The 144179-nt window shown below is 40.8% G+C and overlaps 2 protein-coding genes and 2 long non-coding RNA genes across 5 annotated transcripts in view; 3 read left to right on the top strand and 1 right to left on the bottom strand.

Moving 5' to 3' along the window:
• grxcr2 (glutaredoxin and cysteine rich domain containing 2) overlaps positions 1-3358 on the top strand; it is a 13173-nt gene extending 9815 nt beyond the window's left edge. For both annotated transcript variants that reach the window (XM_086226745.1, XM_086226744.1), the window contains exons 5-6: positions 347-559; positions 2809-3358. In XM_086226745.1, coding sequence (XP_086082871.1) covers positions 347-559; positions 2809-2982 — 387 coding nt within the window. In that variant the 3' untranslated portion in view covers positions 2983-3358. The remainder of the gene's footprint in view (positions 1-346; positions 560-2808) is intronic.
• Positions 3359-13937: 10579 nt separating this feature from the next.
• LOC147248506 (uncharacterized) lies at positions 13938-24271 on the top strand. Its single transcript, XR_015119576.1, has 3 exons — positions 13938-14296; positions 15564-15674; positions 24205-24271. It is a non-coding gene; the product is annotated as an uncharacterized LOC147248506 (long non-coding RNA).
• A 38777-nt stretch (positions 24272-63048) lies between these two features.
• On the bottom strand, positions 63049-143261 carry kctd16b (potassium channel tetramerization domain containing 16b). Its single transcript, XM_086226229.1, has 2 exons — positions 141550-143261; positions 63049-70155 (listed from the first exon to the last, which is right to left on the bottom strand). Exons 1-2 carry the CDS (start codon positions 142382-142384, stop codon positions 69692-69694), a joined length of 1299 nt encoding a protein of 432 aa, XP_086082355.1. The 5' UTR covers positions 142385-143261; the 3' UTR covers positions 63049-69691.
• Positions 134414-135184, top strand: LOC147248505 (uncharacterized). Its single transcript, XR_015119449.1, has 3 exons — positions 134414-134583; positions 135032-135068; positions 135168-135184. It is a non-coding gene; the product is annotated as an uncharacterized LOC147248505 (long non-coding RNA).
• Positions 143262-144179: the final 918 nt, after the last annotated feature.

Here is a 144179-nt window from a genome sequence, read left to right as displayed (position 1 = left end):
ATTTGCAAAACTCCAGTTTGTGTAGTTTTTGACTGTCCATACAGTTTAAAATCAATCTGGATATGATCTGGATGAGCCAACATCTGATCTGAGCAGGCCAGTCTCAACAAGGCCTTTGTGTGAAAAGGTGGGCAAAGAAGCTCCAGATTCATGAAAAAGAGATAAAATATTTTTGGGGATGAAATTTCTTTTTAAATAGCCCCATATCCCATGTTTAAACTGGAGGCCATAGGAGTGTTTACGCCAAAAAATGCACTCCCTTGGTCTTTTTGTTGGGACATGATTGCCAGAACACAAACTGCTCTCCAATTATGAAGGGTTATGTAACATTTTGTGTTTCCTTCAGTCCTCAGTGTTGGACTTCGGAAAGATAATCATCTACACCAGCAATCTGCGCATCATAAGAGCTAAGAAGCCTGAAGCGTTTCGGCACCACACAGTGCCTCCTGCGGACTTGGAGGGATACTCGAAGGCCAGGGAGAGAACTAGCAGGAGGAGAGTGAAAGCTCTTTGTACACAGGAGGGGGAGGAGAAACCAATGAGCGACACAGAAACTAAGGTAATGGTCCTTGGCCAAATTATTCCCGGTGGGGTGGTGGAGTTTTTAATGCCCCATTACAGTTTCTTAGCATTCTCACTCTCACCACGTACTTCCCTCTGTCTCCACTGTGGCGTGTCTCCAACCATCCACACTGTTTCGTTGCTTCAAAGAGAATAAGTACAGGATGTATATGCAGCCATATTATTATTCTTTCAGAGGGCTGTTTATTCTCATCTCACAGTCCTCTTGTTTCACCTAAATGCCACCTTTCTTGCACTCCTTTCCCTTTCTTTTCCTCGCGGCGCCTCCCAGTGCAACAGCCACCATCCCATCGTCCTAGTGTTATCTGTCAGCTGTGAACAGATACTGATGAGTCCACAGTCTTTCTCTGCCCCCACAGCATTTGCCTGCCACTTACCGGCCTGCGAGGATACCCAGGTCACTATTATTCCCTCCTTCTCATCTCCTTGACTGATTGCTGGTCTCTTCCCCTCACATCCTACATCCTTTTCTCACCTCTCTCGTTATCTTTCCCATTTTCTCTAACCCTTGAAAATAAAAGTTCATTCTCAGCTTTATTTTTTTCATTATTTGGCAATCTCACTCCTTTCTTACTTTCTGTCTCACCGTTCTTGCTCAAACTGCAAAGTAGTAAATCACGTTTCTTTTTTGGAATGTTTTTAGAACACGGAGAGATGTACGACGGCACATGCACAAATTCAGCATCAGTTTACCCAATCTGGGCCCAGATTTTCTGCAAACATTACAAAAGCTTATCATCACAATATAGCAATTGTTATTTTCTCATGAGTTGTTTTATAGCTTTACAGAACTCAGACACTTTGATTTTGGCATCTGCTGCTTTTTAAAAAAATATTTAACAATATGGCGAGTCAGTCATGAACTGTTACTAGTCCATGGATACTAGACATTGGAGAGCTCTAGCTATTGATATCTGCGGACATCTGAATACCAGGCACTTGCTGATTTGCTGCTAACAAACTGGTGCCTCTTACTTGTTGGAAATGACAAACTTACCAGAAATGATGCTCACCCACAATTGTCCTCCGTAGTAAAACAAAAATGGAGAACTGTCCTTTTAAAGGATTTGTTTTTTATTAACTGATTGATTTCATCTGCCAATGTAACAAACATCAACTCACTTAGTTTTTCCTATGTGACTGCGGCTGGTCCAGCCTATAAAGCACATGTTGTCTGTTTTGAGCAGCGTTAGCAGGTACATGACTTCTCTATGCCATTGCACCAGTGTGAGATTTGCATTTGCTCTGCATGTATGTTTGTTTTCCAATGACACATTCATGAAATGATCTCAAACGCATTTGTTTTTGTAGACACATGACTTTGAATTCACCCTTACAGCGAGGAAGCAAAGCCTGATGGCGATTTGTAACTCCTCCCTCCAGACTTTGATTGTGTACGTCTTGTAAACCACCCAGAAAGATGTCAGGAAAAAGGAGATGAAACTAGCTATGAGGGTTTGTTCCTATCTAAAAGGCTAAATTGAGGGCTCAAAAGAATTCTTATGACATAAGGACCTTTTATGAATGAGGCCCTTTGAGTCTAGAACCATACTGACATAACTGCAGGTGCTTTCAAACTAGAATCTTGTGACTTGTGTCCCTACATTCAATGGAACACCCGAAGAACCAAGAAGCAAAAGTTCCTGTCAATGTCTACTGATTTGTCGTAAAAAAAGTGGACCTGACACAGTAATTATTCAAAAGTACTTTGTCAATTCTACTTTTCAAATCTTTTGTTACTATCCACTTCTCATTGTGTTGATAATCTACAGGCAGATGCTTCTTACTGTAGATTTTACCCTAAAGAAGCAGCTGGCTGTAAAGATGATGGACAGCCTCTGCATTATCCTGCTACTTAGTGATGACATTTGACTAAAAATAATGTTGGAAAAATCCTCCATGTTTTTATGGGTTTTTTTTTTTAATGTTAGCGAGCTGTCAAGCCAGTAACCTAAATAGCTGCGTTAATGTCATCTGTTTATGAGATACTGTATCTTAAAATGTTAGTTATTTTTGAAACAGATCCAGAGTAAAAGTGATTAATATGTTATTCAGTCATAACTCCAGACTAAATGGGCTAATCGCATCCACCTAAATATACCAGAACGTACAACATTAACCACCGCTGTTCTTTGTCTTTCTCATCTCTCCTTGCTCTTTTCACCCCTTGCTCCACTTCTCTTTCACCTCCTTTTCACTCCTCTAATGTCTTTCTTCTGTCTCCAGGAGGCTGAGAGCTGCCAGCATTGCGGCGGTTCGGGCTGCGCTCCCTGCTCTCTGTGTCATGGTAGCAAGCTGTCCATGCTGGCCAACCGCTTCAATGAGTCCATCAGTGATCTGCGTTGCCAGGCCTGCTACCCTCATGGTCTGGAGAGGTGCCAGTCTTGCTCCAGCAAATAGCAACGTTTGGCTGACACCCTTATCTGGCATAGAGAGAGAGAAAGAGAGAGAGAGGGAGAGAGAGAGTTTGTGAGTGAGTGAATGGGGAGTGTGTAGCTGTGAGTAAGTGTGTATCCGATGTGCTATCGGGTTAGTCAGAATCGTCTCAGTGGCAATATTGCTCTAATCCAAAATGTTCTTGGTGGGGTGTTTTGAAGCACTACAAGGAAACATAAGCCATCATTGGAAAAGGGAATTATGACCGAGCAGCAGGCATAAACACATAAAATACAATTACTGTGTGCAGTGAACATGGCTTATGATAATGCAAACACATAATCACTTTTTGGTTGTCATATTATTTTGCACCTGCGACCCTCTCTTTAATAAAACCTCTTTCACACAACAGAGTTATCATTTTAATTAAAATGATTCAGTGATTCAACAATTGGATTTTTATTTCCTCTGCTGGGAAAACTGCCCTGTCCATCTCTTTCTCTTTTTCCAAAATCAAATATGGTATATCCTTATGTGATGTACTGCATGCGGGTATATTGTGTTTTCTTTTCTTTAATAGAGGAAATGTCAGTTTGATATGCTCAGAAAGAAATGGAGATACAGGCGAAAGAAAAGTTTGATTTAAGGGAATTTGAGAGCTCTCACAAAAATGTTGTAGTTAAAGAGATAAAATGGTAACAAAATCAAAAAAGGAGAACTGTTAAATGTCAGTAGTGCTGGATTATGAAGATGCTCTTTTTGAATTCATATTTTCAAAGACCAATATAAGTAGAACTTCTTATTCATTTATTTTGGCCGTAAGAAGGCCCACATGACTCAGAACGTTTTGTCATCAAATATTCTACATTTTAGGATTTCATTGCTCTGCATCTATCACACATTTCCTTGTCATTTTTTTTCCCTGTTCAGAGTTTTTTGGGTCGTCCTTCCTCACTCAGTTCAGGGGTTTAACAACAGAGGATGTCATATTATCTCCAAGAGGTTATTTTTGGGCGATGTTAGTCATATTTTGCTGTCCATGACAGTACACACAGGTGTGTACTGTCATGGATGAGTGGACACCTGCTGATGAAACACCTGCAGAGGGTCTTGAGATGGAAGCACTGGAGAGTTCAATCCATGAATCCTTCCTCCCCTGTGGGTTCAGGCTTCTTCACGGGGAGAGAGATGAGACTCTCTCCGGGCTGTGTATTGACTCTTGAAGGGTAATGACTTGACATCGAGAAGATTTTCCCCTCCCACGTGTCTCCTTCGACCCCATTCAGGGGGTGGTGGGGGGCTTGGGATTGTCTCTAAATTAGACCTGCAGGACCTGGTGGTGGTCAGAGAGAGTGAAGAACGGAAGATGGCATTTAACATTTATCGTCTGACTCAATGTAAGAATTCCCAAGACTATCTCGTCAAAGGGGAGGTCAGGATGGAACTGGCCTGAATAAGAGCAGTAGTAAGAAACTGGCCTTAGCCTCGGTCTGAAGGAGCTCCAGAGGTGGTTTGGTTTGTAAACTTTTATAGGTGGTTCAATTGGCTTTACAATGTGGTGGTGGCTCCTCTGACAGCCCTTAATTCAACCCTTCAAGTGATCCTGGGAAGCTGGTACAATGCATAGCCTGCTCCCTGACTCAGTTTTGGAACAGCATTGTTTCTTTTCATACACTAAACTTTTAAACTCTAAAATCAAATTCTCTCTTTTTTTTCCCCTTTGACAAAGATTATTGGCAAACCTGTGGCACACTGGCTCTAAGCAAGAGCATGCTCAGACTCGCTAACAGGATCTCCTCTGACTCCTCACACATTTTGAATAGAGAATACAGCTCCTGCCTTCAAATAGGTGATTTAGAGTCCCTCCATTCAAACGAAAAAGGGCTTATCAGTCCACCTTGTTGCTAAACCAGAATCAGTATGGATACAGCTGAAATCTGAACCCAGGTGCTTGTGCTCTGCAGTGTCACAGATGTCTGATGTTTTGTGCATCTGTATGTAAATTCCTCGAACAGAACTGGAAGAGGAATAGATTTTAAAGTCAACTGTCAATGTAGAAGTATGATATCAGATGGATGTTTTGTGGGATTCTTTATTTTGGGGGTGGTGAGGGGGCATTATTGGATGAATAACCCATCCGACCATCCATCCAAAAAGATCCACAGGCCTCCTGCGCTGCCGTTGATACCTCCACCCACAGACTAATCCCATCTGGAAGGGCACACGCACTCCTCCAATGGACTGCTTACAATACCGACTCAGTGTATCTACATCATTAGTCATTGCACCTTAAACCAACTGCCACCAGCTACAATTGTATTATGCAATTTCAGGACAGAAAATGAAAAAGCTAACATTATTTTCCCAAAAGCAAAAATATTGTAATAGCTTCCATGCTACTATTGCCAGCTCTGAGTGATGCAATTATGCATGTGTTAGGTTGCAAAATCAGCATATCCCCAGAAGGTACAGCGTATTGCAATGTCTGCACATGATGGAGTTACCTGTTTTTCTTCTTTTTTTTCTTTTTTCAAAACAATATAGTAAGATCACCTTCTCTAATATGCCTTCGTGCTCTCGACTCGGATAAAAACTGCATTGAGCCGTAAGATATTTTGCAGTGGCTGCCGAAATGGAATTTCCACGACTATCCTTAATGCTGCAAGGAGAGATGATCAATCAAAGTGTTAGCTTGTGGAAAGCACTGACCACATCCTCGAACATTGTAGTGGCCCAAAGTCACACAAGAACAGGCACCGGAGACCATTATAATCCTCTATCCTTGCCCCTGTACCTATCTTTGTGCTGCTGTTTCCATTATTTTGTCTTATTATGTGAGATAGTCTCACACTCAGTTAAGGAGTCGACTGGCTTATCAGCACCCATTCCAAAAGACCCATCAGCAATTAAATCCCTGCTATTTCTGGGATGAGAGGAGGAACCTGAATCTCTAGTCTCCCTCTTTTTCACCCTCCTCTCTCTCTCTCTCTCTCTCTCTCACTCTCTCTCCAGTGAAAGTCCTCCATCCGTGCTGAAATCAAACTTAGCTTTATAACTTTATTTCAAGCCCCATTATCACACAGTATTTCACAAGGGAACTAAGGACATGGTGAATTGGGTCACAGAGGCCTGCACTGTCCCACAAGACATCAGTTAGAATGGAGCAGGTAAACAAACAAGTGTTCCACTAAAGTGTTTCGGTTTGAAGTTCTCTCAGGAAAGCAGCATTCAGAAAAATATACAGAAATAATTACTGAAGCACGAAGCTCTTTGCGTACTATACCAAATCTTGTATTTAGGCCAGGGAAGAAAAGTTGATTACAAGTGTGTGGAGCTAGTCATTTATCATCTAAAGAACATCAGGAAATGTTGCTGAGTAGAAACACACTCACAAAAACTTTCCTTGACAAATAGAAATGAAATGAAGCACAAACTTGACCAATTTTACATCCCCATGCACCTGTAAAGCTACAGTACCTCATATTCTGGTAGTATACAGCGGATTATTGTATGAAATTATCATATATTTTAGCTTTTTGTTTTTGGTCAAACAATGCTCAGTTTAATCAAAACCCCAAGCAAACAAAGACTTGTGAATACAGAGAGAAACTCTTTCCCCGCTAGCAGCATTGTCGTTTATGATGCATTATAGATATATCTGAGATCTATTACAGGCCATTCATAATTTACCAGCAGACTGTGTACATTAATTCAAGATTCTCACCCTGGAATATCGCAAAGAGGAGAACGTTTTGTTTTTTTTTTGTCTGATGATTCTGTCGCTCTCTGTCAGTCTTTTCATTGCTTTTCTGTTATTTCTCAACACAAAGATCCTATTATTATTATGAATCATTAAATTAAACCTTTTAGAATGAAAATGCACCTTTATGATACATATTGGATTTGGTAACATTTTGGAAGTATAAAATGTAAAACAGAGGGGGCGGCATGGCTATGAGGTCGAGTGGCCATCTAGCAAACTAAGGGTTCGATCCTCACTTTCCCCGGTGACCATGGCGAGTATTCTTGAGCTTCCAGAGTGAACCCTGCCTCCCGCCGAATGTCAGCTGGCAGAGGCTCCAGCCCCCCGCAACCCTTAACAGATAAGCAGTAGCATAGAAGTATAGAAAATGGATGGATGGATACAATGCAAAACGCACAATTAATAAACAAAAAAATAACACGAGAGCCTGAACAGAAGATTAAAAAAATAAATGCCACATATATTCTTCGAGGCCTGTTGGTATTTCAGTTTTAAAATATACAGAGAAAAATGTCAATGACCACAATTAAGTTAACTATGAAATAATGATACAAAACAGCTCAAGAAAGTGACCGCATAAACATTAATCATAAAAAACTTTGACTACACTGTTCTACCTGTGGTTGGTGGGTAAGACTGTTCATGAGCAAAGGGAGGAGGTTACAGTGGTTTGCCCAATAATGCCCCTACATTATCTATCCTTGCTGATATATTAATAAAAGTAATAGGGATTTTGTTTCCAATCTATAATTATTGTCAGAGCAGGCGGCTTAAGTACGTTGTACATCGTGGGGGACAAAAATTACAAATAAGAAACTTCTGTATGGATATAGTTTCCTTTATATCAGAAAACTTAGTATGTAAAAAGCTAACTTGACATTTATGGTGTGATTGGATTTGAAAACACAAATGTCAAATGTGATTATATTTCTGAGTGAAGATGGCCAAATGTCAATGTGAGCACAAACAGTTTCACATTAAAGGCACGTGTGTGTTCTGCCGTGTTAGGTTTTACCTCACGCTATAATTGTACTCGATGCATAATGCATGCTAGCTGTAGCAAATGAGGCTACGCTATCAAATATCACTGTTTGTATTGGGCTGATAGTTTGACATGAGAGGTCCTAATGTAATTTAAGTCATAACAAACACCCACCTGGTCACTCGGTGTGAATGAGTGTGTCAGCTGAAAAAAAAAACAACGAATTTACAAAGGAGTGTCATAAAAGTTTGTGTCTTGTGAAATTATCTTCCATCACAATGTGCAGGGGCCACTGCAGTCATGACATATGGACACACACGGAATACTAATAGCCCCCGGAAATCTTTACTGCCAAAGAAGAGCAGCGACTGAAGCAGTGATGAATCTTTCAAATGATATCCCTGGATTCTAGAAACTTCTCATAAATCTATCTATTTCCAGGCTGCACGCCTACCTGTGTGTGTGTGTGTGTGTGTGTGTGAGAGAGAGAGAGAGAGAGAGAGAGAGAGAGAGAGAGAGAGAGAGAGACACAGACAGACAGACAGACAGACAGAGAGATTCAGGAAGTGTTAAAACAAATTAAAATCTCCCCATTGCTTTTCAGCCAAGATAACTCTTTTTTATGCTTTGAATTCCTGTTCTGGAGGCTTATCTTGCAAAGTAATTTGAGTGATGGAGGGGGAAAATCATATACAGAAGACATTATGGAGAGGATTCATTAACTACTGGCTTACCTCTGTGACGTTTGAAATGGGGAATAATTTGTTTCATGAAACTTTGCAAAAGTTCAATCACTTTCTCCATTGCACTCTTTTCCCACTTTCAACTGGATCAGCTGACTGAGTTCCCTCTTTCACTTAAACCAATAATCTCTCTTCTTGCTTCAAACCCTAAAAATGTACTTTTTAAATGATACTAACTATCAGATTACAGTGATCAGACATGTAAATAACAAAAACTTGTTATAAGATTAAACACTGCAGATTCTCAATCATTTCTGCAATTATGGCTAAGTTAAAGTGGTACTTAGACGTACTCTTCTTATAAATGAAAGTCATCTCTAGGCTAACCTCTTATCTTTACCTGCCTGATCAGCAACCTTAACTGCTGAATTATCATTATCGTTTGATCTGAAAAGGTCACGTGAAAGAGCAAACGCATCTTTCGAGTGCAAACAGAGGAGTTCCATGAGGGAGAAATGCCAAATATTAAAGCCCCATTCTGTTTTGCAAATATTTTCCTCTGCCTCTTCACCCTGAGAACTCAGTTAGAAATTGACTTTTGTGAACCATGAACTGGGGTTATGGAAAAACAGCTCCCTCCTACTGAGTCTACCACCATTCGCTCATAGGCAACTGGCTGATCTAAGAAAGATGAGAAGGCTTGTTTTCCCAAAGCCTACGATTAATTGTATTCTGTCAGAAATTCTTCATCGATGCTAAGCTAACCGTTCTAACATGATGATTATAATCACCGTTGAAGCAACTGGAATGATAAATATGCATAGTTAACAAGTTTCTTGCCAGAAACTAAAGGGCTTCAGCTATTTCTTGACATTTTCATGGTACTTCTTTATGGAATCATCCAAAAAGGCAGGACATTATTGCCACTTCTCATGTAGAGCATTTCCTTTGTTTGTTCCACCGGAGAGCAGCATCCCTCTTCTCTCCACCATGTTTATTAAGCAGCATGTGAGACAGAGATAACGCTGTCACATAGGTCAACTTCAAGGAGGACATAAGAAGAGATGTGAAACCAGCACGGCTGGAACTTGGCATAGTTGACCGGGGTGGCTGACTGGGACACTAAATGTTCGGGCAAGAACTGCAGGATCCAGGTTTTGTGAGGTGGTTGGGGTCAGAGGACTTGTCGGTTACAGTAACAACAGTAAAAACAGCCTTTTAATTTAGAGGCACTCATTGAACGCATTCGCTATCAAGATCCATGTGATACTCCCTGAAAAAAATTCACGCAAATTTCCAGAAACCAGATTTTCGATAATATTTGTGTACATATCATGACTTCGTTTTTTTAGCCTACTGTTTTATAAATGACATCAACATCAATGGCTTCATTCAAGACCGGTCAAATCATTGAGAGAAACACAAAAGGCAGGACAGTCTGAATCACCTGGAAGGGTTCATCTGCGGTTGATGATGGTAACTACTTACGTAGCTGTGAGATGCCTCTCAAACTTTGCATTATTACTCCAAGGCCATAAATGCTAACCCCAAATCTAGAATTACAATAAAACCTTTTATTCCAAGGTGTGAATATTCTGGTCTCAGAGGTGGATGGGGTTGTTTGAGGTGTCACATCTTTCAGTTTAGTTATTGATTTGTGTGACAGAAGACAAATCTGCCAAGGTTCTGACATTAAAATGGGAGACATTTTCATTATTTTATCAATACAGACAATAATAAATCACTTGATTATGTAACATGTGGGTCAAAATGTGTTTGCTGTGTGGATACGGTTAAAAGCCAATGAGGCTGGTCAATACTGAGACTAAATTTATTGTATTAATAATCATAATTTTATTCCTAGAGCAATAAGCACAAAGTGCATTGGAAAGCATGACTGCTGATGTCTGTGTATTATGTGCGTGTTGTTGTGTTTTGCCTGTCAACATACTGTAGCACTATGCACCACCATGTAGCTTTCTTTGCTTTCATGTTCATAGCTGCAGCAGAGAAAGAGAATATTTTTATTTTCGCAGTTATTTCATTTATGAAGCCTCATAGTGCTTTTTGCACCCACAGCTCTTTGCAGGGTCCAGTTATTTTATTTACCAGTGGTCATTTGTTTTTGAATTAATTGAGTCATGTCCTTTATACTGGTTAAATCTAGGGAAGCCGCATTCTCATGCAAATTCGTTGAGACGTATGTTGACAGCGCAACGAAATAGAGCTGTGCAATTACAGTTGTACTGCATGTGAGGCGCTGCATTTGATTTCTTTTTTCACCAATACATTTGTTTGTGTTTGTTTTTCATCCTCAACACTATTGTTCTGATATTCCTTTTCCAAGCTGCGGGAAATCCTAAGAATCCACACTGCTGTTTGGACTGCAGGCTCCTTGGATTGCATTAACATTCACTGCAGTTGGAAAAGTACAACAAACCTGAAAACGAATGAATTGGATTACCAGTATGATCAAAGATACATTTCAGGGTGGAAGAGCTATCTCTCATAAAGATTTTATGCATAAATCGATGTTGCTGTAGTTCAGAAGAGAACATTTCTTGCATCCACAATTTCAACTGCAAGTTTACATTTTCCTAGTTTAAGTTTTTTTTTTTTTGAAGTTTTCTGCATATATAAATTTCTCAAAAAGCAAAATCCAACAATTGTTCCCCTTTGCATGTTTTTAGTGTGCGATTACTTTGACAATGTTAGCATCTGTTTCATAAGCAAGCACAGTGAATTTGACTTGATAGCTGTGAAGTGTGACAGTGGTACTGTGGTGGTTTTTAATGTTGTAGGTTAGGTACTAATACTGGGTTTTATTCCTTCAAAACGAACCAACCAAGCAACTTCCATCCGCTCTTGGTTTTTGTTTACATTTCAAGATAAGAACCATGAAATAAGGAAATTATGTGAAATTTTAAATGACTTTTGTCCCCTTCCCAGTGGAAGAAATAAACCCTTTAAAACAATGGCCCGAAAACACTGCCACATGTCTTACCGTGAGGCAGCCAGTCAACTAGGCTGTTGCGGCCATCAGTTCCCATCGTCTGCCAGTACTACAGAATAATCGCCATAATCCCACCACACTAGCTTTGGCAGGCCAAGCCAGGCTGCTCAGAAGGTGCTCATCTTTGAAGAGCTGGAATCCAATCGACAAAGGAGATGGGTTGAGGCATCAATTGTCACTCTGTTGGGCTGCGCTCCAAACTATCTGGGAGAAAGACAGTCTGATGGAAAGTGAGAGAGAGAGAGAGCGAGAGAGAGAGAGAGAGAGAGAGAGAGAGAGAGAGAGAGAGTGAGGCTGTGATGGCAGAAGCAGCTGCAGCAGTAGATTACATTATGAAAGAAAGGCTGATTGATACAGAAGGATGGTTAGTTTGGATAACAATGGCTGCTATAACAATAGTTTTTGAGAGCTGAGGGGGCACCAGTGTGTGGTGTGAATGAGTGTGTGGGCCTGTGTTATTCAGAATGTGATATTTTCACAGTTTTTTTATGGGACAAATTAAAAGTGTTTGCTCTGTTGGGTTTACTTTTCTTTATTGGCAAATGCTTCTTTTAGTGCTTAAAAATTGGTTTTTAGAACCTTTTCGTTTCCTACTAGTTTTTTTTTTTAAAGTCAGGTGGACAGTATACATCTGATATTGTTTTCTCAGCTGGCATTTCTTATGTTGTCTTGATGCAAAATAAATGTACTCTCCATATTATGTTATATAATATTGGTGTTCTAGTACAGCCTGTTCTAAACCCTGGACATCAATGGCAATGCTTTAATTGTCACCGCCCCCACTGTGTGATGCTGTGATACCGTCTTAAAGCCATCCATGTCTATGCTCCAGTCAACATGTGAGCGGCACAACCTTAAAAAAACAAACTTGTTTTATCGAAACCATAATATTTTCCTCACCCGTCCTGAGCTCAAATAAAAGCCTTTCTTATCCATAATGTTGATACAACATTTAAAATGACTGTTAAAATGGTTGTAAACTGTTCAGTCAGTTTTTCACCTTTGTGAATGAAAGAATCATCCTATCATTGAAAACCAAAATCAAACACTGCCAAGTCCAGCGTTACAACTTCCTTAAGTGGACTTCCTTCCGTATATTGACATCAAAAGCCGAGTGCATCTGATGCAGACACAAATAGGTTTGCAGTACAGAGGCTGTATCGTCTCAGACAGATGCTGCAGGGCGCCTTACGGGGATCGAGGAGGCGTTGCTATTTGAGGAGCTGGGAGCGTCGTGATGTAACTATTTGCTGATAGCTTGACATATTGTGCCTTGAACTAATGATCTTTTATTGAGATTAATCATTCTGAGATGGAAACTCTTCATTGACAGTCGCTCCGAGACAAACAAATTGAGCAAACGAGGGCGCAATTTCACTCCTTTAACTTTCGGAAAATAAAACTCTGCCGGCCTGCCAATTCTTTTGATCCCCTGGCCCACTTCTCCCTCCGCTGGCTCCTTTAGTGCCACCTCTGAGTGATTTATTTGCTGCTAATTTGCTGGCTTGTTACAAGCAGATGGAGGCAGTGACTGTTTAATTCTGCCTCATATCCATTAAAATTGAAATATTGAGATTGAGGGATTACTTACAGTCAAACAGTTAAACTGACAAGCTGGCAGTGAGCAAGCATGGAGGTTTTTAAAGGTCATTTTACAATTGCAATTTTAGTAATGTAGAAAGCACATAGTGGACTGTATGGACACTGAAAGCTGTGGGAGGTACTAGATATTGGCCTGTCATTACTTAAAATACACTCAAACTTTGGATGGATGTCAAGCTTCTCTCATAGCAGATACTCTTGTGGTGTGTGTGTGTGTGTGTGTGGCGAGGCTATTCTTACTCTGCTCTTATTTTTTTTCTCTCTTCTGTCAATTGGCCCAATTGAATTAAGTGAATTGCAAGCTGTTGTAGTAGCTGGCAAACTTAGCTGCCTGTGGACTGTTTCAGAGGACATCCTTTATGAGTTCTAAAGGAGGAGCGACAGTGACTTGTTTACACTGAAGAGGCACTAGTCTTCCCTCTGACTGCTGACTTCATAATCTGTCTAACAACTCTTCTCGGAGGTAATGGAATACGATGTGAATCGTGCTATTAGATGGCTGTGCCACGGCTTTTCACAAATACAAATTGGGGAAAAAAATGATTCGCAAACTTTCTTGCTTTACAAGGTCAGTCCAGTACAAATGCACGTGTCTGTTGAACAGGTAATATGTTAACACAGGTGGAAGCTTCACTGTGCAGAGTGGTGCAGGTGCAGAGTGTAAGATCAGAAAAATCTGTCCCCGTCGTTTTTTTTTTCTGAAGGAGAGGAATGTATTCAATTTGTGACATCATCACGAGCCTGCAGCAAATTATAACTCCAACCACCAAATTGTTTGACTGGACAAGAGTCGTTCCACAAGCGCTGATGTGGGATTACAGCACCACCAGGACTTTCAACTGTTTGTATCACTACGCCTTGCAGGTGTTCTACTTTATTGATTAGATCAATTAGAACACCTGTGAAGCAGCAAAGCCAGCACCAGCAGCGCAGGGAGCCATGTCGCATTAACTCTCACTCACTAGCTCACGCTGCAACAAAAAGATGAATGTTTTTCCAGAACTAACATATGAATCAAACCATGAATGTTGTCAGAACCTGACAAGAAAGAAAGAAGACCGGAAACTTGCATGCAAACCTCCAGCAGTGTTCATATAAATACGCATTTGCCTTTGGATTTGGATTTACGAGGCTTGATGGCTAGTGTCAAAGAGATGATGTTAACCTGCTGTGCTTGTCAGAAGGTGAAACACTTATGTTCACTGTAGGAGAGCTGCTAGTCTTGAGTTGGGAGAAGCTTCTTAGCATCTAGCATCTTCTAGCATCCTCTCCATCTCCACCTCCACCAGAATCAGGTGAGCAGATATTTTTTTACAGAATATTTTCAATTAGTCATGGAACAAGTTGTTGCAAACTTGAAGAACTGTCCTCACTTCATGATACCACTTATTAAGATGATGCTTTGAATAGAAGTACGAAAACTCAGGGATTTTTGAAGTATGAGTTGGTGTCTTGAATAAAGGATTATTTAAAAGTAAATATTTGTGTAAGTATAGAGCACACTCCATCGCACAAAACTGACATTTACTGCTTCATAATACACACATCCATAAATTAGCAGCAGTTTTGGTCAACTTTGGTTTAGGGTTCAGCTGGGGTTTTAGGTGTGAAATTGTGCATTATGAAAATTACGCGTTGCTTAAGGCTCACTGTGGGAAGCGATAGGGGAAATTAAGTTGCCAAGTGAGTAATCAGTTTTTTATACTTCAAAGAGCAGAGACAGAGGAGGAAAAAAAAAATGTTGAGACAGAGACATCTAGCTGGGAGGCAATGGTTTGGAGGTTAGAAATGGGTGCTGCGCTGACCCTGATTTCTCCTCTTTTGTAAGTTAACTCTGTCAGTAAATTCCTAAGGTGAGTTTAAGAGACAGAAGGATGGACTCAAGTGGGAACAAGTCTGGATGGGTACAAGAGAGGCGGCTGCAATGCTAAAAAAACAAACTGAGTAACTGCTTCTGTTTTAAACTAGCTGTGGGGTTAGCTATGACGTGATGACCAAGATTATTGTATTATTTGACGCACCGACATTATGAGACCCGGTATATCATGTAGCCTACATCCATTTCTGTATTTGGCAAAAAATATGAAAAGAACATAAACTCCCCCGAGCTGCTGCTTACAACCTGAAGACGGATTTTACATGGAGGAAAAGGCCCATTGGAGAATCAAATTGGTTTATTTTTTTGCATAGTGCACAGAATAGAAACAGAAGAGAAACAGCCAAAGGTATATGTTCTCAAACACAAAGAGCCTGGAACTTTGCATGGGGAAAACCTAATCTTCCTGGTCTGAGCTGAAGTTAAACTTCTTTCACAAAATGCACAAATGTTGGGGACTTAACCATTTGAAGGCCAGGAGACAAAACAGTGAAACACCCCAAAATGTGCTATTTTTGCCTGGAAAATACTGCACAAAATACTGTAAGTTTCTTGCCTTATCTAACGTGACCATTTCTGTGACAATTTTAGACACAAAATAAGCTATAAGCCATCTAAAATTGCATAGTTGGGTTAACTGAAAACATGTGAGCTAAATAACTAACATCACTTCCTTCTTTTAAAAGTCTCCTCCAGGGCCCAGCCTACCAAGCACAGGGTCCCATTCTCCTACCGAGGAGGGAGAAGAATAACTTAAATCTTTGGCGACCCTCAGAGAAGACGCCGGGGAAGAAGTGGTGAGTCAGTTGTTGACATCGTGCACCCCCGCACCCCCCTCCGCTCCGCTCTGCCAGCTGTCACTCTGCTGCTGTCATGTTAGCAGTGTCAGTCCTGCAGAATAAAAAAGCAGGAACAGGTTCTGACGCCTGCTGCCTTGTTCAGGTGCAGGCTCAAGTTTGGAATGTGGTCCAAGAGTAGAACCACATGACTGTGGACTTTCATCCTGTGAGATCGCGCACCTGTCAGGCTAGCTTTTGGGGTGTGGCGCCCCTATACATTTTTTCATCGGGCTCCTGAAAATCTTGAGGTTGCGTACTGAGACTAACGGACAAAGCTGAATTTGGTCTTGCTGTTCTTGTAGGAGAGCTCAACACAAACAAGAACTCTCTATAGTCTTACTGATTTATTCTTTTTAATTGTCAGTCAGTTTTGCTGTCTGATAAACTTGCAGTTAACATTTTGAGTTCCACAACCTTTCTACTCTTTTTATGCTTATTAACTTGACGTGTCGAGAGAATCATTGTTCCTCATTTAGGCTCCTTGTCTCATGGCTGTAGACGGACAAAGTCTTAGGAAATCAACACATCTGGGATTGCACCATTTTTCTGGTAAAAAGGATTCGAGTCAAATGTCTCCAGTATGCTAATGAATTAACTTGTTCCAGACAGCCTTATTTAGTCGTGGCACATCAATAGACGGGTTGAGAAACTTTCTCCGTTAATCTACTCCGTCTCACTGCTCAACCTGCGGCATCGCCCAAACCAGAAACTGAATTGAACTCGCAACACAGTGACACAGATCTTCTACACCAGATCAGTCCACGTGCCCTGGTAGCGCAATCCGCTTTGATATACTTACAATTTTACATCTACATCAACAAACGACGCAATTAGCTGTGATATCTAGCAGGACATGCTCTGACTGCAGAGGATGCTGGAAGTATAACTTCACCTGCTGAAGTTGCGGAGTCATGAGCTCGGGAGAATGCAAAGCAGGTTCCTATAAAGGGAAGGCTGAACGTGCCAGATTGTCGCCTGTAACAACCATTCTGTATGACGGATGTTTGCTCTGACAGCTAAGCCGCTATCCATCCTTGGCTTTTGTTTGGGAAGTGTTCCTATTAACATGAATGTATGTAAATCTATACATCTGCATTCATGAGTGTGTGTTCTTTTTGTTTATGTGCGAATGTTCACCGCTTAGTCCACCTATCAGTGCGGACCCCTGACATAGGCAACAAAGGGAAGCTGCAGCTAATTCCTTCCCAGAGGTCACTGCACTCCTTAGATAGCGACAGTTATTTATGTAAGTAGGTACCACAAAAGCCCTCACATTTTCTCTGAGGGGTGTTGTGTGTTTATGAGGCATGAGTTCAAGGAACCCAGCTCGGTGCCATCTCAGGAGAAAGGTGGCGAATATGTGGCTGGCAGATGTCTGTTTGGTGGGCAGGCGTTGGGTCCTGTGGGATCTGATTCTGATTTCTGCAGGTGGTGGGAGTTTGTAAATCTTTTGAGACTGGGCTTGCTCTCACGGTGTCCATATTTCAGCAGGCCTTAAACACAATTTTTGGAAAAAAGGTTTGAAGTTTGTAGATCTATTTTCTTCACATCTTTGTTTTTGAACATGTTCACAAGCTCTTCTTGTTTGTAAAATTTAGTTTAATTAGCTGTAACCTGCCACTCAGGGTGAAGCGGCTACATGCATCCTGACACACTCCTGTCGCTTTGCCAGGGATGATACAAAACACTAGTTGGCTTTTGTTCATATTGGCATATGCGTGGTCACTCACAATTTGATCTTACCTCGTACTGAGTCACATCCTTTCGCTAATTGCTCACTGCCGGGCACGTGCATCCAATTTAAGATCAAACACAATTCATCAGCTTGGTGGGTAAGGACAGACTTGACTGTCAGCACACGTTTCATGAATCCCATGTAGGTTTTTCTTATTTTTCTCTAATTGCTTCGTGCGAGAAGAAATATTAGAGAAGAATAAGAAAGCATTCATGCGTGAGGCTGGATATTGACTGTTTCTGCTCTTCATCAGGCTAAACATTCTTCTTTGAACGCAAAACACAGGTCAACTTTTAGTACAAATTGTATCTCACAATAAGCATTAACTGAAAAGCGGAATGGTCAGGAGATTGCCCTAGTGCTTTTTTGGCCCTTACGTGCGCACAGACACACACACACACACACACATGGATAAATGCACTTTGGAAAATCTAGCCTACCTTAAAAATGCAACCAGGATATTAATGAATCTCCAGCAGCGGCATAATCTTATGAACAGTATTCCTATGAATTAAATTAGCGTCTTACCTCTGAAAAGTAAACATGAGTGGTTCCATACCCAAGACTTTGTTTTCATGTTGCTTGTCAGTGTTTGTGTTGGTATGCACACTGGCCTCTTGTCCTTGAATGCATCATCTGTAACAAAGAAAACAAGGCCCCATGCAATGTCATTTAATAAGGTTTTAACATGCGTGTTCAGACTTTCTAGAAGGAGTTTGAGGTCTCACCTTCGTCCACTGTGAGAATGACATTTTAGTTGCACTTTTTAGACTGACACCTCAACATTAGCATTTCCCAAATTGCACCCAGCACCATCATAGTATATTGTTCCTTCTCTAGGTATGAAAATCCCAGTCCAGTATTTATAAAATACTTGGTTATAGTATTTATACAGATACTTGTACTACTTCAAACTGAGCCTATTATATTTATGGCTGTACACATGCGAGTGACTCCCTCTTAATGCAGGCATCATTATCAAGTGTGACGGATCTTTCTTGTAATATGTTCCACTGTTGTTTACCCAATTAGGGAGAACACACAGTGATGGAAAGTGTTTCTCCGTAGGATCACAGGTTCTATTTTGTAAGAGGGGACGGGTCTGCGTTTAATCAATAAATGATTCATAATAAGTCAGGTGGTAAATTATTTAGCTACCGCAACTTTGTGAGGCACGACCGCAGTCTAGTGATACTTTTAATTGTATCATGCATCATTCAGACCTGGCTGGTGTTGGAGGACGTAGGACTGCACCCTCCCCTGTTGAAACAAACACATAAAGATTTTTTTTTTTAAATCAATGAATCTAACCCATGATCAAAAGTAGAGTGATGATATGGCACTTAGAGGATCACATTACGACTGCTGCTTGACCATATTTAGTTGCCAGAGCAGCTGATGAGTGGGTTCCTGATTGCACATTGATTGGATTCTGCATGACCTTATTATGGGTCAAAGGTCCTCAATTGGTGTCATTCACAAGATGAACTTGGGCAGCCCGTTGAGGTTCTCGTATACCCCCACCACATGGTCCATTTAGCAGCCCTTTCTTTTCTGTTGATGTGATTTGCCTGTTTGTTATAGCCTGGTTCAAGGATGTGTATTTGTATTGTGTATTTGAGGGATGACACATGTCCCAAATGCAGCTGTGGATTCTGGCTTATTTTCGACCTGACGCGATAAAAGTCAACAAGGTTTACCACCGTGAAAGGCTGAGTTACACTTGGTGTTGCCTACATGGATTCTTTGCTTGCAATCCCTGTGTTGAGTTTCTTTAGTACTTCAAAATATTTTCCCATATCAGCTGCTGTTGTTAAAGGTTGGAGCTGATTAATGTTGAAAAGAGCTCCGACCAGAGGAGGAGAAGGCTTGGAAACGTAGGAGGAAGTGCGATGCTACGTTTCCGAGGAGGACCTGTCAGCCATTCGTCCGCTTCGCTGTGCTGTACAGTTGTATTTGTAAAGCTGTGCATGTTAGGCTCCGCCATGATGTCCGGTGCCCAGCTACCTGCACACTCACACTGTTTCAGACTTGTGTTCCCCAGAGAGAAGAGCCTCTGGAGGATGCAACTTGGAGGGAGGTGTAAAAAAAAAAAAAATAAAATCCTGTAGTTTCTTTCTCAAAAAAACCCTAATGGTTCTTCTTTGGTCAGTGCTGTACCCCCCCCCCCCCCCCCCACCACCACCACCACCAAGTTCAGTGAAAATTGGCCTCAGTCTTTACATAATCCTACAAACAGACAGACAGACAGCATCGCTCACATTGCCTCCTTGGAGAAGGTAATGAGGAGCTCCAAGTCAGCGCAATCAAAGTCAAACTTTCATCTGACACGTTACTGCAGTTTGAGTTGGGGGACAGGGGGGCTCCCGCCAGCATGGATGAGGGTAAAGAGAACGGAGAAATGAACGAAGAGAAAAATAGATAAAATATGGGGAAGAAGACGGTGCAGTGAGAGACGCATTAACATATTAAACACAGGATGAACAAAATTTCATGCACTTGAGCTCTAAATGGCAGGACATTAGATATGTATAAATGTCTTGAGAAATACCATGATTGCCAGGAAAAAAAGATCATCATCTCTGAAACGGTGAGAAAAAGAATATAACTGTTGGAGCAATTAACTCAAATAACTGCAGCCTGAGAGAAACAATAATTTTGGATGATTAAAATGATGATTATTATTTTCTAAATAAATTGTAATGGCTCAATTTTTGTGGTAAATGGTGTGGACATGCCCACACTAAAAGTGATACAGAGGAAAAAAGGGATTCAAATGTAGGAATGTAAAGTGGGAACAGATGCAGTGCGTTCCATTACATTTTGACCCAGCATGACCACAGTATCTGAATATGATGATAGACTTTTGGGAGATGCAGTTTTTTTGTAATGAAAAGAATAAAGGCAAGTATAGTTTTTAGGTTTGAACATGCTGTTGCAGTCCAAAACCAATTATTAGCTTCAACATAGACGGTTCATGAAAGAAAATGTTCACTGAAAGTCACCCGTTCCTCAGCGAGACATTTACAAAAGAGGCGACCATTTTCCATGTCAACAGGAAGCTCATTGTTTGTTTGCTTGTGCTTTTAAGGGATGTGAGCACTTTCCCCCTGAGAGTATTTGTTGCGGTGAGGTGGAAGGAGGGAGAGCAAAAGATAACAGAGAGAGAGAGAGTCATTATTGCTGACACTAATGAGAAATTAATTACACTGCAGACTGTATTACTGCAGGCTGGGCATAGGGGGCAGCGTGAGGCAATGAGGCTTGCAGGTGCTAGTGGGACAGACTAGATGGACCAAATTCTATAATGGCAAACTAGATTGTTTAAAATATAATGTTTATAGAAGAAATGTCAAATTAGAATTGCAGGAAAAAGGAATGTGTACAGCAAACTGACCTGAAATAAAAGAATTTAAATGCATAACTTTCACGTGAACGACCCTCCTGCACTCATAGCGTCCTCTTTGCCACTCTGGCCAGACAAAAGTAGTGCATACAGTAGGTGTGCATGTTTGACATTTAATATGTATGCATATTCCTGAAAAGAAACTACATCTGCCCAGCTTATACAAACAGCCAATATTTGTGCATCCTGAGGCATAATTACCCAGAGAGGCTCAGCTGCGAGCTTGACATTTCAGTTCCTCCATATCTTCCATACTCATTTAAAACTGACGTGAAATGAATGAACAGGTATTTTGTTTCCTATTTGAGAGATGATGAAGACCGCATTGCTGCTAAGTAAACTGGGCCGGAAGAAATTAATGTAAGTATGCATGCATGCATACACAACAGACACAGCCACAAACATGAGGACCAATCAAAGAGTCCCATATGTGCAAGAGATGCATCACACACGTACTGTACTTGCTAGACTGTTAGAAATAAGCCCTTGGGCTCTGTTGATTGAAAACATTTTAATTTTGGATTTAATTCCAGGATTGTTGAAAATGTGCATTCAAATTTGTTTCAAAGGAATTTAAAATATCAAGCTTTTTAACTTCAGTCCAGAATTATATTTGCAAGATCAAATATGTTTGGTGTCTTCACCATCCAGAAACTTAAAACGTTTAGGTTGCATTCTATACAGTCAGTCCCATTTTCTTATAAGTACAACATTTGTCAAGTATGTTCCTGGAAAAACCTGACCGTCAATGAGAGCAAGTAAAATGGTCGTATTTCAGCCACCCATTTCAACCACAAAGTCAATTTTGTTCTTCTTTTTTTGAACATTAAATAAGAAAATATAGATTTTGCTGTGTAATTTGGAGGCATGGCTGGTTTACATGAGTTTGTCTACTGGCAGAGTTCTACTTTGCAGCTAGAATCTCACTCTGCTGATTTGGCAACAGACATTTGATACCCTTGAGGAGGACGCTGCACTCTCGCCAGACGTTACAAGGGTATAGATAAGAGCATCACTCAGCTGACTAAAATGCATGTTCACGAGTGTATTTGCACGGACGTGTCTTTGTGTTCAATTATATGTGTGCAATGGATCAGTTCGTGATGAAGGGCCCCTGTAGACTAGATATTCAATTATATGATGGAGTGTTTGTGGGGCGAGACCAACTCCACTGTAAAACTGTTACATGCTCTGAAGGTGTGCGCCATGGCTAATTTAGCTTTCATAATGAGATGGCTGCAAAGAGGCGGAGACTGGGGCCAATGCATCAGAGAAAGGTGAGGCAATATGATATTGCAGATGTGACTGAAACACGTGGACAATGCAGCAAGACTGAAGAAAACCTTAGACTTGCAGCATCAGAGTCCAGTGTAAAGCCACATGTTGAATTAAATGTGTGAATAAGGGGGAAATTTCATATACGAGATTTAGAAAACAAGAAAAGCACAAAGGCAAATAAGAAGGTGAGGTCGAGGTCAGTATAAATAGATGAGTAGTAGGAAGGCTGCAAGAGCTGCAGGGGTGTGCTTTGTTAAAGGAGGGAGTCCCTCTGGAATTGAGACATTTGCAGAATACACTCCTGTGCATGCGCGCAACCTCAAAATATGCACTATTGATTGCAATAAGCCACTCCCTGTCACTCCATGGAATACGTGTGTCATGTGCAGTGGTGTTGCCTGTTTTACAAAGTAGAAAAGTCGGTCCTTCTGTATTTTTATATGCTATTCTCTGAGACAAGTTTTTAAAGTCTGACTAAAACTCCTGAGTGATTACTTATGGTTGCCACTCTATATTTACAGCGCGGTTAGATCCTAATCCAATCTTTTCCCTTTTCCCCAAAGTTATTTCCTTTTCAAATGGAAAAAAGTTTTAATTGGAAGAATGTCTTCTAAGGTACTACTCCTTTTAAGTCCTCCAGTACCCAAGATGAATATTTTTAGAATGTTGTAATTCTTTAATCCTGACAAAATGTACAGAAAAAATACTTAAAGTCTGTATATACACAAAATACTTGTCCAAACACAAGTAGGAGAGACCAGTCGACTTTCCGTGGGCTGCAAACCTCCTCTGAATGTCAGAGGGGGATTTGGAGCTCAGCCATATTCTCTGATGAGACGAGGATTGTCTACTAAGCAATCTAGCTACCTGTCGCTCGAACAGCAGTGGCCCAAAGTAGAAGAGTATCAGACTCACTGATTGGGTACAAGCACCTCATCAGAATGTAGTTTTGACTTGGGGACTAAAAATGTTGAACTTTCATTAACCTTCATCCTGCAGTTGCATGATTTTAGATCATCAGGACTTGTTTTTCCTCCCTAAATGGCGTGTCCCCAGTCGTGTGACATCAAACACGCTCACGATTCCCGTTTCAACAGAAGTACATACTTTTACTTAATTTCCCGGCTTGTCTGCACATATTAATGTTTTAACAGTAAATTGTGTATTACCGCCTCAAAACGGTGTGTTATTGGCAAACACTACGATTTCAACTTGTTTCTGGCCTAATTTTTGAGTCTCACACACATTTTGAGCTTTGCCACGATTTTGGATGCATTAGGCACGAGTAGCTATGCATGAACGAAGGGACGAGGACCAACCATGGTGCCTTCGGCTGCTCGCACCACAAATTTTGGTCAGTTGTCATGATGCTCTCACAAAGTAGAAGCAGAACCCCAAGAGATTTTCCAGACTCAGTACACCCAGGAGCAGACAGCGTCTGAACCTGCGACGGTGTCACGGGAGGCAAATGGGTTGAGCTTCGGCTGTTTGCCGTTTGTTCCTCCTCCGATCGTGAACGACGTGGATGAGAACAACGCTGTCCTCAGCAACCTCTCCTCAAACTTCCAACAACATTTTTTTCAACTTCAACAAATAATTCATTTTCTTCTTCAAGCGCAAAACAATGTGCTTGGAGCTTTCACACTGAGCTTTATTGACAGTTGCCACCAGCCGGCACGGTCGGCAGGTGCCTACAGCTGAACACTCCTATCGGGGAAGATCGATCGACTCGCAGCCTAGGAGCTCATGACTCTTGAGCTTTGGCTTCACGTCAGGATCTTCTTATACAGTGTGAGTTGGAATTAAACAACATTCATAAACTTTTGCTCTGTCTGCCCAGCTTCGCTAGCTGATTTCCACCATACTAAGAATATATTTTGGGCAAAGGAAGACACCATTGCCTCAGGGAATAAGGACATTTTTATTTTGAGAAAATCAGCATTTTATCACATTTGTCTTGATGACACTGTCTTGATTGTCCCGTCAGCAAGAGTACACAAAATCTACCAGGTGTCCTTTTTACACGCAAAGTAATAATTTAGCTACTGACGTATTTTACTTTTTTTAAGGGGATGTTCCTGCCTTCCTGCATACATGCGGTAAAAACGAAGGGCTGATACAACTTCACAAGCTGTTAACATTCATAAGATGAATGCCAAAGATGCGTGAGTATGTTCTATATAACATAATTGTGCATCTTTGTACCTGGAGTTAGACGTTATGGAGTTGGACATGTAATAACTCCCGCTGTACCCCCTGCTTATCTTCAAAGAATAAATGCTTTTGTGATGAAAGAGATTCTGATAACACATTGCTGTCCCTCTCTCAGATGATAACAGGCGCTACAGTATGAACCGAAGCTTACGCACTGACATCATGTTTGCGGCTCCCTCACACGGCGCTATCTCACTTCTGACTGAGCCAGGTGTGTGTAATCAATGAGTCTAATTAGGAGCTTGTTTACCGAACTGTTGATCTGTTCCGGCCCTTTCACATTGTTTTTCTGGGGCAACGGGCAAACTCATGAGGGGGTAAAGGCTGCATAATCGCTCCTTGAAAGGAACCTCGCTGCCAGATACAGATACCCATACGTAGACCTTTCCACGCACACTTACAAACACATGAGGTATCGGATGTGGCCACGGCTTGTGAAATTTCGTTGATCTCTTTTGAAGTCAAATTGTCGTGACGGCACTAAATGGAGACACAAACCTGAAGTTCCTTCTGTTCCAGCTGGCTGCGTCTGCAGGGGTGTCCTGAGGTGATGAATGTGGTGGCAGCTTCAAACGCGTACTCGCACGGCACATTCTCCTAAATGATGTCATACTGCAAAACGCACTCTCTCAACATTTAAAACCTGGCACTCACTCCGTTGAAGGTGAAAGGACTCATACACACAAATCATCTGAAGACGCGAAAGGAGGCAATGAATGTGATAGGCCTGAAATGCTGATTAAAATAATTAATTTCATTACATTTAAAGAGCTAGACAGGTTCTGCAGCATAGAGGGTATACACTGTCATGTCACAGGCGGTGGAGCACTGACTGCAGCAAAAATGAGATGGATCTGGTTTACCTACTAGGAAGAAAACAGCAAAATGCCATCAGGTGGCACTATGACCAACTGCTCCAAAATGTAACAGATTCTACCAAGGCCCTTAAGTTTTTGAATAATTCTGCTGACAAACACCACTGAAACAAGACCTCCCTCTGTTTTGATCTACTAGAGTTAAGATGAGCCAGAAAGGTTCAATCAAACAACAGAAAACTTAAAAAAAAAAAAAAAAGAGTGGTGAAGGACAGGAGAGCCAATCCCACTGCTTATGAACCCAATCAGTTCCTATCATGGTGGACACACTGGATCACATTCAAGTCAAAGGAGCAGTAAAATCTTTGTTGGTAAGGCAAGAGGACATTACGGTAGACCAAGCAGACACTGGGTGAGTTGATGCAGCAGGGGGTGAAGGTGCCCGACCAGGAGATGCGCTCGGTGTCAACCTGCCTCTTGAGCGCTGGCTTTGATCCTGTCTTTCTTTTACTTTCGCCTCCCTTTTCTCTTCTTCTGTGTCTCACTCTGCAAGTGTGCGTACTGTAGCTCGATCGTGTTGATCAGAGTGAGCCCTTTTATCAACACAATTAATTCTCCCTTGAAACAAACTCCATGACAGGGTATTATGGAATTTGACATAAATCAAAATAGAAATATACTAGAGGGCATTCGGCGAGTGCATACCTCCACCAAAGCCTCTCAAATCCCATCCCAAATCACAGGCACAAAAAGGAATCGCAAAATATAAAAGAGGAGATAATATAAATTCATCAAAACCACTTCTAGGTTGATGTTTTTGTCATCTTGGTAAAGAAGATGATGGAGGGTAGTGGAGCCTGTCTCCAGAGGCGTACCTTAATGTGCGTCTTGCTGCTGAGCGACTCTCACTGTGACTTACGGTCCATTTCAGTGCTCCTTGGCTATTGGAAGTTGATGTTAATGAACAGCACACCTAGCAAGAGCTCCTCCAAAAAATGATGTGATGCTATTTTCTGCCAGAAGAGTGGATAATGGAATTTCTCTCCCTCACTGATTTCTTTCTGTTTTTGGTCGTACTTTTTTAAAAAAATTTCCTTCTCTTTCTTGCCCGCTTCCTTCTATTCCTCTCACTTTTTCTTGCACTCTCCTTTTAGTCTGTGCACACAGTTTTGAGAATGTTTATGAACTTATCAACTATAATTTCATACATGTTTTCTGCTTCAGAAAAGGTTAAGGGACAATTTATTTGAGAATATGAATATGTGAGATTATGAATAATGGAGATAAGGGAAAGACTGGAGTCTCTGTCCACAGAAGATGTTGATCTCTCCTGATAACGGCACTCATAAAAGATCTGTCAATCTTGGGTTACTGGCTGGTTCCAGTTTGGGACTGAACTCTGCAGCCAGAATGATAATGGGTAATTGGTTTGTTTGTATGGAGAAGAAAAAGTGAATCCCCCGACTGGAAAATGGCTTTAAAGATGAAATGTGGAGACATAAGGATAAGGCGATTTTATAATAAAGGCGCTTTGTTTTAGACTATATTTCAATCACATTCCTCTACTAGCTACAAATCGAAGTCTGACTAATGACTGAAGACACTGTATGTTGTACATTTGAAATTCTGTCTGAAATTGTAACCGGTACACTGTGAGTGTTGTCTTGCTCTTAATGGAAAACAATGTGCTTGGAACAGAGTCAGTAACACTTGCTGGGAGCTTGGTATGGGCCTTTAATGGCACTTTGTACACGACTCCATCGTGCCATTAAAGGCTATTCATGTCTTAATCCTATTTCTGATTACCCCAACAATGACTTTGTTCCGGGGAGATCATTTGAAAATGCTGTTTGCATCGCACTGTCTTACTCAGAGTATTGTATTTTACAGTGCAGACATACCAGAATCATGTCAGCCATGTAAATGTAGCCGATGACTCAAGCTCCGGATTGAGATCGCAGTAGAACCTCGACTCATTCACTCAGACTCCAGCTACATTCAGAGGCACAAGACCAGCCCACTCAACTGTGCATGCACTTGCTGACTAAAGTTACACACGATCAAAAAGGCTAAAAGTAATTTAGAGCTACATCTCTGGAGATGAGCTCTTCAGGTGAGAAATTTGTTCTCCACACAGGAATCATTTGTACACTTTATTGAAAATGCTTTTACAAAATGGCAAACTTTTCATGCTGGACCATTTAAAAAAAAAAAGTATACAGGTTTATAATTTAAGTATCAATCATGGGCCTCTTACTGCAGAAGCTCTCTCAGTATCTGCAATGACATATCTCACATAAGATCAAGCGTCCGCGTGGACGTGCAATCAATCATTGTGCCGATCAATTAAGGTAACGGTGCAGCAGCAGTATGTGGAGAATACATTAAAGAACTCTGAAATGTGCTCTGAACTTAAAGGCCTCAGCGAGGGGATGGAACGGGTTGTGGGTGGGTGGGGGGTGGGGGGGTGGAAAAGCCTTCATGTAATTAGTCCATTTGAAGAGAATGATAATGAATGGGATTGCCATGTAGGCCAGTCATTTCAGTCCAATAATGGATCATATAATTAACAACGGGTTGAAACACTGTTTTTTTTTTTCCTTTCTCCATTGTAATTAATCTTTTAGCTGTACAGTCTCTCCACAAAGACCTTAATCTTCATGGACTGGAGCTCAGATCTTACTTCTCAGGCATATTCAATAAGGCCTGTGGAAACACACTTACAGTATAAGAGACAATGAATTACACAGGCTCATGAATTATACAGAAACAAAGTAAGAGTAAATCATTCATTACTTTAAGGTTTTTAGTATTCACAGAAAAATCCACAGTCCAAATTTGGTTCAAGCTGTTTCAAGCTTGTTGAGCTAAGTCCTTTTCTCACAGGACCAGAATTACGGAGGAAGCATGTGTAATGTAGAACTGTACAGTATGCCCCACAGCTGCGGTTTCACATCTATATCTCACTGACATTGATAAGCTCAGTCCCTAAGATTACATAATTGACTCATAATGATGTTATATATTGACCCTGCCGAAAGATAAAATGTCGTTAACTAAAATGCTTCAGTGCTGCCATGTATCGTCTCCATCTCTCCCGCCTGGAGCCGGCACGTTGATTAACTTCCTGCAGCTAAAAGAAAAACCCTCCCTTTCCTTTCAGCCTCACAGCCTTGTTGATTAGTTCTTTAAGGTAGACTATAGAATGCATTAATTTTATCCTCTCAGTCTATGAATACCACAGATGTGAATGGGATTAAAACCACACTATTTAGATTGCAGATTAAAGGGAAACTTGGAGGATTTTCTTCCAAGTTTTGTTTCAGTTCATTGTCAGTAGTTGCACGTGAATATTTGACATTGATTTGTGTTCCCTGCACCTTAGTCTGTAATCTATAAACTGGTTCTGCATATTAATGCATAAATTGTTGATACCAAAAGGAAAAAAATGTACATAGTTCTGGATTTATTTATTCACCCAAATTCATTCCTATGGAAAGTTGCCTTGTGGTGCATGAAGCGCAAATCCCAGTTCGAAGGAAACTCTGGTGTGCATGTGGGCAGCGTGGGATAAAGTACAGCAGAAACTTCCACTGGTGGAGCCGTCTAACTTCTGGTTCAGCCTTCCGTTAGCTTGAGTGAGAATAAAAGTATTTATTCTTACGACGGACCAAGAACTACGAAGTCTATGGGATACTGTCTTTTTGGGTCACACTGAATCACATGATAGATACCATATTTGTAGTTCTTGTTCGGCTGCCGCTCTTCCTGTATCCATGTTCTATAATACAGCCGTATTAGGACCAGGGTAAGAAACCTGTCTGGTTCGTATTTGCGGTCTGACTTATATTGACCAATCATGTTTGGTTCCAAGCAGGTAAATAATCTGTGACGTTAACGCAATCTGCAGGACAGGTTTCATTACTCATCTGCATCATTTAATGGTAATTCATCCTTTTTAGTTAATTTGCATTCATATTTCCAGTTGGATAGCAGCCGCCTCTAGACAGGATTCATAGCCGATGGGTTCTGACATTGACTGATACTAGAGTTCCCTGCTCATTATGCTGATGTGAAATGCAACCAACAGACTACACTCACCTCTTCAAAATAAGAGCAGCCTGTCAATCAGAAGATCTGTCCCAATGATGGGGTCTTTCAAAGCCCACCTCAAAATCTCTGCTTTTTATTGAATTATCTTTTACAACGATTTTTTTATTCTTTGCCTTCCATGGATTTAGTTTTCAGTTTTATTTCCGTACTGTTTGCTTTGTGGATGCAAACGTCCCATTCTCAATAATCTCTTCTGTCTGTTTTGCACATATCGAGGCACTTTAGTGCCTTGTATGTGGTTTTAAATGTGCTATAGAAATAAATTTGATTTGATACACTCAAAGATATTGCTTCCAAAGCCCTCAAAACAGAAATCTGGTCATTGAGTTGAACACATTACAGGGGCCTTGAAATACAGCAAACTTCATGTATTCAGTAGAGAAATACTCCTGTATTCTTCAGCAATACAAAGTATGTTAGGAGACAATGGAAGAACACAATTTAGACTGAGGAAGTGTTCCACGCCATGACTTGCAATATTATGCAAGATTCCTCCACACTGGTTGTTCTTTGTTTACGTCTTCATTAACCAACTGCTCCATCTCAGGAAAACATGTACTTGAAGATTCTCTCAACGCATCCTGTTCACCATCTGTATGAGCTGTCAATGTTGAAACACAGTCTAGCCTGCAGCAATGTTAGCTGAGGCGCGGCAAAGCTAAAACAGATGCAGGAGCAGCAAATGATGGAAATATTGAAGTCTTCCTTTAAACAAGAACCAAAACATCCCAATATTCAGCTGTACTGAGTAGAACCTACCTTCCCCGTTGTTAAATGCTTTTGATTGCTGCCCTTTATCTGTGGTCACTGGCTTTAACTGCCAGAACCCCCCCCCCCCAAAAAAAAACCCCAAAAAACAAAAAACAATTTAAAATGTAACTTCATTTGCAGATACACAGATGTGGGGAAGGATGTATGTGAAGGTGACCTATATCCACTACTTGAAAAATGACTTCAACTTTCGAAATTTGTGTTCACAGTTACATCACACCGTTTCCCAGAATACCCGGATCCTCAACACAGCCGCCAGGCACATCTCTCTCTCAATAAGGAACACGCACACGCTTGCTTTTGCACTTACATATTAATATGCATGCTAACGTCTCCACACTGAGGGCGTACACACACACACAGGTTAGCACAGATGTCATAAGAGTAAAAGTGCTTTCCCCGTCACCATCTACAACACCGGCAGTTAAAACGAATGGTTAGACGACATTTTGCATACATATGGAGATAATTTGCATATCCATCATATGTACTTAAACATGAAAGTAGAGAGAAGGAGCAAGCAACTCCCAAAGACATACATCGCCCCCTCCCTGTGTTAGATGCTCTCACTGTTTTTTATTCTGCTGCTCCCACAGCTATTTCCCTCTTTTATAGGTGCATCTTTCTTATTACACAGCTGCACTCACATGATTTAAGAAGTGTGGAGGCAATCCTGCAGAATAAGAAACCAAGCCGACTTCTTGTCTGTAAAAAGAGAGAAGCATCCATCACTCCACCAGAATAAAGGGCAGCAGCAGGCGTTATAATCTGTGGTTAAAAAAAAAAAAGGTAAAGGAGTCCAATGGCATGTAGCTCTAAAGAGGAGTCACACAAGAAAATAAGTGTTATGAAGCCCCTTTTTCCACACTGGCCAAAACATCTGTTAACATCTGAATTTTATCTGCTGTGGAAGAGAGTTTAATCACCATTTACTCCTGGGTCAAATGGCCCTGTAGTGGTATTTACCGGCACTGGCCCTTAATGTCTCAGAGTAAACACAAGGCCTTGGTAAACATGGTAAATTCACTGCCACAAATTCCAGCTTTTTGTTCAAGCTGCGCTGTAACATCCTTCAGTCTGAGGGGAGTCTGAAAACTTTAAATAAGCACAAAAAAAAACTACAACAACTCAAACAACAGGCACCGCACTGGACAAATGGTGTGAGATGTGACATAACGAGTTATGACTGAATAGCTTTGATGATCTGTGACATCACACAACCCCTGTCCTCGCGCCTTGAAGGCTGTACTATAGTCATTAGGGATTTGCTAAATTATGAAAGCAAGATGTCGTCATGTTGCCTCCATGCAACCTCCACTGAAATTATGAAACAATAAATGGCTATAAAAAGGTACTTTTAATTACTGCCAAGTAGCAGGAACACATTTGTTTTTCATCTGTCTGGTTGAGAGTAACGCAAAAGCCCCAGTTTTTCTGCTGCACTGAGGTTTGCAATGGAGCAGGTGAATTGCCTAAGAATCAATAAGATGCGTTCTTGTTATTGTGTAACATGAATTTATGCTTTAATCCAGTCAATCTGTGTTTCCTTCTGTCTTGCACAATCAAATACTGACACACACAATGAAACCTTGTTGCTAAGGCACACAAAGCGGTAAAGCTTAATCTGAGAGGCCAAAGAACAGATAAGCGAGACAGACAGATTAACATCGACAGGCAAGGAAGGAAACTTGAAAAAGGAGGATGCATGCACGTGTGTGTGTGTGGCAGAAGTATTCCATGCAATTAGGTCATTCTGAATAATTGGCTGCCAGAAGCTCTCATTAAAAACTATCTCGTCGGAGGCCTTTGATCAGCCCACAGACCAAATGTAAATAGTTCGCTGAACACAGATTTGATAGAGTGAAGTTCACTAATCATAATTTCTACTTGTGGTCATGAGCAGCATTATTATTGATTAAATATTAGGCTTTTGGAATATTTTTCAAACAGGAGGATAAATGCAGCATAGTAACCTCCACCAGGTAGTATTTTTGAGTGCTGGATCGAGAATACAAATGTGCTGAACAGGTGCAGTACAGGGTAGGAAGAAGCCAAATGGATTTATGGAGTACATCCCAATCAAGTGACAGATATGCAAATGACATTTCTCTAACAGTGACATTGCAAAATAAAGTACTTTATTGATGGAATATATTTAGGCTAGAGTGGGTGACAGAGAGGGAGAAGGTGTTATCAAATATTTCTAATTAATTCTTGGACCTCATGACAACAATTTTTACCTTTTCACGTGTAGTTTTTCTTGCCAGCACATTTGGGAAAAGTCTCGTCTTTGATGCATTGTAACCAGCTCAGCAGAACAGCTGACATTCTTTTTCAGCATGAATGTCCAAAGGAGTAACCTCAAACTCCCCAAAAGTCTCCGGTGTTCGTATGCGTTTTCACAAAGGAAACTAAAAGGACTTTGACTTGCTGTTCTGTATTTCCCTCTGTTTTTACACCACAAAACTAATTTCCACTGCCAAGTCTTTGAGTAACAAACCAGAGTTCAATAAATGGCAGCTGAATCCTTGTCTCATGGAAACTAAGCAGTTATCATGGCAAGCTGACTGCAGTCGAACCCTCTAGCCTCAGATTAGTCCTGCCACTCATTCTTTTTCAAGATGAAAATATTTGCCAGATATCAGCTCGATTGGGCCAGATGGTTTGGAGTAGCTTTAAGTAGAGTTTAATCAGATTGGAGGGCTGTGGTCTGTGGCGTAGCTTTATGCTCTGCCACGAAGGTTTCTGAGTAACAAGCTGGAGTTCTGCCTCTCACATTCAAGACCAGTTCACGCTGCTGCTGCTGCCCCCTTTTGTAACATACTCAAACACTAAGGTTTGTCAGTAAAAACAGTGGGTTACTGTATGTTAATTTTCACAACATGAAACATTTAGCAACTCTCGTCTCTTGTCTTTTTGATATAATTCACAGGAAATAATAGATGTACCTCGGAGGAGGTCTGCTGCTCTCTGAGTGCTACTTCTGTCATGCAGTATCCTGTTCATTACCACCTTTTGGAGGAACATGTTGACAGTCCACTAAAATTAACAACCTTGGCCTTGTCTGACCTTCAGACAGACATGAGAGGGTGTTTATATGTGGCGGCGACACTGTGGATTTTTATTCACCCATTAAATTCAAGGTTTTATATTTACTTCTTTCAGAACCAAACAATAGAATTATACTTGACAGTTTACAGAGGGAGGAATTCATTTATATACACATGAAAAAACATAACATTAGCAGATGATGCAGTTTGTTGCATAATAATATAAAGCACATGGCTAAGAAAACACTGTCGGCGTCATCGTTCAAGCTCAAGAACAGCTCGGGTAGACTTTATCACTGACAGACTGGCTCTTGCATGTATTTTTGCACTTTTGACTCTGACAAAATGTCATAAAAACCGAAATAATCAATTTGCTATCCAAAATACAGTTGTCAGCAGCAACTGCAAACTGCTACAAGCAATGCTTTCAGGCGTATAGAAGGAAATTAAGTCTGCCAGTTGGTCCTCCTTGTTGATATCTGAAACCCCCTGTGACACGCAGAAAACAAGGATTCCAGACACTGTGGATACACCATTATAGTAAAAAGACTTGGGTTTAATTGTAAAATAATCATTCCAAGTTATAAATACAGGTGGTTGCCAGGTTTGGTTCCTCAGTTTATCCAGTTCTTTGCCTCCACCTCTGTTTCCTGTTCTCTTTCAATCAGCACTTTTTCTCCTTTTAACCCATAACATAACACATGGTTAAGACCAGTGAGATATCAGGAGGGTTGATGCACAGCACCATGATGTCTGATGTGTTACACAGATGGTTAAAAGCTGCCTTGCTAAATTCAGATGTTAATCAAGAACATTTAACAGCCAGTATAACACCTCTGGAATGTGAGAAGCTTTAAAGCTTATGGGAAAGGTTTAATTATTGTGAAATTACTGCCCCATTTTCTTTTTGTCGTATAAACCAGCCAAATTTCGGAGTTCATCTGAAAATCTCTTCCTTCACGCTGTCATTCTGTCATAATTTTATATTAGTAATTTTGCATTAAATGTTTATTCCGGCAAGTCGGTGCCGATCAATTTAGTGGCCATACACCCTCATCGAGCAATATTTGATTCATGACTCAAAGAATTACCTCGATAAATAAACTTAACCTTAACCCAGCATACTATCAGACACCTGAGACCTTGTAACAGCATTGAGCATCTAACAAGACACAAAAAGAATCAATCTGGTTGCATTTTTACCAATAAAATCCTGCACACAATAGAAATAAAGCACCTGTTCTCGAGGCTCCCTGAAGGGAATACATCCAGCAGAAATCAATAGCTCCCTCAGAGAAGCACTGTACACATATGCAACAGTTTGGTATCGGAGTCTACAGAGAGAGCCAAGATGACACACATCCCACAGCACCAACATGGAGATTGACACGGCTCCTCCCACCTCCTCGCGCACACAAAGACAGAGGTTAATAAGGTGTAGGAGCATCCAACTGGGTTGTTGCTCTTTTCCTTTTCTTTTTTCTTTTACCTCATTCCATTAATAAAATGCAGAGCAACACTACATCAGACTTTTTCAAAACTGTGCTTTGTACATGTAAATAGCTGCACTCTCTCCAGGCCTAAGCTTATAAGATGCTCTCTCTCTCTCTCTCTCTCTCTCTCTCTCTCTCTCTCTCTCTCTCTCTCTCTCTCTCTCTCTGTCTCTCTTTCTCTCTCACATTACTCGTGCAAACTAATAATGAAACTACTCTTGAATCTTTTTGCAGCAAGAAATAACGACAGGAAGTGATAAGAACATCTTGGCTCTCTTCAAACAAAATGTACTACATGTGAGAGTTAAAAGGGTACTTGAAGAGGAGATTATCTGTGGTTATTTTTCCAACTTTATCCCCAAAGGCAAAGGTCATATTTCAGGAAGGCATTCATAGGTGTAGGCTTGATAGAATTAAGGGAAAACTTTATTTCAAAACCAGATTTTAAACAGTTTTTTTTTATACAATCCACCACATTAAAACATATTATTACATTAAATTTGTCTCAGTGCTTTTCATAAAAGGCCTTGTGATATGACCTGAAAAATGAATGAATATATACTTTAGTTTTAGGTCGGATTTCTGTTTGTAGTTAATTTAATGAGCTCGGTTTTTCAGCAGATTTGAGATTTAACCTCCCCGTTTTCTTTGGTGTCACTTTCAATTGTATATTCCACTGCATTATTGTGTTAACCCTGTTTTGTAACTTCCTGTTTTATTTTGTAATTGTGTCTTTGGTGAGCTTTGCTTCCTGTTTTTGTCTGATTGACTGTCTCGTGGGTTCATCAGTCGTCAGCCGTGTTCCTACTGTTCCTCACCTATCAGCTCCTCTGCAGTCTTCTTGTTCTCCTGCCTGTTCCTTGTCATGTGATCAGTTCAGTTCGTATATTAACCCCTCTCAGAGCCTCAGTTCTGTTCACCCGTCAACCTTGATTTTTTTTTCCCCCTTGTATTTCTTTTAATCGGTTAGTTGGTGAGTTTTCTTAATCTTTCGCTACCTGCTTTTTTTGGCCTTTGGTTTAATTTTTGATCCTTTTTGCCCTCCTTTGCTGGCCACGTTCCTCCACATGTCATGATAAGAATGTTAAAAAAAGGTGATCATTCCTGCAAAAAAGCAAAGAAAACAGCAAAAACATGACAAAACATAACCTCCTTTGCAGTGGTAATTAGGATATTAAACCACACAGCTATCAGACTCCTCACTGTCTTCAAGGTAGCAGGTGTTCCTATCAAAAAAATCAATCCCTCAATTTAAACCCTTAACCACCGTGACCCTTATCTTGCTGGGTCCGCAGGATATCTCCCCCTTAGCGGTCCTTAATGCAGAGTTATACCTGGATGGCCGTTACCAAGACATCAATCTCCATTCAATTGCCTTTGGGGAAATATAAGCGGGTAATAAGTTTGGGAAATGACAATTTTCATGAACTAATGGTGATTCACTGTGTATGCAGGCTGTCAAATACATGGGCTGAAGTCTTTGATCAAAATACACGAAGAGTTTGATCAGTTTAGTGAGGGAAAGGAAACGAGAGCGTGTTTCACTTATTACAGACTAAGCTACAGAAAGTGCACGTGCTTAGTCGAAGAGCCCTCCGTGATTTATTTGAATTAACTTTACTCAACAGTTTTCCTTTCATCAGCTGAGATATTACGATGAATGTGTCGTTTTGGGTCTTTGATTCGACTTTTTGTTGCATGGCCATATGCACACACACCAAAGGCGCACCATACATTTCGTGCTAATATATTTTTGTCGTGCAAAGTAACAAGGCCACCATCTCAAACTGCTTGACACATTAGACAATTTACAAAATAAAATCAGCCAGCTTCAAGATACGAGACTGACATCATTAATAAATGTGTGGATCCACAAGGGTTCTGACATTTCCGAATAAGAAACGTTGTGTGTGACTTTAAGAAGTCTTCTGTGGTTATCAGACAGAATGATTTATTGTTCTCACTGCAATGAAAATTTCATCAAAAATGACAACATAACTCTGATATAAAGCGGCAAAGTTTCGAGTCTGTATTTGTGAAACTGTATTGACAGAGGTAATAAAATACTCTTTGAACATGACATATGGTGCTTATCATGTAATGTCATTTTTTTTTTTACACTTTTTCCAATTGAAAAAAGCAGCAGTGGCAATCATTTCGAATATAAGACTTGATACATGCAGAGCAAGCGGGATTTTGTAAAATTATCCACGCAAGCCGATAGGTCTTTGAAATCTTACAGCATTTCTTGCTGTTGATTAGCTGGTAGAAAGATGCACACATGCTTAAACCCTGCCGGCCTGAAGGTTGCTTAACCTGTTTTAAAAGCACTCTTGAAGCATGAGACACGTGCACAGTTTGAAAGGTTCTTCGCAACCTATTCAAATGCACTGCCTCTCCCTGCTCTGGAAGGGGTCAAGAGTATTGGTTCCTGAGCTGACGCTGCTGGTGATCTCCCTCTGTGCCTTGTCAATGGCAAAAAAAAAAAAAAGGAATATCCATCCAGTAATTATCCAGGTTTGTGGTCCCTGCAGACTCACTGTAGAGACGAGATGAGTGACTGTCATTCTCCCTGCATTGCTTATTTCTGAGAATAAACCCCAGAAATTGACATCCGTAGCGAGACAGTGACCGGACGACGTGTGCTTCTTGTTCCTGCTCTAAAGAGCGTAGTTGCTGTTATTAAGGAAAAGAGAGCTGACGATGTTTCCATCTGTCACACACATACCGCATGTTTCAGTTAAAGCTGTCAACATCTTTCATTTTTTCATTGCACTATGGCAATAGTTCAGTAAGATTATATTCTGGCTCTTATATTTTGTTCGCAGCTACAAAGAGAGGATGAGCCTTGAAACTGCTTCGCTGGATGTAAAATAACACAGTTGCATACACGAGTGTCTGTTTAATTTCACCTCGTCAGTGACATAACGAAGACTGGAGACAGGGGGGAGGAAGAGAACCATCTGCCTTAGCTTTGTGTGAACTGCTTAGTTTTCTTTACCTAATTTCAAGATGAAACGGATACTTTTTTTTTTTACAAACTTGCTGGTTTCTTCAAACACTTGAAGTCTTTTGCCCAGCCTTTTTTTTTAACGCAGCTGAATTATTGATGCATCTGGAATACATTTTTTAGAAAAAGGAGGTTTGCTTATTTGTGTCTCTCAGAGGGTACGCACTGTTGTTAGAACCGAGTGTCTACCTTATCGAAACACCCACACTCAGCTACTGTACATCACTCCATACTCATAAAATGGAGATAAGGGAAATGAGACAGCAAGAGAATGAAATAACTGAGTCTTGACATGTGCGTAAGTCTTAAACACCGGTAATAAATGGAAATCTGCTCTCACCAAAGCACAGAAAACAGAGTCGGATAAAAGGAAAAAAATACAACCGAGGGACATCTGGCCAATGGAACAGATCAACATAGGTCGCATAAAACAAAATGAGAAGGTCAAAGACAACACTTGAGGTGTCGAGGCAATGAACAAAAAAAAAAATCAGTGAGGCAAAAATCTTTAGCCAAGAGGTCAAATAAACAGTTGGGCTTCTTACATCTCAAATCAGACACATTCACTACTGAGTAATGGCACTAATATTTAGCTTTGTTGCTTTCCTTTTACATTTTTATCCATTTGGCTGTTCCATTACTGAAATAGCCAATTATGATGCTGCAGCCAAAATCTAAAATTTAATTTATTCACCAATATCAGTGCAATATAAACGCCAAGAGGAAAATGAATGGGGCTGTTGTGTTTGTAATGCTAGTTGAAGGTGATCTGGGAACTAAAAAAAAGCAGGTAATTCAACTTTCTGTCGTTATCTCCATAAAATTCCATTTTCCCCAAGTATCAAATAAACATGCTGTCAAATTAAATAGAAGTTATCATAGTACCTGTGTTCAAGGTGGAAAGTACTTCATTTTAAGATGAATTAGAATGCCAAATGAGTGATAACTTCAGTATGTCGTAGACAGAAAAGAGGTCAGGGTTACAGTTCAATATGGGAGCTTTTTCAAGAGCTCAGCAAAAATGAATTCCACCAGGTTCCTCTATTATACAGCAGGCTAAAATGTGGCACAAAGAAACTGAATATTCTGGAATATTTTCACTCTTAAAAAGGAGCAACAATGTCAAGTTGTTTTTTTTTTTCCCCCAACGCTGTTCAGAAAGTAAATCAATGTCTGCATGACACTGATAACATTTAAATTTGCAAACAAGTTGAGAGGATTGGACATTGCTGAAGTTGGATTGGCAATTGAACCTAATAACGCAGGTGAAATATGCTTATTGAATTCATAAAGCAGAATAATATAACTCATCATTTCTATGCAACTGCTTTACAAGCGTGACGCTTTAAAGGTTGGTTGAGATGTTTTGGGTTGTCCCACGTGGTTGTCGTCCACGTCAATCGACCAACTAGCAATGACATTTTAATGTGACGCAACGCTACATTTCTGTTCCACATGATGGCTTGTAATAAAAACACCATCTATGATTGTAAAATTCTAAGTTTACTGGGGGCCTACGGTGAAGAAAACAAGCTCCAAATGAAGTGACTTTATCTCCTCTGCTTGTCTATTCTGCCCTTTTGCTTTATTATCATGTGTTCCTTGTTTCCTTCAACCCTCCATTAATCTCTAGTGAGTATTGGTGCGCTTTATGTTTGCCAATGTGGAAGATATTTGTCTTGTTTCACACAGGAGCTAACCCGAGTGGCTTTACAGTACAGACATTAAGATAAACTAAAATTCACCTCACAGAGCACGAGTCTGCCATTCTGAATTTAAAGTAAGCTTGTAGTTATGGACATTTGGCCCTGAAGGCAATCGAGACAGATAATCAGGCAGGCCCAGACCTGATGGGTTAAGAGTTCTCAACCAAAACCGAATGAAAAACGTTTTCTCCCCGTAGTCCTTCAGTCAGCGAGGATGCCCTCCGTGATGATGCCCACGAGCAGGGCAGCTAATGAGGAAATTCATGGATTTATTTCCCTTTATTTTTCTTTATGGTGATTTTAATGTTGTTAATTAATTTAGCACGTCATGACCTGCTACTGCTAGCTTTAACATATTACATTCATGTTCAACTTCTGATTGCAATTCACCATCGTAGCATTACAAAAGCACTCTGAACGAAGTGCAATGTTACTGTAAGATCAGGCTTTGTTGTACATAAGACAACTTTAGTATTCTGTTCATTTTTGCCTCCCTCCCAAGGGTATGAGCAATGACTTTATCAAATCACTGTCTCTGGGTGAGAAATTATGGATTTATTTGAAGAGATACAAATAAACAGTTAAAAACAGGCTTTTCCCCCAAATGGGGTGTGATATTGCAATTGACATTGCAGGATATTGAAAGGTGTAACAGAATGTGAGATTGAGACTGACACAAAACCTAAAACAATCTCACAATTCAGAGTGATCAAAACACATATTAGGCAGTTTTAAAAATGAAACAAAAACTCCTCCCCAATATGGAGATACATATATACATATATATATGTATATGTATATATGTATATATATATATATATGTGTATATGTATATATATATGTATATGTATATATATATACAGATATACATATATATGTATATATACATATATATGTATATGTATATATATATATACAGATATACATATATATGTATATGTATATATACATATATGTATATATATGTATATGTATATATACATATACATGTATATATATGTATATATGTATCTCCATATTGGGGATATACATGTATACATATACATGTATACATATACATGTATATATACATATACATGTATACATATACATGTATATATACATATATATGTATATATACATATACATGTATACATATACATGTATATATACATATATATGTATATATACATATACATGTATATATATACATATATATGTATATATACATATACATGTATACATATACATGTATACATATACATGTATACATATACATGTATACATATACATGTATATATATACATGTATATATATACATATATATGTATATATACATATACATGTATACATATAAGTGTATACATATAAGTGTATGTATATATACATATACATGTATGTATATATACATATACATGTATACATATACATGTATGTATATATACATATACATGTATACATATACATGTATGTATATATACATATACATGTATACATATACATGTATGTATATATACATATACATGTATACATATACATGTATGTATATATACATGTATGTATATATACATATACATGTATACATATACATGTATGTATATATACATATACATGTATACATATACATGTATGTATATATACATGTACATGTATACATATACATGTATACATATACATGTATGTATATATACATATACATGTATACATATACATGTATGTATATATACATATACATGTATACATATACATGTATGTATATATACATATACATGTATACATATACATGTATGTATATATACATATACATGTATACATATACATGTATGTATATATACATATACATGTATACATATACATGTATGTATATATACATATACATGTATACATATACATGTGTATATATACATATACATGTATACATATACATGTGTATATATACATATACATGTATACATATACATGTATGTATATATACATATACATGTATACATATACATGTATGTATATATACATATACATGTATACATATACATGTGTATATATACATATACATGTATACATATACATGTGTATATATACATATACATGTATACATATACATGTGTATATATACATATACATGTATACATATACATGTATATATATACATATACATGTATATATATACATATATATGTATATATACATATATGTATATGTGTATATATACACATATGTGTATATGTATATATACACATATATGTGTATATGTACACATATATGTATGTGTATACATACACATATATGTATGTGTATACATACACATATGTGTATGTGTATACATACACATATGTGTATGTGTATACATACACATATGTGTATGTGTATACATACACATATGTGTATGTGTATACATACACATATGTGTATGTGTATACATACACATATGTGTATGTGTATACATACACATATGTGTATGTGTATACATACACATATATGTGTATGTGTATACATATATGTGTATATGTATACATATGTATATGTATACATATGTGTATGTATACATATGTGTGTATGTATACATATGTATATGTATACATATGTGTATGTATACATATGTGTGTATGTATACACATGTGTGTATGTATACACATGTGTGTATGTATACACATGTGTGTATGTGTATGTATGTATATATATATAGACATAGCAGTAAAAGATGACATCTTGTGTGTCATGCCAGGTTGCATGTTTGAGGTACAGGACTTAGAGAGGTTTGAGAATCATAGTCTTAAGCAATCTGGTTTGACTTTGAAGAATATTGTAATGTAGTTTGTTTTTTTTCCTGGCTGAACTAAAAGGACATGACAATCCAGATCACAACCACCATATACCTTCACTCAGTTTCCAAAGTGTTTTCTAGCTCTGGGTCACAGCTAACCTGACTAATCAAAGGAGACATGAAAGTGTTGCTCCCTTTGAACCAGAGTCATTAGCAGCAGGAACCTCAGGGACTCTATGCCATTGCTAACAGTGCACTGGCCAATCACGGGGATTTGACAAAATTCTACACTACTCTGACTACTGAGTGAAGCTTTCGAGCTCCAGCTGGATGTTTGCAGAAGATTTCCACCTCAGATTTGACTGGGAAGCTCTTTCACGGGCCAATCCTCTCCTGTTAGACCGGGGGAATCAGAAAAAGTCGATGTTATTTGTCCAGCAAGTTTAATTTGGAAGCAGAACAGTGTTCGACAGCATCAGAAACTGAAATGCTTCATACATTTAAACAGAATTTCATCAAGATTCTAGTCACACACCATCATTTGAACATTAACTTGTGGTATTTATCCACCATATGTTTAGCCTAACAACCAACATACTGTTCATCATTCAAATAACATACACTAACAGATATAATCTCTCATTTCATTTTATAAATCTCCCTTTACAACTACAAATAATTACATTTAATAACTTCAGATATTCTATGACTAAATTTAAATTCGAACATCATATGCTAACCATAAACCAGAGTCCACGGGTCGGCCTGTTTTAAGCTGGGATGGGCTGGCAGTAGATGTCCAAGATGGCAGACCTGTCTGCGTAGTACCAGCCTAATATGAAGTATGTCACAGCTGGGACAGGTTGGGAACTGACAGGCCCACTTTGTGACATTTGAAGTCAAAATGTATTTCTTTTTTCAAGTGAAGGGTGTGTGTTAGGGGTAGTTTATCTGAAATTGAGCATCTATGGACAGAGAGTGTCCTTCCTTGAATGAGGCAAACTGTGATTTTAGTCTGTATACATTTTTCTTTTGATTTGACTTTTTTTTTGGCAAACAATATTTGCAAGACATGTCTTTGTTTTTCAGAGAAATACAATTTCTTTTATTCCAACTGTCATAGCAAGTACTGGATAACTGCAACAGATTGTCAGGAAAGTGTCGGTTGATTAAAGCTTCTGAGCAAACACTCATTCCTTTTTCTCACGAAGACAGTCTGATTTTTCTGTTAATGAATATTTGAATCAAAACCTCTCGATTTATGGCATCTTTGTGATAAATAACCTTCAGAATGTTGTTCTCGCAATCCATTTCCCAGTGATCAATGTTTTCATATAAATCAGTATAGGCATTCCAGCACAACTTCTATCTAATTAGTTACAAGGGGTTTCTGTAATTTGTTATTACTCCTCTGGCCTTCTCCTTTTATTGGCTTTTCAGATGGAAATCATTTCCTGACAGTGTGATGACACATCATTTTCAACAGGTCAGAGGAGTTCTTGTAATTATGTAAATTACAGCAGTTTCATGGATTGAGAGTTCATGTTGGTCAGGAGGTTGGAGAGAGAGGGATGACTGGTACTGCCATGGTTCAAGGTAACTGTCAATGCCAGCTTTCTGAGCACGCATCAGTGTGCGTGACTATGAAAATCCTATATCATTATCCTGTAAGGGATACTCAGAATCATATATACACACAAAAGCAGTACATTTTCAAATGTTAACACCTACTTTACTGTGTGTTCCTCATTTCCTCTCTCACAACAGGTGAGGAGGTAGGTATTTGCTACATCTCTATCTTCAAAGACGCTTTTGCTTCAGATGCACTGTGGGGAAGTGCAGTCGGTAACAGTCAAATATGGCACAGTTAAGTCCTCCAAGCTGAGAAGTAGCAAGAAAAAGGAGCAAGAAATGTCCTTGGAGCTGCGACAATTGTGTAGAGGGATGAAGTAAGCCTCGAGTGAGAACTGCTCAGTCTACAAAAACAGTAAATGTAGGCCCACATCCCCATCTTTTTGTTTCACAGAAATACTTGTATTTGATTTAAATCTCAGGTGGGGGGTCATACAGGTCCAGAAATTCATGCCTGAACTACCTGGAACCAAGCTGGATCCGCCTATGATTTGAGAACTCGGCTCGGCACAAAAGTGAGAATGACACATGCACACTTGTCATCCTCTTGCCAAGAGAGTCTGTAAAATACTGCTCATCCAGGTTTTCTGCTCTAACTCTTGTCACTGCTCTCCATATTGACGGTGCTAAAACACCTTGTCCACTGTCTTGACCAGCAGACAAGTGGTAGTGAGGGTAGACAACGTAACAGAAGCAGCGTATATCAACTGTGTGCTCCGCTCGGCTGCAAAAGTTGCCAGGAGGCATTTGTTGTGTAGCCACAGAGACACATGCTCTCCATCAGAGAAGTGTACATCCCAGAGATACGGGACGAGGGGTGAAAGATGCGGGTAGGGTCCAGCACTCTGTGCTGCTAAAATATTCAGAGTCGGTCCTGGGATGAGGAGACTGCTGGGTGGATCTTACGGGGCTCCAGCCCAGAATATTTTCTCAGAAGCCTTCAGTCTCTTCGGCTTTTCCTCTCTCTTTTCTCTCTGACTGGAACGACATTCATATGCAGAATGTGTTCGTAGAGATTAGGTGAAAATTGATGAAAAGCTATTGAGGTTGGAATATCACACGCAAAACTACTGCCTAATTACAACTATTATAATTATTGAAACTCTTGCTGCTTTGACTACTAAAACTAATCATGGTGCTAATCACTTTGATAGCACAAAAACAAGGGACATGTTTAATACAGTGAATATTGCTCTGAAAATGTGTGCACTTTGTCACTGATCAGATTGTTTTTGGTTCAAATCCCAAAAAAGAAATTATAAGTTTCTGTCAGAACTCAAAAGAAGAATGGCAAAATGCTATCATTGCAGTCTTTAATTAAGAAGATAAAGACAAATAATCCAACAAGGGGCAGGCAGGAAGCAAAGTCCAAAAATTAGCCATTCACAGATAGTCCAGGAAAGAAGGCAACTTCAAAATCGTATTGATCGCTCCTGAACTTGACTTCTATCATTCCACCAAATCTTGTGAAAATCTACCCTCAACTTTTAGGACAATCAAACACAAAATGTTAAAATAACTGAGACCTCATTTACACCCGTCTCCACCCTGGTCCACCAACCCTTTACCCAGCATGGTTGAGACATTTCCCTGCTCCAACTTAACTCGAATGAAATGAGTGAGCATCAACCCTGCTGTTACCAACCTGTTGAGTTGAAACTGGTACATTATTGCATGTAGGGAGACAGACAGGGTGGAGGCTCTTCAGAACCTGGGTTGAGAGAGACCAGACCTGTAGATGATGTGATATTCACCTAAAGGTCATTCACTTTCTGCTAGAAACAAACATCATGCAATTGCTGTAAGAACTGAGAGGCTGTGAGGGTGTTTTCATTGACTTGGTGGTCTCTAGTCTGGTTCTCTTACTTTAGCCGATAAGACTATGTAAACCTCACTCCGCCTGTTTCCAAACCAGAATATATCTGCTTAAACCAAGTGACATTTTCCCATAATCCCTCTATTGCCATTATATAGAAATGTCCCCCCTGCTCAAACACCTCACACTGGGATCGGATCCCTGAGATCACAAGCCAACAATCTCCCCCCATCACTCTGATCAGTGGTTTTTATAAAGCAACATCAAGACCAGTTTTAGTGGGTCATCGGTGAGCAGGGAAGTGGAATCAAACACAGACTAAAGGTATGTAACAAACAGCTGGTGTGTCTTGTCATGTATGCTCCCTCACAGTAGATAGTGAGTCACTAGCAAGAGGAGCCAGAATTCTCTTCACGAGGCCTCTGGGAAGTGGGACGATACATAGGCCATACTGCTGGAGAACCAGGGAGAACCCAGACAGAACCCATCTACAATGATCTCCTTCTTTCAGTCGCTGCTCAAGCTTGTGACAATAGATGAGTGTTGGAGTGTAAATCAACCAGTAAAGAAGTTAACGTTTCTTACAATGAGGGTCTAAAACATCAACTTCTCTGGTTATTGCTGTTAAATCAGCTGTCATATCTTTAAGTCAACCACATCAGCACCATCTGACATCTGAACAAATAAAAAACAGACATTGCAGTGCTTTTGCACACTTGCTCACCTTTGAATCCAGTGTTTTGTTTTGTTTTTTTTTACTGCTGGATGGTTCCCTGATGGAAAGTCCCTGTTTAAATGTCAAAGAATAAATAGGATCTAATTTTACATATGTTGGAATTTGCTCAGTATTGGTAAAATAAAAAAAAAAATGGCAGTGAGGTGAGGATTACTGCTGTGGGTTTGTTTAATTATGTATGTGTATTTGTCAAACTGAAAAAGAAATGCATTAACACAGAGGAAAATGAAGTCAGTGACACTGTTGGTGACGCATTGTACAAACAACAAAGGCTTATATTCAGTGGAGGTCTTTCATGTAGTATTGTTTTAATTTATTTAAAAAAGAATTATTCAACCCAAAAGGAATAAGAAAGAAATCAATTGACTTGTAATTTCAATAAGTTTTTATATTTATATTCAATGTCCAGTCACAGCAAAGTCCACATGAATATGTTTTAATACCTACACAAGTACACAATTTATACGCTCGTTCACTCATTCTGCATTGTAGAATCAAAACCATCTTTTTTCATGTATTTTGGCCCTTAATTAATCAATGAGCTTCCATCTTCATTTGTTTACATTGTTGGAAATTGTAACTAAACTTCCGTCTTACAAACGTCATGTTTTGAGAGTCACGTGAGATTTTTCATTTGGGAGTTCACTACACTATCGTGCAGCATCATTCATTCCCGATGTGTTTAACTTTCTCTTCACGTTCTCTGCACAAGAAGAGAAAGTTGAGGATGAAGTGGAATGGCATGGTCGTAGAAAAAAATATGAAGACAAAGAAAATCCAAAAAAACAACACATTGGGGGACAGCGATGTAACAGGGGAGGGCTGATGGGTGGAAGGAGGGAGAGAGGGAGGTGTCCAACTGAATGTTAGTATAGATTTAGCCGTGTTAACAGAATACCTTGTCATGTCTCGCCTCTCTACATGCTTCATCTATCGGATCCATAATCCATCATCGGCTGAAGAAGCCACAATCGATAATGCTGCAGCTGGTGGCTGTTAGCAGAGATTCTGAGGGGGGAACAAGGTAACTGACATCCATTGAACATCTCATTACTATTCCTGCTAAAGTTTTGATGAGGTGCAATGGAATCACTTCGATGCAGCAGCTTCACAGCGAGACAACTGTGAGGCCAAACATGTTTCAAAAAGGTCACATCTGTGGATCTGCGTGTTGCTCTGCATTATGATAGGCGTGTGTCTCCTTTTGTAGACTGGGAAACTCCCACACAAACATCGGGTATTGCTTTTGCATGTGACAGATTTCTCATTGCGTTCAGAGCACAGTCCTCTGATTGAATCACAAGTAAACATGATCAAGTTCAGTGGACACACTGTTCTGTCTAATCAAGCTTTAGTTGGATGTATTGTAGATGTATCGATTGCTGCAACCAGAATCAAGACAGAAGAAGTCAGTTTTGCCGGATGTCAACAAAACCTGTCAGACCATCAATGTACAGCGATACATACCCTTGGGGTTCAAAGCTGGTAACAGCTTCTATTCCAAATTTAGTAAAAACATCTTAAACAACTTACCCAAATACAAACTGGTACAGCTCCTGAATCACGACTGCAATTTGCATGAACAAGGACTCGGCAGGAAGGAAAGTTTTTTTTTTTTTTTGAAAGTGCCAAAAAACTGAGTTGCAGGTCTTTGAAGTCAGCAAAAATGTAAAAACGCTAAATATATTGCTTTTTATTTAAAGGTCAAGGGCAGTATGGGGCTGTAAAAGTAACAGTGAATAGCTGCCTTAAATCAGAAAATGGCCTCTTTTACTGTGCTTCCACAAAACACAAACAGATTTGCATAACTAATAAAACCATTACCAGACAGATATACTTAAAAAAAAAAACTTTATTTAAACATGCGCCACAGCAGAATATGAATAAAAGAAAATGAAATTAATGCATGATGATTTTACATCCTTCACATTCCATGTAAGGATTACAATGAACAGCAATAAGACCATTACCATTCTGTTTAATTAGTGTTCTAAAATTGGAGAGCCGAGGTGTAAGAGAATGAGGTGTGTGTGTGTGTGTGTGTGTGTGTGTTCGTGTTCAGAGTGATATGACTAGCCATGCAAGCTTCTAAAAACAGCTAATTAGAGCTAAAATGAATGCCCAGAGGGGAATGAGCCAAGGTTAGGTCCCATCTGGCCCTGTTTCACACGGATAACAACTGCAGTCTCGACCAAAGATAGCTACGACCTGTATGTCCCGAAGAGCAAGTCAGTGCAGCACCATTGCCTTTTGCCATTACAGATATTGGTAGTGGTGGTGATGGATTGCATGTATATGTAAATGATGAGCTTTGTTACAGGGTCACTTAAGGTCAACGTGGCTTGTTTAGAGTAATTGGCTTAGTCCCATAACTCAAATGTAAAACCGAAGAAATGCCAGTTTTAATTAATAAAAGAAAGGTTGCATGTTTTAGGTTTAACCTATGTGATATTGATTGTAAAGACCCATGGACTAACAAACATTATTACGGAGCACTTTGCATTTAAATCCCCTCTGTATTAACAAATCTTAACCCTGCAAAAAAAAAAAAAAAAACCACTTAAAATGTGCTTTGTTGACCCTTTTCTCATTGTCAGTAAGTGAGTTTCCATTCCATCTTTTTTTGTCTTTTGTTGTGTAGCATTTGACATCTTTAATACGTCAGAAAAAAAGGGTAAATAAACAGTGTCGTTGAAACCTGCACAAGAGGCACTGATGATGTTTCTGCTGGTTATTATTTCATATTTTTTAGCTTCAGTCTGTTTTGGGCAATGTGAGATAACAAAAACGTTGCAAAAGTAACACAAGTCAAAGCATAGTACAAGATCAATACATGAAGAGAAATCAATAAATACTCGATCTATTACACGTTGATACAAGTATGATTGAATGCTGAGTAAATCTTTTCCCAATGCTAAGAGATGCAGCGAGATGCTAGCTGGTTTGGTAAGGTGCTAGATTCCCTAAGAATCTCCAGTTTAAAGATTGTAAAGATCAAAAAATACCATCGTTTCCCTTAACATTGAAATGATGCTTTATGAAAACTTGTTAACAGGTAAACAAGCCAGACTGGTCATCTGACTGGCATCTAGAGAAAGGTGCACAAATCACTGCAGCGGCATCCAAGTGACCGTGACAAATGCACAATCTGTAACACAACAAAAGCGGAGGTTTTTACTGTGGGCGTTTGTTAGGGTGAAAACACATTTGTATTTCTGCCAGTAGAGACTTGAATATTTACTCAGCCAGATGGCGGGTGCTGGTGCCGTCTTAATCCACCTATCTGGGGCAGCTAAAAAGATAATTATGCACCTTGTTGCCAGGAACTGGCAGCTACACATAAATTTAAGTGAGTGAATGTCTGCTGCACATTGACAGCAAACTAAATGAGATAGCTGGGTGAATATGTCTTGTACACTTGGCAAGAGTTTTTTCAAGTAAACATATCATAAATCCTATTACCCAATATCAGTTTGTTAATTTCTGGGTGTGAATGTCACAGCCTTGACTACAAGACCCATTTTGAAACTATGAATACGTACATTCAGGCATTTTGAAAGCAAAAACTCTCACACATAGACCATAGTAACGATTATTTACTCTGATTAGGGCTGAACAAGATGGAAATAAAATAAAATTGTCACTCATGGCCACTCAGCTTTTATTTATCTCTATTAAATCTATCTTCCCAACACAATGCATTGTCTTGAAATAAAACAAGTCCATAGGAGGAAAACACACACAAAAAATAAATAAAAGGACTTGAGTTCCTTTCCATATTGTTTTTTTTTCAACCATCGAGCTGCACTTTAATGTTGCAGAATGATGCTGTAGATCAGAAAGATTTTCTCCACGTCTCCCTTTTCGGGAGACAATGGAGCCTTACAAATAGGCCATCCAGCGATGCTCACCATCTTCATAATGACTTTCTCTCGAAGCAGAGCCCATCAAGCCAAATGAGCTTCAGGTCAGGAGGTGTTTGGATTACTCTCCCAGTGGGAGAAAATAGGAGATTATTAAATAACAGTGGAGAAATCAGAGAAAGACCGACATGTACGTGCGCTCATGGACACGAGCAGTTTGTTCTGGACCACTGTAGATACAGCAGGATGGGCTCCATGGAAGAAGACCTGTTCCTGTAAGAAATAAAAGGGAAGTGAAGCCAATAAATTTAAAAGATAAATAAATAATGAGTTTCTTGCAGGCTTGGACTGGCCATTGACAATCCTGGCGAGTGCTGAAGCACGTTTGATGTTTTAAAAAGCCCAATCTGAGCAGGGTTCGGTCTCAAAATATCCCTCCAAATCCTACAGATTGTTCATTTACAGAGGATTTTTAAAATGAGTCACACCTGATATTCACATCTCTTCCCAAAACAAAACCACCCAGCTGGCTTGATCATTATTGTTCTATTGCTGGTTTTATTACCATCTCTTTTTTTTTTTTTTTCAAAAATAGCACAGGACTCACTCCTTCAGGACAAATCAAAACGAGACTACATCAGCTCAATGGCACAACAGGTTAACGTTTTGTTTCCCCACCCTCTCAGTGATTCAGCATCTGACAAATTGCCAGTATACCTGCTGTTCTGTCTCAGTTATGAGAGCGTCTGTGAGATGAAGTCACCAGAAGGGGACAAAAGGCATCCAGATAGCCCTCATTAAGACATCTGTCTCGCCAGGTGTGGCTCATAAAACCTCTTTATTTCCTGCATCGAGGGAAATAAAACGGCTAATTGAAATGGCCGCAGAGTTCAAACACATAAGCACAAATGCATTTTTACCCATTTTGGAAAAGTGGAAATGTAAGCATCTTGTTTTTGTACCTTGGAAGACTGTCCGTCTGAATTGGAGGTCGTCTTTTTTCCATTGTGTATTCTTACATTTTGAAAGTACTTAGGTCGATTTAGAAAAAACAAAGTGCATTTACTACCTTTTTGTAGTGAACAACCAACCCAGTTTTTCACGTAATCAAACAATGCTTATGTGCTGGTCATTAGCTGTAATCATTAACCTATAGCACTGATAGACAGAGGAGGAACACCAAAAAGAGAAATGAATACTACTTATAATACATAAGTATTTTGTGAGGACCCATTCTTTTTCTTTCTTTGATTGGATCTCCACATTCCTTAACTAGTGACTAGTGAGCAAGTACAGTATAACCAGGATCAGAAAAGGTCTTTTAGCTGCTAATTTGTTGCCTAACTTGCTCAAATATGGATAACTCGTTGAAACAACCTTGATCCACATTCGTAGGAGCAGTAGAGACTGTCAGTAGATTCACTGTCCTGACTCTCAAAAACCTGACAGAGCCAGCGCTGATGTTAGCGGTGCTAGCCTCGCCACTGGCGATGCCAATGGAGCTCAGTTAGTGTCAACCCCTACAGATTCACATTGGTGAGAAGTGACCGGCTCAATAAAGAACAAAAACTGTCAATAATCATTTCTTCATGTAATTAGCCTTCTTTATGTTTTACTTTTGTTGCAGGATTAGAAGCATTAAAAAAAAAATCTTATTTCGGGAGGTACAGGACTTCAAAGTTCCTGGACCAAAATACAAAATCCCTTTTTACAGGTACAAGGTGCCCTGTTATTGTGACATCAATATGTTTTATTTTGTTAGTTACTAGTTCTCATTAAATCTTGACAGTCGAGTCGAAAGCCCTCATCATTAAATGTTACCTCAAGGTAAATTTGATGGTGTTTTTTCTTTTTTCCTGGAATGAATTGAGTCATTTCCAGCAAAAGGAATGAATTGATAACCATGCCTTGTAGACCAGCTCCTTTTCCCTAAAACTTATTGGTGACATTTCTAATTCATGTACCTCACTGCACTCTCCCCCTGAGGACATCTTGCTTTCCCTCTTTTATTGATATTTATGGTGTGATTGTGTCTGGGTGTGGAGACTGTGACAGCTCACTCTCCAAAGCAGCACATGGATTGTTTGCTGCTGTGCACAAAGCAATAATGTATTTGTCACCAACTGCCAAACGCCATGCACTCCACCGTTCATCTTTTTGTGTTCCATTTTCTGTACAACAAAGCAAATATGTGTCCTACTTTCTGATGGCAGGTAAAGAAATATTTTGGGATCTGAAACCTGATTCTTTTTTATTCTTTGTGAAAGCCTGGAAGCCAGAATTACCAAAAAAATAATCGGAACTGTGTTTTCATTCATGAATATTCAGTGTTCAGGCTGAATATTTGGAAAAGTATCACGTGATTTTGCAAAATATAAGACCAGACAAATGTCACTTGATATAAAATAAAAGTAAACATTTATTGTTGCATCAGTTTAAGTGACAAATCAATAAGTTTTGAATGTGTATTTCAACTTGGATCTTATTTTCATAGTTTTGCTGTTGGTGGTGATTGTGTTCCTGCAATGGTAGTGAGATTGGAATTAGCAGACACACAAATGGTCAGACAATCTCCCCTAAAATAATCGGATCAAAATCCATCCAGAAACTTTTGAGTTACCCTGCTGACGTCGATCCATCCATCCACTGATGTTTATTTACTCAAATCCCTCAGATATCAAAATAAGCTTCTTCTTTAAAACAAAACAAAACGAACTCACGTCTTCATAAAAAATCCAAGTGAGACTTTTATTTGAGGGTCATAATAGGCCTATTGCACTTGTTGATGGCACACACTCTGAAATTCAACAGAGTTCAGGAAGTAAAATCTTTATTATGGAAGTGTCCTGGCACACCTCCACAACCCCTGAATAAAGGTGCCCTACTGAGGTTCTAGTTCACATTATATTTCCTGGCCTGAATGATTTTCCTTGGTACAATGCACATGGTTTATTTCCACCACTGTTTCCTTGCATTGTGATTGACTGCCTGGGCACCAAACCTTTGTTGCTCCCAGCTCTGAATTATTTGCCTTTGCCCCCAGTCATTACATGAGCTGCCTTAAATGCTCATTCCCTTTCAGCAGGCTTTTACATAACCGGTTGAGAGCAGATGTATCTTCAATAAATCTATGAAATTTCAGATAGATTAAGCAGAAAGCTATTTATAGAGAGTTGTATAAGAGGGGACTATTCTCTCTGTGGCATGGTGCATTAGTCTATAACAATAGTTGAAAAGAGTGGATTTGCCGGAGCAGAAAGATTTGTACTTCCTCTGTGATGGCTTGAAATGGAGTCAGAGCCGTGACCATAATGTCACAGCAGCGACCCGAGCATTCAGATGGAGATCTTGTGGTTGGGCCTTGTTAGAATATTTCTTGTGTAAAAATGAAGGCCTGTCAACAGAAATGCCTGTCCCATCCATTCACTTCTCTTTAGGGTACGGACCTAATCACTGAATACATTAAATGTGATTGGCTGGATTTTGTTCAGATGCATCTAACCTCTAGGACATCTCATTCCTGTAATGACTGAGCCAATTTAATTGGATGGATGAAAGCTAGAGCTCTGCCACAGTATCAAAGTAGTTAGAGCTATTATGTCCAATTTGTCACCCAGTGGCAGCAAGAAAGCATCACACATTGGAGACGCCTGGGGTTGCTTTGCCAGAACAAAATGCATCCTTTTTTTTCAGCTCGTTTCCTTAGTGTAATCACTTAATGGGATTAATTTAATTGGTAAATCTGAGGCAAAAAAAAAAAGTGTGCCACTGTGGCTGCCCAGTCATAAAACAAAAAAAAAAAGGCTTTTTCTTGTTCAAAAGCCCTGAGGTTCAGTCTGGCTCTGAAATGACTAACAGGCTGAAAACACTAATCCAAGATTTCTGTTTAACTTAATTTCTTTCAAATTATACAAAACGTATTAAGTTTTTATTCTCAAGGTCCATTTTCCAAACCTTTTTTAAAATATTGTATTTATTATTGACTATTATTGGGTAATCTGGACTAAAATCGAATCTAAAATGGTCCTTGGATAATTTTACAATGTTGTTCATGATTGCGTACAAAATAACTTCTGTTGCAGTGTTTTTTCTCTTTATTGCTGTCCAGTATTGAAAGAATGTGTCTGCAAGTCAATCTCCCTGAACAAAACAATTTTGTTGACTTGTTTGTTTTAACCCAGCTAAAGATTTATTAGATTAGCAGATAGTTTACTGCATTAAAACACACTGACTTAAGATCATTGTTGTACCTCGCATTGAGGTTAAAACATGACAAATGACAGGCGATCGTGATTATTGGATTTTTCTCCTGGTATTTCAGTAATTTGGTGAAGATGTTTGAAACGACTAAAAGGACGTTAGTTTTGTCACAACAGTAGGGTCACAGTTCCTCCAGCTACAGATGCAAGCTCATAACGAAGTCTTGGAATGCGGCAAGACTTTTTACTGCATTGAGTTTATTAATTGTGAATAAAATAAAAATCCAATATGAAGTAAAAGCAATTTCCATTTGTATTCTGCAGTTGCGTGTGCGGTGATGCACTGATCCTCTGAAGGCTAGCAACTGTATTGACTCGTTTCAAGATGGATGGATGGATGGAAGGATAATCTGGGACCATAAAAGATGATTCAACCTGTGTGACCTTGTTTTATTTAATATCAGTAAATACAAACTGATCAACATATCGAGTAGAGCCGGCTGAGATGGTTCGGCCATCTGATTAGTTTGCCACTTGGGTGTATTCCAGGCGCGTCTAACTGGTAAAAGGTCTCTTAGAGGATCCAGAAGACTCTGGAGGGATTATATATCTCATCTGGTCTGGGGACGCCTTGAGGTCCCCAGGAGGAGACGCAGTATGTTGCAGCAGAGAGGGACATCTGGGTTTATTCGCTCGCTCTGCTGCTATTGTTGCTGGTCCCGGATAAATTGGGTGGATAATTACATAGATGGATGGATGCATCACAGTTGGAAATTAACCAATTACGGCACCGAAATATTTTTCAAACATGAAATCAGTTATTTAAATACTGACTGACACTGCAATGATCCACAAAACATTTAAAAAGTGCACTGACTGCAAACACAACACGACAAAGCAGGTTTTTAAAGGTTAAAATCATCTACTTCTAAAGATATCTACACTTTTCAGCATACGCACAGAAAAGAGTGCAAATACATTTGCTCTTAAGTGCTAATTTTATTTAATAGGTGCTTTACAGAGTGTCCTTTCACCAGTGAAATAATTTTCTGTCCTTGCTCTCCAGTTCAGTGATAATCATGTCCCCCTCCGGCCCTTCAGAATCATAAAGATTTGATTTAAATCATAATGTGTTGAAATGAACACTCATGCTGTGAATTTAATTTATAAGGATTTGAGCTGACATTAATTTTAGATTTCATATTTCTGTATTACTGGTTGGCAGACCAGCCTGATTAATCAGCTCCACATGTGGAAAAGTAACTCATTTATCTGCCTGCACCTGTCTGCCCTGAGCTGCTGACCCTGCCTTGATGCTTGGGGAATTGAGCGTCTCTTAATCTCAACAGCGCTCACCTTGCCAACCCAACACTGGCACCTCCTGCTCTCCACAGGCCACATTCAGCTTTCAGATTCCATACATGGTAGTACCTTGACTGCCATGTTGGCAGGCTCCAGTGCGCTCCACTGCTAAAATCACTCGTGGCCTCCTTGGCTCCAGTTGACAGGTACCCTCACAACAACAGGATTTTTCCAGATTTCTCTGGTCACACTCCTTACCGACTGCTGACCCGTCCGGGGAATCACCTGATGTCAGCCCCCCGCAACCCTCGAGAGATCGAGTGTTGCAGCCTATGAATGGAAAGGCAGACTCCTCCATTTTAACTGCATCCGTGATGTCATACATACCTGAAAAACACGAAGAAGCTAACTTTTTGAGAAGTCATCCTCAAAATCCAGACTGACTTTGGTTGTGGTCCGGTCACACATACAGTAGTTAATTTCTGCCACCTTCTGAACATAAACACTACACCAGGGGTCTGAGTTAGAGCTGACCGTGCAGGAATGTTAGTTAGCGCCTAGCAATATACGATGGTATGTTCAAAGATGGCCAGGTATGAAACATAACTTTTTTTTTTCTCAAGAGTCATGATCAGTGATGCTGATAAAACCCTGTTAGACTAGATCCATAAAGAGGGACTGGATTTTGTACATTAATATACTACAATCTGGTGTAATAGTACAGTGGAACAGCTGGTGCTAATACTTCTGTGCATCAAATACAACAAAACAAAAAACAAAAAAAAAGGTTTTAAGTCAGTCGTAGCCACTTTAAGTCAGCGCCAAGGCCCAGTTGGGGGGGGATTATAGAGAGGCCACTGTTCTAAGTATACAAGAGAATCATTAACCTGCAGGAATCTTTGAAGGAGGTTGTGCATTTATGCTGTTAGTTCAGTCAGCAGGTCTTTCAGCAGGGTTAATCTTGTAAAGCTGACTTCCATAAAAGGAGAACGATATATTTTGGGGCAGATCTGTTCAACATCGCAAAAAAACTGCATTTATCCACTAGCCTCGGCAGAGTTACACGCTCTCTAAATACTCTTCCAGTTGGATTTTTTTCCTGCGACTCACTGAGTGCAGAACTGTTTGTAGAATTTAAGGAGATAAAGTGAAATTGTCAGCATTTGGCAGAGAGAGCAAGTAGGTATTGAAGGTAGGAACAAACAAATGTGGCGCACTGACAGTACATGATTCATTGTGCAAGACGACTATACTTATCTGTGTAACGCTGTATTTGTTCTCCAGCCGTACCATGCATAGAGGAATTAATTACAGTGCTTGTGTTAATGAGCATCCTCTATTAATTTGACAGAGTGTAAATAAATAGTCACACCCTCGTAGCGTGGCTAACAGGGCCTCATTATAACATGTAACAGTAACACTAAATTTAGCATACAATGATGCGCACACACACCAAACACACACACACACAAACACACAAAAATGTGCACAGACCTGGTTGACTTTACATTTAAAGGTGATTTTCCAGCAAGTCAATGAAGCATGTTAAATTCTATTCCCACAGGGCACTTTAATTAACACATTAAATATTGCAACATGGTGCAATATTAATGTTTCACTACGATGGCCTCCTCTCCCCTTTGGCCCCTCTTCATTGTGATGGATACAGGCTGACTCAGTGTGTGTGTACATGAAATATATTGCTGCAAGTCTTTGTGTAAACTCATTTTGAGTCTTTTTTTAACATCTCAAACTAATGGCAGAAGGCTGGAAATTATACACTCAAGGGTGACTGCCCAAAAGAGCGAATAAATGCCAGCTCATTTTTTTTGTTTTTTTTAAATTTCGTTTTGGCATTTGTAAAATTTGGCCTTCTGTCGTTGGATAATAATAAATGTTGCTGGACACACTGTGCAGGAATAATAATACAGTCCAATGTAAAAGGCCTTCAAACAGCTTTACTGGCATTTGATTGAGCTGTCATGAGCTGATTTAGTTTCGTTGATCAGGTAAAAACATTCTGTTTCAGAGCAGAAGCAGCCAAACATATGGGTCACGCTATCTAAAAATATACCAGATGTGATCAGAATAGATTGCGTACTGGTTTGAAGTGTAACTGGAGAAATGATTCCGCACTGCTTGATAGTAGATTGTCACGTCTGTCTAACACGAAAACCTAATATTTCACTATTATCTTCAAAACTTTCATAAGAAGCATTCAAACAGTGAATTCAAATCCCTACCGTTAACTATCTGCAAGCAGTAGTCAACATCACACAGCTGATAAAGCCACATGGAATTCCCTAATGCTCAGAGGATTGCGCATATTATGAAATGTCCTGCATTTTCCCCACCACAATCATACATCAGCCAATCAGGCTGGATCATTGCGTTCAGTAGAGTCTCTCGTCTCTCACCATATTCAAATGGAAGTAACAGCAGTTTTTATTCTTTGTGTAACAAGACAGACTTCAGGAGGAGTCTCTCAGCTGAGTCCTTGGCTGACTTGAGAGGAGAACTAAGCAGTTAGCATCGTCAAGTATGCTCCAACTGCAGTTGAACCCCCAGATGATTGGAATCAGCCAGGTTGATAACTTCTCTGAAAATATTCACATCTCAAGTTGCAGGGAGTGTCCCTGGTTCCCTTCATCAGCAGGGTTTTACTTTTTCAGATTGCACGAGTGCATCACGTATAACCTCGTTGTTGTTTTGCTCCTTATTTCATTCGTTCATTCATTCTAATATAAGTTCATTTCATGCTAATGTAAGCTCAGTTGGCCACATCATCACATCTTTTTGTTGCTATGTGACTCAGTATGGTTCAGGCAGGATAGTTTTATTTAGGGTTTGATTAGAGAACTGCAGGGCCTTTAGGAGAGCATGTGCACTCCACTGGTCGCCATTCTAGTTGGATTTGTTATCAGATGTGTAAAATAAATGTGGGTGGCGTCTGGAATAGATGGAGTAGCAGGGATAATGAAATGTACAATTAAAAAACAAATTGCATTGAACAGCAGAGACATGGAGAATTGCTATTTAAAGCTCCCTATGGAGCTTTCTTATGCAAAATTAATTGCGTGTATCATACAGAAATTTGAAAGCTATTGAAAGGTTTTCCTTTCTTATGAACATTTGTAACACATTTATTAATTATGTGTTAACCTGCCTTATTTGCTCTCACGCTCCTCAGATGTCTGCCTGCAGTCTGGTATGTAAATGTTGTCAACCAGAAACCATCAGGCCTGATATGTATTGCTCTTTCCTGTGTACATGTAGTCTTATTATTTAAAGGAAGAAAATGTTTCCATTCAAGAGGTGTGTCTGTGTGTGTTTGACTGACACGAGCCAGCAGGCTGCCAGGGAACGTAAACAAGCATCTGTAAGCTATGGTTTACAAGAAATACAATATTGTGTTAGTATTTGAAATGAGGAGTAAAGACCAACATTTCCTCTGACATTTTTTAAGCAGTTTTATTTGCTCCTAATTAGCCTGCAAACAGAGACCGTGCGCAGTGGTGGTTGTTTACTCGGTCGCCCACTCAGAGAAGTGGAACACAAGAATACTGTATGTCTGTTTGTAAGTTAGATAAGAGGCAGACCTGAGGAGGAAAGCTAATGCGGGCTGTTGTTGTTGTTCAAGTTCTTGTATTGTGTAGCTTGTTTCCGCATGCCACTTGGTGTGACACGGACAGTTACAATACAGGAAATAAAAATGCATGTCGGTAGAGGAGGTCAGTAAAGGTTAAGGCAAGTGTCCTGTTTGTAGAGTGTCTTAACGCAGCCATTCTCAAAGGGTCCCTGTGTTACCATTGTTACTAACCCATCACTGACATGCCTACAGAGTGTGCTGACAAGCTCTCTCTATCTATCCTTTGACTTTATTTACGCAGCAGGACCTCAAGTAATGTTTGGCTTGGTTCAGTCCACAGACAAAAGAGACAAAGCATTAAATGTCCTTCTAATCTTTTGAATGCAATAGTGGCTCCTGGACACAGCAGAAGCTGGATCAGCCTATTGTGCACACAGGATTGTGCTATGTTTTGCTCCACAATGCCTGGCATTCAAGCATCATTCAGCTAGGTTGCTGAGAAAATCATCCCGGCTGTTGGCAACAATGGCGATACACATGGCTGATCTGATTGCTGTGCAGGAGCGTTCACTTTCATCTGTAATGCTGGAAAATAGATCATGTTGCTCCAGCTCTTATCTTGGAGATGGATGCTGACAGCCAAAACAGGCTCTGAGCATTTGCTCCCTGCTTCTTAATCTTTTATTTCTTGTTCTGCAACTCACTCCCATTCACACTTTTTTTTTTTCTTGCTCCTTACTGCATCCATGAAGTCTTTTACCTAAATTCTGCAACCTGCCTACCCTGGTTTATCTTTGCACCCACTCCACTTAGCCCTTCCTCCCTTTTGTCACTTTCTGTCCTAATGCAATACATTTCAACACTCTTTCTCACCTCTCCATTACTCTCCCATCCATATCCCTCATTCACTCATTCCCTGTTTTATCGCTCCTTTAATCACAAGCTGGAGCTGGCTCCAAGAACAACATGCAGTCCTCATCACCTAATCTTCAGCAGGTAGCTGATCCCACTGATGCTATTTTAAGTCTCCCCCTCTTTTTCAGTCGTTGGTGAGCTGGCAGCCATAAACAGGAACATGAAACATGCATTCTTCACTCACAACCAGGCTTTCACATCCCGATCAAGACTTTGAAATAAATATAATTAACTGTATTATCAGGGGACAAGCTAGTCAGACAGAAATAGCAGCTTTCTTTCTATATGCCGTAGCTAAATAAATGATTCAGTTGTATTGAAGTTTTATGCAAACCCTTAGAGTAGGTGGAAGTTTTTAACAGTTAACGTTTCTTTCTTTTTTTTTTAAGTGTGTCTACATGATTCAAATTCATGCTTCACGCTCTATTCCCATCTCTCATGTCTGATTATTCACATCAGCTACCATAAGAAGTGATCTCTTGCTGAATTTAATTGACATTATGTCCCTGACCTGAGAGTGGACAAGGTTGCTGGGCCAGTGGGGCACATGGCTTATATTTCACCTACTTCTCAAAAACTGAGCAGCTTCTTCTATGCAGACAGCTCACTGCATTTGTTGTACCAAAGGTTCAAAGACATTCATTTCCTGTACACTAAAGCACTGCACCATGTTTACAGTGTAGCATGTATAGGTACATTTTGTAGATGGAGGACATTGGTTTTGTATATGCATTGTTAATAAATCAATTAATCAAACTTTATTTGTAAAGCACTTTTCATACATATTTGTAACTCAAAGTGCTGTACATAGACAAAAAATAAAAATATTGCCTCAAACCCGACCACCCACCCCAACCTTTGCGTAACAATTGAAAGCATTCCCTCAAACCCACAACCACCCCACTGTTCTCACACACACACACACACACACACACACACACACACACACACACACACACACACACACACACACACACACGTGCATTGTTGCACTCATACAAAAACATGATCACATACACACACTAATATAGTGGACATTCAGCTGAGTACAGATGAGCTGGCCAAAAATGCGAGAAAGCGCCATCAAAGGAGGCGTCTGCACCAGGAGCAGAGTGCCACTGCTCCAGGTGCAGAGGGCTCCCCCGGAGGAAACACTGGAGATCCTCATGATAAAAGAATAAAAATAGAGCTAAGAACTAAAATAGAAAATGGTATAATTTAAAATTAAGATAGGAAATAATAAAATTCATAAATAGATACAAAATGAAGGCCTAAAATAAATAAATGTCGTGAGTAAAATGAACATTAATCAAACGCTATGCCAAAAAGATGTGTCTTAAGCCTGCTCTTAAAAATGCGAACCTTCTCTGCAGCCCTGAGGTCCTCCGGCAGGCTTTTCCATAGATGAGGGCCGTAATACTGAAAAGACGCCACGCCATGAGTGTGTCCTGACTTTAGGAATGACGAGAAGCCTGCTTCCAGAGGAGCGCAAGGTCTGCAAGGGTTTGTAAGGTAAGAGCAGTTCATAAAGATAAGAAGGCCCAAGACCATTAAGACATTTAAAATACCAGTAAAAGAACATTAAAATTGATCCCAAAACACACAAGGAGGCAATTTAATGATTCTAAAACCCGCCCCTTGATCTTTGTCAGGACACGAGCTGCTGAATTTTGTAACAATTGTAACCCTGAAATATTCTTTTTGGGAAGCCCAGAGAGCAGGCCATTCCAGTAGTCTATACGACTGGTGATAAACACATGAATCAGCGACTCCGTGCTGGCCTGAGTGAGAATGGGGTGGACTCTTCCTATGTTCTTTGATGATAAAAACCTATTTTTGTTATGTTCTTAATGTGTGGAATAAAATTCAGCCCAGAGTCAAAAATTACGCCCAGGTTTTTCACTTGAAATAATGGCTTTAAAAAAAAAAAAAAAGGCGCTTGCAGTTTGGGAAAAAGTTTTTCTCTCTGGGCCTCAGGACCGATGACTAAAACCTCAGTTTAGTCCTGGTGAAGCTGGAGAAAGCTTTCTGCCATCCAAATGCAGTTCAAAAGGGCATCCGTAGGCCCGGTGTCATCAGGGGATTACCGAGCCTTCTCGGCCTCGGACATCTCCCACCCACACAGGTGTCTCTGTCTCCTTATTATACATTCGGTTCACTGTCCCTTTCTGGTTAAAAGTTGCTTGTCTGCATCTTCTTTGTGGCAGCCAACTGTACCTGTAGCCTTTGCTAACATGACCAATTAGCGAAGGCTCTTGAGTGCACCTGCTTGGTCTTTTCAAGGTTTGGTTTTGTTCGTATATCATTATTTATTAAGACCAAAAATAACTATAAGTTCACAAAGACTCCATTTGGTAAACTCTTGAATTAATATTCAAGATGGCTGAAGAACTGAAGCACATTTAGGTCAGGTTGATCCTGGAGACGGTACGGCTCAAAGATGAGAAAAAAAATGTGGGCAGTTTTTGATTGCAAGGTGGTTGAATTTAGTCAATTTCTTGTAATTTTTAATTTAATTATGACACTCAATTCCAAGTCTGTATATATTCATATAACAGTAACTATATATATAGCGCATCATTGCTGCCAGAGATTTGGACACAACTCACAAGTCTCTTTTTCTCGTTGAATCTGAATAGAATATGATAAAACTGTAAAGTTTAAGAATCCAAATGAGATTTTGCTTTCATCAGTTTTGATGTAGACATTAAAACTAGCATGTTCTCTGAAACTGGACCTTTTCATGTTTTCAGCAGTGAGCTGATTTAATGAAATCAGATGAGACTGAACGTCAGAGTTTCCAGAATTTCATGTTATGGATGCCGGATTCTTTTCAAATTCTCACTTTATAAACCCTAAACACATGATCACCAGCCAAAAGTACATGATATCAACGCTGTGCTGTTATGACATCAGTTATTAAAAATAAATACAACTCGTGGGTCACTGTACAGAATGTCTGGTTTATTGGTTGTAGTCATACATTTTCAAAATTACTATTTTGTATCTAAAGACTCAGATGAATTGTACTGACGTCACACCTGAATACAGGGCAACTCTCACCACGGATGTTTGACCCATTCAGTTAATTTATTCTTTTTTTTTCTTTTTTTTTAGATACATTTAAGAATCTTGTAAAGATAAGAGAGAAAGGAAAAAAAAAAGGATGAACAGATATTTTGTCACATCAGGTTATTCCATAATTAACATTACAATATTTCAAGGTATAAATATTCCGTGAGCTATACGCGCCCGGTGAGAATCACTCTGTTTTGCAGGAGTTCGGTCAAATTGCAGACTTTTTATTTGATAATGTTAAACACCTGTAGAGGAACAGCAGACACTATCAACACATTTGTGCTTTTCTTTTGTCTTTTTTTTTAAATATCTTTTTTAAATTTTAAATATCAGTTTTGACATAACCTTTTTCACAAGAACAGACTATGTTTTAATCTGTTATAGAGTTTTGTATACCAACATGCTCACAATGTTTCGGAACCATTTTTTTTTTTCCTTTTTTTTGTGTCAGAACAACATACATCAAAACAGACGCCCTTTTATTTCGAACAGTATGTGCCAGGTCTACCATGCTGGTAACATGAAAGATGGGAATTTCTTTGTGGTTCGCAGGCTCATCGAAGGCAGGAGAAGTGAACCGGGCCTGCTGCTATGTACACAGGCTTCAGGGTATTATGATTCGTACTTCATCGGGCACTGTAGTTGACATTAAATGACAAACTTAACATCACTTCACTGTCTGTCTTTTCATACATCACATTTAACTGAAAAATGGTAGCCATTTGTTATCAGTAAGATTAGTTGTTCCTTCCAGGTGCGAAGAACTGAGCATCACTTCATGTCATCTGCAGATAAAAACTGGGGGCCTGTACAACGATGCAACATTTTGCGGGTTAGCGGGTTAAATCCGGGTTTGATCTTGGGTTTTATGCTTTCATTGATCTTGCTACAAACTGAACCAGCTCTGGATTACAGATCAAAATCATCGCACACTGACTAATCAATTGTAATGGAAATTGTCATCACGTTTTCCTGAAAGATCGGTTGACCTCAAAGCACAACCAGCAGGGTAGTGCAGGGATTAGCACTGTTACAAGCGAGCTGGTTCAGGATGGCTGGGGCTGGGTATACTCCCTGTGCATGTGTTGGTTTTACCCAGGTGCTCTGACTTTCGTCCACAGACCAAAGAAGGCAAGGTAGACTCATTAAAGACGCTAAAATTTCCCGAGGTGTGAACGTGACCCTGTCTGAAACAGATCCGATAAGAACAGAAAAGACTCTGGTCTTTGTATTCATCTGTGAGGTTTCTGAGTCATCGGTTCCAATCCTTAATAGAACCCGTTCTCATGTTGCATCCTGTACTATTCAAATACAGACATGTCCCTCAAAGAGCGACTTGTACTTTAAGTATGTTTTAAAATATACTTCTGCTTCACCTGCTTATTCTTGCTTGCTCCCAAAGACCTCCGTCTGTTTTACAGTACAGTACATGTCTCAGTGCCTCAGTGACGGCACAGTTGCTTTCATCCTTCATCGTGTCTGTGTATTGTTGGATTGGGATGTTCTCGTTCGCTCCTTCTATAACAATGCACTCACAGTTACATTGGGAAACCCTGGATTGACTTAATGAGTTGACATCTGTCAGTTTGATCTGCTAACCAAAACGTATGTAAGCTACATTCATAATACAGGCCCCCAGGCAGCTTAATCTATTCTATAGAAAATCTTTCTCTCAAGGCAGACACTTGTGTGCGGCTGTGTGTGCATGTCTAGTGATCGTTACGATTTTTACATTTTATTCAAATACTTTCTTGTTTGTGCTTCTTCATTATCATCGTATACTGTGCAAAAAGTAAAATAATAAATAAAAGCTGTAGTCCTGTCTAGAAGGCCACCGGGTGTCTTAGTTATTCATCTTCGCTCCGTCTGTTCAACAGCGTCGCTAATCATGTCCAATGACAAAGCTGCTTTTGAGAACGTTCTCAGGTTTCTGCGGCTCAACGACCTTGTTCTAAAAATCATCTCACAGTAAACAAATCCAACACATTTTTAAAGTGGCAGGCAGAGTAATGCGAGCATGATCCCGAATGAATTGATTTCGTGCTGGAACAGGACTGTATCTGAACAACACTAAAGTCACTGCTGCAGGTGGCAAAATAAACTTTGCAAAACCAAAAATAACAAATTAATAAATGCTTCCACCTTTTTTCTGAGACTGTATATTAATTGCACGCATAAAAAACTGAAAACACACTTTGTATGCATATGAATACATGTATGTTCTATGTTAATAAGCCGAGGTGAGCAAAAAGGCATATAATTGTCTGGACTAGTGACGATACTGTGTCTGTATCATGTGTCCTTATCAACTATGTGTTTGGAGCATAAATCTACAATTAAAGCAAATTACTTAGTTTTAAATCGTGTGCAGCCACCTTTTATATGCCTTTCTTCTCTATTGGAGCACATGAGATTTGAAATGATACACAGACTGTGACAATAATGCTTTAACTTTACATTTGTGGTTGATTTTGGAAATATGGACTAAATTCCTAATTCCCTCTTAAAAATACAGAGAATATAGTTACAGAGTGAGCTGTGTTGTGCACCTGAAGCCACTAGGGCAAGTATAGCGTTAACTCAGCATGTCTGGATATATTTTATTGTTCAACCATAGAAAATATATTCATTTTATCCTGAAAATTCAAAATCAGCAATTCATCCTGATTGGATTAAAGTTTCATATGTTTAATGTCATTGGTGCAGGAAGTCCAGCATAAGATGTTCAAGTGCGTGTTGGTTTGTTTACATCTCCTGTATTTTTTGGAATTGCACAAGAACAGAATTTGACTGAGCTTTTCTGAATAAAGGATTTTTCAGATGTGACAGTCCTAAACGACTATAACTGCAAATTATATTTGAATTGGGCTCAAAATCTATCATCTGGATTGAGAAGAAGATCGCTCTCATCATCAAGATTGCATGAACCTCCCATGACAGCTATTATGATGTAGAACTTTTATGTTGAGAATAAAAATATGTTGTTTTGGATCACATGATCAAACCTCTTTTGTAGGAGGACAGGCTCCAAAATAAATCATGAAATATTGTCAAAAACTGTCAAATAAAACCTTGGTGTCATTGTATCATTTCTAATCAAATGTAGAGTTCTAAAACAAGCAAAAACATATCACTGTCCTCATACTTCGACTGCAGCCGATGGTACTTTTAAGTTTGAACAAATTATACTTTATTTTTTTTTTGACTTGTCAGCGCCAGATCATGAATTCTAAGACCTGCAGCTAAAAGTCCTCGTCACCAGGGACTTCCTCTGTGGCGCCGTTAAATGTGCTGACTCCAGTTATGACGCTGCTAAAACGGGCTTCTCATTTGTCATCATGGTATATAATATATGTCATAGGTGCGTATTATATTTTTCGCTCATCCCTGATGGTCCAACATTCCACATGATAAAACAAGAATGGCTGTATTACATTAGCGTCAGTGTACTGCATCACCAAGAACCGGAGTAGCAGCCGCACCTTGTGGATTTGCATGTTATATACAAAGAGTATAATACATTATTCTGGTTAGGAATGATTGATGGTGTTTATTTACATGTGATGCGTCTTCTCGATTAACATATGTTGACTTCAACTGATAAGATAAATGACTTTCAAATGAAAATGTAATATCCCAGCACTGTAGAAAAATAAGTCCTATTCTTCGTATTGACATGAGGAGAATGGTCGGTTTGTGTCGAGCACCTATTGTAACCGTGTGAATATGTAATAAACCATAACAGAATATTCCGACTATTCGTGAACCCTTTCTGTCGGGAAATACATTTAATGGGCAACATAATCTACAGGTATTTTAATAGAAAAATAATCATAATATATTTCTTTATTGATTTCTATTAACATAGGGACATTTTTTTTTTAAAGGAACTGATCTTTGATGTGCATTTAATCTTTGTTCATGTGCTTTTAAACTTAAAGATTTTAAACCATATACTTTATGCTTTGCCAAAAAAACAAACAACCTATGATTGTAATAAACTCCCCTGCGCTCTCATAAACTGTGCTAAGAAATATGAGACGTTGAATCAAGCTCCTCTTTGAAAACTCTCTTCACTTCATCCTGCTTAATTAATATTCCCGTAAGGCCATGCTAAGCTTTCATCTACACACTCATCGAACTTCCCAACTTCATTGACATGAAAGGCTGCTGTTTTTATCGCACTCATCACAAACACCTTGTTTCTCATCAAGTGGTGGTCGCCTGCGTCTGTAAGCACTTTCATGTCTCTCCGATTGATTATCAGTTAACATATAGTCCATTGAAATATATCAGATCAAACTTGTCTCATCTATTGGCCACAATGAGGACATGGTTGGCTCCTTCTGTGCTACTGTTGATAGCATGTCCTTAATTTGTCCCTCACAGAAGATCGGCATTATACGGCACCTGAGGACGGCCGTGAGTGTTAGCACGTATTGAACGCCATCATCACGAGATCACAAGTCAATTATTGTGTGATAAGGGATTTATTGATATCAATATCTTGAGAAAACAAAAAGCGAGGATAAAAAGTTTATCAATGATCATATTGTCTCCAGAAAACAGAAGCTGTTTCCTCAAGATAAGATAAGCTAGAAAAGCAGTTGGAGAGCGTGTACCTCCGCTAGGATGGCCTCAGCCAAAATTATATAAAAAAAAAAAGGCTAAGACCTGCCCCCAAATTATCAGCTTTTCTTTAGCCCATGCTACAATGTTCCTGAAAGTTTGGTGGAAAACGGCCTCGTAGTTTTTTGCGTAAGCGGACAAACATCACTAAACACAGGACCACCGTAGCGGAGGTAACTAGCCCTTTATCAGGAGAAAACACGCTCCAGATAATGCAATAATTAAAGTGTGATCTTGCGATCGTTATCAGCCTCCGTAGAATTACAAAAAAAAAAAAATCTTAACATTAATTAGATTTCCATCTGCTGATAAAAATGTGTCCGACCGTGCCATGTATTAATTCCTTTTCTTTATTTGACGGATGTACAATATCCTCTCCTATATGTTCTCTTTTAAATGTGCTTCTCCTAAAACAGAGATTGCGACGTCGATAACACTACCAGTTTATAACGGCACACTAATCTGTCGTGTACAATGCCATTCGGCAACTTTACTGGTCTCTCATTGTAACTGTAAAAACAAATGATTCCAACATCGGTGGATTTATGTGTGTGCTTTTTTTTTGTCTCCATTTCCTGTGATCAATAATATCATTTGCACCCTGAAATAATAAGAGTGGGATTGTGTGGTCCACCATAAAAAAAACAAAAAAATCTGACACAGGAGGGTGCGCGGTTATAAGAACAACTTGTTTTGTTAATAGCAGTTTTGTCAGGCTTTGTTAATAACTGTAAACAAGAACCGCGTGAATCAGTGCCATCATTGGACCCCATCATCAATAACTATTGATCATCTTGTCACCACGCGGGGGGGGCAAGGAGAAAACATCAGTGTGTGCTGAGGGCCTTGCAATTCTGTCTCAGCTTGTCTGTATTTACTGTAGCTGTCACATGAGCATGGCTTAAATGAGCTCATGATTAATCACTGTGTGTGTGTGTGTGTGTGTGTGTGTGTGTGTCTTTCTGGGAATGTATGTGTGTGTGTTTGACTTGATAAAGCAATTAGCACTAATGATGTAAATAGAAAATGTGTTAGATCAGTACTTTTTTTTATTGAACCTCTCCATTTCCTTCTGATTTGACCATCAAATCAAATCCTTTGCTTATTCTTCACGCGGTGCCCTGGAAAATGTCTCTACATCTCGCCAACACTGCAAAAATCAATGCAACTCAGCGCACTGTGACTCACTTGGGGTGTGTTTGCAATATAACTGATACTAGAGGAAGAAAATTAATTTCAGTACAGATGAAAATGTTCTCCCTCCTGCTTCAGAAGTACCCGAATGTTTCCTAAAAGTAAAGCAATCAACCCAGCTGTTTATACCACCCTGGCAGCAGAGAGCCCTGGGTGTATTTATAGTGAGAGCACTGTCGGGACAGCATGAATTATTAATGGGTCCTGATGCAGATTTATCTATGACCTCTAGGCCACCTGGGTGAGAACACAGGCACATACACACACACATTCACATACTAAATGAGTGTTTCTCTAGAATAGTGGCTCCTGTGATGGTTTTTCCGAGATGATGACCGATGACGGTGTGTGCAGGCTAGTAACCCTAAGTAACCCTCCCGTGTAGCCATTACCAAGCCTTCTGCTCCCAGAGAATGTCTTTTGCCTGCTTGGCTTGGTCCAAAGGGATAAATTATTCAAAGCTCTGAAGCATTCAGCAAGGTACAGCACATACTTACCATACAGGCCTAAACTATACACACATACACATACGAATAAGAGTTTTTACGCTTCTTTCAAGTTTCTGTGTAGACGTTCACCCTACTGGCATAAAGGTGAAGTTCCCCCCAGAAATTCTCCCTTTTGTTGGAAAAGTCATGATTAAAAAACATGTAAACGGATCCTTGGCCTCATGTGTCTGCTCCCTCTGTGCTCAGAGGCGGTACTTTCGCAGCAGGTCAGCCTGCCACATGTTCTTCCTCTCAGGAAACCTCTCTGGGATCTTGATCTTGCGGAAGTCTTCAATGCACTTTTCCAGCTCCTCTTCTACCGTCAGCTTCTCTTTTGCCGGCCTCTTCTTGCAGGTGCTGGTGTCACGGGAGCTCGATGTGAGAGTGCGCAGCAAGTCACTCTTCCGCCGTTGTTCAGACTGCTGTAGCATGGCAACTGGGCCCTTTTTTAGAGGCCTGTCCAGAGTTTGGATGTTGGCGTGGGGGTGTGACAGACGACTGACCGGCCCACAGATGACCGTTCCCTGGGGAGAGCTGGCTTCTGACTGGCTCTCTGAACTTGAGGTGGAGAGCTCGTTAAAGGAGGTGCCGCTCTCACCCTCGCCGTCGCCTTTATGGTTCTTGCAACAGCAGTCGCAGGGAGGCGAGGACCAACGTGATGGACCACCTAGAGAGAGAGAAAGAAAGAAAAAAGGACTCAGCATTACAATCCATGCAGAGCTCCTTTCTATTTTTTTTCCACCTTCTTTCTTTCTGGACCGATCCTCATGAATATACCAAGGGAAAAATTAGACAGTGACATAAAGAAAGGGATAAATTAGTCACAGAGGAAGAAAGGAAAAGTAAAAAAGCCCCAAAGACAGACAAAGAAGACCGTCATCTGGAACAAAGTGACACGACATCAGGGACAACTGGCTGGCTTCCAGTCTAATCATGGAAGTGAGCTCACTGTCTGTCAAGCCTGTATTGTTCTGAGGTCTTCTCTCATAGATCCACACTGTCACATGAAACAAGTGGAGGAGCTAAAATCTCCTGCAAAGACGAAATGAAGATCCAGATTTATATGCTGTTAATGTACTGTGAAACACTGAAGGCGACTGTAATTTGACATATGAAACATGAGTCAGCACAGTATAAATAAAGGACTTTTTTTTTAACATTTTTTCATGCCCAAGGAGAAGTGTCAAACAAGCCTCTACAAATATGTGCAGCTTCTGTCTCTGAAGCCTGCAGTCCAGTTCCTGAGTCAGTGTTTTATACTGCAGCACTTAACAGGGCGGGAACATATACACACACACACGCACACACACACACACACACACGCACACACACACACACACACACACACACACAGTTACAGATGAAATTTATCTTGAGCCTTTGTTAAACCAGTAATAAATGTTTTAGTTCAATAGAAAATGGACATAAACTGAGTGTCGTTCATGTAGTTTATGTACTTCAACTGTATTTTGAAGTATTACCATTAATTGTAGTAAAAGAAGATGCTACTAGACTTTCAATTCACCAAACTAATGTATACTCAGCAAACAAGCTTACCAGTCAACCGTAAATGGTCAATTTCCACCAGATTAGTGAATACAGATAATAAATGCAATGAACAATGTAAATCTTCCCTCTGTGTTGCCTGGAAGCAGCAATGTCTCATTCAGTGAAAGTTTGCTTGCTAAATCAAACCAGAGATTAAAGAAACTGGCAAAATTTGACACTTCAGGTTAAGATCAATACGCTTTTGTACACCTGCCTGAGTGGACAGTCAGTTTGAGAGGGGACGGAAGCTCAATAGCACAAACACAGACGTGTTAGCCTGCCAGCTCAGATTTGTTGCACAGAAAGATCATAGGAACTACTTGGAAAAGGACAGAGCCTCACGAAGCAAATATTTGGCAAGTGATGGGCTGAATCATCTGTCTATCATCCCTTTCTACCCGGGGCTAAGTTCAACCAATCAGATCAACAAACTGACAAGGAAGCCAAAGCCAGTGGAGAGTGAAAACATCTTTTCAACCAAAAATCTGAATCAAAAAGGACACCCTTTCAAGTTCTGACAGAACATTCTGATGTTGTAACAGCATCAAACCTCTACTGGGGCTGCATTTGTTGTTCCCAACAGTCTCAGTCTGAGCACTCAAAGGACGCTCATTTGACTCGACCTCCAGGGGCGGAACTTGATGACTGCGATCCTGTGATTTCACAAGCGCAGCCACAAACTCAGGTTGATTTAGGTTGTTCTTGACAACATTCTACATTTCCTGACAAAAATACCTGTTTGTCTTTCCCACGCGTAGACTTCGCAGCAGTGAAATAAAAAGCAGACTCTGCAAAGTTGTATGTCATTATTTCTTGAGTGTTTTCTTTTAAAATCTTTTCAAACTCTCTGTGGTGTTTGAATTCAAGACTTTGGCTCCATGTCGGAAGAAGCGTCCAGATTTGGCTGTTTTCTTCTGATTCCACTGACCTGAAGCCTACACTAGCTGAGAGTTTATGCCAAAAGAAAAAAAAAAAGATAAAATGCCGTTATGAGGCAGCTGCCCAGTAGACCAAGACAAAAACAACGATCCCCAATCATGGCTGGAAGCTATCAGTTGTGTCAACTAACCTCAGTGAGAGCAAAGAGCAGAGAAGCATCGCCTCACTGCAGGAAACAGACATTTATTTTTCACGCTAACCTCGTGAATAATTGAAGGGGTATCTGATGCTGATGGACTACTCTCTGTTTAGTGATGAGCAACATCAAACCCTTGAGGCAAATACACACCATCACCACCACCACCACCCCACTTTCAAATACTGAGCTCCGCCCCTCACCTGCTACAATACCGTGCACACACTCACAGGCTGCAGCTTTTCATCTATCCTCTATTCATCGAGTTCAATAGGCCCATCGTTGCTTTTCATGTACTGCTGAGCATTCACTTCAGTTAGTACAATACTATAAATAACCTTGCTTAAAATACCCCCCCAACCACCGCCGCCGCCACCACCATCATCATCCTCCCCAGTCTCCAGCATGTGTGGCTTATTTAAATAGTGATAAAAATCATTTCATCTCACCAATAAGAAATATTTCTTTGGTAGTTTGTGACTTTTTTCCTCCCAAACTTTGGTCTATAACAGTACAGTTCTAAACACACACACACACACACACACACACACACACACACACACACACACACACACACACACACACACACAAACACACACAGAGCTTCCTTTAAATCATTAAATATCACCCATCAAACACAGCAACAGGAATGGAAGGTAGAGTCTTTTGACAGCTAAACCAGCTGCAGATCTCTTAAATGGCAGCCGGAATTTAAATTAAACGAATATATGTCAAATGAAGACAGAATATATACTTTAATGTAATAAAATTAGAAATAGGTCGGTTAAAAAGATGCAGTCATTACACAGGAACCAAAAAAGCTTGTCTTCCTTAAATGCATTGGGCATAATATGCAATTGTGCTCAATATTGTGACAAATAATAGTTTAGCGTGACTGGATTGGTTCATTTATTCTGCTAAATGACAAACAGTAGTATATCATTGTATCGTTTATGTCACACCATGCAACTATGTGTAAAAATCCACCAGTTGACTGGTCCCCTTTTATTTGCGTAACACCATGATAGGTGCAATGAAAGCTTTGGATACATGAGTTAATTTATGTCCTTCAGATTGAACAGGGGACCCTCTGATCGATGGGTTCACTGACTTGTAATTGGTGTTTTGAAATACGGCCCCAGACTGTTGTGAATTGTTAAATCTGCCAGAAACCAATTTGCCTGTCCAAATAAATTAATACGATAGGATGAGTAAAGCCTCAAACGTCATCAAAATGAGTGTGTGTGTGTGTGTGTGTGTGTGTGTGTGTGTGTGTGTGTGTAATAAAAGTAATTATATCCACCTCCATTTACCTCCTTGCGCTCTAAGTCTTGACAGTGATTCGCTGCGTGAATTTATAGTTATTGTGAGTGGCTATTAGCCTCAATAACACTAAAGATTAGAAGGCATCTGATTATTTATTATTCCGACTAGTTAGATTTCCCATCAAAACCTTAAGCTGCATGACTATTTGGCTGGAAAATAACTCAACTGAGGACACTTGCAGGGACATTAAGATCCGAGCACTGATAGCAGAGATTTGTGAACTAAGTCTGATCCTCACCTGCACTGTGATACTGTAATTGCCTTCCTTGGCAGACGCATCAGTATGCAGTGTCGATGCATCATCACAGCAGATCAAGTCATGTTAGCAGTAAAAACTAATTTGCCCTGCTAATTGAAGTGGAAAAAGAAATGTGTAAATGTGTATAGAAGTTCATTTTCTCATCAGTATTTACACTGCGTGCCTATATAACGGCTTGCTGATTTAAGTGAAAATTAAATCGCTGTTACTTTTATTTGTTTTTGATTGTTTTAATCATGATGTATTATTTCCTAGATAGGATATTTGCTGCCCATTCACACATCCAGCAGTTCCAGAAGGGTTCTTTTTTTCAAATCTCACCTGAAGGTTTATTGTCAGTCTCTACAAACTCCTAAAGGAAAATGTTTGGATCCTTAGCTGCTAAATGCTCCTGTATGTTAGCGAGCAAGTCAATATCTGTGTTCATTTGGTCCCGAGCAGGAAGTTTATTGCAGGTTTTAAAAGCTTTCTCCTTCAGCGCAGCGGCTTGTTGTGACTGAAAACAAGTTCAAGTGAACAGGAGCACTAAACTTGCTCCAAAGCTCTGTAAAGCCAAGGAGATTTGCAGAGTTGAGTGATAATTCTCTCCAGAAATCACATAAATACCCAATAAATTAATCTCAGTCCGTGGAGAGGGCCTTGAAGTTCAAACCATCAATACACTCATCAAATCTGAGGGATGCTGTAATAACAACACTAATTGGATTTTGACTTTTTTTTTTTATTAGTGAAGATTCAATAGCACAATTAAGGGTCCAAACATTTTTCTCTAAAATTGATATCTCAGACATTTCAGTCCAATTTGTAGAAGGAATGCAAATGAATGATTTATTTTGGCAGCGTGCCCTCCAGTGTAGGAATCCACACCGGCCGAGGTGCCATAATTAAATGTCTAGGTTTGAGTTGGAAAGGCAAAAGCTGCTGCAAAAATGGTCTGATTTTCATTATAGTGGGGAAGAATGATCCAACTTGGTAGTGAGTTTGTGCCTGCAGTCATCGCTCAAGGTGACCAAACTCATTTGACCGTACTTGTTCATTCACACCTGAGGTCAGTGTCCGCTCTGTATCGCAGGCAGAAAAAACAAAGAAATCATTCTTGTCCTGACTCCAGCGTCTCTCTCCCTCTCTCTCTCCCGTGCACATTTAATCGGAGTTAATCACCTGTATTGTCGTCGTCATAGAAATGCTATTACGGTACTTGAAAGTTGAAATGTGTTTGAAGGTGCAGTGCAAGCAAATGGAGATAAAAATAATAGGGTCTTCGCCAGAAGTACCTTCTGGCTCAGGCCCTAATAAGTGTTGGGGATGGAAGGATATTTACTGCCAGGGTTCAAACTCCAAGTAAAAATGTGCCTTCAGATCTTCGTTATTCAAACATTTTGTCTGTAATTAGCTGTTGGTAAGGTTCCTGAAGTGAAGAGGCAATACAGTTGCCTGTAGCACTGCTGCAGCGACTCAGGTTCAATGTCAATGTTCAAGTTAAGGATTTGGTATTAACATTACTTAAAATGTTTCTTTGCATTATTTTATTATTGCTATTAACAGTATTCTGTTTATCAGTACACAAGAGACAAAAAAGTGGAAAAAGAAAAAGATTATTCCAGGTTAGATTACTCTCCCTAACAGTGTGTGTGTGTGTCTCTCTCTTTCTCTCCCTAACTCTCTCCCTCTCTCTCTCTCTCTCTCTCTCTCTCTCTGTAATAACCTTCTTTCAGCAGGCTAAAGGTCATAGAAATGGGTTTGTAGCTGGAGGGCGGCCACTTCAAAACAAAGGTCCTCGGGATAAAACTGGGCAAGTGAATCAGGAACGCGTGTCTTGAGCCCTCAGCAAGGCTCTTAATCCCTGAACTGCTCAGAGGGAACTGGGCAGCTTCCGGGTGAGATTATGTTTAATTGTGTAAATCTGAATCAGGAATTTTTTGCCTAAAACTCTAAATGTCCAAATTCTATAATAGCATGCGACTATGACTTAAGTGTGTATAATCACATTGCCACTTCTCTAACAAATGTAAAACTAAGTAAACACCTTTGTGCATATATCTGTGTATGTGTGGGGGGGGGGCATTCTCTTATAGACACACTTTCCTCTAGGGTTGAGTAGATGAGTGTGATGTGCAAACACCCACACGTATAGCATGCATGAGTTGAGACCACATAGCTTGATGTAGGTCAGTTTGTTAGCTTCACGGCAGCCTTGTTTCCCCCACATAGAGTGTGTGTGTGTGTGTGTGTGTGTGTGTGTGTGTGTGCGTGTGTGTGTGTGTGTGTGTGTGTGTGTGTGCCTGTGGTCATCCCTCAGTGTGTAAGTGACATTGGCCTTGGAACTATTATCTGTATGCCATTGGGCAGTAAAAGGGAGGCTGGTGTCAGGTGGGGTTCCCATTCATGTCATCAGAGGTGTCGAACTGTCGGCCATGCCTCCGGCCACCATCTCTCAGCGAGCGCAGACACACACACACACACACACACACCCCCCCTCTGTGTGTGTGTGTGTGTGTGTTTGTGTTCCACTGTACTGTATGTGCAGCAGTTGATTCATGTGATCTCTTGTTGTTTCTCTTTCAGGGTGGTGTGCAGGAGGTCTGATTGAAGTCTAATGATTGTCAAATGCTATCACACACACACACAAACACTCAATGCTCCCTGACAGCTGCTCCAGGCCTTGATGTATTGATCTCAGCAGGGATGTCCGCAGCTTGTGTTTGCTGTGTCCAGACCTGACTGAGTACACTCACAATAAAACAGAATAAATACCAACATACGTACTATTTTTGTCCGAAACACCACTTTGATCCATTTGTCTTGCTATCAGCGATTTTTCAAAGATTTGTGGGGTCTTGACCAAGCAGCTGTAACACTCAAATGTTATTGCCACTTCTATATCACCTCATTTGTGTTCTCATATTTGATTCCAATTGTTGTACATCACACTTAATGCGTAATTCAATACTAGTTTCTTTATTACAATGATTTCAACTCTCAGACGGGACTTTAGATCAGTTTTCAATCCCACTCTCCTGTATCGATGCGTCGGTGCATCAGTGGAAGGCTATGGACGATTGCCCTCTGATTGATTTCTGTCATACAGGCTCTCAGTACCAGCTGGCTGCTCACTGGAGATAAATGATGCTGGCACAACAAAAGCAAATACACCCTTTCTATCAGTGTTTATCTATCACCTCCTCTCCATCCATTTTCTGTCTCCCACCTCAACTCCGTTGTCCTTTGCACTCCTCAGTTCCTCCCATCGTCTTCCATCTTTAGATTAAGCTGTCAGCTTTCTTTTCATTTATTGCTTTCCATTTCTCTACCGTATGTTCTTGTCCAATTTATTCTTCTTCTCAAACTCTCTGCTCTCCTTGGCCTCCATTATTCAATTTTGATTTTGAACACAAAATCTCAGGGGGCCGCAAATGAAAACCACACATAACCGTTAAAAGGGACGTGTTTCCCAGACATCAAAACAAATGTTAGGAACATCTACAAGGTATAAATCGATGCTTTGTGTCTCACCTAGCTGATTTTACACTGTAGGTACTGTGCTATGCTAACTCGCCATGCTAACGGGGTGCCTCACCAGTCACCCTGCTGTCCGTGTGCGGATGGCTGATGCTGCTAGTCCCTGCCAAGGACAGCTTTAGGTTGGGGTGTCATCTTGACCGGTGGCAACTTGTGGTTGTGCTGGTAAAACAGAGTGACAAATATGTTGTCAGAGGTGTGAGATTCTGCTAAATCCACCCGGCGGATCCTGCAGTGGTCTAACAGGCCATCATCCCCCTACTGTCCCAAGTCTGCAAGTCACCTGTAGCTTTCAAAGTAGTATAACTTGTTTAAAATGAAGCCGCCTGAGTTCCTTTGTGTGAGGTTTGTGTTGAGTTACAGATTTAACACCAGTGAGACAAACTGTCACCCACTGGACATTAAATATTTAAAAAAAAGAAATGCTTTTCAGCATATGGCTGAATACCAAATGTGAGCGTTTGTATGAAGATTTTATAAAGATACATTATTCATTTCCTTGTTTAAGTGTCTCTGTTTGTTCTCCCAGTTGTTTATAAATGATTATAGTCTACATCATTATGTGATTTAGCTTAGTCAGCAGTTTGATTTCCACCCCGGCTTCATTTCAATACTAATATACATTCATTAAATGTACTCGTACAAAGTAATCCCACTCCAACACAGTAACTCTGCCATGACTTCTATCTGATTATACTCCACTTCCTTTAACGTATGTATGTGAAACACCACACTATAATAATTAGATTGCCAGGATGAGATGGCCGGTGAGTGTCTGTTTTAAAAACACTGTCCTCTGCATGAGAACCTTCTGATTAGGCTACAGTACATTAGTTGTTGGGCACAATAAGATAAAATAACATAATGCCAAGTAGATAAAATGCAAGCCAAAAACCAGCCTGTCTAAGCCTCAAATCTCTCTCTCTCTCTCTCTCTCTCTCTCTCACTCACACAGTATTTTACAATCTGAAGAATGGTGGCTCTGATATTATATTTTAGTGATGTACTTTCAAAGCGAATTTCAAATTGCATCTCCACCCTCATTATTACAATCCCTGGGAATGTTCAGATTATACGACTGGGTGGGTCTAACATGGTGAAAAAACAAAAAACAAAAAAAAACAAAGGAGAGAGACCGGTGTGCTGCACCGAAGAGAATCAATCAGAAAAGATGGAAAATGAGATGTTGGCTGGGCTCACAGTGATTTTCTGGGCTTATGGGTTTTTGTTTTTTATTTAAAAAAAAAAAAAAAAACTCAGACAAATCCTCACGGCCAAAAGTCAGTCTTGTTTTCATAGTGAGTGGGGCACAAGCAGATGTCATCTCAGGTTGAGTGTAATGGTGATGTAATGATAGGTTCATCCTTAAATGGTGCGTGCCCTTCACCATGCAGGAAGAGGTTAAAACAACAACAATTAAAGTGGGCAGTGAATCAGCATCCTGTCCAAGGACACTTCAGCATGACAGATGCTAGTCAAGTGTGGAGAGGAGACCTGCAGGAGGCTGCTTTACATCTCAGCTGTCAGCGTGAGAAGAAGCTCTGTTGCTCCCATATTGATTAAACTGTCCTTGGTCCTGGGAATGAGTTGTGGACAAAGATGTCAGCTGTCCAATAAAACCTTAACAAAGGGATGTATTCCCAAGTAGATTGTTGTTTTTTAGCTCTTTTTACAATGTTAGCATGATAGATAACAAGAGAGAAGCATTTTGTCTGCCTCCCTGTGCCTCCTTCTCGATTCAGGATAATTAGTTCCTCACAAGACAGCGTGAAATGATGTGTTTAACTGTTCAGCTGCTTAAAACAGCCACGTCTTTTAATCCAGCAATTCTCACCCCTGTATTTAAGGACTGTACATCTCGCTGAGAGTGTCTCTACACTGGCTTGTTACAGTATGTTTTTGTGTGGCTGCTGAGTGAAAAATGCATCTCAGACAGTGATACTACGCGGTGATAGCAGTGAGCAGCCCATTTCTTTACCTTTTCACATTCTTTCTCTTCATTCATCCCCCCTTTAGTATTTGCAGAACATCACATGTTTCTCATCTCAAGTCACACTGAGATAAAGCAGTGTGTCTAATAATATACCACATGCCAATGCATGTATAATTTACTTCATACAGTGTGACGCCGGCAGGCTTTTTCCCTCAGAGATTATGGTACTTTGGCAAATTGGCACAATTTGAAACGTGATACCGCTGGTACTGACTTTTGTTCTCATTTCATTTGCAGTGTGTACACTAGCAGTAGTGGGGCGGGAGGTGGAGAACTGAGATGGAGGAGCATGAGGATGAAAAATGAAGAGAGACAGTTGATGTTTTAATTCTCACAGAGAGAGAAAAAACAGGTAAAATGTGTGAATAATTTTAGCGCGAGTAAAAATGTCTGACTAGACACGACTAATTATAACGACAGTATCTTGTGTCGGAGGTGTGCAGGGTAGAAATAATCTGACCATTGCCAATGATTACTAATCATTAAACATCTCAAAATGTTCAAAGCTTTCCATTTTAGAGTTTTTCTCTTTTTTTTTGGCAAGCCTCTTTTAGAATTAATAATACTTATGCAACTCATCACTTGCAAACCACCATATCCAGGCGACACTCTTAAACATTCATGATGATGAAAGTGAATGATCCTATTCTCAGAGATGGCTCAGTCTTCTCTGTCTCTATCAGCTCAGGCTGATATCAGAGCTCCCCCTGTTAAAGCTTTTATTTTTGACTCAATAATAAATAGAATAAATGAATAAATGAAATAAAAGCTCCAACTGTTGCATTTCTCCCACCAGCTGGAGAAATGATGAGTCAATTTCCCTTCTTCTTTTAACAGAACGTTCACTGCTACTGTAGCCGGGTGTTTGGAAACAATATGCACATTGTCTGAAAGCTATCTGTATTGCAGAATATTTCGTGTGTGTGTATGTGTGCATTTACATATTTGCAACAAGCAGTTATCCAACATATAAGAATGTCTGAACATCAACTAGAATGATGACTGCTGTAGTGAGATGGTGAGCTTAAGATGTTTGCCCTTACCCAGAAGTGAACCTTGGTTCTAATGTGTATTGACTCGTCCGTCACTGTAATAGTGCACACCACGTGTTGCAGCTGACGAACACAAATGCCCTGACACGTTGGCCGTTGATGAAGTATCTGAAGTACAAGCAAACAGGCTGTAATCTGCAAACAACTGCACGAGCATTATCACTCCTGACCAGAATGCTCGCCAATCACAATCCCTGTACTTTGGTCGCACAAATTCACACAGTAACACACAGGAACACAACATGGGATTACTCACAGGCTGACTGTGTGCGAGCTTGCTGATGATTTCAGCACCCTGCATGACTAATACAAACTAGAATCTGAGGTTAAAGTTGCCCGGGTTTCATTTGAAATCCACGGTCATCAGCCGGAGGAATGGACAGTCATCTTTATCTTTTAAAGATTTATGTTTTCATGATTAGCAACAGTTAAAGTCAATGTCTCTGATTTCTTTTTCGTACTATTTTCTATCCGGTGTGTTTTCTGTTCAGTGTCTCATCTGCCCTCAATCAAAGTTCTGGCGTTCTGTATCCAGTCTTTCATCTACTTGTAATCGTTTCTGATAACAGACTGCATTGTCTTTACAGATTCTCCTTCTGTGTCTCTCTCTTCTTTCTTTAAGCCTGATTTATACTTACTGCACCATGTCAGCGCCCCAGGTTATAGTGTAGGTACGCGTGTAGCCGCGTAGCTATCTCTAGCCTGATGTGCATCTGCAGCATGTCACAGCTACATTTCCTCCAGCCTATCTACTCCTCATTCCAAGCTCTTTTCTTCACCATATTAATTTCAGTGAATGTAACTGTTGCTCATCATCCATTTGCTCCAACTCCAGAAACTATTTGCTCTGTTAAAGTACACAAAGAAACTCAGCACGGCAGCACAGAAGCCCAAGTCAACTTGCATTTCGGCCGAGTAACTGCAGCACAGCCGCACGGCCGTAGAAGTATAAATTCTCTCAACAGTCTAAGTTCCGTGCTTAGATTAGAGCCAACGCAGAGGGATAAACAAGCCTTTATTCTCACTCTCACTTGCTAACTCTTTCCTCATCGTTTCTGTCTTCTTCTACTTTTGATGGGAGCTGTTGATAGGGCTCCAATTGCATTTTTTGCTGGGATACAACTGGAAACAGCAGTGAAAGATTTTACAGTCCTTAAAGTGTGTCAGTCCTGGTTTGCCCCTCAAACCTATGAAGCTGCCTCAACTTATAAAACATTCATGCCTCTTCCTGTACTCAGCAGACCATGTATCAGTTACACATATTTTGTATCAGAAGGGACCCTCGTTTGCCTGCGAGCCATCCTGATTTTTTTTTTAACGGGACATTTTAATAAGTATCTCAGCTGTCTGACAGCCATCAATTTCTAGCATTTCTCATTCGTCCCGACAACGATTCCTGCTGTTTTGTTATTCTCAGGAGGTGAAAGATACTTTGGTGTATGAAAATCTCAGGAGCCTGGCAGCTTCTGAGCAGTAATGACAGTAACATGTTCACTTAATTAAGCTGCACATCGCTCTAATGTCCTGTAACTGGAAATCTCAACAGTGTCTGCGTCAACGGCTGCATGACTGAGATGTTTGAAACTTTATAAAGAGTGAGGTAACACTGCCACTTCCTTTTAACGCATCAAGAAATGCAGTTATGTCTTTTTCTCCGTACTTTATCATTATTCTCTGTACCTGAAAGATATTATGGGGAGTTTCACTAATATTGAAATTATCATTAAACTATAAATTTGGATCAGATGACACAAAATATCATTATATCCCTGAAAATCTTGTTTTTTGTCCACAGGCATCTTTGTTGCACACACAGAAAAACCCTGTGTATGAATATGTATCACATACTACAGGTATTTCCTCATTTTGGCAGCTACGTCTCCACATGGAGTTCATGAACGGTCGACAACACCCTCATGGGGCAACATGAATTTAAGAATTTATGGGACAAGCACTGATTTCCCCAGAGGAATAGAGCAGATGCTCGACATCGCAGTTGGTTTGTGTTGTCATCTGAAAACTGGACAACACATTGAAGGGGCTTTGAGGAGTGGTGATCTGTGAGGAAGAATCTTGACATCCATTAAACATCACTACTGTACTACTACTCAGTTCAGAAAACTACCCAAATACAGACGCCAGCTAGTCCAGACGCCCAGGATGAGTGTTTGGTGCGATGAAAGGTTCGCATGTGGAGGAATCAACCATGTTGCTGGCTCTGAGAGCTCTCCAGACTGACAGGTGTCAGATCAATACAAGCTCATCCCAATGTTTAAACCTCTGTCCTGACAGGACTCTGTGTACTTCGCCTCTTTATTGCTGATTCCATCATGCTGTCTTTGTTTTTCTGTCTTTTTTTTCTGTCTTTAAGCAAGGGGCTACATTTTAATTAAGAGGAGAAGCTGGGAGACAAAAAGGCATCCAAAAAGGAGTATGGATGATTTGGTGTGATGCTAGCAAGGGTAGTTATCGTTCAAGGCATTTAGACAGGGTTTTCCTGTACTGCACCATCTCCTGGTGGTCTCGCCCTCCACTGACAGTGCATCCTCATCATCTCAATCCCACAAACTCTATCAAGGCAAGGCACTATGTCATCTTTAGATGCTTTTCTCTTGTTCCACTTAACTGCAAGCATCTACTCTGTGTTAAGTGCCCTAGTCTGCAACATCATCTCTAAGTAGCTGCTTGTTGTCTTGTTTCACCTCAAGTATTCCCAGCAGGAAGAATCAACAGCACAGGACATGATGTGTAAGAAAGAAAAAAAAAGAAGCAGAAACATGTGTGGTGAACCAAAAGGAATAAGAGACTCCCTGAGGGTGAGGGACCTTCCTTAACATGAGCAACTGCTTATATCAGCTGGCTCATTTTGCTGCATTTTTCGCTTTAATTTCTTCAATTATTTTACATTTTTGTCTCCGCTTCCCTGCCAGTCATGTTTTCCCATCTGAAGTCATTTTGTTAAAACTGAGAGAGTAAATTTGCTCTGTATTGTTGCTCTTTTTTCCCAGCCAAAACTGATTGACCTCTGGTTATGAGACAAATTGGAATAAAATGAAAATGAAACAGCTCTGACTCATCACGCGTGTGGCTCGAAACAGTCTGAGCGTTAGCTTATGACGGATGGGAATCACAGGAAAAAAACCAACAACTTCATTATCAAGACTGTTTGTTCAAGGTACATTATATCTATGAAGAAGTACAGATTCATCCCAGAAAACAAAAAAAAGATGTTAATCAAAAGTCAGGTTGTATAGGTAACAGTGGAGATGCCCCATGGCCTCCTCCCAGCTGCCTGGGGAGACCACCAGGGGGCACCGTTAAAAGTTCCCAAACCACTTCAAATGAGAGAAGCAGCTATAAGGAAACATGCCAGCAACCCTCCGATCCACATCACTGTATCTCTAACATGTAAGAGGAATTAATTTGATGTATTGCACTTCATTTTATCCTCACAGCTCATCTATCTGAGCAGTTTCTGTGCAAAGTATTATATTAAAAATCATCTGAGTATACAGCTCAGATCTGGTGATGTTAATATCAGATAAGACAATGACAACACTGGACAGCTGCTTACCAAGCATGTCAGTTCAAAGGCAGAGCAGCCTTGAAAGCAACAGCCTTGAAATAGTGTTGGAACAGCAGCAGCAGTTTTGGAGAACCACAAGCTCTGGACAGCTTCCCTTGGGCCTCATTAGGGACGGCACATGATGGGTAGATAGAGGAACTGGAGCACACATCCCTTATATGTAACGCAATCTCCTCCACACACAAATGATGTCTCTACTTTTTGTTGCCCCTAACATATTAACACATGCAGACACATACATAGCGGGGTGTGTGTGTGTGTGTGGGGGGGGGGGCATAGAGATGCTCCGAGCGTGACAGAGTGCAAACGTAATTGGCAGAAAAGTGATGTGTCAGGAGTGCTGTGTACACCAGGCAGCAGGCAAACAACTTTAAACGGAGTGAAAGAGAGGAGATTAAAAAAAACATGATGATGTTACTTGAAATTTCGCTTACTGCAAAAGTTAAAATGAGCTGTGTGTTATTGCGTCGAGTGAATTTCCTGTGTGTGTTTGGGTCATTGGGTGCAACAGCTTTAGCTCATTGTGACTTTTAGAGCATCTCGAGAGTTGATCTCACGGTAAGTGCCATTAAACCTTCTCGCACTGCTTGTGAACCTAACTATGTACATCTCAATCTGTGTGTCCATGAGTTATGCGTGCATGCGTGCGTGTGTGTATGTGCATATACACTTGGAGAAAACTGTGCTCCTCCTCCACCGTACGTTGAGTTCTTTAACAGCTCAGTGACAGAACTCCATATGGTATTTCAGTGTTCTTACCTCACATGCACATCATACTTTGATTTATGTCTTTTTTATAGGAAAGCATCCAGATAGGAGACACACACACACACACACACACACACACACACGAGAAAACTTATTAATGGTGTTGTAAAAGAAGTAAATGTCCCCCTTAATGTCACATTTCCCTATAGAGGTAACTACTAATGCAGGAGACTGTTGAGATGTTTTCAAGCTGTGGAGGAACTCAATAAACTAACACCTGCTTTCTTATATACTGTGACAAAAGTAATACAGCTTTTTGATGTTTAACAAGGAGTTCTTTTAGCTCAGCAAGCTCAAGCTCAGTGCCTCAAAGCTGCTCAAGTAGCATGGAATCATGTGGCATTAAATCCGACTTGCATCATGAGGAGATATCATATATGCTAATACACTCTAATGCGTGTGCGTATAGACCAGTTATTTAACACACACAAACACACACATGCACACAGTACACAGTAATAACACACAATACTATAAACACTACATGAGATGTACCTGTCACAGTGACCTTGACCTTTGGCCACCAAAATCCTTTAACTGTTTATATAAAATTCCATCAAGACATTCTTGACAGATCTTGTTCGTATGAGGTTACAGCAACTTTTGACCTCTAAAGATAATTTTTCCCAGTTTTTCCTCAAATTCCAGTGGATGTTTTTTTTTATCAAATTTGAAAAAAATAAATCCCTTAAGGGGTTCCTGAGATATCGTGTTCATATGAGAGGACAGTGACCCTTCATCATTGAGTTCCGCCAGTAGTTGGTGCCAAATTTGAATACCCTCAAGATGTTACTGAAATATGATATTAACAAGAATGGTATGGACAGACAGCCCGAAACACAAAGTGCGTTCGACCCAGCGTGGAGGCATAAAAGCTGTCATGAGAGGTTCTGCTCTTTCTCTGTTGACCACCAGAAAAAAACGCAGAATATGGTTTCTGGCAGCAGTAACTTTAAGGGCAGTGGGAGAGAAATCCAGATTTCAGTGCTGTTATCAAGAGGAGTTTTGGACTTAATCCCTGAAGATATTGTTGTGTAGTGGCTTTGGGTAAAACTGAGAGACTCTGACATGTGACGCTAGTTGAAACAAAGGTCTTTTTTACTGAAAGCTCATCGGAAACACAAATAAAAACATTAAAAGTGGCTACTTTTTTTTTTCTTTTTTAGGGTCATACAACAGACATTTCAAAGTGCACTTTTTTTTAATGTCAAAAGTAGGAAAATTGTAGGTATAAGCGATAACACCGATGATAAATCCGCCATCATTAATCATGGCTAAACTCAGAGCAGTCATTGTTGAGGGTTTTTTTTTTTTTTCTACCTGCTGTGACAAATGAAAATATCTGACATATAAAGGGTCTGTGGTCTCTGTGTCTTAATGAGAAATAAGAACAGAACAGAGTCATTCATATTAGTCGTAACACCTGGACTTGAACTGCTGTGACAAGTCAAAATGTCTGCTGTGAAAATGGCTAGTTATTCCTAATCAACTCAGTGTCCCTCCTCCCCTGGAATGTTAGGATTCAACGTGTGGGGTGTTCCGACCCACTTTCACAGAACTCCCTCAACTGCCAACTCTTTCTGCTGCGGCCACTGTGGAGATATTGTACTTGTGTCTGTCCTGTCGACTGCACGACAAGGAGACATAAACTCAAGAGATTCAGCTTTGAATTAACAGGTAATTAGCATCAGACTCGGGCATGAAAATCAGAATGAATTTTTGGCCTAAATGTTGCCGAAATCAGAACCAGAAGTACCAAACGTGGCCCAGATCAGGCCCAGATCTGACTGCTATCAGGTGGTCAGCGTAAGATCTGCTGAGAGCTTGACCCCGCATCATCTTTCAAAACAGAACATTTGGGTCTCATTATCTACTTCATCTGTTGTCCTTCTATGCAGATTGAGAACTTTTGTTTAAGGTTGAAGTGTTGAAAAGTGATACTGAGGAGTGAGACACCATTGTAGTACTAACACTAATCTTCTCCAAGCAATAAAACCTAAACTATGTTTCTCTGAGGCTATTTGCATATATATATATATATATATATATATATATATATATATGTATACCGTAAATTCCAGACGATAGAGCGCACCGTTATGTAAGCTGCAGATGCTTATTTTAGGGAAAAAATCAACTTTGTACACGTATAAGCCGCACCGGTAAATAAACCGCGGTGCATGGTGGAAACACCTTGGCCGCCCGTTCTCTGCATGTTGACCCAGTCTTCCAGAGCGTTTTCAAGTCCGGGCCATCTGCTATTATGACCTCTGAAAGCTTTTGTAGTCTTTTTGCATTGGGTCAGTTCATCATGTTGCCGCCTCCAGCGTCTCACCATCGATTCGTTTATGCCAAACTTGCGCGCTGCAGCTCTATTTCCATCTTTAACCGCCAGATTGATTGCCTTTAACTTGAAAGGTGCATCATAAGCATTCCTTCTTCTGCTCTTCATCTTGAGGGTGAGTACAAATGACTGAAAATATTGCGTGACGCTCTTTTTACACTGCACTGCGGCATGGACTGGACGCTCCAAGTACAGCACTTAGAGAAATTACCATAACATTTGGCCAGGAATTTCCCTAAGTACGGTACTTGGAGCTACCATCAGGAACAATAGGGAATTACTGCCCGCTGCCCGCCACACCCCAGGGTGAAGGTAAAATCCTCGTATAAGACGCACCGGAGCATAAGCTGCGGGGCATGAAGCGTCGAAAAAAAGTCGCGGCTTATAGTCCAGAATTTACGGTATTTTCTTTTCTTTTTTTTACATGTGTGGATTCCACAAACTGGCTCTAAAGCCCCTTCAGCAATACTCAGCAGGACAACTCTTTCTCTGTAATTGTTAACCATATGCTGGTGCTCATGTTAGTTTTGAGGGCTTTTACAACTCTTCCTCACCCCGCCACCCTCAGGCCATCCAGGTGTTTGCGTGAGATACACCTCATCCCTAATCTTCTAATTGCGTGGTAGTCTTAGCCATTACCTGAGCCGCAACAGGTTGGAATCAATAAAACACACAATGCTAAACGACGTGCCTCACTGTTTCTGTCTCTTTCTCTGTACTTCTCACTGCCTGTTTCTCAGTCCCTGCCCATTTTGCTCTCCTATCACTCTCTCAGAGTAAATTCACAGTATCCAAGGCAACAGCCATTCAATTTCACCACAGCAGGGAAATAAGCACGCCTTTAATTTGTCTTTATTACTGCCCCGTTGCTGCTCTCTTTTTTCCATATTTCATACTCACTTCGTGTGAATAGTGAGAAAGGTTTGCAAAACGTCTCTCCGTGCTCCTTCAGCTTAGTGGTAATCAATGGAAACCTAGTTCCTAATCAATTCCACTAATTTACCCCCACCAGCCCCTGCTGGTCACAAATGATGCATTATTCACTGTGTGTCACAGCATGACAGTGGCACTGCCTGTTTGATGAACAGCCTTTAATGGACTTTGATGACAGGAGAGAACAAAATACCAGAGAGAGAGCGAGAGAGAAAGAGAAAGACAGACAGAGACAGAGAGAGAGAGTGTCTGAAATAGGCAGGTCAAATTGAGGATAGCTCTATTAATTCCTAAGTAACTAGACAAAGGAGAGAACAAGACAGAACAGAAGTAACAAAGTCAGTGCTACTTTTGTAAATGTTCGACATTTCTACTTTCTTCTCATTTTCCATCCATCCATTGTCTACCACGCATCCTGTTAAGGGTCACGGGGGGGTGGAGCCTATCCCAGCAGCCTTCAGGTGTGAGGCGAGGTTCACCCTGGACAGGTCACCAGTCCATCGCAGGGCCAACACATAGAGACAGACAACCATTCACTCTCACAGTCACACCTACAGTCAATTTAGAGTATCAATCAGCCTCGTCCTCTCTTGATGTCTTTGGACTGTGGGAGGAAGCCGGAGTACCAGAGAGAACCCACACAGGAACAGGGAGAACATGGAGACTCACACAGAGAGATCCTACAGTGCTAACCACTGCATCACCGTGCTGCCCCTTCTTCTCATTTCATGTTTTCAAAACAAATACATTTTTATAAGCACCATTTCATAACAAATATATCTCAGCAGTGATGCGTTTGGCAATAATAAAAAAAAAGCAATTCTAATTTTTTTTTCGCCAGTCATTTTTTTTTTTTATCGAGCAAAGAAAAATATGGTCATTTTAGGTGAATCTTAGTCAAAAAGTAACATTTAATTGAGTTTTAGTTGATGGAGGGCGACCTCAAAATCTTTCTTTCATCCGTCATTGACTTTTTTTTCATCAGACTTCCTGACTATTGTATTTTATTTTGTCACATTTTAGTCATTTTTGAAATCTTTTTCTTGTTTTAATTACTCATTTGATTATGGTGGGTTTATTTGTTGACCAAATCTCTAAAAAGAAAAGCAACAACAAACAAACAAACAAACAAAAAAAACAACAACTGACTCTTGACTCCAGTTTTCACTCTTACTGTAAAGCTCAGGTCCAGTTTTCACTCTTTATAAACTTCCAGCGATGCAACAATTCCTTTACAAAGGAGAACGCGGTGAGGAGAAATTCTCTTCTTGGGCAGAAAAAAAGAAAAAAAGCTCCGGGAAGAGAGATTCTCATTTATTCTTGTCAGTGAATAAATGAGCATTATCACTGTCACCATCATCAGACAGTTTTGTGGTTCATTTAAAGGCAAACAAAAACACTCTGGGAGCGGAATCTGAGTGCGGATGATCACATCACTGAATCCCTTTGCAATGTGGCACAAACAGTATTTGACTAAAGGCCACTTCATTCCAGGGCTGTGAGAGCAGGATGCACCTTTTGGATGATTGCAATGTATTCTCAAATATTTGCATACATACAAAAAAAAAACAAAAAAAACAACCTCACACACACACAAAATGAATACATTTGCTGGAGAGAATTATGTATAAGGTTGAAAATCTTATTTGAAGCCTGCAGTGAGTGGTCCCACCAGATTATTCTCCCAGGCACAGCCATAAAGTGGTAACAATCGGTGATTTCTAGCTTAGGGCAGAACTTCATAAAGCTCTGTCATGGTCGACTAAATACCAGTAAACAAACAAAAAAAGATGATGGATGCTTCTTTCATGGCAGAAAACACACACACACACACACACACATTCAGACAACTTCTCACAAAAAATACAAGAATAAGAATGAGGGACAGAAATGTCTGTTGATGTCAGTGCAGATGAAAATATTTGTAAACCCTCAAATTATTTTGAATGCATTAAATCATTCAACCCATTGAAATATCAAAACAGAAGTTGATATGGAAGCCGAAGCATTTAAGAATTAAAGCTTTTCAATCAAACTCACTCTTCATTTCAGATAAGGAACATTCGTAAAAGTATATGGGAGGTGTGTTTTTGTTTGATCCTCCTATTTACTAAGAGCAAAGAACAATGCAAAAATGCTATAAGTTACCGTTGCTTATGTGAACGGGTCGGTTTTGACCCATGTGTTAAATCGGCTGTAAAATACACTAAAAACAATTTTTTTATCATCCAATTTGTTTCTCATCTCTTGGTTACCTTGTTGGGCTTCCTTATCCGTGAAAATAATGATTTGAATATTTTTGGTGTGTGCCTCTGGGCCTTTTTTCTGTCAGTATGCCCCTCAATTTCAATTAAAAAAATGGTCAAATGAACCACAAGAAAATCATATAAGTAAACAAAAGGTTGACCATACTGAGGGGTAGTAGAACATATCTCTTAAATCAATTTGTTTTATTTATTTTTTCATTTTAAATTCTTAACTATGGTAACATCTATGGTGTTATGGGTCAATTTCGACCCACAAATATTGACTTCAAGAAAAAGGCAAAAAAAAGTCTTCTTTTCAGCAATAGAACTTTAACACAAACACAAAATGAAAAGCAGAACAAGCCAGAACACACAACACGTACTGCCCTGGCATACTGGGCATGCATTGCCGGAAGGGGCATTTTCCTCAGAAAGGGACAAGACGTTCATGGCCCTGGGTTGAACATCAGTGGAAGGAGCTGCACCCATCTTTCCCAGACATCCCTGATGGGGGCCAGCTTGTCAGTTCTTGCTCTGGTATCTCCGTTGTCAAATCTGAGGACTCTTGATGTCATTTGAAAGGTCTGAAGGTACATTGTTGCACTGTTGTTGTTGGAATATATTTCCTCTCTGCAGGATCTGTACACTCCAGCAAGAAGAAGAACACCAATATAAGCGTCCAGGTGTTCCTCATCAATGTCTTTCCACGTGTCCCCATGGACGTTTTTTCCTTCGAGGCTTGTCATAGCAATGACGACTCTTTTTAGTGACAATGGCATAAATAGCTCAAAACATGTCTTGATGCCAGTGACTCTCGTCGCAGCGAACCTTGTGATTCCAGGGGTCATTTTGATGACATGGCAGGTCTATCATGAGATACGGAGCTCCAACAGATCTCACTATTTTTGGACTTGAATCTTTTCTAATTATTGCTTTATAATCTTATTTTAATAACTGGGTCAAAACTGACCCTAACAACACAAAGGTCAACCAGAGCATTTCATAATTTAGTGAAAAACATTTTTTGTATTATTTTGTTGAAATAGAGGTTCCTGACAAAGTCAAAAAGCCTTGATGCAATAAACTAATTTATGTGGTTCTTTAATGCATTTAAAATCTAAAAACGGGTCGGTGCTGACCCTAAAGCCTGATTTATGCTTCTGCGTCGTGGCGACGCCGTACCTACGCCGTAGCCCCTACGTCGTCATTGTGCATTTATAGTTCTGCGTCGAGGGAACGCGTTGCTCTGTAATTCACCGCCAAGCCACTAGAGGGGTGTGGCTTTATCTTCGTATGGTTTTGGGGGACTCTTGTCCTTCCTTAGTTTTCTTCCGGTCATAGCACATGGGTCAGAGACAGAGACAACAATGGAAGTTGTAAAGGTGGTCATACTTGCGAACCTCCTCGATAACTCTTTCTTCGGCTTGGTCCATTTTTATTTTTGCGTGTTGCTCTCACCACAGAAACTCAAAAAAATAGCGGTGTTGTTGTGCTGAACTGGAAACGTCGTGTGAGCTGACCAATCACAGTCCGTTGACGTTCACGTCACTTCGCGTCGACGCAACGCGTAGTCAGGATTTTTTGGAGGTACACGTCGGGCTACGGCGTAGGGGTCTGCGTTGACGGCGTAGGTACGGCGTCGCCACGACGCAGAAGCATAAATCAGGCTTAACACAGGACGAAGGTTAAGGCTCTGCGATTATTTGTCTGCTGTGCTTCATTGTAAGCAAGGTAGTTAAACGTTGCCTGAGTCACGCAGAGCCAGACATGCTGGAGACTCAGGGAGGACTGTTTCCTCTCACAGTATATTAAAAGGGTAAATGGCCTTCATTTACATAGAACCTTAGCACTACTTAAAATGCTTTAGAGTGCTGCCTCGTTCACCCATTCTCTCTCTCTCTCTCTCTCTCTCTCTCTCTCTCACACACACACACACACAAAATACTGCTCAAACCTGCAGAATAATGCACCATAATTGGTATGTACCGTAATCAGTGTGATTGTGAGCAAGGAGGAAAAAAACCTTCTTCCTGCTTAAGAAAATGTGTGTGTGTTTCTAGTAAGACAGCATAGGTAGTTATTTGATTTTTATTGAATAAAAGAAATATCTATGAATAAACCAAATATCCGCCATTTAGCTTGAGGTTTTCATAAGTTGACAAACACAGAGTCACACAGGAGCTTCTGTCACCGGTGCACCTTTGAAGACCCAAATGAATAGCAAACAGGTTCCCTATGATAACGATTTGAAGTGGAACAGATGCTTTAAATTTCTAACCCGCGCACCGAAAGCTTTCTGAGGCAAGTCAAACTGCCTTGACACCTCTATGCCAAACTGGTTTGGATTTTGGAGGGTAAACCAAGGACCAAGTCCTAGGAATAGCTGAACAGAACTTGTAAAATGAATGTTTCATGAGTTTACAGTACATTGCAGCTCACGTTCCTGACTATGACACAGTCTCCGAGTGGCTGGGGGATCAAACCGTTGAAAGTCTTTGCACAGAGCTGCTTCGGCGTTTAAATTATACATTTAATTTGAAAATGGGTTAGCTTACTGCGGAGGAATACACAAAGAAGTGTTTGTTGGGATCGCTTGGTATGATGAAAACACACAAATCAACTGCACAAACTGTAAAGCGTCTACATGTTTTCTTTCATGATCCCACTGTCGCACAACACGTACGTAAGCTAGGTGTAAAAGAAACTAGCCAGAGCCACACTTAACGATCTTGTTTTGTTTTTTTTTCATTTTGTTCGTCGGATTAAAAATTGCAATATACGGAACGTAATTCATTATCTTATATTTATGGTTTTACACTGGAATTTAGAGTCTCCTGCTTGTATGTTGAATTTTAATTAGGATATTTTCTGAGTTTCAGCCTGTGAATTTTTTTCCTGAAAAGCTGTTACTGTTCTCCAGACCAATTAAAACACGGCGCACCAAACAGCCTTGAAGGGCCCTTAGGTAGTCTCGCCTCGCGCTCGGCAGCCTCTTGCTTTCAAAAACCTGTTTGGCAGAGCAGGAAGATATTTACATATGAACATGGAAACTGATATCATTACACTGATACTTCTGTATTAAGAGGAGATGATGGGTGTGTGTGGTGTTGGGGGGGTTCTTAATCACAGCAGCTGGACTCCCTCCAAAGCACTTGTAACCTACAAAAGCCTGTACTCCATTTTCAAAGCAATGTCACTATTAGATTGAGGTACACGGGGGATTTTGGAGGCAGATGTACTTCAGATTTTTTTTATTAGCATCAGCGCTGAGAACAAGTTGACAGCATGTGATGCTTGGTGATTAAAGCTCGTGTTAATTTAGCTTTAATCATCTTGTCAGAACTTAACAAGAATTGATGTTGTGCTGTGTTACGAGGTTAGGTGCGCATATATTCTTTTTACACTCGAACTTGTGCTGATTAGTATGCTAAATTATGTTATCTGTAATTATTTTTGCTCCAAAATGTCTGCATTTTGTTCCAAATTAAAGCTTTTTAGGAAACCACCGAACAACATCTTTTTTCCAGCTCACAACCTATCAATTAGAACACTTACTAGTGCTGTTGATTGATGCAGGTTAAAATCTTGACATTTTAGTGTAAAAGTTTTTGAATTATTCATGTTGTTATAAATATGCAGAGAAACCCTCTCTACTGGTTGGAACCTGGCTGCTGCACCAATTCTAAGCTGTCAGTTGGTCTGGCGGCTGCTGATGTAGGTAGAGTTGATTGCCACCCGCTGAGGGAGATTACCGCGGGCGTAACTAATGGCCCCTAATTAGAAAGAGTGACCTCCCTCTCACACCTGAGCACTTTGGTCCACTTCTAGTGAACCATGGTGCATTTGGGAGGACAGTCTTACATGTTTGAGATGAAAAAAGAAACAGACTCATTATAGGAAGTGAAGCAAAAAAACATTCATTTTATGGACTCACACACTCAGGTGATGATGCTACAAGGGGGGGAGAGAGGGTGACTCTTGTAACTTCAAGTGCAAGTGCATAAATAGGAATAAAAGAGCGTGTAAAGACTATATTGTAGTTACTGTAGTTTTATACGACACCACAAATCCTTTTTATAACAGCAACCATGAAAAGCAAAGGTGCAGGTAGAATTGTAGGAGTTTTGGAAGGTGAGAACATTCATACAGAAAATGAACAGAAATATGGCAAAAAGGCCCTCCCACCCCACCCATGGCTTGAAGCCATTTTGAGGACAAAAGAAGTCATTGACTGTGGAATCTGATAAGGACATGTTTGGAGCATTTGACAAAATGGCAAATTGATTAAATTAAAACTGCAAAATTGTCGCAGCTCCTCCCCTCACCTGCACCAAGTCCACCCAAGTACAGACGAGACAGTGACCTGAGTGAGTGACCAAAACGGGGACAGTTTTCACAACCAAACCACCAGCTTTGCTCCATGTCTCCTCCCGGCCTTAAGAGTCGGGTGAGGAGTTTTTAACACCCTCTTATTGGGACCGCAGCAAGCAGCTGGCAGGAGTTAACGTTATTGTTTTTGCAACATTTGAACTTTCACTCAACTTTGAGCCTGCTCCCAAGCTCTCTTGCAATTTGCCTCAGCTCCAACAGGCTCCAGGGTGCTGCATCAGTGAAGCAATCACTTATTTCCATCCCTCTGCCTCTCATGTGAACACACTGTTATGGAAAAGCAGTATATCTCGCTGCGAGTGTCAACGGCACATTACTGGGGCTGCAGGCAACGGGGTTTTCTGCTGGATTCTGGAAGGGAAAAGTCCTTCACCTCAAAGCAAGTGATTCTGTTTCTTTAACCCTATTTTTAAATAGCAGCAGGAGTGAGATCTGACGTTTGACATCAGTATCATGTCCAAGTCCAGACCTGGACTCAGGGCATGGTTTGCCTACCTTAGCAACAGGAAAGAGCTAAGCTAACTTTTTATACATTTCAGAAACATTCGGTCAACACAGAGCGATGAATGCTTTTGTGAAGGACTAACAGTTGAGCACAGTGACTGGGTCTGCAGCCCCCTGATATCTTGAACCAAAAACTATGCCCTACCAGAGTATACCTGGTGAGAAGTCCCGGATGGATAAACCCTTGCTTGTCGAGCAAGAGTAACAATCGTCCTACAACGATATTTAGTTTTCCTAATTCCAAAATATTCTAACTTTAGGATTAGGGGCTGTTTCTAATATCATATGCACCAAAGTCTGGTTCCAGAAAGCCCTAATCTATGGCAGGTATTAGAGAAAGGGATTTGAGTGTCCTCATGTAGAATAGGTAAACAGGCAGGGGTTGGCGTCTCCACACAGACCTTCCAGGCTGATGGATGAAATGGCTTACAGAGGACACAAGCGCTGTGACATTGATGGACAGTCTGATATTGCCTCCCTAATCTTGCCTCCACTCAGTCTCATACACAGACACACATTTCCCTGTGTCCCTCTCACTCCTCCATCTCTCTCCTTTTCTTGTGTTTTCTCACCTCAGCTCTGACTCATTTTTCTTGCCTCTAGTTTCTCTGCAAAGTTCTCATAGGCTCTCCTGTTGTCTTGTTCTTTTGTTTTCCAAATGTTCTCCACCTCAGTCTCATACTTTTATTCTGTCCTCGTCAAAGATCTTCACACATTCCTTGAAAACTCAGATAAGTCAGTGTGTTCGTGTCCTTTTTCCATGTACAAATTTCCCTTTTAACCATACAGCCACTTAGTCTTAAGGAGGCAATAAACCTCAGCCTAAATATGAATTTTAAGTTTCTATACATGCAAATGTGTGTCAACCAATAGCTTTATATTTGCAGAGAGCATGCACACCCCAAACTGCCACCTGAGGGATACGTCCAGCAGCTGTTTTCCTGATTTGTTCCCATCATAATGACTTCTTTCACTTTAAATGTAAATATATTCTTAGTTGATTGGAGAGGAAAGTGTATTTTACTGTGTTTACTGCACCTACTGGTAAAAAAAAAAAAAAAGGATCAAGCGTTTACTTAGAAAAGAGCAACTGCAGATTACAAATGTGCCTGTTTATTTTTTAACTCAGTATGGAGTATAGCATATCACTGGCACTTCCATCTGTTATTTTTGTTAATCAAGCCATTTGTATGCCACATGGTATAATCTGCTGTTATATTTTCTTGGGGCTTCCCTGTGTTGATGCGCCACATGTAAAAAACTTATTATTTTCAGTTTGATGTGTTTTTGCCGCAGTTTATTTCGACACTAATTAGAGCAGTGCCATTGTTTTAGGGGCGGGGTTATGGGTTAGTGTAATGATGTCACAAAGCATCAAAGCTAGCCTGAATCCTGTTATCTCAATCCAGTGTTGCCAGATGGGAAATGTTAAGAAATCTTGCCAGATGGGTAAAATTATCATATTCCGTGGGAAATGATTGTGTTTGCATCAAAAATAAGCTTGACTGCTTCAATCTGCGATGCCTGAATGAAGATGAGCACGACTTATTTGTGAACCAGTCCAACAAGCTAGCCGATCTCAGGAGGAATGTGATTCGTGGGCTGCAGGGATTATTTAAAGACGGAGCATATTTTTGGCAGGTGAGTGGGTGCGGAGTAAGTCTGTGCTTATGAGAGTCCGTTCTCTGGAGCAGAAGGTGGCAGTACTACACCGATGAACTGGCTGCCAACCGCCATAAAAAGTAAAAAGAGGGAAAATGAGAGCCCACTTTTTTTGGCTGGCCGTAGAGGCTTTAAATAATTAGACCATTACCCACTAGAGACTGCAAATATGATGCAGTAGGGGACTTTTTTGGCACTATCAATGGTGCAACGTGCAGGGAGCCAAATCACCTTGCTAACACGTGTATCAGGCTCGTGCTGTGTCCTAAATCGCATACTTCCATACTGCATACTGAAAATTTTCAAATCGAGTATACTAAGCATACTCTGTACTCAATCCCACAATGCGCACAGTGCTGTCCTAAATTGCACACCGCCACACGGTGCACTCAACCAGAAATGACGACGTGATGTCTTCTTCTTCTATGCCGATTTGGGACTGGCTAGCACCGCATCAGCATCTGCTAATTACTGCCACCTTTTGCCTGCGCTTGTTTGTCGATTTTTGAAGCTGTAAAACAGCAAAATAAATGGTCATTGCGCATTGTTACGCCACAATCGGCACCGACAATGCGATGTCCTCCTTCTATTGGCTGAAGATGCAACAGTATGTACAGTTTATTTGTGTGATCTTTTTAGCAAAACATTTTGGTGACAAGTCGTTTTATTTTTCGAACCTGTGTCCACACAAAATTTCAAACTTGTCCCCATTATTTAATGTAAAGATGACCCCACACAAGTCAGTGTCAATGACTCTCACCACAGCTGTCCGCCGCTATTTTCATCGATGAAATGATTGCGGCGAGTGTCCAGTCGCATACTTGACCGATTTGAGTACGCCATCCAGGTACTTTTGCATACTCAATTTTCACATACTATCCATTCTTTTTACCATTTTGCGTTGAGTATACTCAAAAGTTTAAGTGTGTAGTATGGAGGCATGCGATATAGGACACGCCATTGGTCTGTCTTCCTGACTTTCAATCAGAATCCTGACTGATATGTCAATTATTCAGACAAGAGAATTAAGTCAGATATGTGACATTAAGCTGTTAATTCAAACTCTTTCCACAAATCTATCCGATCATGCTACGACAAACCACTTGGGAATGACTCATCTAAACAACTTCAAACCACACCTTCTTGAAGCACCGGCCATGCACACACCAGGATGCGTTAGTCAGGGTGTTCAGAGGTGGAGAAAAGACAGAGATGGATACAGGGAGTCTTGCTTTCTAGATGGATTTAATTGAAAAGGTGTGTGAAATCTGATGGATCATGGCACACACCACCAAGCCAGAGGAGCACTGGTAGAACTCCGAGTTTGATGTTTTGACGAGCTGACCTGCATTCTCTCATCAGATATGGCTGGAAGGGTCTGAACTGAGCCTGGAGGCCTGCAGGCTCAATGCAGCTTCTGTCCGTTTCTCTGCTGTGAAGTACTTTGCGTGCCTTTGCTCGCTATCTGCGACCTGTCAGCTAGCTTGTCTCTACTGATTAACTTGCGTGAGCTTCCTGTCACTTGTGTCTCCTCGCACCAGGGAGCATTCTCATAAAGAAGAAAATATAGCATTATGTGATAGAGTGAAACAAACACACAGCAAAAACCTAATAATTTTCACAGCCACCCACATAAATGTTATCAAAACATATCTCTCATACTCTCTACCACAGGGACCTTTTCATGGTGACATTTTTGTATTTGCCTTTTTGTATTCTTTTTCTTTTTTTTAACCTAACCGACCTCTATGCTTTGTGGCCTGGTTGTGTTGAAAATGGGAGTATTCCACCCAGCATGGCATGGAGAAGTGGAAAATAGCAGTGCACTCTCTTACGACCCAGCTACAGCCTGCTGTTTGATTACAGCAATCAATCGAGGGAGATATATAGAGAGAGAGGGAGGAAGGAGAGAGAAGGAGTGTGTGTGTCCATGTGCACACAAAGGAGGGGTGGGGGGGGGGGGATAGTGGTTCAGACAAAGCAGAACAGACAATCACAGAGGACCCTCGAACACACTCCACTCTACTCTTGTGCTCATTTGAAGAACATGTGGGAAGAGAATACTGGATTTTCCTGAAGGGGGAGACCAAAAAACAAGAACTCATTATATCCTGCTGGATCGCAGTTTATTTCCCTGGCTTTGGGGTCAGTGTAGGTGGTTTTGGTTTGACGTTAACATGCTCCAGTGCTCTCAGTGGGAATATCATCCAGTGATGCATTGCTGCCCCAAATCCAATAAGAGCTTGAATGTGGAACAAAAGGATGTTATCACCAAATAGTGTAGGTTTCATTAGTTTGTACATTTGTCATTTCACATCATTTAATCTGATTTAGAATATGTTTTATTTCATTATTTTTATCTGTAAACCACAGAAAATGAATGATGAAAAATATATCTATATTTGACAACGTTTAGTTTTTAGTTTGTTTACCTATCTTAAAATCCGTCAAACCCCTGATATCATTTTTTTTATTTTGAAATACCTCCCCACTTGGTTTTTACTTCCTGTCTTTGTCAGTTTCCCCCCTTTTCTGCGGCGTCACCTGCATCACATCAGTTAATCGGTCCTCATCAGCTTAGCCTTGTTCTTCTTGTCTCTTACCCAATCAGCTCCTTGTCGTCCCTCATCGTTATCACCTTGTCTCATTTGTCCAGCCGTATTTTAGTCCTTTCTTTTCCAGAGTCCCTGATTGTCCGTTTTGTTTTTTGTCAGACAATAGAATTTGCTGTTTTGTTCTTTTCTGCATTTAAATCTCCACACTGCTTTCCCGCTGAGCAGTTTTGTCAGCTTTGCAAATATGCTACTTGTTCACAAAGGGCTCTAACTGGTGTTAAATGACAGTGAAAGGCTCAAATGTGCACTCATGTACATGCAATAACCTCAAAATTGCTTTTTGCAAAATTCTATTTACGCACGATCCCATGATATTACATTGGGAACACGGGTCACATAAACCATTCAAGAAGTGAAATCATATCCAGTATTGACAGGTTATATTTGTGAGCTACTGTAATGTATTGTGTGTTTTTCTAGAGGAAAACATGAATAAATAAATGACTAATTTTCACTGCAGAGTGCTTTCTGTTTAAAAATTTCACAAGTCATATCCACTTCTCATATCTCTGCCACAGTCCAGTCAACCGGGCTGCATATTAATTAGGCTATTACGCAATAAGTTCTTTAAAGGCTTAGATGTCCTCAGAGCCAGATGAAAATAAATCGGAAGACTCATTAGAAATGCACTGATTTCACCAAATGACTTTATAAAGAATAATGATGCAACCCATGGTGAGTTAGATTCTTACATCTAGTGTGTCTAGAAGCAGCAACAGATTTAATCGCTCTTACATTCAGGTACTTTTTTGTCCATTTCATTTGTGCTGGATGACTGTCAGTTAGCTAAATTGCCCCTCTAGGGACATTCCATGTTTACCTTATCATAGTACCCAGAGATCATACAAAACATTGACTGAAATCCCTGAAGAACTGGCGGCAAAATGACAATTTCTCCTACTGTGACATATTACAGAGCAAAACTGTAAAAGAATATTGACTTGAAAGTAAGAGAGGTCCACAGCTTCAGTGAGTACTCCCTGACATGCTTGACTGGTGGAAATGTGACAGTAATGACTCCGTGACAGCGATGCGCCTTTGCTTGCGCTGTGATTTATTTTTTTTTTTTTTTTAATTTCTGATATCATTATCGTGAAGAAACGTAATTTTGCATGCACACGGCACGGTATCGTACTAGGTTTGCTCATAATTTAAAGTAGTGCGGAGTTCATCGGTTCAATTTGAAATCAAAGGAATATTCTCCCTTTGGAGACAGATGAAGGTCCTTTGTGTTCCTCATGTGGCAACTTTCCATTTTTCTCTCATTAGGACTGTGTGTGTGTCCATTACTACCTTTTGAACTAGCCAGATGTACATATGGGTCTCATTTGCATAAATGCTTGGCAAACACCCACCAAACATGATGCAAATATCTGCAGCTTTTAATTTAAGTGAATAGCAGTAACATATTAGTATGTTTATATAGAACAATAATTGTACTTATGGGAACATACGCGCTGTAATTTCTATTATTAATCTGCAACGAGTCACAGCTGACTGCTCTACCTGCTGGCTCCTCTCTCTTTTCTCTCTCTGCTGCCACATATCTACAAAGAATATCCAATTACTCGCCTTCTTTCAGCATTGTCTTTATTGCTTTTTGAGCTGTTATTGCACTGTTGTCGCACTGTATATATGTGTTTCATATCAGTTTAATATATGTTGCTTTATGATGAGGTGTCATGAAGCATAAAGACTGACTTTCACGATGGATGTGATCTTGTCGACACCTCTTGGCGACCTGGTAAACGAGTTCTGGCTTTCAGTTGATTTTCACCTGTTAGATAAAGATTGGACGAACAAAAAGATTTATTATTATCAGGAACCAGGAAATTTATAAAGGACCAACTCAGCTAAAACTTCAAACCAAACAATGTTGTATTTGATGTGATGAAGCAAAGCCAAGCCCAAAGGCCCTTGAGACCAAATGTTGACATGTTCGAATGTAACACAGATTCGCTAAAATGTAAGTAGCACACTGACAGGCTGCTTTTGAGCCTTCTCTTCTCTCCTCATCCCACCTTCTAAACCTTTTTTTTCTTTCCTCACTCCTTCCTTTTACTCTCATAGTATATTTCTGATTCCTCAGCACTACAGCCGATTATTTATTCAAAGGAAACTATATAAATCATGTCAACCTGACCTGCATGTGTCACCCAGTGAAGGAGAGAGAGAAAAATATGAGGAGTATGTATTCAGGAAGAACCATCTCTCTCGCTCTCTCTCTCTCTCGCTCTGGCTCGCTCTCTCGCTCTTATCGTGGTACCTGGGTGGTTACACTCAGTGATGAGCTAACCTCTTCCTTCATTCTACAGCCTTAAAACTTAAAGGCCAAACATAAAAATTTCATGTTTTTTACGGCATACAGATATAAAACCGGGCCAACGTACAGTGCATGTGAATAATTAAAAAAACATGAGGGTGTAGATGTTTCTGGCAGACGTTTAAAATATTTAACCTTCAAAAGTGTGTTTACTACAGCTCTCAGGGAGATGTTGAGAACATAAAATTTTCGCTAAGGATGTACTTTGATTAAATTGTAGTAAACGAAAAAATAAAAGTTGCATTATTGATGAAGGGTGCAGAATGTCATCTTATCTGAAGAACTACAGTCCCCATGAGCGCATAGGTTTTTTTGTTTTTATGTAAATGGCAGGGGGAGACTCTTCTAGTACATCAAACACACCATTCACCTGCAACTGTGGGGACCATATTTTTTCCCTTTTTAAATTTGCAATTAGCACAGATGAGATTATCTCTGATTACCTCTCAACCCATTTAGACCGAAAAACACCTAAAAAACAAATCACGTTTGTTAAATAGCTCCAAAAATGAGAAGATTTTCTTGAAAGAAATCACAGAATTGTGACTAAAACCTCTACTTCTCATCACACGTAGCAAATAGAGTAAAACCCAAAAGCCTTCAATCTTTGGCTTCTAAAATAACTTGACTTTGGCCTAAAAGGAATTTGTTTCAAAATCACGGGTTTCCTTCAGCTCCTCTCCCTCTTTAAGTTTAACATGTGTATCTATTTTCATACAAATCCTGTCAAAAATACAATTAAAGGCCACTCCTGTTTTACCGTATAAAACTTTTCTGGCAGTGTTTATGTCTCTAGAGAACACTTTTTTTTTCAACTTTTGGAAAAAGTGCACTAAAGATGTCAAACAGGTGTCAGCTGATGACAGTGCAGCACCATCTGAATGGTGCCACACACTCTGGGATTTTTGTCAATGTTACGGCGGTGTCACCGGGGCTACAGATGCGTTAAAAGAATAAAAATAGCTTTGAGCCTTCTCTCATCACCTGTCTGCGCAGATACAGATGGGGGGGGGGGGGGGGACTGACGAAGAAAGAATGGTGGAATAAAAGAAAGCCATACGGTGGGTGTCTAGATGGAGATTAAAGGAGATAGGCAGGGAGAGGAATGGGAAAGGGAGTGTCTTTGTAGTCCAAATGAGGACGTAGTCATATATGTAATTGCTGTTATTACCATCATTAGTCTTTTACTCTGATTCACTTGGCTCGCATTCTGGCCGCACTCTTGCCAGCCTGCACAATGCCCTTAAAATAGCCTTGTGTCTTAAATTATTCATGCTGATAGAAATAGATAAATTGCAGCCGGATAATTCACGTCCCTATCGCTGGCGTATCGCTATTTCACAAAGTTGGAAAAACCGATGAAAAGACTTATTTTTCAGAGGAACAATCATTTCATCTATAAAAAAAGTCTTTGGAGACAGATTCATATAGGAATCCATACAATGATTTAGTAGCTACACTCTACTGTACGCGCTCTTGATTTATTACAGATGGGGAAGGTCGAGGCTTTCTTTGTGGATGGATGCGCTCTGGGAAATGGAGTAAAACGCAAATGAATTTGTGCAGAATAGGACTCATCCAAACTTTATAATGTGATCAATACATAGGTGTTTGATATACTCATCCGGGAGTGCTTTTCTTATGTATTTTGCATTTTTGGAAAAAACATTAATCCCGGCTCAGCTGTCGTATGATATGATCGGTAACCGTCTGCCCCTCCCCCACACAAATGGTCTTCTCAACGTTTCTGCCCGTTAAGTCACTTTCTCATGGGGAAATTGTTGAGTCTCTTGAAACTAAAGAAATCCAGTGTGGGATTTGACACTTATTCTATTTGTAGAGTGTCGTTAGATAACTGGTGTTGTGATTTGGCGCTATATAAATCAAACTGACTGGCTTGACAAACTCATGTAGGAGATGACAAATAGAACTCTAAATACTCAAAGAAAGATACCTACATCAACAGGTTTCTTACCAGCTCTCTTTATATGGAAAATGGTTTAAAACTTACAGTGAAAAGGAAGACATAGCATTTATTTTGAGTTTGATGCTGTTCAGTGTTGAGCAGGTAAAGTTCAGCACGTGTTTTGATTTTTTTTTTTTTCGGAGAAATTAAGTCCGTAAGTGTTGGACCTCAACACGTTTTAGACACCGAAACCAAACACACACATAGAAACCTCCGTATCATCAAAAGCATCCTGACCAACTTCTACCGGCGTGTGATCCGACAGCTTGCTCCATAGCTGACAGGAAGGCCTTGCAGTGGGGGGTGAAACGTTGGCGTCCTGCTTCCTGCCCTGGTTGACCTCCACTCTGTGTGCTGTCTGAGGCAGGTTTGCACCTCGCAGCATCATCAGGGCCCCTTAACACCTCAACCCTGGACTCCTTGCCCTTTTCCCATTAGCGAGGTGGCACTGGAACCTCTGGTCTCACACCAATAGGCCAAGGAACACACACACACACACACACACACACACTACTTTTCTATGCTCACTTAGTATAGAGAGAATATATATTCCGTATATGTGTCTATATACACTGCACTAGTCCATATTTCATTAATACTGCTAATGTCATGGCTCTACCACCTATTTATCCATTTGCTGTACCAACTGTCTTCCCGACACTCAACTAGTGTGTACTCTGGTTAGATGCATAGCTGCAATTTGCTGTACTTGTATTTCGGTGACAATAAAGTTCAAAAATATCGGGTGAAAACTGGGTTCTGAAGTCATAATCGGACATTATGTTCATGTAGTGACTGTATACCCCCAGTGTCATATCTCAAAGGCTGCAATGAGAGAGTAGGGCGACTCTAAAAGGTCACAGTAATAAATAATCAATGGTATTGTCCTGTACTTTAATTCCAATTACAGTTGAGCAAATAGGAGCTCACTGTCATCATCTGATGAAGCTCCTGTTGCATGAAGCCTGTATTTAGCTGAAGACACAGTTCACCTTTTTGTAAATATAAAGATCAAATATAGGACATCTATGACATAATTCAAACCAGAGTTCAACACAAATACGATAAAGAAAAGAGCTCAGCATTCACCGCAGACTCACAAGAGATCAACACGTTTGGAACTGGAAAACCTTGGAATGCTATGATTGAACATTCTGTTGCTAAATCTGAAATTTGATTTTTACTCGGGGCAATGTGAACATTTTCGTCATCATCTGGCCTCCGCAGCTCTATTTATCACAGTATTTTGATGCTAATGAGAGGTTTAGAGGCTGTAATTTATGCAAGTTAGGCAGTAAGATGGAGATGCGATAATACCCTGCATGCAGTGATTTAAGAATCAGCAATTGTTGCAAAGCCATTGCAGCCCTTCCCCCATCAATGACACACTCAGTCACCATTCCTACAAAGTGAAAAGACGAGCAGGTGTTGTGTATATTCTGTTATTCCCACAGACTGTGCTGCTACAGAAGAGTGGCTTTCAAAGAGACCTCATTAAGAATGCAAATAATGTTGGGTTTGCTACGGCCGCTACACACAGACCTGAGAGCAGGAGGGAGCGAGGGGAAGAAGAAAGGGTTCATTCAGAGAGAGAGAGAGAGAGAGAGAGAGAAAATGGAGAAACAGAGGTAAAAAAAATTAAAGGGTCAGACTAATGAGACAGGAAAGAAGGAAACAAAAATGGAAATAGGGAATGACGTGAAAGAGTGAGTGCAAAAGAGCTCCACACACTGACTTTATCAGACCACTGAAATTGTTCATTTACAGTGAATGTGGCTGAGAGGCACAGCAAAGACACAGCATTATGTTTGTGGAGATACGGCTGCACTAGTTTAAATTGCTCAAGGCATTTTCCATTTAGACGTATTGTGTATTCATGTGCTTTACCCAGTTGTCTCTTTCTCCTGTGATTTCAATGCACAACTTTGTGGTATTTTTGCTAAAGGTGGTAGATACAAATGTATCTTCTATAACTTCATATGTTATTCTGGTCACATTTTAGGATGAAGCAGCATCGCTTATTAGCACTATTCCATCTTCAGACACTGACCTCCTCGCACTGTTGTCACCTACAGATGCATTAGCTGATGTTAGCAGTTCCATTAATCAGTGTCGTCTTACCCTAAGAGCCAGATCAAACTGGTTTCAATAGCACAAACACGTAGACACAAGGACCAGTAGGTGATTTATAGTCATGATCTGTCAGTGGTCACGTGCTTCGGCTAATTGCAGTGAGTACAGACTTCCACGACTACACTCACATCACACTCACACTATAGATGGACCCCTGTATTCATGTCTTATCCTAAGTCTACATTATGTAACTCTAATAACACAGAGTAAACACAGGTCCAATTAATGTCATCAATTATGGCGCTGTCCGGTTTAGGGCAGGGTCCTGATTATTCTATATTCTTGCCGATTGCAGTGTTTGTGACAGCAAATAGAACAGGGCCATAATTAATTTGATCACTTTACCTTCCTATTACTTGGTACCATGGCTACTGATGTGAAAATGTAGAATCCTCTCACGGTGGAGACACCACATCTCTGTTTAACAACGTAGCACTAATGGGCTGCAGTTAAAGTCTAGCTGAAACGGCATTTTGAGACTGTCCAACTGCTGTATGATGGCATAATTCCAAGAAATAGGACAGAAAGGCTGCTAATGTTGGGAGGAATTTGATTGGAACACTGGAAAATGGCCGTGTCAAGAGCTTGTCACACACGCACAAGTCTGAGCTTTGGTCTGCTTGGTAGTGAGAGACAGCAAATGTCAGGTGATGCTCCAGTGGTATACGGACAGGAGAGCAGCAGCATTAGAGAGAGAGAGAGAGAGAGAAAGAGAGAGAGAGAGAGAGAGAGAGAGAGAGAGAGAGAGCCCATCTTGTGCTCTATGTAGTAGCTGAAGCAGTCCTCTGCAACATGCCTTGTCCATAATCTGGAACTGTCACACACCCTGCTTTCCTCAACATGAATAAATTTGTGCCAGCAGGCTGTAATCATTGTATTTTGGGGAAAATGAAACAGTCTGAGGTGACGGACAACCCAAAGACACATTTTTGCTTGCGAGCTAATTAATGCATTCAGCTCATGCCGCTAAAAGTTGCTGATTGACAGACAGGTGGATGTGGGGATGTTATTGATTGGTACACCGATGTTGAATTGACTCACATTGTCGTCGCTTTTGTTGCGCTGCCATGTAATCTGAACACGTCACTGATGTCTTTGTCATTTTACATGTGAGAAATGGCGACGTATGAGGTTACTGTCGTGGTTTTCATCTGCAGATGAGCCTATATCCTGAATGATCATTTCTAAGGTAATGAGGAAAATCCCTGCAAAAATAACTAGAAACAATTGTCACTGACAAGGTGTTTGTGTCTGTATAGCAAAAACATTAGTGTTGATGGGTTTTCAGGATTGCCTTCATTCAGGATCAGCAATGTTGGGCACAAAAAGCTCAGTCACTCACAAGAGCTGCATCTGATGGCTCCTCTTGTAGACATGTTTCAGCTGCTGATTAGAACTCACGCAGAAAAGACAAAAGCTATTCTTCAATACATGCTTGGATATTTGACATTTTCACCCATTTTTACTTCCCAGGCGCCTTTTCCACCGCTCTCTTTCCCTTCGCAGGTGAGTGTGTAGTAAATTCTAGAAATTGGACGTATACCAGCGCTAATTGTCGGAGTAAAGCTTTTAATTTAGCTTCTAGCAGGAAGGGAATTGCTATTCTAATTGTCTCATCACATTGCTCTCTAACCCTCAGTCACTATTGCTGCAACTCAGTTGATAATGAGCGCATTTTCTCTGAATCACCGAGTTAAATTAACAAACCATCTCCTAAATCTTTGTACAAATCCACAAAATCATTTCTCTAACTGTTGTCAACACACATCAATACAAGTATTTTAGTGTATTCTTGACAGTTGTGAAGTCCACCGGTGCAACCAAACACATCTCAGGTTTATAATTTGAGGACTTAACCGATGCTTTTGTTATAGGCCTCTATTTCAATAACGGGGACCTCCTATGAGTGCACCTTCGGCGCTCAGGCCATTTATCAGAAAGCAGTCAAGACCCAGATCAATGAAGTGAAGACCATTTAGGAAACAAAATGAGCTATTCCTTCGCTGAGTTTCAACATGAAAATTGATTCTTGTGAGCAGCATCTACTGCTGGTTGCAATGATGTTTTCACAGCGGTGAAGTATGGGGGAGTGTGTGTATGTGACAGATCACTTTGTGGGAGCCCATCGAATGCCTGCATAAGACTGAGTAAACCTGCCACTGTGATCTTGTCCCTCCTGAGTCATTTTCTTGCTCCTCTCCTTGCTATGAGCAGGCTCCTAGCGCACACCTGAGCCGCCGCAGATGCAACACTCACTGCTTCAACATCCTCCTTGACCCCAGTACGCTGAGAGCTACCTGGGGAAGTGAGGTCACGGTGATAATGATACGTTTCTGATGTCTAACCTGCAGGTTTGCCGAGGGCGATGCATTGAACCATGCAGAGGGTTTATTCACTTATGTCCTTCTGTCTTTTTCTCACTTTTTTGCCCACAGCTTTAGCTCAAACAATCCTCCACATTTCATGTTTTTCTTCTCAAGCTCTCCTCCTTCATTTTCCTCTATGTGGTACTTTCACCTTTCTTTTGTTCCCTCCAGCCTTGACAAGTCTACTCTTTTCCAATAATCTTCCAAGAGAAAGAAACTACGTCTGAGGGGCTATTTTAGGAGGCACTTGACCTTCTTAGTTTCCTTTTTTGTTTTTTTTGTTGTTGTTTTGTTGGGGGGAGGTTGGACATAATTAGTGATGAGAGGAATTAACAACAGCTTAGCTCAACAGGAACACCATTCATCCAGCAGCATCCACAAAGCTAGATATCCATGTTTATGTAATTGGCTTGCTTTTCGGAGAATGCTAAAGAGAAATGAAAATCTGACGTACATTCAAATAGACAGTAAACAGGGCTTTTCATTATAATTATCCTTGTTGCATACAAACATGTCTTCATATGTGTGCAAACAGACAATACACACAGCATTTCTGTGTTTATTGCATACAATACAGAGTTTTCGACACAGTATATAAACAGGAATAAAAGAACCGTAAAAGGCTTGTGTGAATAAACACCACAACATGATGTTGGTGCCCTTTCTTGTAGCCGACACCGCAGCTCACTTGCCGCTCTCCGTAGATGAAAGGGGGGAGCTACTGACTTCTTTGGCATGCATTAGCATTCACGTACCCACCTTCCACCTTATCTGCTGTCAGAAAGCCACCTCTGACTTCCACAGAGAAACACATCAATGACAAGTCTGCTTATCAATGGCCTAAAAAGGCTCGGCGCATGCCAAAATCATAGACAGAGGGAGCTGGTAAGCTGCGGAGAAAACAAAAAGGTGTGGGGAACGTGCAGATGCTGTAATGTCCACACAGAGGAAGAATGAGGGAGCAGAGAGAAAGTATTTTACAACATGAGGAGACCTTTAGGGAATGAAATTGAAGAAGCCTCCTCCCCTCCTCCTCACATTCCTTACTAAGATTTGTTTGGGGCATCTTTGCACTGATTTGGCCTGGACCATTATGACACAGAAGTGGGGGTGGAGTGAGAACTTGTCTTGCTTGCTCGCTCTGTATGTCTAACAGTATGACACATGGTAGAAGAAAGAGAGAATGCTGCACAAGTGATGGCACAACAATTTCTAGGCTCTAAGGGCTTGTCCTGATGAGCAAACCAAGTGTGAGTGCAAGTGTTAGTGCACGTTGGTAGACACTGAAAGGTTTAGGTGGTAACTTGGAAATGAGCTTGGGCAGTGTGTTACTACAATATTCCCCACATTGTAATATCATGCCTCTGTAGCATGATTTATATTTCTGTGTTGAATTGGTGCCACTTGACGGTGTAGGTATGCATAACCTCATTTCCTACACTGTAGCCTATATGACATGCACCTCCCTGGAAATGTGATTGTTCCACTTTTACCACCCCATCGCATTTCATCCTATGCATTTCCACTCTTTTCTGCATTTTTTTTTCATTTCAGTAAACGTTCAGTTTTACTAGCTCCAAAAAATATCTGCACCATTTCAACTTCCATTTTTTGTAAAACATTAACAAACAAATGTCCCCCCCTCATAGGCTCCAGCCCCCCCCCCCAAGCAGAAGACAATTGATGGATGGATGGATGTCCCCCCTAAAACAGCTTTTCTTTTGTAATTGTGCATTTGTGTGGCTGTGTCACTGACTTAATCACATGTTTAGGTTATGCCGCTGGGTCCGACACCCACCACACAACTCTAAATCAAGGTTAAGAGCAAACACTTGGGAAAAATGGTCCATTTTTCAATCACCATTCGGGCTGGGTTTAAAAAATCAATAGAATCGATTTTAATCGATCTCCCTTTAAATGGTTCATCATGGATTCATAAAATCCAAAGATCGATTGTTTCACTTGAGTAGTTTTTTTCTTCATTTAATGTGCAGAGAAGCAGCATGAAGTATCAACCCTGCTAGTCTCGCGTGATCAGCGTATAGCGCTGCTTTCCATGGAACAAGATCTCGTGAGATGTTACTGCCAGCAGTCAAGTAAACTTGGTGGAGGCGAGTCCATCTCTCAAGGCACCCCCGACGAGTTTAAAAGCTAATGTTTGGATGTATTTCAGATTTAACAAGTTGAAAGAAAATGATGAGTTGGACAAAAAATATGATATTGTCATATCGAATCGATCTGGAAAATCTGAATCGATACCCAGCCCTAATCACCATCACCACAAGTTTCCAGTATCGTGGATACTTGTGACTGTGATTACAATTTTGAAAACCCTGGTGAGATGTTGCAGGAAGCGCATATTTTTCTCCTGTAGGTGAGCAAGAAACAAGTTGTTTGTTCAGTTAAGACTGCCTGAAACAGCATTTAAGTAGCAATATGCAGGAGGTGCAGGCTCACCTGGTTCTTAAAGTGAGAGGGAAATGACACTGTGATTAGTTATTTTTGTGTTAATGTCAAATTATTTAATGTTTAACAAATTTAAATGAATTTATTAGAACCATTAGAATCTCAGAGCCACAACGGAGAATTAATCCACTGCAGTGAGAACCATGACTGCTAATCTTTGGTTGTACAATCAAGTACAGTTCAATTTGAAAACTGCATTATGCTACCCCCCTCCCTCCTTGCGTAGTGAAAGAATATCTCATGGCTACTCCAGCATGAACCACTGGAGTCAGGTGATCTGAGCTGACCACCGCTCAGGTAGTCAGGTCTAACAAGCTACAGTCACAGTCCGCTGGGGCTCCATCTCTGAAAGCCCATTCATAGCCCTTTGAGAGTGTTTCTGCGTGGGTACCTGTGAGATTGGTATAAGAGCGTCTCTGGTGTGTGTGTGTGTGTGTGTGTGTGTGTGTGTGTGTGTGTGTGTGTGTGTGTGGAGGAGTGTTAGTACATAGCACTTAGCATTTCTGCTCATCATCTCTAAATATCTTGTGAAGCTCCTAATATAGCAATTCTCATCTGGACTGTGTGTCAGCGTCGCAGAAAGACTCTGTTCACTTGTGTACAAATTAGTTTCTCCATCCATCCATTATCTTAACTGGTTATCTTATCTCAGGTTCACAGGTGGCTGAAGTCTGCTGACGTTGGGTGATGGGCTAGGTACACCCTGGACCCATCAGGGCTCCATCACAGGGCTGACATACAAACACACAATCATTCACACTTACATTGACACCTAGGGGACTACCTAACTTCTCTGTTTTCAGAGAACTTGGAAAGAACCCATGCTAGCTTGAAGGTTCAAATCCAGAACCTTTTTTTCCATGCGGTGATAGGGCTGCTAACCGCTGAGCCACGATGCTGCTGAAGAACTAACGAAGGCTCCAGTTTCGTGTGAAAGTCATAGACCCTGCAGTCGTTCCAGTTACATCATGGTTGAAGAGAGGCCAAAGAATCTTAATTTGTAATCAGATAAAAGATGCATGAATAAATAAATGTTGTTTGCCAACGTCTATGAGTAAAGCACTTTAAAAATCCAGTATAACAGATTTTCCACCAGAGACACAATAAGAGAGGTGGTAGAAAGATATTATTTATCTCTTCCAAATGTTGCCTAAAAATGTGTGCAGGGGATGTCAAAAGAGTGCTGCCCTTCTGTTCATCCAAGAGATCATTGAAGCTGGATTTGAAATTCTGGAAATCTTGTTATTTGATATTTCTCGAAAAGGTTTCAGCTTACAATTCAAATGGAGTAGATATATAATTGCCCGGAGGCAGGGCTCATGAAAACACACTGGAGCTCTGACGATGCAGCAGAAGCAGACAAAAAGCTAACTTGAGCAGTAGCCTTCTACTTAATCCTGATTGCCTCGTGTCTGTTGATGTTTAGCTGTCTGACTTTATCACCTCAGCAAGCTGCCGACAGTGATGAATGAGTATAGCATGAACTTGCCCTATCTTATAAACCCTTGCCTCTAAAGTTAACATCCTCCTTTCTCTTCATCCCTGCCCTCTCTTCGTCTCTGCCACATATGTGTTGTATCAGCAGAGGAAATACGCCGGCGGTGATTGAGAGTTTAAAGGTCATCTACAGTCCTTGCAGAAATATAGTGAGGATAGAAGGGGTGGAGGATGGAGGGGGGGGGTTGCCGAGGGCTAAATGTCATTCACAGTCTGGACAGGGTAGCCAATGCACAGCCCTAGAAGAGGTCAAAAGGTCTGATGAAAACAAATCCATCAGAGTGCTACCAACAGGCCAGGGAGCTGACGGATGTTACAGAGGCAGAAGGAAAAGACAGGAATGAAAGAATGTTGTGTGTATGATTGTGTTTTTGCAGTGGTAGCAAGGTGGCGTTGGCTGTCGAGTGTTTGTAGCGAGGGTGAAGAGGGATGGAGCCTCCTCTGTCTGTGATTAGAGCGCTCTATGATCTCCACTCTGGGACTAAAGAAGCTGGAAACACGATTCCACCACACACTGCATACATTCATATACATATGTTTCTTTTGAATTGGGAAAGTAAGTGCCAGGGATCAAAAGAGTATGAGACACATTCTTATAAATACTCATGTGGAAAAAAACGTCGTGGTTTACGGCCTCCTTCGACCGTGGGAGGTTGGCGACATCCCTCTTGCCATGGAAAATCAATGGTTCAAGCCAGCACAAAGCAATTCTGCCACGATTATAAATGGAACAGGCTGCTTAGATGCTCTTTACTGTGACACTCAACACTTGCTGTGATTGCCATTTGTAACTAAGAGGAGAAGTACGTCTGAACCAACAAGCGTAACAAGCTGAAAACCCTGATCTTTGCCCTTATGGGACGGTTAGTTAGTACCACAGCAATAACAACACAGGGATACTCCGAGGTATCACAATATCATCTCATTGTACTACCTCTGGTAGATAGAACAGACGCTAAAAAGTACTGTTCGAGCTCATACCTCAACCAAAATCTGGTTTCTGGACACAAAAACATGTTCATTCATTTTCATCCCAAATGCCAAAAAGAAGTCTTCAGCTTCACCATCTGGAATCCACACCATTTCACCCAGCTTAATATTGATCTCTCTGATTCAAATACATCAAAATACACTACATTCCTATTTTTCTGCCATTACATCACAGCGTTAACGTCAAGATGATTTCTGGAAACTGAAACTTTCTGACCATTTCACATTCACAAGGAATTAGAATAATAATCACCACTGTAGGCTACAACCAGCCAAGTGCCTACAACAGTTTTCATGATCCAGGATCAACAGTTTGATCCACATTATCCTCAAAAGTGAATAACTTGTTCCTTGTAGTATCCAGACAACAAATGAAAGCAACTGGAGGTATATAATGGGATATAATGTTGGCCTGTGGAAGGAGCGAGGCCTCTCAGTCAGGCCAATTAAAATATGAACTTCCCTCTTAGCTCGCTGGTACTCAAGTGCTTTTAGCTTAAGGCGGACAAACACCAACACAGCCTATATAATCTGATTGGATGCAAACACTATCAAATACAGTAACCATCAACTGCTTAGTCACTGAGGAAGGGCGGGGCCCAGCTGATTGGACAAGAGTGCTGACTCCATCAAGTCTTAAGAAGTTTAGCCAGACAGTGTAATTGCTAATTGTTGGAGCTTGAAACACACCTATCAAGGCATGCTGGGTCTTGAGTTGGCTCTTCGGCTCTAGAGAAAGTGATAGACCGTCTCCTGAGACTCGAGTAATGTACATCATGCTGCAACTTCTAATGGTCTAATGAGGTGAGTGTGGAAAAGAATGGAGACCAGCTTCCGCTCTGACTGTTCCGAGGGAAGGTTTACAAGATGATGGGACACAGATGGGAAAACAAAAAGAAATATCCTGAAAGAGAGAAAATATGAGCCGGATAAAGATGACAAAAAAACAAACTAACTCACGATTCAGAGGGAAAACAAGGCAGAGCAGTATTAGAGGTAATATAGCAAAGGAGGGCGAGCGAGAGATAGAAAGGCGAGCCGTAATTATAATGCTGATAGAGAGCTGGTGAAGCAGACGCAGAGAAAAGAGATGGTGAAAGGAACTGAGATAAGGTGTTGGGGCTGAGAGAAACTGTTAAAAGTGCTAAGAGGTTGAGCGGAAAAGCAATTTAGAGCTCTAATCAGATTGCTATTGAATGTGCATGAATTAGACTTTGGCCCCGAAGTCATCTTGGCTACAAGCAGACGCACTCAGCATCTGACACCCAAGCACAGTTGGATCTGTTTCAGCCAGACAACACGGGGGCTCAGAATCAACCCAGAATCGTGTGTGTGTGTGTGTGTATGTGTGTGTGTGGTTCAAGAATGTTGTTGTTGGAGATTAGCGGATTATATAAATGAGTTTAGCATATTTGTTGAAAAAGATAAGATGCTAGTTGTAGAGCAGATTGTTTGTTTATTTTAAATGTGCAGGAAAAAGATACAGAATTCAATTAGTTCATTGTTCAGTGTTGAAGTTGTAAACTGTATTTTGTAAAAAAAAAAGAAAAAGAAAAAAACACCTAAAAAAAAGCAAACAAACAAATGAAAGCAGACATTTTATCATTTCAGACATACTACTTTGAAGCACTACCGCAGTTTATGGAAGGCACTGTTGTTTTTGTACAGTGTATCGTACCTTTTGGATGACAGTAAAGTAATTCCACTGTGTCCTCCACTGGTGGTGTGTTTGCTTTAGCTTTCTCCTCCCATCATGTCCTATCTGTCTGAAGCTCAGCCCAGGATGGGCTGCTCAGCAATAGGAATTATTTTTGACACAACTCACTGTCAGAGCAAATTGGAGCGTTGGGCGGAACTTGTGGATCATGGTTGATGGAGGAAGGAAAATGAGTGGAAAAACTGGCAAAGAAAGATATATGGATGGAGTGGATGATGGAGTAGTAAAGGGATGAGGGGGGTTGTGAGAATGGACGGGTAGAAAACAAAGAGGAATTATGACAAAAATAGCATGGCGGTGAAGGAGAGGCTGGTGGGGGGATAGAATTGTGGGAAGACAACTATCTACAAGAGAGTTTATGGATATAAATGAGTTAAGACAGTTGGAACACTTCCTCTTACTGAGAATTCACGACTGCTACTACTGAGGTGACGACATGCTACTACGCTGCTACCTTGAACCATATATCATGTTTAGGTGCATGTTCTGAATGTGTGTACTTGTGTGAAGGTGTGGATCATGAAGAGGCGGTGTGCCATCTCTCAGCATGTGAGTGAACTTGGAAGCAGAAATACACCCAACGGATCTAATCTATTCTCTCTCTCTCCCTCTCTCTCACTTTCTTTACTCTTCTTCCACTCATGTACAACCTGACTGCCTTTCTCTCTCTTTCAACAGTTGCTTCTCTGCTGTTTGGGGGTCTTTGGAGGGAGCTGAAGTTTTTTCCTCAGAGTTTCACACTATTCAAAGCAAACTTGCTTAATGGTGAGTCAGTGTGTGAGAGTCTGTGTGTAGGGGTGGGGACTCAGATTCAGATTATAAAAGAAAAAATTATTCATAATTTATTTGTGTTGCTAACACGAAACAGTAACATTCTGGTTGCGGTTTATAATGTAACAGTAATAGCCTCAATATGAACATACACACACACACACACACACACACACACACCTCGTGAACATAGAGAGATGAGGTTTGAATGTTTGACAATATGAAGGTAGGGAGCATTTGAATGTTTGAACACACACACACACACACACACACACACACACACACACAAAAAGAACATTTGAAAATTTCAGCACCACAGAGGGAAGCAGAGAAAGGAGCTGTGCCCTAATTTCAAACTGCGAAGTTAAGAGTGTGTGGTGCATTGGGATTGTAAACAGCTGTTAATGTGGTACATGTCTACTGAAGATGTGGGCTGGTTTTTAATATCATTACAGGACCAAATATAAAGCCAATTCAGGAAAAAAGTTCCGTTTGGAAAAGTTAAATAAAACACAGAAAGGGTCAGAGAACTTTGACCGGAATGATCACCAAATTTATGCCTGCAATCTTGATGCGGTAAACCAGACGAGTGTTGATGTAATCTAGCCAAAAATCCTTGTTGTGAATGGTTGTGATGCTGGCTAACATGCATTTTTTTTTTTTTTTTTTTTACACCAGCTACCACATTTCAAGCAGAAAATCAACATTTCACTTCAAAGTCATTGTCTCATTTCAAATCCAGGGGTTGAAATACGCGTGGCCGTACAAATACACTGAAAATGCTACTTGGCCACAGCAAGAGGTGGAGGGAGGACACGCTGAGTGGTTTCACATTTTCTGCGGTTTGATTCGCAGCTAAAACATTCAAGCTCACCACATAGTGAGATGGCGCAAAAGGAAATACAAAAATGAAATTAAACTTACAACACTGAATAAGATTTAAACCCACAGATATCGCAGAAGATGCAGGTGGATTTCTGTCAGTTTCAGCTCCTCAAACAAATTTATGATCAGATTCTATCACAGCGGATCATCACATGTTCTGACTCCTCCGGTCATTGATTCATGGAACATGCAAAGTATTACCCATCCACATGGGTTCACAGCTGTCAGGGCCTCATCTGTTTTGCTGTATAATGCAGGTCTTGGTATTGTCTGTATTCCCACAAGTGCATTCTTATCTCCAACAATCATCCTATCAGTATCTTCAGTCTAGCAAGATAATATATCATCATTGCTGTTGCAGTGATGCTTATTCACTCACTCGTGGAAGCAATGAGGCTTCATGGTCTTTATGAGAGCTTCAGTCTCAGTGTTTGCTTCTGTGACTCAGAAATAAATAAATAAAAAGGAAGATGGTAACAATCACAGTGTCGATTCATCCCGTCTGCTCGCTTGATTTCAAAATATTCCTTCCATGAATTAAAGCATCCGATTTGTCTCTCTGGAGTAAGTTTCAGTTTCTTTTTCTTTCTTGCAGGGACCTAGATGTCTATCATCATTATACCTCCAGTCTGGAGAGAGCAAGTTAAGGTTTTTGACACCCCCCCCCCCCCAAACATCCCCCTATTCTGTTGAGGTCGTCTTGCTATTTTCTATGTCATCTTCCTGTCCCATCTGCCTAACTGCACATCTGCTTTCAGGCAGCATCAAAGAGAGCACTGAACTGTCACTGAAGACTGCTCGGTATAATCTGCATCCCTGTCAATCACCGTGAGGCCCTTGGAAACCACGCTCGGTTATTCAGCCTGGCAACTCACCACAGAAACTTTAACTATTTATCTATTTTACTGCATTTCACAGGCCAATATCGCAGTTTTCCCTCACGAAATTAATCTGTAGGCCAGATGGTTAATTGCAGATTCTGATTTTGAATGAAAATTAAAGAAATAAAAGGCTGGAAGGGAGAATGTCAGCGCTACCACCTGTTGACTCAAGCATATAGAATTGATCTTTATTCCCGTGTAGCAATCAGTGAATTCAAAAAGTCTCCTAAAATGGCCTTTTCAAATCTTTAAATTTCCATAATTCTAAGTAATGTGACACTCAAGGCTATGGGTTTCACCATACAGTCCATTTGACTCGTCCAACTCAAACTGGAAATGATTCTTTTGTTGTTGTTGTTGTTTTGTTTATTTAGGCCAGCTTGGTATCACAGTGTATTCATCTGAGTGGGCCAAGTTTACAAAAAAAAAATGCCGAGGAGCAAAAATATTCTCACAGGAATCTTTCTAATATGTAAAAATCAAATGCTGTAAAAGTGGAAAGTCTTTGTCCAAGATTTTGCTTAAATCAGAACAAATCCTACGCACAGCCCATAATTCTCTACTATTTTAGTTCCCGTCTTGCGTTTGTTTCGGGAGGTGCGCTTGCTGCAATCAAACACCAGCATTTGTTAGTTTAACCAATGGGAGCTTGACTTTGTTGCACTAAGCTGTTCCTCTGATCCGAGGGCCTTGAGTGTGACTGACGGGATGCCATGGTGTCACCGTCACACTCAAAAGGCCACGCCCACGTGACCTGGAAGACTGAGAACGTCTTCAGGCTTCATGTTGTAATCAGGTGGCGTTCAGCTTTAAACACAGGTTCTTTCCCGGTGCCTGATCTTCCTCCCACACACCAGGACCGTGAGCTTTAACTGGAGACTGTCCTTTGGTGCCAGCGTGAGTTGTGATTGACGGCTGACTCAGACTGGCTCTCTGCTCCCTCGCACATGGATGAATGACTTAACGTGCCGATGAACAGCATCAGAAGCTGCTTCTTCTTGTCTGACACACACACACACGCGCACGCGCACACACACATACACACAAACACACACACACACAAAAGTGAAACAGGAGCCAAATGTATCCAATTAACACAATAGCATGCAATATTCCAAATAAAGATGAAATCTTCACAACAGCAGAATTACCCAAAATAATCGACTGAATCTTTTAATGTGATCTGCTCTTTTGATTTTGAAAGTCGCCACCCTGTTCAACTCATTCTTTGGTGGTGGGAATATGCTTCTAATCTGTTTATATGTAGCCTGCAGGTTCGAGGAGGGCTACACTCAAGGTGCCCTTCAACAAACGGTGTTCTATTAATGTGCCGTCGAAGCTACTCAGCTGGACTATAAACAGCGCTGCTAAAAAAAGAGCATGCTTGAGGATGAAAATTAAGATTAATTTCCTGGATAAATGAAAGCTGGTTGATTACAAAAGGGACAAGAGCCTCTCTCACTCTTCACTGTTCCTGAGCGAGATTCACCCTCCAGTCACGAAGGCTATCAGTGGAATTTTGTTACAAAGAAATCCTTCACTTTATTTCTTTTTGTCTGTCTCTCTCTCTGTCCCTATCCAACTATCTTTGTGTGTGTCTGTTCTTCTTCTTAGAAGCAGTCACTAATTAATTAATAACACAAAATAAAGCCTCTACCCAGAGTTGACAATACTGAGCAACATCTAGGCAGCAATTATATTTCTGCGGCTTTGGCTGGTAAAAAGAGGAACCACATGATTATTGCACTAACCTCTTTTTCTATTATGTAATATTTTAATGCTTCTTTTCTGTGTCGACATGCTGTGTATATGTGAATGTCAGTTTCTGTACTGAATGCATAGCTAAAGCTCCAATCTTTCATATTTGACCACTAGGGAACAATGCAATAAGCTGTAAACACAACACTGATGTATTATAAAGTGTAAATAATCACCTGACTCGGCACTTCCCCTCAGTTCATTGCTCTTGTTTTACAGCCCACAACTTTAGTGTTTTGGCTCATTCACACCGTTACTGCTATTTGGCAGCACCGGGCAGCTGTTGTCAGGTAAAAAGCTCTGTTAAACCCACCAGTTATGAACAATTGCACATGTCAGGGTTGCTCAAGCCAGAGTACGTAGCTTTGTAGTCGAGGCCCAAGGTCTTTTTTAATCTGATGGTGCATGATAATGCCAACGGAATGAGAAAGCAAAGCAAAGGAAAGGAAAGCAGATGGTTGGTCAGTGCTTGTCGTCATTTACTTGGATGCAAATGAGTTCGCCCATTAGTTGCTTGTGTAACGCTGTAATAATGTGCTTTTATTCAAATCAAGGTCATACAAAATTGATAAGTTGAACCAACCTCTTAGTTCAACAGGGATATTAGAGTACATCACGCAATCCAAACACACAGAGGTGAGGAGCCAGTAAGCTGCTCAATGTCAAACGCAAGTACACTGAGCGACAAACCACTACAAACTCTATAATTCATAAGACCAGTAGTGGCTTTCATAGCTTTAATTTCATGTGAGGAAATATGTCGACTACATGAGAGCGATCGGAGTGCATAATTGTTTTCCAGTTTAGCTTCACCCAAGTGCTTATTACATCTGTATGTTTTAAGACGCAGGCTGGATCGCTCTTCTCTCCTTACAAACAACTACACAGCAGGTCAGAGTCATTACTGAGAGAAGATTCAACCTCCAGACACTGAAATAAAGTATAATTATGCTGCTAATGTGTTTCTTTCAGCACAGACCTTTAGCGCTGTCAAAAGTGTTTCAAAAGTAACTTCATTAACTTCATTTGTGTAAAAATGGCTTTTCATGACATACAACATTTAGAATGACCTGAAAACATGCCAAACCTCGTCTTTGAATGAATTCTTGTTGAGGTTTCACACATGCATGTTAATATTTTGAATTTCAACACAATAAAGACTGTTTTACTATTTCGGCGGTACTTTCTGACACCAGATTTATCAAATACCATGACGCAGATATTCACATCAGAGCTTGTTTGCTGTGTCTTTTATTTGATCAGAAATGAAAGATTATTGTCAATATTTGTAGTCCTAATGTTGCATTCATGCAATCTACATGTGGGGCACTTCAAAGACGGGGACATTTTTAAGCTGTTGTCGCATCAGACGCAAAGCTGGTAAAGACCATGATGAATCAAAAACTGTTTTAGATGATAAAAGTATCAAAATAAGCCTCAAAAGAAATCTTAAACATGAATGTCTAACAGTTAGGCGGTGAGCTATCGCCCATATTTTGATTTCTGCGCCCCAAGCAGCAAAAAAGAATGAAACATTCATACCATACATCTCTTTCATAGTATGTGATGAAGCTAGCGGTCCCCAGAGCACGCCGAGACACGCACAAATTGAATTCAATAGAGAATTCCATTTGGGACCAGACATTTCCTGAAGCCATCAGCGCTGGAATCATAATATACAAAAGACACACAGTATGTTTCACCCAGAACACTCTACGACTTCAAAGGCCCCCACCCTGAAAGCAACTGTAAAATATATAAATATATTTTTTTCAGGCAAACCTCAAGGTCATGTCTCTCTGTTCTAAGTTACTTTTAGATGCTCTCAGGCTTCGTAAAAATGAACAGTGGTTAAAAAACAAGATTTATCATTTGCTCTTTTCATCTTTTAACATTGTCAGACTGCTTCGCTTATCGTTGGGGAAGGAATAGTTGTTAGAACTATCTAATGTCTCCAGGTGACTTTTGAGGGCAGTGCATGAAAGTCGGAATTTCCAAACTTGCGGACTCTCAGCTGTGAATCTCTGATGAGAAGTTGCAGGTTTAAAGGTTGTGTTTCTGAGGACACCTGGCAGTTCCTGTATAGTTGCTGGTTTTCATTTAAGGGACCTCAACACCTGCTGTTTTTAAAAAGGTTGCTGCATTAGACATATTTGTTCCCACATCAGGGTTTCTTCAGCCCACACCTTTGCAACATGGGTTCAGTCACAATCAGCAAGGTAGTTTTGGTGCAATCACTGATAGACAGCCCAGAGGAAGATGAAAACTCCCTTGAGTTAAACTTAAAAGGTTACATTTTGCTTGTTACTAAGAAATTTCATGAGTATGTTAAGTGCAGTAATTGAATATTCATCTCTATCCACTTCAAATGTTTGGGAGATTTCTCCTTTCCTGTGAAACTCCAGCAGTGTTCTGTGGACAAAAAAACTTCACCTGACCTTCCATCAGCCTGAGGGTGGGTGGATAACGGCTTGATTTTCAGTTTGGGGTGAACTATCCTTTTAATATTACAAAAACAATCTTGAGAATATTTCAGTGACAGAATAACGCTTTTGGTTTATAAGTACTTTCAGGTAATAGAGGTGAATGTACAGTTCTTCCATTTTACATGTAATTGGACACAAATAACGTAAATCCAGGGTTAAGGTTAGGTCAAACAGGATAGAATTATTATGAATGTAACGTTGCAACAGTGGGACTGTGTGTGTGTGTGTGTGTGTGTGGGGGGGGGGGGGGGGGGGGGTGTCTCTGCCAGGGCGAGCTGTGGTGTGGCAGTGGCTCCAGAGGCACTGCCAGCCAATAACTTCGCTGTCAGAGGAACTGCCTTATCTGTTGATCCATGAGCATGTGAACACTGGCCTGTGGAGAGAAAATATCACTTGATAATACCAGATCGCATCCTCTCTTTCATATAATACGACCTTGTAATTTATAGCCTGTAATGCTGCGGCTGCATGGGTGATAATTCCAGGTGAGGCGGTGAATGTACGGACCGGCTTGATGTTTGTGAATGAGTAACGTGCTCTCATAGCACCGGGGTGTCTTTGCCAACTGTTTGTAGCTTCGTGGAGAGACGGCAACTCAGTGGCTGCCGGAGCCACAGAATAACTGCAACTATAAACTTAAAACCACCTACACAATGTATTCAGTTTGAAGAATTTGGTCAACTGAAATGATAATATAACAGGCATTTTCAAATGTTTGCTTAAAGCTATCACATAATAACATTTTCATACGTATGAAAAGTAAGTATGTTAGTTAGTTAGGACATTTATTGTGTTTGTCAGACTATAATAGGAAACAGAGTAATCTGACTGAAATTGTGCTGTCTTTTTGAAGGAGGACTACCTGGACCTTGGCACGATGCATATTCTTATGCGGTGTTTAATCTGAAAATAAAGTAGCGCACACTAAAGGGAGGCGACGATGGCGGGCGCTGGGGTGAAAACGACCCATTCTGGCCAGGCGAAAAAGAAAATACAGCGTTGTAAAGTTTTCCTTAATCTTTGAATTTGTCCACCTCAACTTGGTCAGCTGGGGGAAAGTCTGATTGCAACCAGCTGTGAGGGGCCATACCACCACCACCAACATACTAAGATTAATAAATCAATTCCAACTAGGTTCTTGTATACTGGGACATTGACTGTAAAGTCCAATTAAATAACCTAATTGTGCTTGATTGTAGAAACACTCAGTGGGTTAACATGCACACTTGCAATCAAACAGTGGTTAAATAACTTGTGGTTTATAGATAAAACAAATAAGTCTAATTCTAATGATTAAGTAGGACTTCAATTCCAAACAAATGTAAATTTGATAGAATACAAACACAAGGCTCACTTCTGATAACCAGGTATATAAATGGAGAACACCAATCCACCCAATAAAAACTCACTTTTACCTGAAGCACTGCACTAATGAAAGACATAATTGCACGTTGTGTTTCATTCATTTTTCCTGAAATACTGAACATATCAACAGATATGAAACAAAATGAGAACCTACTCCAGTCCTGTCATTTTTAAAACTAAATTCAAAGACAAAGTCACCCTATCCTGCAGCGGAGAAGCACGTCGCTCCTCCAAAATGAAGTTGTACTGACTGGCATTCATCATCCATAACCAAGTTGATCACAGGAAGTCCTCGGCTCAGCATGAATGCACAAAGTCATCACTTCAGTTGGCTGGTAGCTGAATGCAGTATATGAGAGGCATCCATTCACATTAGCACCCCACACACTCATACCACATCACTCACACACTCTCTCTCTGGGCTACTCCATATTGATAATGGATTCCTGTCTTACCGTAAGCACTAGGGCGCGCGCGCGTGTGTGTGCCTGCACTGGATATCACTGCTGTTGTAAGGACCTAAATATGCTTACAAGGACCCATTTGGGGACAAAAGGCAACATAAATCACTAGATTTTGTGGCATAACTCAGCTGGCAGCCTGGCTGTATAGTCATCTGAAGTTTACTGGTTCAGTTCTCCTCCTTGAGCAAGACACTAATCACTGCTGATGAGTAAGTTTTCTATGGCAGCCTCCCAAATCAGTGTATGAATGAGTGTGAATGAGAACTGGTAATGTTGCGTAGACGTTGATAATGTAGAGAAGACACTATAACATGAGGCCTATTGATCATTTTAAGGTTAACCCAAGTTAATGTAACTCATATCCCACTTCCTCTTGCGATCGGAACGAGATTGCATATTGAAAACCACCTCTGGATGTGGTCAGGGATGGGTTCTGATCCCATTGTGGGACCAGTGTAAATATGTCATTTTTAACTCTCCTTCAATAAAAACGCATTTGTGAAAAGCAACATGGCTGAGCACGAGTGTGTTTCCAGGATAATAGTATGAAGCAAACAAATTCAAAAGTTTGACGGAACAAAGTTTGACATTATTCTTGATCGAGGCCTCCATCACTGATCTCCCACCAGACTTGACTGTGTTACCGCCTCCAGGTTTCACTCTGCACCATGGTAAGAGAGACCACACGCACTGGAATAAAGCAGCTACATAAATCAGCAATCTCTTCTGCTTTCCTCTTCATTGTTCCGGCTGTTTCAGTCAGGGTTTTTTTGTTTTTTGCACTGCGAAAAAGCAAACAAACACAATAGCCCAGCTCCACAGTTGGCTAACATCTTTTGTTGTCTTGTCAGAATTTTTAATTATGTTTTCTAAAGACTGTGTGCTGCAGAGTCCTCAGAAAACACAAAACACGATTCATAATTGAATAGTTGAATGAATAATATAAAATGATTGTTCTTTTTTTTTTTTTTTGGTCAGTGGTAAAGGCTAGGGTTAGGCAAGTAAATACCCCTGCAGCAATCTAAGTGTGTGTTAACCAGCTGTCTATTTTCAGAGAGTTCGGATGTATGTAAGAGCATTTTGATTTCTGTATCTGGATTGGATGACTCTTCTCAGAGTCGCACGCAACCAGAGACGCAAGAGGAAAAATAAATGAAAGCCAAGGAAATCCAACCGAACAGGACGGAAACATGACTGACACCGACATCTGTGGTCAGTTATTTAGCGTACACTGCCATAACCTACATAAACTGACGATTTCATCCAGAAACTGAGGGTTACAGCAGCAACATTCCCATTTGTGTCAGCGGGAGAACAGGAAAGCGTCTTAACTATAGTGACAGAGTGGAATAAACAGTGAGACAAGCCTAAATCCTACACTTGCACTCAACAAACTCCAGAGAAATCCACAAAGCAAAACATCAGGCATTTTTATTCTCACCTTGGGGGAAGGGGAGGATGAAATGACGGGATATTAACAGACAACAGTGTACCAGGGCCATTGCTCCGAGGCATCCGGTATTTTTAATGAAATGTATACTACATAAATTCAGAAGTGAGATGTGTCTGCATTCTTGGCCATGAGGCAAGTATATTCTCCGAGGATTCCCCCGGTGCTGTGGCTTGTCACTGCCTGTGCTCATCTACTGCATCCCTGCGCTTTGCTGAAGATGCAGTTTGGTTACTTTTAGCAGGCGGTTTGCAGCAGGTTATAAATAAGTGAGCATGAAGCAAAACCCCTGATTCAATCGTCACATTTACCATCTGGTTAAGTTGGCTTGAACGATGCCTTGATGTGAGAGATGAAGACAAATCTTCACCTCCTTCTCTATTGTGCTACACCTTTTATAATCCGCAGCAATAGCTAACATGTCCTGCATCAGAAATCCAGTTGCTGCTAAGAAGAGTGATAATATAAGGCAGGTAAAAGAAAAGAATCATTTTGACAAAAACAAAACACATTTTGTGAGTATTTCTGCTGTGGACTTTGTTGACAATTACAAAATATCCTGCTACTTCAGGGTTTATAGCAGCATGATACAGCTTTATAGTGTAAAACTCATCCTTCTGGTGTTGCAGTGGTTTTATCTGGATTAATTCCGACAATCCTTGTGTTTGCCCCGTACAGGCGATTCCAATCAGACTCCCTTCCAGTTCACCTCTTGTGTCCAGTGACATCTCTGTTAAACAGGAGAATTAAATCCACAACAGCGTTTCAGGAATTTAGTTGGTATTTTGACAGGGTCAGTTATGATTTGTGATATTCAGTGTTTTCCTTAGTTTCCAGATTGTTCCAGTTTTACTTTGAAACTCACTTCCCTCTTATGTCTGGTTGCTATTCTTCCTGTCAGCTTTCCCGCCTCTTTTAAGTGAGTCACCTATTTCTCGTCGGTAATTATTCCATGAAGGTCACAGCCTTGAATAATGGATTAAATACTGCCATGAGACCATTATGGAACATAAGCCATTATCTAAACCAACTTTGAGATTGACTTAGTACATGTATTTCGAAAGTCCAGTTTAAATGCGACCGTAAATCAACTTTTTCCTACCATGATTTAATCCCACTGACTGACCTATAAATCAGTTCCAACCAGGAACACTGAAGGAGAATAGTTATTCTTTGAGAGGAGCACAGACGTCCTGATAGAGCTTGGAATCAAATCACTGCATTAACAGCCAGCAGTTAAAGAAGTCGGTCGTCTGACCAGGATGCTGATAGGACGTCTCAATCTGAAAATATTCTGGGCACGTCCAGCTGTTAGGAGGCCACGGGGCCAACCCGGAAAATCCAGAGGGATTACAAATCCTATCTAGCCTGGAAATGCTTCAGAATCCCCCAGGAAGGGTTGGAGGCCACGGGTGGGGGGAGTGTATTTGTTTGCTTCAACTGCACTTTATGGATGGATGGGTTTGGAGTCATGCTGAGTTGTCCAGGTGTGTGTGTATGTGTGCGTGTGTGTGTGCGTGTGTATGTGTGTGTGTGTGTGGGGGGGGTCATTGTAGGGGTGTACTCGTGTACGTACATGTAAGCGTATGCTTATGCTTGCATGTGGAGGATCTTTATTCCTTTATTACCCACCAGAGAGACTCGGCCTGCCTCAGGGCACCCTCACTTTAGCTGTGTCAGAGGTTAAAGTTCACAGGCCAGCAGGGGTCACTTTTCCACAGGGAAGGACAGCTTTTTGTGAATTCCACTTGGGGAAATGGAGTACAAGACATAAAACCTATTGCTTTTCATTACAAATGTTTTCATATCAGAAGCTCTGAATTCTGTGAGCAAAGAAATGACGATAGCTTTAAAACACAAAGCGGATTAAGCTATGAGGGGGAATTTGCCTGGGGTTACAAATGAGCAAAAATGCACTAAGATAAACATTCACCAGCGGGACCAGGGAATACATTTTTTAATGTTTAACTTGACTTTTCCCTTTTCACACTTGGGCAATGCTGCTTTCTAAACTAGCCTAGAATACACCTAACAAGCTTCACTTACAAATGGCTCACGGGCCCACTCATCCTTCTTCCGCTGACCTTTAGAAGTGTATTTTACAGTCTTGTGGACGCCGAAGATGTACAGTCTGTTAGCCTGAGTATTTATGTTATATAGCTTTAATGTAAGAGCAGCAAATGGCCAAGGACATACATCTCATGTGAAATATTATTTTCATTGCTCTGACTAGAGCTGTAACCAAAGTAGAGGATGGATCGGGGCAAATAACAACAGAACAAAATTGAGTAAAAGAGGAGCAGAAAATAAAAAGAAGAGAATCTTAAGGAGTAGCAAAACTTTTGTTTTGGCTGCACTTGGTTTACTCTTCAGGCACTTGAAAGGAAAAAGGGATCTTGAGCGGTTGAAAGCAACGGTCACAACTCTCACTGAGAACGAGAGCCAAAGCGCAGCAGCTCTTGCGGGGAGAAAGAGGCAGACACAGAGAGAACAGACAGGAAGAGACAGAAGCCTGGAGCAGGAACTGACCAAACAGTCCAACTGTCAGAGGGACAGAGCAGCGTAGAAGAGGGTTCAGGAGAGGAAGAGCTGCAGGGGGAGACATAGAGCAAAACAAACAAACAATCAAAAGCATCTGCCGGTGTCTCCACCGCTGGCAGCTACATTAGTCACAACAGGTGAAAACGGCTAAATATTCTACATACAAGACAGAGATCTGAGCGCAAACACCTTAATGCTTGAAATGCTCCAAAAAAACCATGAAAATATCTCATCTGCACACCTGGCAAAGACTCAACTCTTCATCACAGCAGCAGATATAGAACAGGAAGGTGAGACCTAAAAAGCAGAAACAACATGCTCGTGGCACACATACTTGACGCCCACATGTAAATTTCAGTCCAAAACATATTTCCATGTTGCCAGTGAGCCAAGACTGAGCATCTATTTGTATTTTTTTTGAACCAGTGTGTTATTGATGTTGGATTTGCTCACACTCAGCTGTCTCCACCGTCCGTAGCTTTGAAAATGGAAAGAGCTGATAACTTTCCAACGCCAACAGGCATCGAGATACTGATCCCGCCACTAGAGAGTACTCTGTGCCACATTCTAGGTGTGTGTGTGTGTGTGTGTGTGTGTGTGTGTGTGTGTGTGTGTGTGTGTGTGTGTGTGTGTGTGTGTGTGTGGTAAACAAACAAGAAGGGAAAAGAAAAATATTTTTTTTCTCTGCTCTTCTGAATTCCACCATCACCATTCCCTCTATTTTAAATGTAGATTCTCCTTATATAGGTCATGATTTTGCTTGGTGTCATTTAAAAGGTTAATAATTAAATACCAAGAGGATCCACCTGATCAGTCAGAAGAGCTGGGAAGGAGAAATCAAACAAAGCAAAAGCCCTCCACTGCCCTTGAAGACTCAAGTTATTATGATAAGAGCTCCCGAAAAAGATTTTGAGTTTCAAAACTCTCAGTCATTCTAAATATTTATTCAGAATATTCTCCTTTGCCTCATCAATATGCATATATTTCCTGCAACCTTATTTGTTTTTTGAGACTATTTTTGGGTTTGTTTGCCTCCACAACCTGCACATCTTTCCAAATATACAGTCTTTTGCAAAGAAGTCAAAAAAGAGAGAGCATAGCTAACCGAATATATAGAGAAAGTGCTGGATGAAATGGAGAAGAAGAGAAGTGATGTCTGGAGATGGAAGGCGAAGTGACATTTGTTATGGGGTGTTGCGTGAAGAGAAGAGAGTGAGATCGGAAAATGCCAGTGTCCTCTATTCTACCTCTCTCTCTCTCTCTCTCTCGCTCTCTCTTTCTCCCTCAAACACACACATACACACACACACACACACACTCAAAAAACACCCACGTTCAACACACACTACCTAATCAAGATGAATGAGATTTGCTCTTCAGCAAGGACATGTCATTATATCATGAGACAACTACATTATTGCTGTGATCCTGCCATTTTAATAATTTGAAGTATAGTGTGTTTGTGCATGCGTGTGTGCATGCGTGTGTGCATGCCTGTGCGCGCGCGCGTGTGTGTGTGTGTGTGTGTGTGTGTGTGTGTGTGTGCCTGCATAAAAGTGAGCACCTTAATGATTAAAGGGGATTGTTGCACCCAAATGTCATCCTGTAACGGCTTTAAGTGGCTAAATGGCTTTCTGAGGTGATGGATGTTGATAATTGTCTCGCTCCATTTGCTTGTTTCTCATCAAAGCACACAACAAGCCTGTCCATGGACAAATGAGACCTAGCGCTCCAGTAATCAGATCTAGACTTCCAGTGTGTGGCATGAGTAGAACCTGCAAACGTTACTCTGCAAATTGGAAAACTGGGTGGCCATACAGAGACACAGTTGCTAATCCCTCCAAAGCTTTGGCCAGGTTAATCTTGTGGTAAACAATGTGTCTCTAGGCTAGGCTGTGCTGTCTGATCTTATCTGCATATAAAGAGAGAGAGAGAGAGAGAGAGAGAGTGACTGAGTGAGTGAGTGTGTGTGTGTGTGTGTGTGTGTGTGTGTGTGTGTGTGTGTGTGTGTGTGCGCAGGAGCGCGCAAACATTTACGCCCTGATGCGTTTGCTCATGTCCTGCAAAACCAATTTACCAACAGACCCTCTGCCTGCACACCGTAATCACACGCAGGTTCTGAGACAGCCAATCATTACCCTCACACACCTAATACAGGCGTGTGTGTTCAGGAAGCCATTATACAGGTAGAATAGGACCCCAGGTAGCAACCCTGTACTTTTGAAAACAAACAGTCAGCCCCTCCATGTAGCTGCCACACACTGTACGGTCCTCAGTGAGCGGCACTCAATAATTCATCACACAGTGACTAGTAAACAGCAGGGAAGACTGGATGAGATGATAGCAGACACACATCTTTTCTATAAATCATCCTCTTTTTGAGACAGAAAACAGAGTCATTAGCCGCGAAGGCTCGGGAGAATGATTAAATACAACCAGACACCAACCAATCAGACTCTACATTGATGCAGCCACCAGAAAGAGAAGAAGTGTTCTTTCCCTCCATCTGGGACTGTTCTACTCAGTCCGCGCGTATTAGAAAAATAACCATGACTTGTTTTACATCGTCACAGTGGAGGAAGCTGTAATGTGATTTGTTTGAATAATAGAACAGGATTACCTGGTGAATACTACACACAATGACAGATGTATTACTTCAATTACTGTACTATCAACTCTGGATGTGTATGTACTCGGTACTCACAGTATGTGGTGCTTATCTAGGTATTGAAATACATTTCACACGGAGGAAAAAAAAAACCCACCAAAAAAGTAAAGTATTTAAGTCAACAGCTGGGAAATTTTTCTTGTCCATTTAACCATAGAATAAAATCCTCATCAGATGTCTTTCGAATACTTTAAGTTTCAGATTATCTGTCACATCCCTTTCAACTTTCCAATTTTTCTTTTCATTTTAAACTGCATTTTATAACCACAAACACAACCTTTATCCCCCTCCTGCCTACGAATGAGAAACCAACACTGTACTGAAATTTTCATGAAACATCAAGACACAGGCTCTTATCTCAAGTTAGTATTGGTGCTTCCAGTAATTTCCTCTGGAGTTAATTTCCTCTGGAGTTGCTTCTTTAATGCCTCTAGGTTTCTTAATGGACATAAAGACTTCATTGCCACTTGCAAATGAAATGCCACTGACATTCTGCTCTAGGAAGCTATAAAGCACAGCGGAGTAAAATTACAGCGGTATGACCATATGCTCCATCAAGCTGTGGTCCACTGGTGCGTGAGTGACAACGTGTGATTCTAATGAGGCACTGTGGAATTAGGAATGATCCAAACACGCTCAAACTGAGAAGTTTCGTCATGAAGTTTAAGTACTAATGGTCTGAATAGTGACCAGCTGTTTCATCACTCATGCTATCGTCAAGAGTGAAGAGGAGGGAAGAAGGCGCAGAGGGAGGGAAATGAGGAGCACAGCTATAACTGGGGTGAGAAAACCATTACAGGGAAACTGCAAAAAAAAAACAGTAGCACAAACTATGAAGCACCTCTGAGGATGTAGATTGTGTAGGAACGAGATATGAAGATTAAACGTAATGAGAGTACCTGCACGATGATGAAATCTTGGCACGTGTGTGACGAGCTGTGTGTTTACTAATATGGACCAGTTTACCTCATTAAGTGTTCTAACGTGTGCTTGAGTCCACATGTCAACATCAGTCATCATGTAATCAGCAACACATATAACAGTGACTGGCATCCCACCAGCTCGTCCCTCACGTGGATCAGGCACTTAAGCATTTATTCTACAGTGTTTCATGAATGTACCCATAGATATTTGAGCATCAGTTTCTATCTCCTGTGTGATATTCCCTTTTGTTTCTATTCTATAAACGACTTTACAGTGTATGAATGTCGGATGTTTGCCTGAACCTTGAGGAAGTGCAGTGGTACGACTCCTGGGTCAAAGGGTCGCGGGGTCTTAGGGTGATTTGGAACGGTGCGGTTAAACAAAATTGATTCAAACTCAATTCAAAATTGATTGGAAGTGGTGTTCAGCTGTTTCTAGGAGTCGAAAAAGCAGAGCGTGGAGGAAAACATCAAGCCTTGAGAAAATCGGATGAAACATTTTAAAAATTATGAAAATTTTAAATGGACACGATTTGACCAGATTTCAAGTTAAAGCAAGTTTAAATAAATATATCTATATTTTAAAATCACGGTGCATCATGTTCTTTATTAGAAATATTTATAATTCATAAGGTTGTTTTTTTTTAAGTTTGGGTCACAGAAAGATATCAAAATTCTCCTTTGGGTCTAAAGACACTTAGGTGGCGATCACTGTTAGCGACAAAAGTCCATGTTAAGCTATAATCTACTCATGGAGGAGTTGAGTTGAGCTGTGTGTCTAATGACCCAGCTTTCTGACTACTGGACCAGGATGGACTGTTCTCCATCAGCTGTACAGAGTGCTGATTCTGCTGTCCCACTAAGTGTCTCTAATCAACCAGGAGCCCCTTTGACACCTTTCAGTACAGGCTTGGACTCCTCGTTTCCTGTTCACTGAGCTAATGTCAGTTTAGTCTGTTCTTCAATTTCCAATTGCTTAAAAAAGCTGCGTCTGAAAAGTTTTGATTTAACATCACGCTTATTAATCCACTTCATTCAGAATTCTCTGTTTAGCTCTCAGATCCCAGTATCAGGCCGTCACTCCCTGTTTGATTGATGAAAGAAAGACTTCTGCTGCAATTCAGTACAATATCTGCAGTAAAATTGGATACATCAATAGCTGAAACATGTCTTTAGATCATTATATATCCACATGAAACTCTTTAGTCACACTTCACTTCAACAATTTTGGTTTCAAGTTTTATGCAATTTAATGATCCAGTTTCAAATCAAAGTGTTCGTCAAAACAACAAATATGATCAGAAAGAAAAAAGTTGTCTTCCACACAACGTGATGGTGTCCACAGAGGAGATGTTAGCTGGGCAGCTAATGTGTTCCGGTACATATGTGATAGCTGCTCATCTGCACACACACAAACAACACACACACAAAAATGCCCAGATGGCAAACAGTATTACAGATTCAGACAATAATCCTGGAACTTTATATGTCCATTATTCAGCATGTCCCAAACCAGATCCTGTTTTGCATCAGATGAGAACATTTTAACGGCACCATGTACACCCACAGTGGAAACAGCCATTGTTATGATTAGAAGATGCAATTACCAATGTGATATGAATTCTGGGCGTCCTTTGCATTGTCTTTTCCAGCCAATCTGGACCTGCACACTAGGGCTAATAATGCATTGTGGCAGCCAGCTGGTGGGTTTGGTGAGTGAAGAGGCTCTCCAGCTGCAGTCTCAGTCATTATGGCAATGCTGCGCACTTTGTCGCACCACAGAGCACTTATTCCACCACAACAGGGGAAGACCATCAGCATTATATCAACTGTGCCTACCACCACAGGGAGAATAGAGTGTCAGGAGTCACAGAGGAGGAGAAAATGGGCTGATAGACGATGGAGAGAGGGGGGAGTCACTAAGGGCTTAAGGAGGTGTAGCTGTTGAGTATATGTTGTTCACTTTGTTTTCTGTCTGTCTCTCTCTCTCTCTCTCTCTCTCTCTCTCTCTCTCTCTCTCTCTCTCTCTCCCCCCCAGATCTATCTGTTGTTCCCCATATCCTCCAGAGGCCAGGGATTATGGGAATCCACACTACGTAGCTACACTCAGCTTCCAGGAGAGAAGGTCAAGGGGAGGCTAGACAAACAAGAAAGTCTATCTTCTTTCCATATGACCCACTTGCCCCTTATCCATTCTTTCCTCTGTATTACCCACTACTGACTTTCCTATAACCCCACCTGCACATCCCAGTGTGACCTTGCAGGAAAAATCAATTGGAGAGCAGTTTAAAAGTGATGATACTCCTACTTTATTTATTACAAAAGACTCTCACTTTGCACTATATATACTGTATTTTGTGTGTGTGTGTGTGTGGTTTTTTTTATAAATCAATATCAAATCTATTTCAGGTTTTTTTAAATATAATATATTGCATGTGGTTCCATATTTGATTGAAACTGTAGCTGGAAGCTTGTAGCGAGCCACTGTCCAAGTTGGTTGCAGCGTCAGCAAGTTAAAGGGATAGTTTGGATTTATGAAAGTGGGGTTGCATGAGGTAGTCATCCATAGTACGGGCCTTAACCTTCAGTAGATGTGGGTCAGCGCATCTTCCGTGCAGAAAGCCGACAGCTGCAGCAGCTCTGTAGCTCAGCAGGAGGACAGGGTGCTGTATTTCATCCAATGCTGAGCCAAAAGATATGACTGTCTGCTGGCAAAGGTAAAGCGGTGAAAATGTTACAAATATAGCATACATGTAAGATTTTTTTTTTTCTTTTAGGTGGGTGTTTATTTGGTGGAATAAATTCCATTTTCTGCAGTAAAATATTGAGCTGCACAGCTACCGCTGCTTTCGGCTCTCAGCGTGGAAAACCTCTACAACTGAAGATAAGATCTACAGATGATTACCTCGTATAACCCCTCTTCAATAAATTCAAATATCCCTTACAGAGGACGTAATAGCTCATATTTTTCAATTCTCAAGTCTTTTTTAATGTAGATCACCTAGAAATTAATCATTACTAGTGATTCTTTTTATGGTTTTGCTCTTGCTTTTATTCATTTAACCTTGTTTTTATTACACCTGGAGCTCATTTTATGTTTTATTGTTCTCCCTTTGACTTGTTTTCGAAGTTTTGTTCTGAAAACTGCTACTGTACATAAGCAGAAATAATCAAGTGTTCGTTCTAATGGTAGAATATGTTCTGTGGGAGTACTTGCAGTTTTCCAGTAGTTTTAGTAGAATTACCACGGATGCGTTAGGATCAGTGATGCAATCGTCAGATCACAATAATTGGTTGCACCAGTATTACAGAACCGACAGCGGTGGCATCATGGGTAGTCATATGAATAGAAGCATCAGTCCATTTTTTTTCTATCTTTGAACATTAAACTGTTTTCTCTACTCTGCTTCCTCTCTTTCCTGTCTGTGAGTGTAATGGTGAGTTGAGGTGTGTGTGGTGGTGAACTCCCCTGTGGAGCTGAGGCCAGGGTAGCAGCTGTCCCTATCAAGACTCTCTTCAGAGCTGTCACGGCCTGTCTGCTCCTCGGCTAATCACTTCCTACAGGCCTGCAGCATGGGACTGCCGCTGCTAATGTCGTCAACGACTGGGCCTCCTCATACAGTGAGGTGTGTGTGAATGTGTGTGTGTGTGTGTGTGTGTGTGTGTGTGTGTGTGTGTGTGTCTCACAAGAGCTTGTGGCATATAGGTGTGTTGAGCCAGTGGGTGTGCAAATGCCTCAGGTTTCACACACACACACACACACACACACACACACACACACACACACACACACACACACACACACACCATAACCATCACTCTAACCCTTTCTTTCCCACCTGCCACAACACATTTGCCACACAAGGAATCATCTGAGCAGAAAAAGCTAATGGAAGAGTGTCACACACCAGCACACATGGTCACGTATGAAAGTGGCCATGTTTAATAGCACAAACATCATGTGACACACACACACTCACACACACACACACACACACACACACACACACACACACACACACAAAGTCTGTTAATTCAGAACTGATTCTGATTTTTTTTTTTTTTTTTTCACAGAGGGATCCTATTGAGGTCATTCATGTTGGGCCCTGGGGTGAACACCACTGAACCAACTGTCAACATTAATGAGGAATTATCAGTCGCTTCAGCTATGCAACAAATAAGTAAATACATGTGTCCTCTGGGTTTGCAGCAGGATTTGAATCGTTCCAAATAGAAGAGTTACAACTGGTTGCAGTGAAAAATTACCTGCAGACTGAGGAACTGAAGAAGGTGAAGGTAAGAACGCCTCAATCTTTGAGGTTGATGATAGCAAGGTTATCCTAATCAGCGTGAGAAATGATCATTCAGGCCTCCCACTTCCATAAATCTACTGTTACAATGGCTTAAAGCACAAAAGATTGATGTCCCAGGTGCAGGAGGCTACTGAGCTTTGGTTAATCAACACTGCCAACAGATGAATTGTAAGTATCGATGCTAACGTTAGCGTCTCATTAATCGTATACAGTATCTCAACAGCTGAAGGCTATGGCCATTACCGACTGTTGCATATCTCATTTTCTGGGACGACTTTCCACAAGATTTGGGGAAACGGCTGCTGGAATGGTTTCTTATCAACACTAGTGTTGGCAAATCAGGCCTGGCTAGCAGGCAATGATTCACTAACGCTGAGGATGTTGAGACAGACACACTGACAAGGCAGGTGACAAAAAAAGGGAGGAAATGTCTACATTTTGCCACCACAAACAACCAGAACTGATTTAATTAGTGAGGAGTCTACAAGTCACTGAAATTCCACTGGAGGATTGCACATCACTCTTATTCAACTCTGATGTCCAAACTGGAGTGCGTGTGCCAACAGGGGATGTACACCGTGAAAAATAAACCAATGTTTTATATTCTTCCAACTCAGATTTGAGGGCCTGTTCTTTCTCTTCCTCTGATTGGCTCTGACCCAAGTTCTAGTACCCATATAGGAGCAGAACAGGGCTGCTGGCAGGTCTTTTGGGGATATGCACCTTGCAAGCCAATGTCTGTTTCCTGGCTAAAATATGAAGAAAATGCAGTACTTCAAAAAGTTGTGAAACACCGCTCTCAGAGAAATTCCCTCATTTTGTGTTTCGATGATGATAGTAGAGAGCAACAATCCAAAACCTCTTATGATTGATCAACTGGCTGAGAGCTTATGACTGCAATGGCCAGAGTCTATGATTATTCCATACTCATCAAAGCTTTCGGTGACCTCTCTGTTCTGTGGAGAGGAATCTGCATGTCTTATGTTTTTTCACTCATTTCAGCCGGGGGCAAAATACCTAAAATACCGACTGTAGAGAGATGGATGTTGAAGGACAGATATACCATAATAGAGATGGACAAGCTGGCAAAGATATGAATAAGAAGCAGACAGGAGGCGTGAAAGTGCTGTGAAGCATGTAAAGGCGACTGGTGCCACTACGCTGCTCCTTGCCCCTGTGGCTCACAAAGCAAAATGAAGCTAGGGAGCGGGGAGGCGGGAACGGAGACAGGAGGGAAAAGCCTGCTATGATTGACTGCAGCAAAATGAGAAGACATGAAACGAGAAGAGAAAAGATGTGGAAGGGCAAGAAAGAGGGAGGGTAAAGTGATGACAGGCAGATAAACAAGAAGCTGGCTACATTTCATCCAATGGGTGACTGTAGCATTTAACGCACACCCTGCATGCATGTGTTTCTGAGTTCATTATGTTCAATTACCTGCATTTGTGCGTACTCTTGCTTCTGCTGTGTATGCGCGTTGAGTTACAGGCCAAAAAGATCCCTGCTACTGCCCTTCCCTTGAAGTGTGCGCCCTCTAACAAGCTCAACATTTGTCAACAAAGCTGGGAAGCAGTTGCTGCTTGACAGGAAGCATGAAGAGGACTGCAGAGGCATCCTACTGACACACTGCCAGATCCTGCATCAGCAAGGTGTGTGTTTATGGAAACACGGAGATGACCCGCTTCAAGTACGCAACTTCTCGTATAGACGGCCTGAAATGGCGCAGACGCTTGGGAGTCAACATGATACTAGCAGCAGTATTCAGCTCCTCCAAAAACGTAATAATTCCACAACTTAGAAGATTTAGCCGACAATTAAACTCTTGGGAACAGGGGCCCCCAAACACAGAGGCCAGTGGGACACACATTTGTGATATCCTCAAAATTCCCCAGTTTGCAGGCTATTTGGGCCACCCAAACTAAAAATAACCAGTTTTAGGCTTTGTTTGATATATCAATTGTACATCGACAGGATGTATCTCTCCCCTAACGCCCTCAGAGGACGCCCATTTCTCTGCATGCACTGCATGTGGTGGGTGGGGCTTAGATTATCATGCCAGAGCAAAGATTCATGGGGTGTCAATATTGTTAAATTTTTTTTCTGTAGTGGTGATTTTTGTGGAAAATAAGTGTGGGTTTGTAGTCAAGACAAATCACCACTAGGACTGAGATGGCTCAGCATGAACTAGTACTGCACTAGTCTAACTTAATACACAGTATCTGCTAAATATGTGAAATGTCTGTAAAATACAGACATATAAGTTATTGATATTATTGTGTCAGACGTTGTTTTGCTCAGCTATTTGTTGTTGTCTCTTTCCAGCTCTATTTAGGGAGCTCTTTAAGAACCGTACATGACCGCTCCAGCTGGAGCAAACCCTCAGAATATCCCCCCCCCCCCCCCAAAAAAAAGGAAAGCCAAAGAGTGGATGGAAGTCCAAGAAACTTCCCAGGTCCTCACAGACAGACCCAAACCTCCATCCCTGCCCCCTGCACACCTGTGACCACCTGTAACCAGCAGCAGGTCTCTCAGCACCATGTCGCTCCTGCATCATTGGTTGCTCCTCCTCAAAAATGTGTCATGCTTCTGGTTTACACACCCCCACCCCCACCCCTCCCCACCCCACCCCCACACACACACACACCTTGTAAATGGCTGATGTGTGAAACCTGTCACTGCTTAGCTTCTCATTCATGCAAACTTGCAAAGAATTTATTTTGAATTTAAGTAAAATGTCCGTGTATCCATGTATGTTACCTCATAATTTGGCTGCCTCGTGCTATTTCTCAGTGTTTTTGGAAATACTGTTGAGCCACTGCAGCAGCTGCTTCATGTAGGCCAGTAATTAATGCAGCGCTTATTTAGCCCAGCGAATCTTTCTCATGTGTTTGCACTGTGACCGTGTGATCATTTGACTTTTGTGATTTATGGAGCTGGCAGTGGTTGTTCCCTGAGGTGGTAGTTAACGAACGGCTCAGTGGAAACTGCAGCCTTGGCCCCCATCTTAGTCATGACAAAGAAGTTTGGGAGGATAAATGAAGGGAAATGTTTTCGACATGTGAAGATTTTTTTTTCTTACATGTAATGTAGTGATATAATTTCAGAAAATAAATATAAATAGGAAATTCTAACATTTCTGTGTTTTTGACAGCTCTCTTTTCTTTGACGAGCATCTGGAGGATCGGGTGCTGAAAGGAGGGAGCAAAGCCTGTGGTTCTAAGAACTTGATTAAATGCCATTGTGTTTTAGCTGAAAACTGTATGAAACTGTGCCACCACCTCAGAACAACTGCCAAAAGTACCAAAACGTCTGAATGTGCCATGAAAAATTACATGCAAATGAGGGCAGAAGAGGAATGCAGAATGAACTCAGCTCCTGCTGGAAACTGCACTGTTTAGATGTTCTCTGGAGAGCAGGAGAACCACGCCCATCTCCTACTGAACTCCTCGCAGATTAATGGTTTCCCTCCTACAAATGCCACTGAAGACAGTGTCACGACTGTTTCAGGGGAACATAAACTACTCACCCGGTCACAGTACCTACAAGACTCTTACGCCGTGTTATTGGTGAATAGCATCATAGCTATCTTGACACGCTAGCCTCAGTCCTGCTGGCACCCTCGGCAGTTTGAATTGCAACTGCAGTTGGCACGTTGTGCACCGTCTCGCTTATGTAACAAGAAGCTTTCTTCAAGACTTCTGAATTCAAGCGTCACCCAGAGAGATTTTCAAGTCATTTGTTGGTGTGGTTTCACTTTAGGTGCTATGGGAACCAATTCTGACCCAAGGGTCACTCCATGACAAATCAATCAATGCCTGTGACCCTTAAAAGTTTAAACTTAATGCACTTTTTAACCAGTGAACTGTTAAAAAAAAACAAAAAAAAACGATGACACAACCAGGCGAGGGTGGCACGGTGATTAGCACTGTCGCCTCACAGCAAGAAGTTTCCGGGCTCGAGCCTGGGGTCTTTATGTGTGGAGTCTCCATGTTCTCCCTGTTCCTGCGTGGGTTCTCTCTGGTACTCCAGCTTCCTCCACAGTCCAAAGACATCAAGAGGGGACGAGGCTGATTGATACTCTAAATTGACCGTAGGTGTGACTGTGAGTGTGAATGGTTGTCTGTCTCTATGTGTTGGCCCTGGGATGGACTGGTGACCTGTCCAGGGTGAACCCTGCCTCTTGCCTGAAGGCTGCTGGGATAGGCTCCAGCCCCCCCACGACCCTCAATAGGATAAGCAGTCGAAAATGGATGGATGGATGGATGGACAACCTGGTGACAAATGCTTGTTTCTATTACTCTACAACAAAAGAATTCAATCAGTGAACTGCTGATAAATTCTGACCCGCTTTGATGAACTTTTAGGTCTTAATTAGGTGATTCTTAGGGTGTTAGGTGGGAAGTCGCCTGTTACGAGGACGTCAGCATGATAACGTGAATATTATGGGACCAATATAAACCTCACCTGATGGTGTGGGATGGAGTAAGAAAGAGTCCATTAAATGGGGGGGGGGGGGGGGGGCATTAGTCGTAGTGCCACCTAGAAGCACATAGGAAATGACATGTTCTGGTTTGTTTTTCTACATTTTGATGCACCCCTGATCCATCTGAAATTTGGTCATGGTTTACTGTGAAGACTTTGAATTTTTTTTTTTGTTGAAAGGTGTTACCACGGCAACACAGCCAGTTTTGATATTTCAGGACAGGAAACCACTGTAACTGCTGACTCCTCATGGTCAGGATTTTTTTTGATGAGTCTCGGCCTGAGTGATGTAAGTAACCTCAACCTGACACCGTGTTGCGTTCATACAGCAGCACTAAATGGGTTCTCTAGCGCCACATGGTGGATACAGGAAGTGGTATTCGCGACACATTGGTCTGCTCCTATTTGCAGAAATCAAATATTATCGGGTTTCTCTTTCATTTTGCTCTTGCAGCTTAAATCAGGGGCCCTGACATGAAGGTTGTCCTTGTGGGAGGTGCACGCTCTCTGAGTGCCTCCTACTTTCATATGGAATGACCCCAAAACACTTTGGTGATTGTGTTTCTCAAAAAAACTTTGTATTTTGACGCACACACAGTATGAAACCAAGGAGGTTTAATCTATATCTGAAGAGGTTTATCTATCATCTCATCTTGAGGAAATCAGCGCTGTTACATTATGAAACATAAACATTTGTAATGCTTAGTGTGATTCACCCTCAAGGATCATTTTTATGGTACTTACTCACTGTGGGTGGAAGCTTTACTCCTCTACAACAATCAAAGTCCCAACCATCATTTCAAAGATGGCCACTGCTAGTGAGTCAGGGGGGTTGCTCCAGGAAGAGCTGTTTCCTAATAGCTTCCAGACAATTTATTGGGTACTAACAACTTATTGCAATCACAGTCTGCTCTCTGTCTTTTTGGGTGTGCTTTATCGCCACAGCTTTTGGTGATAAGTTATACGCTGCCCTATCAGAGAGTATAGATTATTTTGTTGCGTTATAAAATGTTACATGACATAGTAAAATTTAAGATGATACCCTTTTCACTTCCTCTCTTCTTTTACCGGATCTCGCAGGACTCCTGACAGCAAGCAGCAGAGATGGAAATTTGGAAGGGAAAAGTGACAGAAAAGCTAGAGGAAATTTTTTTTTTTCAAGAATGGGATGGATGAAAGCAGAGAGGAGGTGGAGTAAAAAAAAATTGCAGGGAGGATTCACAAATCGTTGCTCTTATGATGGCCGTGGCTCGGATGGGAGTGAAATTGTTCAAATCATGGATGCATCAAATGAAACAAACGATGCTAAAAAAGCGCAGTGAATGCTGCAACATGCTGTAATAAGGCTGAACACGCTGGGATCAAAACAGGGACTCGCCCGCCTGTTGGAGGCTTGCTGCTGAGGCTTGGCTGCTTCCAGGGAGAGATAACACCTCAGCTTAACCCCAATCACCAGCACTGATCTCTAATTGGTTTTGTTCCACAGGTCCACACATGATTTCAGACCCTTGTGAGTCTGAAGGTGTGATTGCACTCCATCCTTAATGACGTAGGTTACCCAAAGGTCATATACAAGTGGAACCAATGTTCCTGTTAAGCAAACTTATTCAAGCAGTCTACCCCAGAATCTGAGCCATCATGAGCCTGTAGGTCATAGACAGGTAGACACATCTGCTCTGAGCACATCCCTGCCAACAGCCGCGTCCATACTTGGCTAATGTCTCTCTCCCACAAGTGAGCCAGTAAACCAAGTGCGCCTTCTAGCGGTGTACCAGCTGAGACAAGAGCGGGACTTACGGTAGAAGACGTATTCGGTGTAGCTGGACCAGATCTTGTCCTCTGTGTGCTGATTGACAAACGAGGCTGTGACTGAGGAGTTGCAGGCCACCATTTGGAAACCACACTCCGACAGCATGTCAAACGCCCTCTCCAGGTGCTTGAACTTGAGATAAAAACGGGAGGTGTACCGATCCGGGGTCCTGTTAGGGTCCCGGCTCTCATTCAGGGTCTCCCCGAAAACTTCTTTGGCCAGGGCCACTCGCCCGCATATCAGTATCCGAGGTACTCTCCTGAACTTGGCGTCGGTCTGACTCTCGCGGCCCATCGTGCACGAACCCCGGTACCCCACCGTGATGAAGCCGCTCTTTCTATCCGCGGGGACAAGCGAGGGCGGGGGGCACTGGCGGTGGTCGCTACCCTGGGACCCATCTTCATAGTCGCTGTGAAAATAGTCGTCCGGGCTGTGCTTGGTATCCTCGGGGGTCAGGAGCTTCACCAAGTCGGGAAGCTGGAAGTACTCCGCCTCTTTCCTGAGTCTCCCTTTCTCCGGGAAGTGGTCCGGGAGCACCACTTGCTTGTCTCGGAGGTAGTCCAACACATACCGGAATAAAAACCCATCTCTGTCGATGAAATAACGGCCCTTGGGGTCTCTCGCCAAGTCATTAGTTGCGTCTTTTTTGGAGAAAAGCTTGCCTAGTAAGGAACTCGGGGTGCCCACCAGAGTTGAGTGACGCGTGTAATAAACCTGACCCCCAACGTTTAACTCAACCACATCTGGGAAACTGTTCTGAACGGACGCCTGCTCTTTGGGGTTAGTCCTACAGTTCCCACTCAGCGCCATCGTCTCCGTCATGAACAGCTACAAATACACACCTTACAAATATATATATATATATATTTTTTAATTTTAGTTTTAACGATGAATCTGAGACAAAAGTTGCCCTAAACTGTGCGCTCTTTGATTCGGCGTTGGCGCAGCGTCTCCAACTTCATCTCCCAATGACCCAAATACGCGATTCTCATCGATCCATGGCCTTTATCACACGCAGGTGGAGGAGAACGAGGGAAGATGGCAGACCGGGCGTCCTCCTATCAATGTTGAATTTTTTAAAAAAGTCAAGTATGAGCTGGAGGAGGAAAGAATCAGGGTTGAGAAGTGCAGAGGGAGGTTTGCACCAGTGGCTGCTGGACTCCCATCGCCTCCGGGAAAAAAAATCTCACAATGGGGGGAAAAAAAACTGGTGGAGGCTCTAAAAAGCTTATTGCACCAAATGAAAAAAAAAAAAACTTGTCTTCCTTCCTCTGTCACAATCAGAAAACTGCGCAGTTAAAACTGATTAAGAGGGACTGAAACTCCAAAAAAAAAACTTATATGGTCCAACAAGAAGAAGGTGTCGTCACTCTTCGCCTCAACTTCCCTTGAACAGCAGCAGATTTTTCCGGGTTGAAAAGCCTCTCAGTAGCGAGAAACTTCGAGGAGATTGCAAACCTCCAGAGTCCTATTTTTCTTTTTTTTTCTTTTTCCCTGTCACCACAAATATGTCGTCTTGCTCGCGGTTGAATGCAAATTAGAAAAAAAAAATCCTCCTCGAAAAAAAAAAGATTGGATATTAAAACAAATAAATAAACACAGAAAATCTCACTTCAGATTTTTTTTTTTTTTTTTTGAGCAGAGAGGGAGAGGACAGACCGGCTGCTGATGGCTGCCTTCACCGGGAGCTGTCCGCGGTGCTGCTGAAGCGAGCATCTACCCCCCCCCCCATCTCGCACCGCCCCCTCTCTAACAGAGCAGGGTGGTGTCTTCTCTGCTGCCCCCCCCCCCACTCACTCACTCACTCACTCACTCACACACACACACTCACACACGCGCACACACACACACTACCAACAGTGATTCTAGGCTGCATGTATAATTTTATCCTCTATAATATGCAAATGAGATGCAGTTCAAAGGGTGCATGGTCCAGTTAAAGTTTAAAAGTCTGGCAACATTTCAGAGTGCAAAGTCATGCATTCATCTTTATAACATCATTATAAGATGATAAACTCTCTTTAGGCAGCAGCTTGAACCCATTTTTATGACGTTATGTTTAAACTGAGAAAAAAGGGGAAAGCTAAACCCTGTTTTTTTCAGTTTCCTTTTCTTTACAATTTGAAAGAATAATGCAAATTAAAATAATACAAATTAAAATCTCTATGTTCAAGATTCTAATGAGTAACTGCCATTGAGTTTTTTGGGGGGTGACTTCTCTGTATAAATGAGCAACAGCCCCTCCTTCTGGTTGTAAAGCGTCATGCACTACAAGATCTGCCTCCAGCACCATGGACAGATCCTCCGGCGGACGCGTCAAACCCTCCAGCTGCTTCGCCTCTCACAGCGAAGACACGCGAGAGCCGGTAAACACTGGCGTACAACTGATGATGGTCCTGGTGTGTTTGGTGTCACGTTCAGTCCATTGACCCGGTGTCCACAATAGCAGGGACACAGTGAACATTACGTCACTTATGAAGTTGCTCATCTGTGTGTTTACCCTGATATGACACAGCAAGATGGCTGCTGGGAAAAGGCCCTACTTACATCTCATACAGGGGGAATAGTAGTTATCAGTTTTAATTGTTTTTAAGCTTTTTTTTTTTTTTCCAAATGC

This window comes from Aulostomus chinensis, chromosome 15, assembly GCF_037954235.1.
Source record: "Aulostomus chinensis isolate RoL2024-O1b breed Wild chromosome 15, RoL_Achi_v1.0, whole genome shotgun sequence".
In the NCBI taxonomy this organism is placed as follows: Eukaryota; Metazoa; Chordata; class Actinopteri; order Syngnathiformes; family Aulostomidae; genus Aulostomus; species Aulostomus chinensis.
Note: the sequence above shows the minus strand (reverse complement) of the source record. Positions and strands in the feature narration are given on the sequence as shown.

Bases quoted from the DNA above. Each gene is read 5' to 3' on its own strand.
- kctd16b (XM_086226229.1), bottom strand. From the start codon at position 142,384: ATGACGGAGACGATGGCGCTGAGTGGGAACTGTAGGACTAACCCCAAA. The intron at 70,156-141,549 runs GTAAGTCCCGCT...CTCTCTCTCTAG, and splicing joins CACCGAATACGTCTTCTACC to GTGGTCCATCACGTTGGTCC.